The following is a 144179-nucleotide window of genomic DNA, read 5'->3' as shown; positions in this document are numbered from 1 at the left end:
AGAGCGAATCACCCAATGAGTCCTTGATATTTATTCGTTTTCAGCCAATTTTCTGGACTTTTGAAAATTTCACTTTTTTGTGAAAATATCCACTAAATGAGGGAATAATATGTGTGAGGGTACCCCAGGAGAGTTCCAAATGTGTGTGAGTAGAATATATATTCCACGGGGGTAAAATTGAAAAAAGTTGAAAAAAATTTTTTTTTTGGACTTAGTCATTTTTCCGGCGTTTATCAGACTTTCAGATAGGGCAAATGTCAGTGAGCGTTCCGATTTCAGTTCCAGAGCGATTCGCCCAATGAGTCCTTGATATTTAGTCCTTTTCAGCCAATTTTCTGGATTTTTGAAAATTTCACTTTTTTGCGAAAATATCCACTAAATGAGGGAATAATATGTGTGAGGGTACCCCAGGAGAGTTCCAAATGTGCGTGGGTAGAATATATATCCCACGGGGGTAAAATTGAAAAAAGTTGAAAAACAATTTTTTTGGGACTCAGTCATTTTTCCGGCGTTTATCAGACTTTCAGATAGGGCAAATGTCAGTGAGCGTTCCGATTTCAGTTCCAGAGCGATTCACCCAATAAGTCCTTGATATTTATACGTTTTCAGCCAATTTTCTGGACTTTTGAAAATTTCACTTTTTTGTGAAAATATCCACTAAATGAGGGAATAATATGTGTGAGGGTACCCCAGGAGAGTTCCAAATGTGTGTGAGTAGAATATATATCCCACGGGGGTAAAATTGAAAAAAGTTGAAAAAAATTTTTTTTTGGAATCAATCATTTTTCTGGCGTTTATCAGACTTTCAGATAGGGGAAATGTCAGTGAGCGTTCCAATTTCAGTTCCAGAGTGATTCGCCTGATAAGTCCTTGATATTTAGTCGTTTTCAGCCAATTTTCTGGACTTTTGAAAATTTCACTTTTTTGTGAAAATATCCACTAAATGAGGGAATAATATGTGTGAGGGTACCCCAGGAGAGTTCCAAATGTGTGTGAGTAGAATATATATTCCACGGGGGTAAAATTGAAAAAAGATGAAAAAAAATTTTTTTTGGGGCTTAGTCATTTTTCCGGCGTTTATCAGACTTTCAGATAGGGCAAATGTCAGTGAGTGTTCCGATTTCAGTTCCAGAGCGATTCGCCCAATGAGTCCTTGATATTTATTCGTTTTCAGCCAATTTTCTGGACTTTTGAAAATTTCACTTTTTTGTGAAAATATGCACTAAATGAGGGAATAATATGTGTGAGGGTACCCCAGGAGAGTTCCAAATGTGTGTGGGTAGAATATATATCCCACGGGGGTAAAATTGAAAAAAGTTGAAAAAAATTTTTTTTTTGGACTTAGTCATTTTTCCGGCGTTTATCAGACTTTCAGATAGGGCAAATGTCAGTGAGCGTTCCGATTTCAGTTCCAGAGCGATTCACCCAATAAGTCCTTGATATTTATACGTTTTCAGCCAATTTTCTGGACTTTTGAAAATTTCACTTTTTTGTGAAAATATCCACTAAATGAGGGAATAATATGTGTGAGGGTACCCCAGGAGAGTTCCAAATGTGTGTGAGTAGAATATATATCCCACGGGGGTAAAATTGAAAAAAGTTGAAAAAAAAAATTTTTTTGGACTCAGTCATTTTTCCGGCGTTTATCAGACTTTCAGATAGGGCAAATGTCAGTGAGCGTTCCGATTTCAGTTCCAGAGCGATTCGCCCAATGAGTCCTTGATATTTAGACGTTTTCAGCCAATTTTCTGGATTTTTGAAAATTTCACTTTTTTGTGAAAATATGCACTAAATGAGGGAATAATATGTGTGAGGGTACCCCAGGAGAGTTCCAAATGTGTGTGGGTAGAATATATATCCCACGGGGTTAAAATTGAAAAAAGTTGAAAAAAATTTTTTTTTTGGACTTAGTCATTTTTCCGGCGTTTATCAGACTTTCAGATAGGGCAAATGTCAGTGAGCGTTCCGATTTCAGTTCCAGAGCGATTCACCCAATAAGTCCTTGATATTTATACGTTTTCAGCCAATTTTCTGGACTTTTGAAAATTTCACTTTTTTGTGAAAATATCCACTAAATGAGGGAATAATATGTGTGAGGGTACCCCAGGAGAGTTCCAAATGTGTGTGAGTAGAATATATATCCCACGGGGGTAAAATTGAAAAAAGTTGAAAAAAATTTTTTTTTGGAATCAGTCATTTTTCCGGCGTTTATCAGACTTTCAGATAGGGGAAATGTCAGTGGGCGTTCCAATTTCAGTTCCAGAGTGATTCGCCTGATGAGTCCTTGATATTTAGTCGTTTTCAGCCAATTTTCTGGATTTTTGAAAATTTCACTTTTTTGTGAAAATATCCACTAAATGAGGGAATAATATGTGTGAGGGTACCCCAGGAGAGTACCAAATGTGTGTGGGTAGAATATATATCCCACGGGGGTAAAATTGAAAAAAGTTGAAAAAAAAAATTTTTTTGGACTCAGTCATTTTTCCGGCGTTTATCAGACTTTCAGATAGGGCAAATGTCAGTGAGCGTTCCGATTTCAGTTCCAGAGCGATTCGCCCAATGAGTCCTTGATATTTATTCGTTTTCAGCCAATTTTCTGGACTTTTGAAAATTTCACTTTTTTGTGAAAATATGCACTAAATGAGGGAATAATATGTGTGAGGGTACCCCAGGAGAGTTCCAAATGTGTGTGGGTAGAATATATATCCCACGGGGGTAAAATTGAAAAAAGTTGAAAAAAATTTTTTTTTTGGACTTAGTCATTTTTCCGGCGTTTATCAGACTTTCAGATAGGGCAAATGTCAGTGAGCGTTCCGATTTCAGTTCCAGAGCGATTCACCCAATAAGTCCTTGATATTTATACGTTTTCAGCCAATTTTCTGGACTTTTGAAAATTTCACTTTTTTGTGAAAATATCCACTAAATGAGGGAATAATATGTGTGAGGGTACCCCAGGAGAGTTCCAAATGTGTGTGAGTAGAATATATATCCCACGGGGGTAAAATTGAAAAAAGTTGAAAAAAAAAATTTTTTTGGACTCAGTCATTTTTCCGGCGTTTATCAGACTTTCAGATAGGGCAAATGTCAGTGAGCGTTCCGATTTCAGTTCCAGAGCGATTCGCCCAATGAGTCCTTGATATTTAGACGTTTTCAGCCAATTTTCTGGATTTTTGAAAATTTCACTTTTTTGTGAAAATATGCACTAAATGAGGGAATAATATGTGTGAGGGTACCCCAGGAGAGTTCCAAATGTGTGTGGGTAGAATATATATCCCACGGGGTTAAAATTGAAAAAAGTTGAAAAAAATTTTTTTTTTGGACTTAGTCATTTTTCCGGCGTTTATCAGACTTTCAGATAGGGCAAATGTCAGTGAGCGTTCCGATTTCAGTTCCAGAGCGATTCACCCAATAAGTCCTTGATATTTATACGTTTTCAGCCAATTTTCTGGACTTTTGAAAATTTCACTTTTTTGTGAAAATATCCACTAAATGAGGGAATAATATGTGTGAGGGTACCCCAGGAGAGTTCCAAATGTGTGTGAGTAGAATATATATCCCACGGGGGTAAAATTGAAAAAAGTTGAAAAAAATTTTTTTTTGGAATCAGTCATTTTTCCGGCGTTTATCAGACTTTCAGATAGGGGAAATGTCAGTGGGCGTTCCAATTTCAGTTCCAGAGTGATTCGCCTGATGAGTCCTTGATATTTAGTCGTTTTCAGCCAATTTTCTGGATTTTTGAAAATTTCACTTTTTTGTGAAAATATCCACTAAATGAGGGAATAATATGTGTGAGGGTACCCCAGGAGAGTACCAAATGTGTGTGGGTAGAATATATATCCCACGGGGGTAAAATTGAAAAAAGTTGAAAAAAAAAATTTTTTTGGACTCAGTCATTTTTCCGGCGTTTATCAGACTTTCAGATAGGGCAAATGTCAGTGAGCGTTCCGATTTCAGTTCCAGAGCGATTCGCCCAATGAGTCCTTGATATTTAGTCGTTTTCAGCCAATTTTCTGGATTTTTGAAAATTTCACTTTTTTGTGAAAATATCCACTAAATGAGGGAATAATATGTGTGAGGGTACCCCAGGAGAGTTCCAAATGTGTGTGGGTAGAATATATATCCCACAGGGGTAAAATTGAAAAAAGTTGAAAAACAATTTTTTTGGGACTCAGTCATTTTTCCGGCGTTCATCAGACTTTCAGATAGGGCAAATGTCAGTGAGCGTTCCGATTTCAGTTCCAGAGCGAATCACCCAATGAGTCCTTGATATTTATTCGTTTTCAGCCAATTTTCTGGACTTTTGAAAATTTCACTTTTTTGTGAAAATATCCACTAAATGAGGGAATAATATGTGTGAGGGTACCCCAGGAGAGTTCCAAATGTGTGTGAGTAGAATATATATTCCACGGGGGTAAAATTGAAAAAAGTTGAAAAAAATTTTTTTTTTGGACTTAGTCATTTTTCCGGCGTTTATCAGACTTTCAGATAGGGCAAATGTCAGTGAGCGTTCCGATTTCAGTTCCAGAGCGATTCGCCCAATGAGTCCTTGATATTTAGTCCTTTTCAGCCAATTTTCTGGATTTTTGAAAATTTCACTTTTTTGTGAAAATATCCACTAAATGAGGGAATAATATGTGTGAAGGTACCCAAGGAGAGTTCCAAATGTGTGTGAGTAGAATATATATCCCACGGGGGTAAAATTAAAAAAAGTTGAAAAAAAATTTTTTTTGGACTCAGTCATTTTTCCGGCGTTTATCAGACTTTCAGATAGGGCAAATGTCAGTGAGCGTTCCGATTTCAGTTCCAGAGCGATTCAGACAATGAGTCCTTGATATTTAGTCGTTTTCAGCCAATTTTCTGGATTTTTGAAAATTTCACTTTTTAGTGAAAATATCCACTAAATGAGGGAATAATATGTGTGAGGGTACCCCAGGAGAGTTCCAAATGTGTGTGAGTAGAATATATATCCCACAGGGGTAAAATTGAAAAAAGTTGAAAAAAAAAATTTTTTTGGACTCAGTCATTTTTCCGGCGTTTATCAGACTTTCAGATAGGGCAAATGTCAGTGAGCGTTCCGATTTCAGTTCCAGAGCGAATCACCCAATGAGTCCTTGATATTTATTCGTTTTCAGCCAATTTTCTGGACTTTTGAAAATTTCACTTTTTTGTGAAAATATCCACTAAATGAGGGAATAATATGTGTGAGGGTACCCCAGGAGAGTTCCAAATGTGTGTGAGTAGAATATATATTCCACGGGGGTAAAATTGAAAAAAGTTGAAAAAAATTTTTTTTTTGGACTTAGTCATTTTTCCGGCGTTTATCAGACTTTCAGATAGGGCAAATGTCAGTGAGCGTTCCGATTTCAGTTCCAGAGCGATTCGCCCAATGAGTCCTTGATATTTAGTCCTTTTCAGCCAATTTTCTGGATTTTTGAAAATTTCACTTTTTTGTGAAAATATCCACTAAATGAGGGAATAATATGTGTGAAGGTACCCAAGGAGAGTTCCAAATGTGTGTGAGTAGAATATATATCCCACGGGGGTAAAATTAAAAAAAGTTGAAAAAAAATTTTTTTTGGACTCAGTCATTTTTCCGGCGTTTATCAGACTTTCAGATAGGGCAAATGTCAGTGAGCGTTCCGATTTCAGTTCCAGAGCGATTCAGACAATGAGTCCTTGATATTTAGTCGTTTTCAGCCAATTTTCTGGATTTTTGAAAATTTCACTTTTTAGTGAAAATATCCACTAAATGAGGGAATAATATGTGTGAGGGTACCCCAGGAGAGTTCCAAATGTGTGTGAGTAGAATATATATCCCACAGGGGTAAAATTGAAAAAAGTTGAAAAAAAAAATTTTTTTGGACTCAGTCATTTTTCCGGCGTTTATCAGACTTTCAGATAGGGCAAATGTCAGTGAGCGTTCCGATTTCAGTTCCAGAGCGATTCGCCCAATGAGTCCTTGATATTTAGACGTTTTCAGCCAATTTTCTGGATTTTTGAAAATTTCACTTTTTTGTGAAAATATGCACTAAATGAGGGAATAATATGTGTGAGGGTACCCCAGGAGAGTTCCAAATGTGTGTGGGTAGAATATATATCCCACGGGGTTAAAATTGAAAAAAGTTGAAAAAAATTTTTTTTTTGGACTTAGTCATTTTTCCGGCGTTTATCAGACTTTCAGATAGGGCAAATGTCAGTGAGCGTTCCGATTTCAGTTCCAGAGCGATTCACCCAATAAGTCCTTGATATTTATACGTTTTCAGCCAATTTTCTGGACTTTTGAAAATTTCACTTTTTTGTGAAAATATCCACTAAATGAGGGAATAATATGTGTGAGGGTACCCCAGGAGAGTTCCAAATGTGTGTGAGTAGAATATATATCCCACGGGGGTAAAATTGAAAAAAGTTGAAAAAAATTTTTTTTTGGAATCAGTCATTTTTCCGGCGTTTATCAGACTTTCAGATAGGGGAAATGTCAGTGAGCGTTCCAATTTCAGTTCCAGAGTGATTCGCCTGATGAGTCCTTGATATTTAGTCGTTTTCAGCCAATTTTCTGGATTTTTGAAAATTTCACTTTTTTGTGAAAATATCCACTAAATGAGGGAATAATATGTGTGAGGGTACCCCAGGAGAGTACCAAATGTGTGTGGGTAGAATATATATCCCACGGGGGTAAAATTGAAAAAAGTTGAAAAAAAAAATTTTTTTGGACTCAGTCATTTTTCCGGCGTTTATCAGACTTTCAGATAGGGCAAATGTCAGTGAGCGTTCCGATTTCAGTTCCAGAGCGATTCGCCCAATGAGTCCTTGATATTTAGTCGTTTTCAGCCAATTTTCTGGATTTTTGAAAATTTCACTTTTTTGTGAAAATATCCACTAAATGAGGGAATAATATGTGTGAGGGTACCCCAGGAGAGTTCCAAATGTGTGTGGGTAGAATATATATCCCACAGGGGTAAAATTGAAAAAAGTTGAAAAACAATTTTTTTGGGACTCAGTCATTTTTCCGGCGTTCATCAGACTTTCAGATAGGGCAAATGTCAGTGAGCGTTCCGATTTCAGTTCCAGAGCGAATCACCCAATGAGTCCTTGATATTTATTCGTTTTCAGCCAATTTTCTGGACTTTTGAAAATTTCACTTTTTTGTGAAAATATCCACTAAATGAGGGAATAATATGTGTGAGGGTACCCCAGGAGAGTTCCAAATGTGTGTGAGTAGAATATATATTCCACGGGGGTAAAATTGAAAAAAGTTGAAAAACAATTTTTTTGGGACTCAGTCATTTTTCCGGCGTTTATCAGACTTTCAGATAGGGCAAATGTCAGTGAGCGTTCCGATTTCAGTTCCAGAGCGATTCGCCCAATGACTCCTTTATATTTAGTCGTTTATAGACAATTTTCTGGATTTTTGAAAATTTCACTTTTTTGTGAAAATATCCACTAAATGAGGGAATAATATGTGTGAGGGTACCCCAGGAGAGTTCCAAATGTGTGTGAGTAGAATATATATTCCACGGGGGTAAAATTGAAAAAAGATGAAAAAAAAATATTTGGGGCTTAGTCATTTTTCCGGCGTTTATCAGACTTTCAGATAGGGCAAATGTCAGTGAGTGTTCCGATTTCAGTTCCAGAGCGATTCACCCAATGAGTCCTTGATATTTAGTCGTTTTCAGCCAATTTTCTGGATTTTTGAAAATTTCACTTTTTTGTGAAAATATCCACTAAATGAGGGAATAATATGTGTGAAGGTACCCAAGGAGAGTTCCAAATGTGTGTGAGTAGAATATATATCCCACGGGGGTAAAATTAAAAAAAGTTGAAAAAAAAATTTTTTTGGACTCAGTCATTTTTCCGGCGTTTATCAGACTTTCAGATAGGGCAAATGTCAGTGAGCGTTCCGATTTCAGTTCCAGAGCGATTCAGACAATGAGTCCTTGATATTTAGTCGTTTTCAGCCAATTTTCTGGATTTTTGAAAATTTCACTTTTTAGTGAAAATATCCACTAAATGAGGGAATAATATGTGTGAGGGTACCCCAGGAGAGTTCCAAATGTGTGTGAGTAGAATATATATCCCACGGGGGTAAAATTGAAAAAAGTTGAAAAAAATTTTTTTTTGGAATCAGTCATTTTTCCGGCGTTTATCAGACTTTCAGATAGGGGAAATGTCAGTGAGCGTTCCAATTTCAGTTCCAGAGTGATTCGCCTGATGAGTCCTTGATATTTAGTCGTTTTCAGCCAATTTTCTGGATTTTTGAAAATTTCACTTTTTTGTGAAAATATCCACTAAATGAGGGAATAATATGTGTGAGGGTACCCCAGGAGAGTACCAAATGTGTGTGGGTAGAATATATATCCCACGGGGGTAAAATTGAAAAAAGTTGAAAAAAAAAATTTTTTTGGACTCAGTCATTTTTCCGGCGTTTATCAGACTTTCAGATAGGGCAAATGTCAGTGAGCGTTCCGATTTCAGTTCCAGAGCGATTCGCCCAATGAGTCCTTGATATTTAGTCGTTTTCAGCCAATTTTCTGGATTTTTGAAAATTTCACTTTTTTGTGAAAATATCCACTAAATGAGGGAATAATATGTGTGAGGGTACCCCAGGAGAGTTCCAAATGTGTGTGGGTAGAATATATATCCCACAGGGGTAAAATTGAAAAAAGTTGAAAAACAATTTTTTTGGGACTCAGTCATTTTTCCGGCGTTCATCAGACTTTCAGATAGGGCAAATGTCAGTGAGCGTTCCGATTTCAGTTCCAGAGCGAATCACCCAATGAGTCCTTGATATTTATTCGTTTTCAGCCAATTTTCTGGACTTTTGAAAATTTCACTTTTTTGTGAAAATATCCACTAAATGAGGGAATAATATGTGTGAGGGTACCCCAGGAGAGTTCCAAATGTGTGTGAGTAGAATATATATTCCACGGGGGTAAAATTGAAAAAAGTTGAAAAAAATTTTTTTTTTGGACTTAGTCATTTTTCCGGCGTTTATCAGACTTTCAGATAGGGCAAATGTCAGTGAGCGTTCCGATTTCAGTTCCAGAGCGATTCGCCCAATGAGTCCTTGATATTTAGTCCTTTTCAGCCAATTTTCTGGATTTTTGAAAATTTCACTTTTTTGTGAAAATATCCACTAAATGAGGGAATAATATGTGTGAGGGTACCCCAGGAGAGTTCCAAATGTGTGTGAGTAGAATATATATTCCACGGGGGTAAAATTGAAAAAAGATGAAAAAAAAATATTTGGGGCTTAGTCATTTTTCCGGCGTTTATCAGACTTTCAGATAGGGCAAATGTCAGTGAGTGTTCCGATTTCAGTTCCAGAGCGATTCACCCAATGAGTCCTTGATATTTAGTCGTTTTCAGCCAATTTTCTGGATTTTTGAAAATTTCACTTTTTTGTGAAAATATCCACTAAATGAGGGAATAATATGTGTGAAGGTACCCAAGGAGAGTTCCAAATGTGTGTGAGTAGAATATATATCCCACGGGGGTAAAATTAAAAAAAGTTGAAAAAAAAATTTTTTTGGACTCAGTCATTTTTCCGGCGTTTATCAGACTTTCAGATAGGGCAAATGTCAGTGAGCGTTCCGATTTCAGTTCCAGAGCGATTCAGACAATGAGTCCTTGATATTTAGTCGTTTTCAGCCAATTTTCTGGATTTTTGAAAATTTCACTTTTTAGTGAAAATATCCACTAAATGAGGGAATAATATGTGTGAGGGTACCCCAGGAGAGTTCCAAATGTGTGTGAGTAGAATATATATCCCACGGGGGTAAAATTGAAAAAAGTTGAAAAAAATTTTTTTTTGGAATCAGTCATTTTTCCGGCGTTTATCAGACTTTCAGATAGGGGAAATGTCAGTGAGCGTTCCAATTTCAGTTCCAGAGTGATTCGCCTGATGAGTCCTTGATATTTAGTCGTTTTCAGCCAATTTTCTGGATTTTTGAAAATTTCACTTTTTTGTGAAAATATCCACTAAATGAGGGAATAATATGTGTGAGGGTACCCCAGGAGAGTACCAAATGTGTGTGGGTAGAATATATATCCCACGGGGGTAAAATTGAAAAAAGTTGAAAAAAAAAATTTTTTTGGACTCAGTCATTTTTCCGGCGTTTATCAGACTTTCAGATAGGGCAAATGTCAGTGAGCGTTCCGATTTCAGTTCCAGAGCGATTCGCCCAATGAGTCCTTGATATTTAGTCGTTTTCAGCCAATTTTCTGGATTTTTGAAAATTTCACTTTTTTGTGAAAATATCCACTAAATGAGGGAATAATATGTGTGAGGGTACCCCAGGAGAGTTCCAAATGTGTGTGGGTAGAATATATATCCCACAGGGGTAAAATTGAAAAAAGTTGAAAAACAATTTTTTTGGGACTCAGTCATTTTTCCGGCGTTCATCAGACTTTCAGATAGGGCAAATGTCAGTGAGCGTTCCGATTTCAGTTCCAGAGCGAATCACCCAATGAGTCCTTGATATTTATTCGTTTTCAGCCAATTTTCTGGACTTTTGAAAATTTCACTTTTTTGTGAAAATATCCACTAAATGAGGGAATAATATGTGTGAGGGTACCCCAGGAGAGTTCCAAATGTGTGTGAGTAGAATATATATTCCACGGGGGTAAAATTGAAAAAAGTTGAAAAAAATTTTTTTTTTGGACTTAGTCATTTTTCCGGCGTTTATCAGACTTTCAGATAGGGCAAATGTCAGTGAGCGTTCCGATTTCAGTTCCAGAGCGATTCGCCCAATGAGTCCTTGATATTTAGTCCTTTTCAGCCAATTTTCTGGATTTTTGAAAATTTCACTTTTTTGTGAAAATATCCACTAAATGAGGGAATAATATGTGTGAGGGTACCCCAGGAGAGTTCCAAATGTGTGTGGGTAGAATATATATCCCACGGGGGTAAAATTGAAAAAAGTTGAAAAACAATTTTTTTGGGACTCAGTCATTTTTCCGGCGTTTATCAGACTTTCAGATAGGGCAAATGTCAGTGAGCGTTCCGATTTCAGTTCCAGAGCGATTCGCCCAATGACTCCTTTATATTTAGTCGTTTATAGACAATTTTCTGGATTTTTGAAAATTTCACTTTTTTGTGAAAATATCCACTAAATGAGGGAATAATATGTGTGAGGGTACCCCAGGAGAGTTCCAAATGTGTGTGAGTAGAATATATATTCCACGGGGGTAAAATTGAAAAAAGATGAAAAAAAAATATTTGGGGCTTAGTCATTTTTCCGGCGTTTATCAGACTTTCAGATAGGGCAAATGTCAGTGAGTGTTCCGATTTCAGTTCCAGAGCGATTCACCCAATGAGTCCTTGATATTTAGTCGTTTTCAGCCAATTTTCTGGATTTTTGAAAATTTCACTTTTTTGTGAAAATATCCACTAAATGAGGGAATAATATGTGTGAAGGTACCCAAGGAGAGTTCCAAATGTGTGTGAGTAGAATATATATCCCACGGGGGTAAAATTAAAAAAAGTTGAAAAAAAAATTTTTTTGGACTCAGTCATTTTTCCGGCGTTTATCAGACTTTCAGATAGGGCAAATGTCAGTGAGCGTTCCGATTTCAGTTCCAGAGCGATTCAGACAATGAGTCCTTGATATTTAGTCGTTTTCAGCCAATTTTCTGGATTTTTGAAAATTTCACTTTTTAGTGAAAATATCCACTAAATGAGGGAATAATATGTGTGAGGGTACCCCAGGAGAGTTCCAAATGTGTGTGAGTAGAATATATATCCCACGGGGGTAAAATTGAAAAAAGTTGAAAAAAATTTTTTTTTTGGACTTAGTCATTTTTCCGGCGTTTATCAGACTTTCAGATAGGGCAAATGTTCAGTGAGCGTTCCGATTTCAGTTCCAGAGCGATTCACCCAATAAGTCCTTGATATTTATACGTTTTCAGCCAATTTTCTGGACTTTTGAAAATTTCACTTTTTTGTGAAAATATCCACTAAATGAGGGAATAATATGTGTGAGGGTACCCCAGGAGAGTTCCAAATGTGTGTGAGTAGAATATATATCCCACGGGGGTAAAATTGAAAAAAGTTGAAAAAAAAATTTTTTTTGGACTCAGTCATTTTTCCGGCGTTTATCAGACTTTCAGATAGGGCAAATGTCAGTGAGCGTTCCGATTTCAGTTCCAGAGCGATTCGCCCAATAAGTCCTTGATATTTAAACGTTTTCAGCCAATTTTCTGGACTTTTGAAAATTTCACTTTTTTGTGAAAATATCCACTAAATGAGGGAATAATATGTGTGAGGGTACCCCAGGAGAGTTCCAAATGTGTGTGAGTAGAATATATATCCCACGGGGGTAAAATTGAAAAAAGTTGAAAAAAATTTTTTTTTGGAATCAGTCATTTTTCCGGCGTTTATCAGACTTTCAGATAGGGCAAATGTCAGTGAGCGTTCCAATTTCAGTTCCAGAGTGATTCGCCTGATGAGTCCTTGATATTTAGTCGTTTTCAGCCAATTTTCTGGATTTTTGAAAATTTCACTTTTTTGTGAAAATATCCACTAAATGAGGGAATAATATGTGTGAGGGTACCCCAGGAGAGTTCCAAATGTGTGTGGGTAGAATATATATCCCACGGGGGTAAAATTGAAAAAAGTTGAAAAACAATTTTTATGGGACTCAGTCATTTTTCCGGCGTTCATCAGACTTTCAGATAGGGCAAATGTCAGTGAGCGTTCCGATTTCAGTTCCAGAGCGAATCACCCAATGAGTCCTTGATATTTATTCGTTTTCAGCCAATTTTCTGGACTTTTGAAAATTTCACTTTTTTGTGAAAATATCCACTAAATGAGGGAATAATATGTGTGAGGGTACCCCAGGAGAGTTCCAAATGTGTGTGAGTAGAATATATATTCCACGGGGGTAAAATTGAAAAAAGTTGAAAAAAATTTTTTTTTTGGACTTAGTCATTTTTCCGGCGTTTATCAGACTTTCAGATAGGGCAAATGTCAGTGAGTGTTCCGATTTCAGTTCCCGAGCGATTCACCCAATGAGTCCTTGATATTTAGTCGTTTTCAGCCAATTTTCTGGATTTTTGAAAATTTCACTTTTTTGTGAAAATATCCACTAAATGAGGGAATAATATGTGTGAAGGTACCCAAGGAGAGTTCCAAATGTGTGTGAGTAGAATATATATCCCACGGGGGTAAAATTAAAAAAAGTTGAAAAAAAAATTTTTTTTGGACTCAGTCATTTTTCCGGCGTTTATCAGGCTTTCAGATAGGGCAAATGTCAGTGAGCGTTCCGATTTCAGTTCCAGAGCGATTCAGACAATGAGTCCTTGATATTTAGTCGTTTTCAGCCAATTTTCTGGATTTTTGAAAATTTCACTTTTTAGTGAAAATATCCACTAAATGAGGGAATAATATGTGTGAGGGTACCCCAGGAGAGTTCCAAATGTGTGTGAGTAGAATATATATCCCACGGTGGTAAAATTGAAAAAAGATGAAAAAATTTTTTTTGGGGGGATTTGTCATTTTTCCGGCGTTTATCAGACTTTCAGATAGGGCAAATGTCAGTGAGCGTTCCGATTTCAGTTCCAGAGCGATTCACCCAATGAGTCCTTGATATTTAGTCGTTTTCAGCCAATTTTCTGGATTTTTGAAAATTTCACTTTTTTGTGAAAATATCCACTAAATGAGGGAATAATATGTGTGAGGGTACAGCATGAGAGTTCCAAATGTGTGTGGGTAGAATATATATCCCACGGGGGTAAAATTCAAAAAAGTTGAAAAAAAATTTTTTGGGGGACTTAGTCATTTTTCCGGCGTCTATCAGACTTTCAGATAGGGCAAATGTCAGTGAGCGTTCCGATTTCAGTTCCAGAGCGATTCAGACAACGAGTCCTTGATATTTAGTCGTTTTCAGCCAATTTTCTGGATTTTTGAAAATTTCACTTTTTAGTGAAAATATCCACTAAATGAGGGAATAATATGTGTGAGGGTACCCCAGGAGAGTTCCAAATGTGTGTGAGTAGAATATATATCCCACGGGGGTAAAATTGAAAAAAGATGAAAAAAATTTTTTTGGGGGGATTTGTCATTTTTCCGGCGTTTATCAGACTTTCAGATAGGGCAAATGTCAGTGAGCGTTCCGATTTCAGTTCCAGAGCGATTCACCCAATGAGTCCTTGATATTTAGTCGTTTTCAGCCAATTTTCTGGATTTTTGAAATTTTCACTTTTTTGTGAAAATATCCACTAAATGAGGGAATAATATGTGTGAGGGTACCCCAGGAGAGTTCCAAATGTGTGTGGGTAGAATATATATCCCACGGGGGTAAAATTCAAAAAAGTTGAAAAAAATTTTTTTGGGGACTTAGTCATTTTTCCGGCGTTTATCAGACTTTCAGATAGGGCAAATGTCAGTGAGCGTTCCGATTTCAGTTCCAGAGCGATTCAGACAATGAGTCCTTGATATTTAGTCGTTTTCAGCCAATTTTCTGGATTTTTGAAAATTTCACTTTTTTGTAAAAATATCCACTAAATGAGGGAATAATATGTGTAAGGGTACCCCAGGAGAGTTCCAAATGTGTGGGTAGAATATATATCCCACGGGGGTAAAATAAAAAAAAGTTGAAAAACTTTTTTTTTGGACTTAGTCATTTTTCTGGCGTTTATCAGACTTTCAGTTAGGGCAAATGTCAGTGAGCAATCCGATTTCAGTTCCAGAGCGATTCGCCCAATGAGTCCTTGATATTTAGTCGTTTTCAGCCAATTTTCTGGATTTTTGAAAATTTCACTTTTTTGTGAAAATATCCACTAAATAAGGGAATAATATGTGTGAGGATACCCCAGGAGAGTTCCAAATGTGTGTGGGTAGAATATATATCCCACGGGGGTAAAATTGAAAAAAGTTGAAAAAAAATTTTTTTGGTCTCAGTCATTTTTCCGGCGTTTATCAGACTTTCAGATAGGGCAAATGTCAGTGAGCGTTCCAATATCAGTTCCAGAGCGATTCACCCTATGAGTCCTTGATATTTATTCGTTTTCAGCCAATTTTCTGGATTTTTGAAAATTTCACTTTTTGTTAAAATATCCACTAAATGAGTGAATAATATGTGTGAGGGTACCCCAGGAGAGTTCCAAATGTGTGTGGGTAGAATATATATCCCACGGGGGTAAAATTGAAAAAAGTTTTAAAAAATTTTTTTTTGGACTAAGTCATTTTTCTGGCGTTTATCAGACTTTCAGTTAGGGCAAATGTCAGTGAGCGTACCGATTTCAGTTCCAGAGCGATTCGCCCAATGAGTCCTTGATATTTAGTCGTTTTCAGCCAATTTTCTGGATTTTTGAAAATTTCACTTTTTGTGAAAATATCCACTAAATAAGGGAATAATATGTGTGAGGATACCCCAGGAGAGTTCCAAATGTGTCTGGGTAGAATATATATCCCACGGGGGTAAAATTCAAAAAAGTTGAAAAAAATTTTTTTGGGGACTTAGTCATTTTTCCGGCGTTTATCAGACTTTCAGATAGGGCAAATGTCAGTGAGCATTCCGATTTCAGTTCCAGAGCGATTCAGACAATGAGTCCTTGATATTTAGTCGTTTTCAGCCAATTTTCTGGATTTTTGAAAATTTCACTTTTTTGTAAAAATATCCACTAAATGAGGGAATAATATGTGTAAGGGTACCCCAGGAGAGTTCCAAATGTGTGGGTAGAATATATATCCCACGGGGGTAAAATTGAAAAAAGTTTAAAAAAATTTTTTTTTGGACTAAGTCATTTTTCTGGCGTTTATCAGACTGTCAGATAGGGCAAATGTCAGTGAGCATTCCGATTTCAGTTCCAGAGCGATTCGCCCGATGAGTCCTTGATATTTAGTCGTTTTCAGCCAATTTTTTGGATTTTTGAAAATTTCACTTTTTTGTGAAAATATCCACTAAATGAGGGAATAATATTTGTGAAGGTACCCCAGGACAGTTCCAAATGTGTATGGGCAGAATATATATCCCACGGGGGTAAAATAAAAAAAAGTTGAAAAACTTTTTTTTTGGACTTAGTCATTTTTCTGGCGTTTATCAGACTTTCAGTTAGGGCAAATGTCAGTGAGCAATCCGATTTCAGTTCCAGAGCGATTCGCCCAATGAGTCCTTGATATTTAGTCGTTTTCAGCCAATTTTCTGGATTTTTGAAAATTTCACTTTTTTGTGAAAATATCCACTAAATAAGGGAATAATATGTGTGAGGATACCCCAGGAGAGTTCCAAATGTGTGTGGGTAGAATATATATCCCACGGGGGTAAAATTGAAAAAAGTTGAAAAAAAATTTTTTTTGGTCTCAGTCATTTTTCCGGCGTTTATCAGACTTTCAGATAGGGCAAATGTCAGTGAGCGTTCCAATATCAGTTCCAGAGCGATTCACCCTATGAGTCCTTGATATTTATTCGTTTTCAGCCAATTTTCTGGATTTTTGAAAATTTCACTTTTTGTTAAAATATCCACTAAATGAGTGAATAATATGTGTGAGGGTACCCCAGGAGAGTTCCAAATGTGTGTGGGTAGAATATATATCCCACGGGGGTAAAATTGAAAAAAGTTTTAAAAAATTTTTTTTTGGACTAAGTCATTTTTCTGGCGTTTATCAGACTTTCAGTTAGGGCAAATGTCAGTGAGCGTACCGATTTCAGTTCCAGAGCGATTCGCCCAATGAGTCCTTGATATTTAGTCGTTTTCAGCCAATTTTCTGGATTTTTGAAAATTTCACTTTTTGTGAAAATATCCACTAAATAAGGGAATAATATGTGTGAGGATACCCCAGGAGAGTTCCAAATGTGTCTGGGTAGAATATATATCCCACGGGGGTAAAATTGAAAAAAGTTTAAAAAAATTTTTTTTTGGACTTAGTCATTTTTATGGCGTTTATCAGACTTTCAGATAGGGCAAATGTCAGTGAGCGTTCCGATTTCAGTTCCAGAGCGATTCGCCCAATGAGTCCTTGATATTTAGTCGTTTTCAGCCAATTTTCTGGATTTTTGAAAATTTCACTTTTTTGTGAAAATTTCCACTAAATGAGGGAATAATATGTGTGAGGGTACCCCAGGAGAGTTCCAAATCTGTGTGGGTAGAATATATATCCCACGGGGGTAAAATTGAAAAAAGTTGAAAAAAATTTTTTTTTGGACTCACTCATTTTTCCGGCGTTTATCAGACTTTCGGATAGGGCAAATGTCAGTGAGCGTTCCGATTTCAGTTCCAGAGTGATTCGCCCAATGAGTCCTTGATATTTAGTCGTTTTCAGCCAATTTTCTGGATTTTTGAAAATTTCACTTTTTTGTGAAAATATCCACTAAATGAGGGAATAATATTTGTGAAGGTACCCCAGGACAGTTCCAAATGTGTGTGGGTAGAATATATATCCCACGGGGGTAAAATAAAAAAAAGTTGAAAAACTTTTTTTTTGGACTTAGTCATTTTTCTGGCGTTTATCAGACTTTCAGTTAGGGCAAATGTCAGTGAGCGTTCCGATTTCAGTTCCAGAGCGATTCGCCCAATGAGTCCTTGATATTTAGTCGTTTTCAGCCAATTTTCTGGATTTTTGAAAATTTCACTTTTTGTGAAAATATCCACTAAATAAGGGAATAATATGTGTGAGGATACCCCAGGAGAGTTCCAAATGTGTGTGGGTAGAATATATATCCCACGGGGGTAAAATTGAAAAAAGTTTAAAAAAATTTTTTTTTGGACTTAGTCATTTTTCTGGCGTTTATCAGACTTTCAGATAGGGAAAATGTCAGTGAGCGTTCCGATTTCAGTTCCAGAGCAATTCGCCCAATGAGTCCTTGATTCAGCCAATTTCCTGGATTTTTGAAAATTTCACTTTTTTGTGAAAATATCCACTAAATGAGGGAATAATATGTGTGAGGGTACCCCAGGAGAGTTCCAAATGCGTGTGGGTAGAATATATATCCCACGGGGGTAAAATTGAAAAAAGTTGAAAAAAATTTTTTTTTGGACTCACTCATTTTTCCGGCGTTTATCAGACTTTCGGATAGGGCAAATTTCAGTGAGCGTTCCGATTTCAGTTCCAGAGTGATTCGCCCAATGAGTCCTTGATATTTAGTCGTTTTCAGCCAATTTTCTGGATTTTTGAAAATTTCACTTTTTTGTGAAAATATCCACTAAATGAGGGAATATGTGTGAGGGTACCCCAGGAGAGTTCCAAATGTGTGTGGTTAGAATATATATCCCACGGGGGTAAAATTGAAAAAAGTTGAAAAAATTTTTTTTTTGGACTTAGTCATTTTTCCGGCGTTTATCAGACTTTCAGTTAGGGCAAATGTCAGTGAGCGTTCCGATTTCAGTTCCAGAGCGATTCGCCCAATGAGTCCTTGATATTTAGTCGTTTTCAGCCAATTTTCTGGATTTTTGAAAATTTCACTTTTTTGTGAAAATATCCACTAAATGAGGGAATAATATTTGTGAAGGTACCCCAGGACAGTTCCAAATGTGTATGGGTAGAATATATATCCCACGGGGGTAAAATAAAAAAAAGTTGATAAACTTTTTTTTTGGACTTAGTCATTTTTCTGGCGTTTATCAGACTTTCAGATAGGGCAAATGTCAGTGAGCGTTCCGATTTCAGTTCCAGAGCGATTCACCCAATGAGTCCTTGATATTTATTCGTTTTCAGCCAATTTTCTGGATTTTTGAAAATTTCACTTTTTTGTGAAAATATCCACTAAATGAGGGAATAATATGTGTGAGGGTACCCCAGGAGAGTTCCAAATGTGTGTGGGTAGAATATACATCCCACGGGGGTAAAATTGAAAAAAGTTTAAAAAAATTTTTTTTTGGACTTAGTCATTTTTCTGGCGTTTATCAGACTTTCAGTTAGGGCAAATGTCAGTGAGCGTTCCGATTTCAGTTCCAGAGCGGTTCGCCCAATGAGTCCTTGATATTTAGTCGTTTTCAGCCAATTTTCTGGATTTTTGAAAATTTCACTTTTTTGTGAAAATATCCACTAAATGAGGGAATAATATTTGTGAAGGTACCCCAGGACAGTTCCAAATGTGTGTGGGTAGAATATATATCCCACGGGGGTAAAATTAAAAAAGTTGAAAAACTTTTTTTTTGGACTTAGTCATTTTTCTGGCGTTTATCAGACTTTCAGATAGGGCAAATGTCAGTGAGCGTTCCGATTTCAGTTCCAGAGCGATTCGCCCAATGAGTCCTTGATTCAGCCAATTTCCTGGATTTTTGAAAATTTCACTTTTTTGTGAAAATATCCACTAAATGAGGGAATAATATGTGTGAGGGTACCCCAGGAGAGTTCCAAATGTGTGTGGGTAGAATATATATCCCACGGGGATAAAATTGAAAAAAGTTTAAAAAAATTTTTTTTTTGGACTTAGTCATTTTTCCGGCGTTTATCAGACTTTCAGATAGGGCAAATGTCAGTGAGCGTTCCGATTTCAGTTCCAGAGTGATTCACCCAATGAGTCCTTGATATTTATTCGTTTTCAGCCAATTTTCTGGACTTTTGAAAATTTCACTTTTTTGTGAAAATATCCACTAAATGAGGGAATAATATGTGTGAGGGTACCCCAGGAGAGTTCCAAATGTGTGTGGGTAGAATATATATCCCATGGGGGTAAAATTCAAAAAAGTTGAAAAAAATTTTTTTTTGGGACTTAGTCATTTTTCCGGCGTTTATCAGACTTCCAGATAGGGCAAATGTCAGTGAGCGTTTCGATTTCAGTTCCAGAGCGATACACCCAATGAGTCCTTGATATTTATTCATTTTCAGCCAATTTTCTGGATTTTTGAAAATTTCACTTTTTTGTGAAAATATCCACTAAATGAGGGAATAATATGTGTGAGGGGTACCCCAGGAGAGTTCCAAATGTGTGTGGGTAGAATATATATCCCACGGGGGTAAAATTGAAAAAAGATGAAAAAAATTTTTTTTTGGTCTCAGTCATTTTTCCGGCATTTATCAGACTTTCAGATAGGGCAAATGTCAGTGAGCGTTCCGATTTCAGTTCCAGAGCGATTCGCCCAATGAGTCCTTGATATTTAGTCGTTTTCAGCCAATTTTCTGGATTTTTGAAAATTTCACTTTTTTGTGAAAATATCCACTAAATGAGGGAATATGTGTGAGGGTACCCCAGGAGAGTTCCAAATGTGTGTGGTTAGAATATATATCCCACGGGGGTAAAATTGAAAAAAGTTGAAAAAATTTTTTTTTTGGACTTAGTCATTTCTCCGGTGTTTATCAGACTTTCAGTTAGGGCAAATGTCAGTGAGCGTTCCGATTTCAGTTCCAGAGCGATTCGCCCAATGAGTCCTTGATATTTAGTCGTTTTCAGCCAATTTTCTGGATTTTTGAAAATTTCACTTTTTTGTGAAAATATCCACTAAATGAGGGAATAATATTTGTGAAGGTACCCCAGGACAGTTCCAAATGTGTATGGGTAGAATATATATCCCACGGGGGTAAAATAAAAAAAAGTTGATAAACTTTTTTTTTGGACTTAGTCATTTTTCTGGCGTTTATCAGACTTTCAGATAGGGCAAATGTCAGTGAGCGTTCCGATTTCAGTTCCAGAGCGATTCACCCAATGAGTCCTTGATATTTATTCGTTTTCAGCCAATTTTCTGGATTTTTGAAAATTTCACTTTTTTGTGAAAATATCCACTAAATGAGGGAATAATATGTGTGAGGGTACCCCAGGAGAGTTCCAAATGTGTGTGGGTAGAATATACATCCCACGGGGGTAAAATTGAAAAAAGTTTAAAAAAATTTTTTTTTGGACTTAGTCATTTTTCTGGCGTTTATCAGACTTTCAGTTAGGGCAAATGTCAGTGAGCGTTCCGATTTCAGTTCCAGAGCGATTCGCCCAATGAGTCCTTGATATTTAGTCGTTTTCAGCCAATTTTCTGGATTTTTGAAAATTTCACTTTTTTGTGAAAATATCCACTAAATGAGGGAATAATATTTGTGAAGGTACCCCAGGACAGTTCCAAATGTGTGTGGGTAGAATATATATCCCACGGGGGTAAAATTAAAAAAGTTGAAAAACTTTTTTTTTGGACTTAGTCATTTTTCTGGCGTTTATCAGACTTTCAGATAGGGCAAATGTCAGTGAGCGTTCCGATTTCAGTTCCAGAGCGATTCGCCCAATGAGTCCTTGATTCAGCCAATTTCCTGGATTTTTGAAAATTTCACTTTTTTGTGAAAATATCCACTAAATGAGGGAATAATATTTGTGAAGGTACCCCAGGACAGTTCCAAATGTGTGTGGGTAGAATTTATATCCCACGGGGGTAAAATTGAAAAAAGATGAAAAAAATTTTTTTTTGGTCTCAGTCATTTTTCCGGCGTTTATCAGACTTTCAGACAGGGCAAATGTCAGTGAGCGTTCCGATTTCAGTTCCAGAGCGATTCGCCCAATGAGTCCTTGATATTTAGTCGTTTTCAGCCAATTTTCTGGACTTTTGAAAATTTCACTTTTTTGTGAAAATATCCACTAAATGAGGGAATAATATGTGTGAGGGTACCCCAGGAGAGTTCCAAATGTGTGTGGGTAGAATATATATCCCACGGGGGTAAAATTGAAAAAAGTTTTAAAAAATTTTTTTTTGGACTTAGTCATTTTTCTGGCGTTTATCAGACTTTCAGTTAGGGCAAATGTCAGTGAGCATTCCGATTTCAGTTCCAGAGCGATTCGCCCAATGAGTCCTTGATATTCAGTCGTTTTCAGTCAATTTTCTGGATTTTTGAAAATTTCACTTTTTTGTGAAAATATCCACTAAATGAGGGAATAATATGTGTGAGGGTACCCCAGGAGAGTTCCAAATGCGTGTGGGTAGAATATATATCCCACGGGGGTAAAATTGAAAAAAGTTTAAAAAAATTTTTTTTGGACTTAGTCATTTTTCTGGCGTTTATCAGACTTTCAGATAGGGCAAATGTCAGTGAGCGTTCCGAATTCATTTCCAGAGCGATTCGCCCAATGAGTCCTTGATATTTAGTCGTTTTCAGCCAATTTTCTGGATTTTTGAAAATTTCACTTTTTTGTGAAAATATCCACTAAATGAGGGAATAATATTTGTGAAGGTACGCCAGGACAGTTCCAAATGTGTGTGGGTAGAATATATATCCCACGGGGGTAAAATTAAAAAAAGTTGAAAAACTTTTTTTTGGACTTAGTCATTTTTCCGGCGTTTATCAGACTTTCAGATAGGGCAAATGTCAGTGAGCGTTCCGATTTCAGTTCCAGAGCGATTCGCCCAATGAGTCCTTGATATTCATTCGTTTTCAGTCAATTTTCTGGATTTTTGAAAATTTCACTTTTTTGTGAAAATATCCACTAAATGAGGGAATAAAATGTGTGAGGGTACCCCAGGAGAGTTCCAAATGTGTGTGGGTAGAATATATATCCCACGGGGGTAAAATTGAAAAAAGATGAAAAAAAATTTTTTTGGGTCTCAGTCATTTTTCCGGCGTTTATCAGAATTTCAGATAGGGCAAATGTCAGTGAGCGTTCCGATTTCAGTTCCAGAGCGATTCGCCCAATGAGTCCTTGATATTTAGTCGTTTTCAGCCAATTTTCTGGATTTTTGAAAATTTCACTTTTTTGTGAAAATATCCACTAAATGAGGGAATAATATGTGTGAGGGTATCCCAGGAGAGTTCCAAATGTGTGTGGGTAGAATATTTATTCCACGGGGTAAAATTCAAAAAAGTTTAAAAAAAATTTTTTTTGGGACTTATGCATTTTTCGCGCGTTTATCAGACTTTCAGATAGGGCAAATGTCAGTGAGCGTTCTGGTTTCAGTTCCAGAGCGATTCGCCCGATGAGTCCTTGATATTTAGTCGTTTATCAGACTTTCAGATAGGGCAAATGTCAGTGAGCGTTCCGATTTCAGTTCCAGAGCGATTCGCCCAATGAGTCCTTGATATTTAGTCGTTTTCAGCCAATTTTCTGGACTTTTGAAAATTTCACTTTTTTGTGAAAATATCCACTAAATGAGGGAATAATATGTGTGAGTGTACCCCAGGAGAGTTCCAAATGTGTGTGGGTAGAATATATATCCCACGGGGGTAAAATTGAAAAAAGTTTTAAAAAATTTTTTTTTGGACTTAGTCATTTTTCTGGCGTTTATCAGACTTTCAGTTAGGGCAAATGTCAGTCAGCATTCCGATTTCAGTTCCAGAGCGATTCGCCCAATGAGTCCTTGATATTCAGTCGTTTTCAGTCAATTTTCTGGATTTTTGAAAATTTCACTTTTTTGTGAAAATATCCACTAAATGAGGGAATAATATGTGTGAGGGTACCCCAGGAGAGTTCCAAATGCGTGTGGGTAGAATATATATCCCACGGGGGTAAAATTGAAAAAAGTTGAAAAACTTTTTTTTTGGACTTAGTCATTTTTCCGGCGTTTATCAGACTTTCAGATAGGGTAAATGTCAGTGAGCATTCCGATTTCAGTTCCAGAGCGATTCGCCCAATGAGTCCTTGATATTCAGTCGTTTTCAGTCAATTTTCTGGATTTTTGAAAATTTCACTTTTTTGTGAAAATATCCACTAAATGAGGGAATAAAATGTGTGAGGGTACCCCAGGAGAGTTCCAAATGTGTGTGGGTAGAATATATATCCCACGGGGGTAAAATTAAAAAAAGATGAAAAAAAATTTTTTTGGGTCTCAGTCATTTTTCCGGCGTTTATCAGAATTTCAGATAGGGCAAATGTCAGTGAGCGTTCCGATTTCAGTTCCAGAGCGATTCGCCCAATGAGTCCTTGATATTTAGTCGTTTTCAGCCAATTTTCTGGATTTTTGAAAATTTCACTTTTTTTCTGAAAATATCCACTAAATGAGGGAATAATATGTGTGAGGGTACCCCAGGAGAGTTCCAAATGTGTGTGGGTAGATTATTTATTCCACGGGGGTAAAATTCAAAAAAGTTGAAAAAAAATTTTTTTGGGGACTTAGTCATTTTTCCGGCGTTTATCAGACTTTCAGATAGGGCAAATGTCAGTGAGCGTTCCGATTTCAGTTCCAGAGCGATTCACCCAATGAGTCCTTGATATTTATTTGTTTTCAGCCAATTTTCTGGACTTTTGAAAATTTCACTTTTTTGTGAAAATATCCACTAAATGAGGGAATAATATGTGTGAGGGTACCCCAGGAGAGTTCCAAATGTGTGTGGGTAGATTATTTATTCCACGGGGGTAAAATTCAAAAAAGTTGAAAAAAAATTTTTTTGGGGACTTAGTCATTTTTCCGGCGTTTATCAGACTTTCAGATAGGGCAAATGTCAGTGAGCGTTCCGATTTCAGTTGCAGAGCGATTCACCCAATGAGTCCTTGATATTCAGTCGTTTTCAGTCAATTTTCTGGATTTTTGAAAATTTCACTTTTTTGTGAAAATATCCACTAAATGAGGGAATAATATGTGTGAGGGTACCCCAGGAGATTTCCAAATGCGTGTGGGTAGAATATATATCCCACGGGGGTAAAATTGAAAAAAGTTTTAAAAAATTTTTTTTGGACTTAGTCATTTTTCTGGCGTTTATCAGACTTTCAGATAGGGCAAATGTCAGTGAGCGTTCCGAATTCATTTTCAGAGCGATTCGCCCAATGAGTCCTTGATATTTAGTCGTTTTCATCCAATTTTCTGGATTTTTGAAAATTTCACTTTTTTGTGAAAATATCCACTAAATGAGGGAATAATATTTGTGAAGGTACCCCAGGACAGTTCCAAATGTGTGTGGGTAAAATATATATCCCACGGGGGTAAAATTGAAAAAAGATGAAAAAAAATTTTTTTGGGTCTCAGTCATTTTTCCGGCGTTTATCAGAATTTCAGATAGGGCAAATGTCAGTGAGCGTTCCGATTTCAGTTCCAGAGCGATTCGCCCAATGAGTCCTTGATATTTAGTCGTTTTCAGCCAATTTTCTGGATTTTTGAAAATTTCACTTTTTTGTGAAAATATCCACTAAATGAGGGAATAATATGTGTGAGGGTATCCCAGGAGAGTTCCAAATGTGTGTGGGTAGAATATTTATTCCACGGGGGTAAAATTCAAAAAAGTTTAAAAAAAATTTTTTTTGGGACTTAGTCATTTTTCCCGCGTTTATCAGACTTTCAGATAGGGCAAATGTCAGTGAGCGTTCTGGTTTCAGTTCCAGAGCGATTCGCCCGATGAGTCCTTGATATTTAGTCGTTTTCAGCCAATTTTCTGGATTTTTGAAAATTTCACTTTTTTGTGAAAATATCCACTAAATGAGGGAATAATATGTGTGAGGGTACCCCAGGAGAGTTCCAAATGTGTGTGGGTAGAATATATATCCCACGGGGGTAAAATTAAAAAAAGTTGAAAAACTTTTTTTTGGGACTTAGTCAATTTTCCGGCGTTTATCAGACTTTCAGATAGGGCAAATGTCAGTGAGCGTTCCAATTTCAGTTCCAGAGTGATTCACCCAATGAGTACTTGATATTTAGTCGTTTTCAGCCAATTTTCTGGATTTTTGAAAATTTCACTTTTTTTGTGAAAATATCCACTAAATGAGGGAATAATATGTGTGAGGGTACCCCAGGAGAGTTCCAAATGTGTGTGGGTAGATTATTTATTCCACGGGGGTAAAATTCAAAAAAGTTGAAAAAAATTTTTTTGGGGACTTAGTCATTTTTCCGGCGTTTATCAGACTTTCAGATAGGGCAAATGTCAGTGAGTGTTCCGATTTCAGTTCCAGAGCGATTCGCCCAATGAGTCCTTGATATTTAGTCGTTTTCAGCCAATTTTCTGGATTTTTGAAAATTTCACTTTTTTGTGAAAATATCCACTAAATGAGGGAATAATATTTGTGAAGGTACCCCAGGACAGTTCCAAATGTGTGTGGGTAGAATATATATCCCACGGGGGTAAAATTGAAAAAAGTTGAAAAAAATTTTTTTGGGGACTGTCATTTTTCCGGTGTTTATCAGACTTTCAGATAGGGCAAATGTCAGTGAGCATTCCGATTTCAGTTCCAGAGCGATTCGACCAATGAGTCCTTGATATTTAGTCGTTTTCAGCCAATTTTCTGGATTTTTGAAAGTTTCACTTTTTTGTGAAAATATCCACTAAATGAGGGAATAATATGTGTGAGGGTACCCCAGGAGAGTTCCAAATGTGTGTGGGTAGAATATATATCCCACGGGGGTAAAATTGAAAAAAGATGAAAAAAAATTTTTTTTGGTCTCAGTCATTTTTCCGGCGTTTATCAGACTTTCAGATAGGGCAAATGTCAGTGAGCACTCCGATTTCAGTTCCAGAGCGATTCGCCCAATGAGTCCTTGATATTTAGTCGTTTTCAGCCAATTTTCTGGATTTTTGAAAATTTCACTTTTTTGTGAAAATATCCACTAAATGAGGGAATAATATGTGTGAGGGTACCCCAGGAGAGTTCCAAATGCGTGTGGGTAGAATATATATCCCACGGGGGTAAAATTGAAAAAAGTTTTAAAAAATTTTTTTTGGACTTTGTCATTTTTCTGGCGTTTATCAGACTTTCAGATAGGGCAAATGTCAGTGAGCGTTCCGAATTCATTTCCAGAGCGATTCGCCCAATGAGTCCTTGATATTTAGTCGTTTTCAGCCAATTTTCTGGATTTTTGAAAATTTCACTTTTTTGTGAAAATATCCACTAAATGAGGGAATAATATTTGTGAAGGTACCCCAGGACAGTTCCAAATGTGTGTGGGTAGAATATATATCCCACGGGGGTAAAATTGAAAAAAGATGAAAAAAAATTTTTTTGGGTCTCAGTCATTTTTCCGGTGTTTATCAGACTTTCAGATAGGGCAAATGTCAGTGAGCGTTCCGATTTCAGTTCCAGAGCGATTCACCCAATGAGTCCTTGATATTTATTCGTTTTCTGCCAATTTTCTGGACTTTTGAAAATTTCACTTTTTTGTGAAAATATCCACTAAATGAGGGAATAATATGTGTGAGGGTACCCCAGGAGAGTTCCAAATGTGTGTGGGTAGAATATATATCCCATGGGGGTAAAATTCAAAAAAGTTGAAAAAAATTTTTTTTTGGGACTTAGTCATTTTTCCGGCGTTTATCAGACTTTCAGATAGGGCAAATGTCAGTGAGCGTTCCGATTTCAGTTCCAGAGCGATTCGCCCAATGAGTCCTTGATATTTAGTCGTTTTCAGCCAATTTTCAGGATTTTTGAAAATTTCACTTTTTTGTGAAAATATCCACTAAATGAGGGAATAATATTTGTGAAGGTACCCCAGGACAGTTCCAAATGTGTGTGGGTAGAATATTTATTCCACGGGGAAAAATTCAAAAAAGTTTAAAAAAAATTTTTTTGGGGACTTAGTCATTTTTCTGGCGTTTATCAGACCTTCAGATAGGGCAAATGTCAGTGAGCGTTCCAATTTCAGTTCCAGAGTGATTCACCCAATGAGTCCTTGATATTTATTCGTTTTCAGCCAATTTTCTGGACTTTTGAAAATTTCACTTTTTTGTGAAAATATCCACTAAATGAGGGAATAATATGTGTGAGGGTACCCCAGGAGAGTTCCAAATGTGTGTGGGTAGAATATATATCCCATGGGGGTAAAATTCAAAAAAGTTGAAAAAAAATTTTTTTTGGGACTTAGTCATTTTTCCGGCGTTTATCAGACTTTCAGATAGGGCAAATGTCAGTGAGCGTTCCGATTTCAGTTCCAGAGCGATTCGCCCAATGAGTCCTTGATATTTAGTCGTTTTCAGCCAATTTTCTGGATTTTTGAAAATTTCACTTTTTTGTGAAAATATCCACTAAATGAGGGAATAATATGTGTGAGGGTACCCCAGGAGAGTTCCAAATGTGTGTGGGTAGAATATATATCCCACGGGGGTAAAATTGAAAAAAGATGAAAAAAAATTTTTTTTGGTCTCAGTCATTTTTCCGGCGTTTATCAGACTTTCAGATAGGGCAAATGTCAGTGAGCACTCCGATTTCAGTTCCAGAGCGATTCGCCCAATGAGTCCTTGATATTTAGTCGTTTTCAGCCAATTTTCTGGATTTTTGAAAATTTCACTTTTTTGTGAAAATATCCACTAAATGAGGGAATAATATGTGTGAGGGTACCCCAGGAGAGTTCCAAATGCGTGTGGGTAGAATATATATCCCACGGGGGTAAAATTGAAAAAAGTTTTAAAAAATTTTTTTTGGACTTTGTCATTTTTCTGGCGTTTATCAGACTTTCAGATAGGGCAAATGTCAGTGAGCGTTCCGAATTCATTTCCAGAGCGATTCGCCCAATGAGTCCTTGATATTTAGTCGTTTTCAGCCAATTTTCTGGATTTTTGAAAATTTCACTTTTTTGTGAAAATATCCACTAAATGAGGGAATAATATTTGTGAAGGTACCCCAGGACAGTTCCAAATGTGTGTGGGTAGAATATATATCCCACGGGGGTAAAATTGAAAAAAGATGAAAAAAAATTTTTTTGGGTCTCAGTCATTTTTCCGGCGTTTATCAGACTTTCAGATAGGGCAAATGTCAGTGAGCGTTCCGATTTCAGTTCCAGAGCGATTCACCCAATGAGTCCTTGATATTTATTCGTTTTCAGCCAATTTTCTGGACTTTTGAAAATTTCACTTTTTTTGTGAAAATATCCACTAAATGAGGGAATAATATGTGTGAGGGTACCCCAGGAGAGATCCAAATGTGTGTGGGTAGATTATTTATTTCACGGGGGTAAAATTCAAAAAAGTTGAAAAAAATTTTTTTGGGGACTTAGTCATTTTTCCGGCGTTTATCAGACTTTCAGATAGGGCAAATGTCAGTGAGCGTTCCAATTTCAGTTCCAGAGTGATTCACCCAATGAGTCCTTGATATTTATTCGTTTTCAGCCAATTTTCTGGACTTTTGAAAATTTCACTTTTTTGTGAAAATATCCACTAAATGAGGGAATAATATGTGTGAGGGTACCCCAGGAGAGTTCCAAATGTGTGTGGGTAGAATATATATCCCATGGGGGTAAAATTCAAAAAAGTTGAAAAAAAATTTTTTTTGGGACTTAGTCATTTTTCCGGCGTTTATCAGACTTTCAGATAGGGCAAATGTCAGTGAGCGTTCCGATTTCAGTTCCAGAGCGATTCGCCCAATGAGTCCTTGATATTTAGTCGTTTTCAGCCAATTTTCTGGATTTTTGAAAATTTCACTTTTTTGTGAAAATATCCACTAAATGAGGGAATAATATTTGTGAAGGTACCCCAGGACAGTTCCAAATGTGTGTGGGTAGAATATTTATTCCACGGGGAAAAATTCAAAAAAGTTAAAAAAAATTTTTTTTTGGGACTTAGTCATTTTTGCGGCGTTTATCAGACTTTCAGATAGGGCAAATGTCAGTGAGTGTTCCGATTTCAGTTCCAGAGCAATTCACCCAATGAGTCCTTGATATTTATTCATTTTCAGCCAATTTTCTGGACTTTTGAAAATTTCACTTTTTTGTGAAAATATCCACTAAATGAGGGAATAATATGTGTGAGGGTACCCCAGGAGAGTTCCAAATGTGTGTGGGTAGAATATATATCCCACGGGGGTAAAATTGAAAAAAGTTAAAAAAAAATTTTTTTTGGACTTAATCATTTTTCTGGCGTTTATCAGACCTTCAGATAGGGCAAATGTCAGTGAGCGTTCTGGTTTCAGTTCCAGAGCGATTCGCCCGATGAGTCCTTGATATTTAGTCGTTTTCAGCCAATTTTCTGGATTTTTGAAAATTTCACTTTTTTGTGAAAATATCCACTAAATGAGGGAATAATATGTGTGAGGGTACACCAGGAGAGTTCCAAATGTGTGTGGGTAGAATATATATCCCACGGGGGTAAAATTAAAAAAAGTTGAAAAACTTTTTTTTTGGACTTAGTCATTTTTCCGGCGCTTATCAGACTTTCAGATAGGGCAAATGTCAGTGAGCGTTCCGATTTCAGTTCCAGAGCGATTCGCCCAATGAGTCCTTGATATTTATTCATTTTCAGCCAATTTTCTGGACTTTTGAAAATTTCACTTTTTTGTGAAAATATCCACTAAATGAGGGAATAATATGTGTGAGGGGTACCCCAGGAGAGTTCCAAATGTGTGTGGGTAGAATATATATCCCACGGGGGTAAAATTGAAAAAACTTTAAAAAATTTTTTTTTTTTTTACTTAGTCATTTTTCTGGCGTTTATCAGACTTTCAGATAGGGCAAATGTCAGTGAGTGTTCCGATTTCAGTTCCAGAGCGATTCGCCCAATGAGTCCTTGATATTTAGTCGTTTTCAGCCAATTTTCTGGATTTTTGAAAATTTCACTTTTTTGTGAAAATATCCACTAAATGAGGGAATAATATTTGTGAAGGTACCCCAGGACAGTTCCAAATGTGTGTGGGTAGAATATATATCCCACGGGGGTAAAATTAAAAAAAGTTGAAAAACTTTTTTTTTGGACTTAGTCATTTTTCTGGCGTTTATCAGACTTTCAGATAGGGCAAATGTCAGTGAGCGTTCCGATTTCAGTTCCAGAGCGATTCGCCCAATGAGTCCTTGATATTCAGTCGTTTTCAGTCAATTTTCTGGATTTTTGAAAATTTCACTTTTTTGTGAAAATATCCACTAAATGAGGGAATAATATGTGTGAGGGTACCCCAGGAGAGTTCCAAATGTGTGTGGGTAGAATATATATCCCACGGGGGTAAAATTGAAAAAAGTTGAAAAAAATTTTTTTGGGGACTGTCATTTTTCCGGTGTTTATCAGACTTTCAGATAGGGCAAATGTCAGTGAGCATTCTGATTTCAGTTCCAGAGCGATTCGCCAAATGAGTCCTTGATATTTAGTCGTTTTCAGCCAATTTTCTGGATTTTTGAAAATTTCACTTTTTTGTGAAAATATCCACTAAATGAGGGAATAATATGTGTGAGGGTACCCCAGGAGAGTTCCAAATGTGTGTGGGTAGAATATATATCCCACGGGGGTAAAATTGAAAAAAGATGAAAAAAAATTTTTTTTGGTCTCAGTCATTTTTCCGGCGTTTATCAGACTTTCAGATAGGGCAAATGTCAGTGAGCGCTCCGATTTCAGTTCCAGAGCGATTCGCCCAATGAGTCCTTGATATTTAGTCGTTTTCAGCCAATTTTCTGGATTTTTGAAAATTTCACTTTTTTGTGAAAATATCCACTAAATGAGGGAATAATATGTGTGAGGGTACCCCAGGAGAGTTCCAAATGTGTTTGGGTAGAATATATATCCCACGGGGGTAAAATTGAAAAAAGATGAAAAAAAATTTTTTTTGGTCTCAGTCATTTTTCCGGCGTTTATCAGACTTTCAGATAGGGCAAATGTCAGTGAGCGTTCCGATTTCAGTTCCAGAGCGATTCGCCCAGTGAGTCCTTGATATTTAGTCATTTTCAGCCAATTTTCTGGATTTTTGAAAATTTCACTTTTTTGTGAAAATATCCACTAAATGAGGGAATAATATGTGTGAGGGTACCCCAAGAGAGTTCCAAATGTGTGTGGGTAGAATATATATCCCACGGGGGTAAAATTGAAAAAAACTTTTTTTTGGACTCAGTCATTTTTCCGGCGTTTATCAGACTTTCAGATAGGGCAAATGTCAGTGAGCGTTCCGATGTCAGTTCCAGAGCGATTCGCCCAATGAGTCCTTGATATTTAGTCGTTTTCAGCCAATTTTATGGATTTTTGAAAATTTCACTTTTTTGTGAAAATATCCACTAAATGAGGGAATAATATGTGTGAGGGTACCCCAGGAGAGTTCCAAATGTGTGTGTGTAGAATATTTATTCCACGGGGAAAAATTCAAAAAAGTTTAAAAAAATTTTTTTTTGGGACTTAGTCATTTTTCCGGCGTTTATCAGACTTTCAGATAGGGCAAATGTCAGTGAGTGTTCCGATTTCAGTTCCAGAGCAATTCACCCAATGAGTCCTTGATATTTATTCATTTTCAGCCAATTTTCTGGACTTTTGAAAATTTCACTTTTTTGTGAAAATATCCACTAAATGAGGGAATAAAATGTATGAGGGTACCCCAGGAGAGTTCCAAATGTGTGTGGGTAGAATATATATCCCACGGGGGTAAAATTGAAAAAAGATGAAAAAAATTTTTTTTGGTCTCAGTCATTTTTCCGGCCTTTATCAGACTTTCAGATAGGGCAAATGTCAGTGAGCGTTCCGATTTCAGTTCCAGAGCGATTCGCCCAATGAGTCCTTGATATTTAGTCGTTTTCAGCCAATTTTCTGGATTTTTGAAAATTTCACTTTTTTGTGAAAATATCCACTAAATGAGGGAATAATATGTGTGAGGGTACCCCAAGAGAGTTATAAATGTGTGTGGGTAGAATATATATCCCACGGGGGTAAAATTGAAAAAAAATTTTTTTTGGACTCAGTCATTTTTCCGGCGTTTATCAGACTTTCAGATAGGGCAAATGTCAGTGAGCGTTCCGATTTCAGTTCCAGAGCGATTCGCCCAATGAGTCCTTGATATTTAGTCGTTTTCAGCCAATTTTCTGGATTTTTGAAAATTTCACTTTTTTGTGAAAATATCCACTAAATGAGGGAATAATATCTGTGAGGGTACCCCAGGAGAGTTCCAAATGTGTGTGGGTAGAATATTTATTCCACGGGGGTAAAATTCAAAAAAGTTGAAAAAATTTTTTTTTTGGGACTTAGTCATTTTTCCAGCGTTTATCAGACTTTCAGATAGGGCAAATGTCAGTGAGCGTTCCGATTTCAGTTCCAGAGCGATTCGCCCAATGAGTCCTTGATATTCAGTCGTTTTCAGTCAATTTTCTGGATTTTTGAAAATTTCACTTTTTTGTGAAAATATCCACTAAATGAGGGAATAATATGTGTGAGGGTACCCCAGGAGAGTTCCAAATGTGTGTGGGTAGAATATATATCCCACGGGGGTAAAATTGAAAAAAGTTGCAAAAATTTTTTTTTTGGACTTAGTCATTTTTCCGGCGTTTATCAGACTTTCAGATAGGGCAAATGTCAGTGAGCGTTCCGATTTCAGTTCCAGAGCGATTCGCCCAATGATTCCTTGATATTTAGTCGTTTTCAGCCAATTTTTTGGATTTTTGAAAATTTCACTTTTTTGTGAAAATATCCACTAAATGAGGGAATAATATGTGTGAGGGGTACCCCAGGAGAGTTCCAAATGTGTGTGGGTAGAATATATATCCCACGGGGGTAAAATTGAAAAAACTTTAAAAATTTTTTTTTTTTTTTACTTAGTCATTTTTCTGGCGTTTATCAGACTTTCAGATAGGGCAAATGTCAGTGAGCGTTCCGATTTCAGTTCCAGAGCGATTCGCCCAATGAGTCCTTGATATTTAGTCGTTTTCAGCCAATTTTCTGGATTTTTGAAAATTTCACTTTTTTGTGAAAATATCCACTAAATGAGGGAATAATATTTGTGAAGGTACCCCAGGAGAGTTCCAAATGTGTGTGGGTAGAATATATATTCCACGGGGGTAAAATTGAAAAAAGTTGCAAAAATTTTTTTTTTCGACTTAGTCATTTTTCCGGCGTTTATCAGACTTTCAGACAGGGCAAATGTCAGTGAGCGTTCCGATTTCAGTTCCAGAGCGATTCGCCCAATGAGTCCTTGATATTTAGTCGTTTTCAGCCAATTTTCAGGATTTTTGAAAATTTCACTTTTTTGTGAAAATATCCACTAAATGAGGGAATAATATTTGTGAAGGTACCCCAGGACAGTTCCAAATGTGTGTGGGTAGAATATATATCCCACGGGGGTAAAATTAAAAAAAGTTGAAAAACTTTTTTTTTGGACTTAGTCATTTTTCTGGCGTTTATCAGACTTTCAGATAGGGCAAATGTCAGTGAGCGTTCCGATTTCAGTTCCAGAGCGATTCGCCCAATGAGTCCTTGATATTCAGTCGTTTTCAGTCAATTTTCTGGATTTTTGAAAATTTCACTTTTTTGGGAAAATATCCACTAAATGAGGGAATAATATGTGTGAGGGTACCCCAGGAGAGTTCCAAATGTGTGTGGGTAGAATATATATCCCACGGGGGTAAAATTGAAAAAAGTTGAAAAAAAATTTTTTTTGGACTTAGTCATTTTTCCGGCGTTTATCAGACATTCAGATAGGGCAAATGTCAGTGAGTGTTCCGGTTTCAGTTCCAGAGCGATTCACCCGATGAGTCCTTGATATTTAGTCGTTTTCAGCCAATTTTCTGGATTTTTGAAAATTTCACTTTTTTGTGAAAATATCCACTAAATGAGGGAATAATATGTGTGAGGGGTACCCCAGGAGAGTTCCAAATGTGTGTGGGTAGAATATATATCCCACGGGGGTAAAATTGAAAAAACTTTAAAAAATTTTTTTTTTTTTTTACTTAGTCATTTTTCTGGCGTTTATCAGACTTTCAGATAGGGCAAATGTCAGTGAGCGTTCCGATTTCAGTTCCAGAGCGATTCGCCCAATGAGTCCTTGATATTTAGTCGTTTTCAGCCAATTTTCTGGATTTTTGAAAATTTCACTTTTTTGTGAAAATATCCACTAAATGAGGGAATAATATTTGTGAAGGTACCCCAGGACAGTTCCAAATGTGTGTGGGTAGAATATATATCCCACGGGGGTAAAATTAAAAAAAGTTGAAAAACTTTTTTTTTGGACTTGGTCATTTTTCTGGCGTTTATCAGACTTTCAGATAGGGCAAATGTCAGTGAGCGTTCCGATTTCAGTTCCAGAGCGATTCGCCCAATGAGTCCTTGATATTCAGTCGTTTTCAGTCAATTTTCTGGATTTTTGAAAATTTCACTTTTTTGGGAAAATATCCACTAAATGAGGGAATAATATGTGTGAGGGTACCCCAGGAGCGTTCCAAATGTGTGTGAGTAGAATATATATCCCACGGGGGTAAAATTGAAAAAAGTTGAAAAAATTTTTTTTTTGGACTTAGTCATTTTTCCGGCGTTTATCAGACTTTCAGATAGGGCAAATGTCAGTGAGCGTTCCGATTTCAGTTCCAGAGCAATTCGCCCAATGAGTCCTTGATATTTAGTCGTTTTCAGCCAATTTTCTGGATTTTTGAAAATTTCACTTTTTTGTGAAAATATCCACTAAATGAGGGAATAATATGTGTGAGGGGTACCCCAGGAGAGTTCCAAATGTGTGTGGGTAGAATATATATCCCACGGGGGTAAAATTGAAAAAACTTAAAAAAATTTTTTTTTTTTTTTACTTAGTCATTTTTCTGGCGTTTATCAGACTTTCAGATAGGGCAAATGTCAGTGAGCGTTCCGATTTCAGTTCCAGAGCGATTCGCCCAATGAGTCCTTGATATTTAGTCGTTTTCAGCCAATTTTCTGGATTTTTGAAAATTTCACTTTTTTGTGAAAATATCCACTAAATGAGGGAATAATATTTGTGAAGGTACCCCAGGACAGTTCCAAATGTGTGTGGTTAGAATATTTATTCCACGGGGGTAAAATTCAAAAAAGTTGAAAAAAATTTTTTTTTGGGACTTAGTCATTTTTCCGGCGTTTATCAGACTTTCAGATAAGGCAAATGTCAATGAGTGTTCCGGTTTCAGTTCCCGAGTGGTTCGCCCGATGAGTCCTTGATATTTAGTCGTTTTCAGCCAATTTTCTGGATTTTTGAAAATTTCACTTTTTTGTGAAAATATCCACTAAATGAGGGAATAATATTTGTGAAGGTACCCCAGGAGAGTTCCAAATGTGTGTGGGTAGAATATATATCCCACGGGGGTAAAATTGAAAAAAGTTTAAAAAAAATTTTTTTTGGACTTAGTCATTTTTCCGCCGTTTATCAGACATTCAGATAGGGCAAATGTCAGTGAGTGTTCCGGTTTCAGTTCCAGAGCGATTCGCCCGATGAGTCCTTGATATTTAGTCGTTTTCAGCCAATTTTCTGGATTTTTGAAAATTTCACTTTTTTGTGAAAATATCCACTAAATGAGGGAATAATATGTGTGAGGGGTACCCCAGGAGAGTTCCAAATGTGTGTGGGTAGAATATATATCCCACGGGGGTAAAATTGAAAAAACTTTAAAAAATTTTTTTTTTTTTTTACTTAGTCATTTTTCTGGCGTTTATCAGACTTTCAGATAGGGCAAATGTCAGTGAGTGTTCCGGTTTCAGTTCCCGAGTGGTTCGCCCGATGAGTCCTTGATATTTAGTCGTTTTCAGCCAATTTTCAGGATTTTTGAAAATTTCACTTTTTTGTGAAAATATCCACTAAATGAGGGAATAATATTTGTGAAGGTACTCCAGGACAGTTCCAAATGTGTGTTGGTAGAATATATATCCCACGGGGGTAAAAGTAAAAAAAGTTGAAAAACTTTTTTTTTGGACTTAGTCATTTTTCTGGCGTTTATCAGACTTTCAGATAGGGCAAATGTCAGTGAGCGTTCCGATTTCAGTTCCAGAGCGATTCGCCCAATGAGTCCTTGATATTCAGTCGTTTTCAGTCAATTTTCTGGATTTTTGAAAATTTCACTTTTTTGGGAAAATATCCACTAAATGAGGGAATAATATGTGTGAGGGTACCCCAGGAGAGTTCCAAATGTGTGTGAGTAGAATATATATCCCACGGGGGTAAAATTGAAAAAAGTTGAAAAAATTTTTTTTTTGGACTTAGTCATTTTTCCGGCGTTTATCAGACTTTCAGATAGGGCAAATGTCAGTGAGCGTTCCGATTTCAGTTCCAGAGCGATTCGCCCAATGAGTCCTTGATATTTAGTCGTTTTCAGCCAATTTTCTGGATTTTTGAAAATTTCACTTTTTTGTGAAAATATCCACTAAATGAGGGAATAATATGTGTGAGGGGTACCCCAGGAGAGTTCCAAATGTGTGTGGGTAGAATATATATCCCACGGGGGTAAAATTGAAAAAACTTTAAAAAATTTTTTTTTTTTTTTACTTAGTCATTTTTCTGGCGTTTATCAGACTTTCAGATAGGGCAAATGTCAGTGAGCGTTCCGATTTCAGTTCCAGAGCGATTCGCCCAATGAGTCCTTGATATTTAGTCGTTTTCAGCCAATTTTCTGGATTTTTGAAAATTTCACTTTTTTGTGAAAATATCCACTAAATGAGGGAATAATATTTGTGAAGGTACCCCAGGACAGTTCCAAATGTGTGTGGGTAGAATATATATCCCACGGGGGTAAAATTAAAAAAAGTTGAAAAACTTTTTTTTTGGACTTGGTCATTTTTCTGGCGTTTATCAGACTTTCAGATAGGGCAAATGTCAGTGAGCGTTCCGATTTCAGTTCCAGAGCGATTCGCCCAATGAGTCCTTGATATTCAGTCGTTTTCAGTCAATTTTCTGGATTTTTGAAAATTTCACTTTTTTGGGAAAATATCCACTAAATGAGGGAATAATATGTGTGAGGGTACCCCAGGAGCGTTCCAAATGTGTGTGAGTAGAATATATATCCCACGGGGGTAAAATTGAAAAAAGTTGAAAAAATTTTTTTTTTGGACTTAGTCATTTTTCCGGCGTTTATCAGACTTTCAGATAGGGCAAATGTCAGTGAGCGTTCCGATTTCAGTTCCAGAGCAATTCGCCCAATGAGTCCTTGATATTTAGTCGTTTTCAGCCAATTTTCTGGATTTTTGAAAATTTCACTTTTTTGTGAAAATATCCACTAAATGAGGGAATAATATGTGTGAGGGGTACCCCAGGAGAGTTCCAAATGTGTGTGGGTAGAATATATATCCCACGGGGGTAAAATTGAAAAAACTTAAAAAAATTTTTTTTTTTTTTTACTTAGTCATTTTTCTGGCGTTTATCAGACTTTCAGATAGGGCAAATGTCAGTGAGCGTTCCGATTTCAGTTCCAGAGCGATTCGCCCAATGAGTCCTTGATATTTAGTCGTTTTCAGCCAATTTTCTGGATTTTTGAAAATTTCACTTTTTTGTGAAAATATCCACTAAATGAGGGAATAATATTTGTGAAGGTACCCCAGGACAGTTCCAAATGTGTGTGGTTAGAATATTTATTCCACGGGGGTAAAATTCAAAAAAGTTGAAAAAAATTTTTTTTTGGGACTTAGTCATTTTTCCGGCGTTTATCAGACTTTCAGATAAGGCAAATGTCAATGAGTGTTCCGGTTTCAGTTCCCGAGTGGTTCGCCCGATGAGTCCTTGATATTTAGTCGTTTTCAGCCAATTTTCTGGATTTTTGAAAATTTCACTTTTTTGTGAAAATATCCACTAAATGAGGGAATAATATTTGTGAAGGTACCCCAGGAGAGTTCCAAATGTGTGTGGGTAGAATATATATCCCACGGGGGTAAAATTGAAAAAAGTTTAAAAAAAATTTTTTTTGGACTTAGTCATTTTTCCGCCGTTTATCAGACATTCAGATAGGGCAAATGTCAGTGAGTGTTCCGGTTTCAGTTCCAGAGCGATTCGCCCGATGAGTCCTTGATATTTAGTCGTTTTCAGCCAATTTTCTGGATTTTTGAAAATTTCACTTTTTTGTGAAAATATCCACTAAATGAGGGAATAATATGTGTGAGGGGTACCCCAGGAGAGTTCCAAATGTGTGTGGGTAGAATATATATCCCACGGGGGTAAAATTGAAAAAACTTTAAAAAATTTTTTTTTTTTTTACTTAGTCATTTTTCTGGCGTTTATCAGACTTTCAGATAGGGCAAATGTCAGTGAGTGTTCCGGTTTCAGTTCCCGAGTGGTTCGCCCGATGAGTCCTTGATATTTAGTCGTTTTCAGCCAATTTTCAGGATTTTTGAAAATTTCACTTTTTTGTGAAAATATCCACTAAATGAGGGAATAATATTTGTGAAGGTACTCCAGGACAGTTCCAAATGTGTGTTGGTAGAATATATATCCCACGGGGGTAAAAGTAAAAAAAGTTGAAAAACTTTTTTTTTGGACTTAGTCATTTTTCTGGCGTTTATCAGACTTTCAGATAGGGCAAATGTCAGTGAGCGTTCCGATTTCAGTTCCAGAGCGATTCGCCCAATGAGTCCTTGATATTCAGTCGTTTTCAGTCAATTTTCTGGATTTTTGAAAATTTCACTTTTTTGGGAAAATATCCACTAAATGAGGGAATAATATGTGTGAGGGTACCCCAGGAGAGTTCCAAATGTGTGTGAGTAGAATATATATCCCACGGGGGTAAAATTGAAAAAAGTTGAAAAAATTTTTTTTTTGGACTTAGTCATTTTTCCGGCGTTTATCAGACTTTCAGATAGGGCAAATGTCAGTGAGCGTTCCGATTTCAGTTCCAGAGCGATTCGCCCAATGAGTCCTTGATATTTAGTCGTTTTCAGCCAATTTTCTGGATTTTTGAAAATTTCACTTTTTTGTTTAAATATCCACTAAATGAGGGAATAATATGTGTGAGGGGTACCCCAGGAGAGTTCCAAATGTGTGTGGGTAGAATATATATCCCACGGGGGTAAAATTGAAAAAACTTTAAAAATTTTTTTTTTTTTTTACTTAGTCATTTTTCTGGCGTTTATCAGACTTTCAGATAGGGCAAATGTCAGTGAGCGTTCTGATTTCAGTTCCAGAGCGATTCGCCCAATGAGTCCTTGATATTTAGTCGTTTTCAGCCAATTTTCTGGATTTTTGAAAATTTCACTTTTTTGTGAAAATATCCACTAAATGAGGGAATAATATTTGTGAAGGTACCCCAGGACAGTTCCAAATGTGTGTGGGTAGAATATATATTCCACGGGGGTAAAATTGAAAAAAGTTGCAAAAATTTTTTTTTTGGACTTAGTCATTTTTCCGCCGTTTATCAGACATTCAGATAGGGCAAATGTCAGTGAGTGTTCCGGTTTCAGTTCCAGAGCGATTCGCCCGATGAGTCCTTGATATTTAGTCGTTTTCAGCCAATTTTCTGGATTTTTGAAAATTTCACTTTTTTGTGAAAATATCCACTAAATGAGGGAATAATATGTGTGAGGGGTACCCCAGGAGAGTTCCAAATGTGTGTGGGTAGAATATATATCCCACGGGGGTAAAATTGAAAAAACTTTAAAAAATTTTTTTTTTTTTTTACTTAGTCATTTTTCTGGCGTTTATCAGACTTTCAGATAGGGCAAATGTCAGTGAGCGTTACGATTTCAGTTCCAGAGCGATTCGCCCAATGAGTCCTTGATATTTAGTCGTTTTCAGCCAATTTTCTGGATTTTTGAAAATTTCACTTTTTTGTGAAAATATCCACTAAATGAGGGAATAATATTTGTGAAGGTACCCCAGGACAGTTCCAAATGTGTGTGGGTAGAATATATATCCCACGGGGGTAAAATTAAAAAAAGTTGAAAAACTTTTTTTTTGGACTTGGTCATTTTTCTGGCGTTTATCAGACTTTCAGATAGGGCAAATGTCAGTGAGCGTTCCGATTTCAGTTCCAGAGCGATTCGCCCAATGAGTCCTTGATATTCAGTCGTTTTCAGTCAATTTTCTGGATTTTTGAAAATTTCACTTTTTTGGGAAAATATCCACTAAATGAGGGAATAATATGTGTGAGGGTAACCCAGGAGAGTTCCAAATGTGTGTGGTTAGAATATTTATTCCACGGGGGTAAAATTCAAAAAAGTTGAAAAAAATTTTTTTTTGGGACTTAGTCATTTTTCCGGCGTTTATCAGACTTTCAGATAAGGCAAATGTCAGTGAGTGTTCCGGTTTCAGTTCCCGAGCGGTTCGCCCGATGAGTCCTTGATATTTAGTCGTTTTCAGCCAATTTTCAGGATTTTTGAAAATTTCACTTTTTTGTGAAAATATCCACTAAATGAGGGAATAATATTTGTGAAGGTACCCCAGGACAGTTCCAAATGTGTGTGGGTAGAATATATATCCCACGGGGGTAAAATTAAAAAAAGTTGAAAAACTTTTTTTTTGGACTTAGTCATTTTTCTGGCGTTTATCAGACTTTCAGATAGGGCAAATGTCAGTGAGCGTTCCGATTTCAGTTCCAGAGCGATTCGCCCAATGAGTCCTTGATATTCAGTCGTTTTCAGTCAATTTTCTGGATTTTTGAAAATTTCACTTTTTTGGGAAAATATCCACTAAATGAGGGAATAATATGTGTGAGGGTACCCCAGGAGAGTTCCAAATGTGTGTGAGTAGAATATATATCCCACGGGGGTAAAATTGAAAAAAGTTGAAAAAATTTTTTTTTTGGACTTAGTCATTTTTCCGGCGTTTATCAGACTTTCAGATAGGGCAAATGTCAGTGAGCGTTCCGATTTCAGTTCCAGAGCGATTCGCCCAATGAGTCCTTGATATTTAGTCGTTTTCAGCCAATTTTCTGGACTTTTGAAAATTTCACTTTTTTGTGAAAATATCCACTAAATGAGGGAATAATATGTGTGAGGGTACCCCAGGAGAGTTCCAAATGTGTGTGGGTAGAATATATATCCCACGGGGGTAAAATTGAAAAAAGTTTAAAAAAAATTTTTTTTGGACTTAGTCATTTTTCCGGCGTTTATCAGACATTCAGATAGGGCAAATGTCAGTGAGTGTTCCGGTTTCAGTTCCAGAGCGATTCGCCCGATGAGTCCTTGATATTTAGTCGTTTTCAGCCAATTTTCTGGATTTTTGAAAATTTCACTTTTTTGTGAAAATATCCACTAAATGAGGGAATAATATGTGTGAGGGGTACCCCAGGAGAGTTCCAAATGTGTGTGGGTAGAATATATATCCCACGGGGGTAAAATTGAAAAAACTTAAAAAAATTTTTTTTTTTTTTTACTTAGTCATTTTTCTGGCGTTTATCAGACTTTCAGATAGGGCAAATGTCAGTGAGCGTTCCGATTTCAGATCCAGAGCGATTCGCCCAATGAGTCCTTGATATTTAGTCGTTTTCAGCCAATTTTCTGGATTTTTGAAAATTTCACTTTTTTGTTAAAATATCCACTAAATGAGGGAATAATATTTGTGAAGGTACCCCAGGACAGTTCCAAATGTGTGTGGGTAGAATATATATCCCACGGGGGTAAAATTAAAAAAAGTTGAAAAACTTTTTTTTTGGACTTGGTCATTTTTCTGGCGTTTATCAGACTTTCAGATAGGGCAAATGTCAGTGAGCGTTCCGATTTCAGTTCCAGAGCGATTCGCCCAATGAGTCCTTGATATTCAGTCGTTTTCAGTCAATTTTCTGGATTTTTGAAAATTTCACTTTTTTGGGAAAATATCCACTAAATGAGGGAATAATATGTGTGAGGGTACCCCAGGAGCGTTCCAAATGTGTGTGGGTAGAATATATATCCCACGGGGGTAAAATTGAAAAAAGTTGAAAAAAAATTTTTTTTGGACTCAGTCATTTTTCCGGCGTTTATCAGACTTTCAGATAGGGCAAATGTCAGTGAGCGTTCCGATTTCAGTTCCAGAGCGATTCGCCCAATGAGTCCTTGATATTTAGTCGTTTTCAGCCAATTTTCTGGATTTTTGAAAATTTCACTTTTTTGTGAAAATATCCACTAAATGAGGGAATAATATGTGTGAGGGGTACCCCAGGAGAGTTCCAAATGTGTGTGGGTAGAATATATATCCCACGGGGGTAAAATTGAAAAAACTTTAAAAATTTTTTTTTTTTTTTACTTAGTCATTTTTCTGGCGTTTATCAGACTTTCAGATAGGGCAAATGTCAGTGAGCGTTCTGATTTCAGTTCCAGAGCGATTCGCCCAATGAGTCCTTGATATTTAGTCGTTTTCAGCCAATTTTCTGGATTTTTGAAAATTTCACTTTTTTGTGAAAATATCCACTAAATGAGGGAATAATATTTGTGAAGGTACCCCAGGAGAGTTCCAAATGTGTGTGGGTAGAATATATATTCCACGGGGGTAAAATTGAAAAAAGTTGCAAAAATTTTTTTTTTGGACTTAGTCATTTTTCCGGCGTTTATCAGACTTTCAGATAGGGCAAATGTCAGTGAGCGTTCCGATTTCAGTTCCAGAGCGATTCGCCCAATGAGTCCTTGATATTTAGTCGTTTTCAGCCAATTTTCTGGACTTTTGAAAATTTCACTTTTTTGTGAAAATATCCACTAAATGAGGGAATAATATGTGTGAGGGTACCCCAGGAGAGTTCCAAATGTGTGTGGGTAGAATATATATCCCACGGGGGTAAAATTGAAAAAAGTTTAAAAAAAATTTTTTTTGGACTTAGTCATTTTTCCGCCGTTTATCAGACATTCAGATAGGGCAAATGTCAGTGAGTGTTCCGGTTTCAGTTCCAGAGCGATTCGCCCGATGAGTCCTTGATATTTAGTCGTTTTCAGCCAATTTTCTGGATTTTTGAAAATTTCACTTTTTTGTGAAAATATCCACTAAATGAGGGAATAATATGTGTGAGGGGTACCCCAGGAGAGTTCCAAATGTGTGTGGGTAGAATATATATCCCACGGGGGTAAAATTGAAAAAACTTTAAAAAATTTTTTTTTTTTTTTACTTAGTCATTTTTCTGGCGTTTATCAGACTTTCAGATAGGGCAAATGTCAGTGAGCGTTCCGATTTCAGTTCCAGAGCGATTCGCCCAATGAGTCCTTGATATTTAGTCGTTTTCAGCCAATTTTCTGGATTTTTGAAAATTTCACTTTTTTGTGAAAATATCCACTAAATGAGGGAATAATATTTGTGAAGGTACCCCAGGACAGTTCCAAATGTGTGTGGGTAGAATATATATCCCACGGGGGTAAAATTAAAAAAAGTTGAAAAACTTTTTTTTTGGACTTGGTCATTTTTCTGGCGTTTATCAGACTTTCAGATAGGGCAAATGTCAGTGAGCGTTCCGATTTCAGTTCCAGAACGATTCGCCCAATGAGTCCTTCATATTCAGTCGTTTTCAGTCAATTTTCTGGATTTTTGAAAATTTCACTTTTTTGGGAAAATATCCACTAAATGAGGGAATAATATGTGTGAGGGTAACCCAGGAGAGTTCCAAATGTGTGTGGTTAGAATATTTATTCCACGGGGGTAAAATTCAAAAAAGTTGAAAAAAATTTTTTTTTGGGACTTAGTCATTTTTCCGGCGTTTATCAGACTTTCAGATAAGGCAAATGTCAGTGAGCGTTCCGATTTCAGTTCCAGAGCGATTCGGCCAATGAGTTCTTGATATTTAGTCGTTTTCAGCCAATTTTCTGGATTTTTGAAAATTTCACTTTTTTGTGAAAATATCCACTAAATGAGGGAATAATATGTGTGAGGGTACCCCAGGAGAGTTCCAAATGTGTGTGGGTAGAATATATATCCCACGGGGGTAAAATTGAAAAAAGTTGAAAAAAAATTTTTTTTGGACTCAGTCATTTTTCCGGCGTTTATCAGACTTTCAGATAGGGCAAATGTCAGTGAGCGTTCCGATTTCAGTTCCAGAGCGATTCGCCCAATGAGTCCTTGATATTTATTCGTTTTCAGCCAATTTTCTGGATTTTTGAAAATTTCACTTTTTTTTGAAAAAATCCACTAAATGAGGGAATAATATGTGTGAGGGTACCCCAGGAGAGTTCCAAATGTGTGTGGGTAGAATATTTATTCCACGGGGGTAAAATTGAAAAAAGTTGCAAACATTTTTTTTTTGGACTTAGTCATTTTTCCGGCGTTTATCAGACTTTCAGATAGGGCAAATGTCAGTGAGCGTTCCGATTTCAGTTCCAGAGCGATTCACCCAATGAGTCCTTGATATTTAGTCGTTTTCAGCCAATTTTTTGGATTTTTGAAAATTTCACTTTTTTGTGAAAATATCCACTAAATGAGGGAATAATATGTGTGACGGGTACCCCAGGAGAGTTCCAAATGTGTGTGGGTAGAATATATATCCCACGGGGGTAAAATTGAAAAAACTTTAAAAATTTTTTTTTTTTTTTACTTAGTCATTTTTCTGGCGTTTATCAGACTTTCAGATAGGGCAAATGTCAGTGAGCGTTCTGATTTCAGTTCCAGAGCGATTCGCCCAATGAGTCCTTGATATTTAGTCGTTTTCAGCCAATTTTCTGGACTTTTGAAAATTTCACTTTTTTGTGAAAATATCCACTAAATGAGGGAATAATATGTGTGAGGGTACCCCAGGAGAGTTCCAAATGTGTGTGGGTAGAATATATATCCCACGGGGGTAAAATTGAAAAAAGTTGAAAAAATTTTTTTTTTGGACTTAGTCATTTTTCCGGCGTTTATCAGACTTTCAGATAGGGCAAATGTCAGTGAGCGTTCCGATTTCAGTTCCAGAGCGATTCGCCCAATGAGTCCTTGATATTTAGTCGTTTTCAGCCAATTTTTTGGATTTTTGAAAATTTCACTTTTTTGTGAAAATATCCACTAAATGAGGGAATAATATGTGTGACGGGTACCCCAGGAGAGTTCCAAATGTGTGTGGGTAGAATATATATCCCACGGGGGTAAAATTGAAAAAACTTTAAAAATTTTTTTTTTTTTTTACTTAGTCATTTTTCTGGCGTTTATCAGACTTTCAGATACGGCAAATGTCAGTGAGCGTTCTGATTTCAGTTCCAGAGCGATTCGCCCAATGAGTCCTTGATATTTAGTCGTTTTCAGCCAATTTTCTGGACTTTTGAAAATTTCACTTTTTTGTGAAAATATCCACTAAATGAGGGAATAATATGTGTGAGGGTACCCCAGGAGAGTTCCAAATGTGTGTGGGTAGAATATATATCCCACGGGGGTAAAATTGAAAAAAGTTGAAAAAATTTTTTTTTTGGACTTAGTCATTTTTCCGGCGTTTATCAGACTTTCAGATAGGGCAAATGTCAGTGAGCGTTCCGATTTCAGTTCCAGAGCGATTCGCCCAATGAGTCCTTGATATTTAGTCGTTTTCAGCCAATTTTCTGGATTTTTGAAAATTTCACTTTTTTGTGAAAATATCCACTAAATGAGGGAATAATATGTGTGAGGGGTACCCCAGGAGAGTTCCAAATGTGTGTGGGTAGAATATATATCCCACGGGAGTAAAATTGAAAAAACTTAAAAAAATTTTTTTTTTTTTTTACTTAGTCATTTTTCTGGCGTTTATCAGACTTTCAGATAGGGCAAATGTCAGTGAGCCTTCCGATTTCAGTTCCAGAGCAATTCGCCCAATGAGTCCTTGATATTTAGTCGTTTTCAGCCAATTTTCTGGATTTTTGAAAATTTCACTTTTTTGTGAAAATATCCACTAAATGAGGGAATAATATTTGTGAAGGTACCCCAGGACAGTTCCAAATGTGTGTGGGTAGAATATATATCCCACGGGGGTAAAATTAAAAAAAGTTGAAAAACTTTTTTTTTGGACTTGGTCATTTTTCTGGCGTTTATCAGACTTTCAGATAGGGCAAATGTCAGTGAGCGTTCCGATTTCAGTTCCAGAGCGATTCGCCCAATGAGTCCTTGATATTCAGTCGTTTTCAGTCAATTTTCTGGATTTTTGAAAATTTCACTTTTTTGTGAAAATATCCACTAAATGAGGGAATAATATGTGTGAGGGTACCCCAGGAGAGTTCCAAATGTGTGTGGGTAGAATATATATCCCACGGGGGTAAAATTGAAAAAAGTTGCAAAAATTTTTTTTTTCGACTTAGTCATTTTTCCAGCGTTTATCAGACTTTCAGATAGGGCAAATGTCAGTGAGCGTTCCGATTTCAGTTCCAGAGCGATTCGCCCAATGAGTCCTTGATATTTAGTCGTTTTCAGCCAATTTTCTGGATTTTTGAAAATTTCACTTTTTTGTGAAAATATCCACTAAATGAGGGAATAATATGTGTGAGGGTACCCCAGGAGAGTTCCAAATGTGTGTGGGTAGAATCTTTATTCCACGGGGGTAAAATTCAAAAAAGTTGAAAACAATTTTTTTTGGGACTTAGTCATTTTTCCGGCGTTTATCAGACTTTCAGATAGGGCAAATGTCAGTGAGTGTTCCGGTTTCAGTTCCAGAGCGATTCGCCCGATGAGTCCTTGATATTTAGTCGTTTTCAGCCAATTTTCTGGATTTTTGAAAATTTCACTTTTTTGTGAAAATATCCACTAAATAAGGGAATAATATGTGTGAGGGTACCCCAGGAGAGTTCCAAATGTGTGTGGGTAGAATATATATCCCACGGGGGTAAAATTGAAAAAAGTTGCAAAAATTTTTTTTTTCGACTTAGTCATTTTTCTGGCGTTTCTCAGACTTTCAGATAGGGCAAATGTCAGTGAGCGTTCCGCTTTCAGTTCCAGAGCGATTCGCCCAATGAGTCCTTGATATTTAGTCATTTTCAGCCAATTTTCTGGATTTCTGAAAATTTCACTTTTTTGTGAAAATATCCACTAAATGAGGGAATAATATGTGTGAGGGTACCCCAGTAGAGTTCCAAATGTGTGTGGGTAGAATATATATCCCACGGGGGTAAAATTGAAAAAACTTTAAAAAAAAATTTTTTTTTTTTACTTAGTCATTTTTCTGGCGTTTATCAGACTTTCAGATAGGGCAAATGTCAGTGAGCGTTCCGATTTCAGTTCCAGAGCGATTCGCCCAATGAGTCCTTGATATTTAGTCGTTTTCAGCCAATTTTCTGGATTTTTGAAAATTTCACTTTTTTGTGAAAATATCCACTAAATGAGGGAATAATATTTGTGAAGGTACCCCAGGAGAGTTCCAAATGTGTGTGGGTAGAATATATATCCCACGGGGGTAAAATTGAAAAAACTTGAAAAAATTTTTTTTTTTTTTTACTTAGTCATTTTTCTGGCGTTTCTCAGACTTTCAGATAGGGCAAATGTCAGTGAGCGTTCCGATTTCAGTTCCAGAGCGATTCGCTCAATGAGTCCTTGAAATTTAGTCGTTTTCAGCCAATTTTCTGGATTTTTGAAAATTTCACTTTTTTGTGAAAATATCCACTAAATGAGGGAATAATATGTGTGAGGGTACCCCAGGAGAGTTCCAAATGTGTGTGGGTAGAATATATATCCCACGGGGGTACAATTGAAAAAAGTTGCAAAAATTTTTTTTTTGGACTTAGTCATTTTTCCGGCGTTTATCAGACTTTCAGATAGGGCAAATGTCAGTGAGCGTTCCAATTTCAGTTCCAGAGCGATTCGCCCAATGAGTCCTTGATATTTAGTCGTTTTCAGCAAATTTTCTGGATTTTTGAAAATTTCACTTTTTTGTGAAAATATCCACTAAATGAGGGAATAATATGTGTGAGGGTACCCCAGGAGAGTTCCAAATGTGTGTGGGTAGAATATTTATTCAACGGGGGTAAAATTGAAAAAAGTTGCAAAAATTTTTTTTTTGGACTCAGTCATTTTTCCGGCGTTTATCAGACTTTCAGATAGGGCAAATGTCAGTGAGCGTTCCGATTTCAGTTCCAGAGCGATTCGCCCAATGAGTCCTTGATATTTAGTCGTTTTCAGCCAATTTTCTGGATTTTTGAAAATTTCACTTTTTTGTGAAAATGTCCACTAAATGAGGAAATAATATGTGTGAGGGTACCCCAGGAGAGTTCCAAATGTGTGTGGGTAGAATATATATCCCACGGGGGTAAAATTGAAAAAAGTTGCAAAAATTTTTTTTTTGGACTTAGTCATTTTTCCGGCGTTTATCAGACTTTCAGATAGGGCAAATGTCAGTGAGCGTTCCGATTTCAGTTCCAGAGCGATTCGCCCAATGAGTCCTTGATATTTAGTCGTTTTCAGCCAATTTTCTGGATTTTTGAAAATTTCACTTTTTTGTGAAAATATCCACTAAATGAGGGAATAATATGTGTGAGGGTACCCCAGGAGAGTTCCAAATGTGTGTGGGTAGAATATATATCCCACGGGGGTAAAATTGAAAAAAGTTTAAAAAAAATTTTTTTTGGACTCAGTCATTTTTCCGGCGTTTATCAGACTTTCAGATAGGGCAAATGTCAGTGAGCGTTCCGATTTCAGGTCCAGAGCGATTCGCCCAATGAGTCCTTGATATTTAGTCGTTTTCAGCCAATTTTCTGGATTTTTGAAAATTTCACTTTTTTGTGAAAATATCCACTAAATGAGGGAATAATATGTGTGAGGGTACCCCAGGAGAGTTCCAAATGTGTGTGGGTAGAATATATATCCCACGGGGGTAAAATTGAAAAAACTTTAAAAAAAAAATTTTTTTTTTTTACTTAGTCATTTTTCTGGCGTTTATCAGACTTTCAGATAGGGCAAATGTCAGTCAGTGTTCCGATTTCAGTTCCAGAGCGATTCGCCCAATGAGTCCTTGATATTTAGTCGTTTTCAGCCAATTTTCTGGATTTTTGAAAATTTCACTTTTTTGTGAAAATATCCACTAAATGAGGGAATAATATTTGTGAAGGTACCCCAGGAGAGTTCCAAATGTGTGTGGGTAGAATATATATCCCACGGGGGTAAAATTAAAAAAAGTTGAAAAACTTTTTTTTTGGACTTAGTCATTTTTCTGGCGTTTATCAGACTTTCAGATAGGGCAAATGTCAGTGAGCGTTTCGATTTCAGTTCCAGAGCGATTCGCCCAATGAGTCCTTGATATTTAGTCGTTTTCAGCCAATTTTCTGGACTTTTGAAAATTTCACTTTTTTGTGAAAATATCCACTAAATGAGGGAATAATATGTGTGAGGGTACCCCAGGAGAGTTCCAAATGTGTGTGGGTAGAATATATATCCCACGGGGGTAAAATTGAAAAAAGTTTAAAAAAAATTTTTTTTGGACTTAGTCATTTTTCCGGCGTTTATCAGACTTTCAGATAGGGCAAATGTCAGTGAGCGTTCCGATTTCAGTTCCAGAGCGATTCGCCCGATGAGTCCTTGATATTTAGTCGTTTTCAGCCAATTTTCAGGATTTTTGAAAATTTCACTTTTTTGTGAAAATATCCACTAAATAAGGGAATAATATGTGTGAGGGGTACCCCAGGAGAGTTCCAAATGTGTGTGGGTAGAATATATATCCCACGGGGGTAAAATTGAAAAAACTTTAAAAAAATTTTTTTTTTTTTTACTTAGTCATTTTTCTGGCGTTTCTCAGACTTTCAGATAGGGCAAATGTCAGTGAGCGTTCCGATTTCAGTTCCAGAGCGATTCGCTCAATGAGTCCTTGAAATTTAGTCGTTTTCAGCCAATTTTCTGGATTTTTGAAAATTTCACTTTTTTGTGAAAATATCCACTAAATGAGGGAATAATATGTGTGAGGGTACCCCAGGAGAGTTCCAAATGTGTGTGGGTAGAATATATATCCCACGGGGGTACAATTGAAAAAAGTTGCAAAAATTTTTTTTGGACTTAGTCATTTTTCCGGCGTTTATCAGACTTTCAGATAGGGCAAATGTCAGTGAGCGTTCCGATTTCAGTTCCAGAGCGATTCGCCCAATGAGTCCTTGATATTTAGTCGTTTTCAGCAAATTTTCTGGATTTTTGAAAATTTCACTTTTTTGTGAAAATATCCACTAAATGAGGGAATAATATGTGTGAGGGTACCCCAGGAGAGTTCCAAATGTGTGTGGGTAGAATATTTATTCAACGGGGGTAAAATTGAAAAAAGTTGCAAAAATTTTTTTTTTGGACTCAGTCATTTTTCCAGCGTTTATCAGACTTTCAGATAGGGCAAATGTCAGTGAGCGTTCCGATTTCAGTTCCAGAGCGATTCGCCCAATGAGTCCTTGATATTTAGTCGTTTTCAGCCAATTTTCTGGATTTTTGAAAATTTCACTTTTTTGTGAAAATGTCCACTAAATGAGGAAATAATATGTGTGAGGGTACCCCAGGAGAGTTCCAAATGTGTGTGGGTAGAATATATATCCCACGGGGGTAAAATTGAAAAAAGTTGCAAAAATTTTTTTTTTGGACTTAGTCATTTTTCCGGCGTTTATCAGACTTTCAGATAGGGCAAATGTCAGTGAGCGTTCCGATTTCAGTTCCAGAGCGATTCGCCCAATGAGTCCTTGATATTTAGTCGTTTTCAGCCAATTTTCTGGATTTTTGAAAATTTCACTTTTTTGTGAAACTATCCACTAAATGAGGGAATAATATTTGTGAAGGTACCCCAGGAGAGTTCCAAATGTGTGTGGGTAGAATATATATCCCACGGGGGTAAAATTAAAAAAAGTTGAAAAACTTTTTTTTTGGACTTAGTCATTTTTCTGGCGTTTATCAGACTTTCAGATAGGGCAAATGTCAGTGAGCGTTTCGATTTCAGTTCCAGAGCGATTCGCTCAATGAGTCCTTGATATTTAGTCGTTTTCAGCCAATTTTCTGGACTTTTGAAAATTTCACTTTTTTGTGAAAATATCCACTAAATGAGGGAATAATATGTGTGAGGGTACCCCAGGAGAGTTCCAAATGTGTGTGGGTAGAATATATATCCCACGGGGGTAAAATTGAAAAAAGTTGAAAAAATTTTTTTTTTGGACTTAGTCATTTTTCTGGCGTTTATCAGACTTTCAGATAGGGCAAATGTCAGTCAGCGTTCCGATTTCAGTTCCAGAGCGATTCGCCCAATGAGTCCTTGATATTTAGTCGTTTTCAGCCAATTTTCTGGATTTTTGAAAATTTCACTTTTTTGTGAAAATATCCACTAAATGAGGGAATAATATTTGTGAAGGTACCCCAGGAGAGTTCCAAATGTGTGTGGGTAGAATATATATCCCACGGGGGTAAAATTAAAAAAAGTTGAAAAACTTTTTTTTTGGACTTAGTCATTTTTCTGGCGTTTATCAGACTTTCAGATAGGGCAAATGTCAGTGAGCGTTTCGATTTCAGTTCCAGAGCGATTCGCCCAATGAGTCCTTGATATTTAGTCGTTTTCAGCCAATTTTCTGGACTTTTGAAAATTTCACTTTTTTGTGAAAATATCCACTAAATGAGGGAATAATATGTGTGAGGGTACCCCAGGAGAGTTCCAAATGTGTGTGGGTAGAATATATATCCCACGGGGGTAAAATTGAAAAAAGTTTAAAAAAAATTTTTTTTGGACTTAGTCATTTTTCCGGCGTTTATCAGACTTTCAGATAGGGCAAATGTCAGTGAGCGTTCCGATTTCAGTTCCAGAGCGATTCGCCCGATGAGTCCTTGATATTTAGTCGTTTTCAGCCAATTTTCAGGATTTTTGAAAATTTCACTTTTTTGTGAAAATATCCACTAAATAAGGGAATAATATGTGTGAGGGGTACCCCAGGAGAGTTCCAAATGTGTGTGGGTAGAATATATATCCCACGGGGGTAAAATTGAAAAAACTTTAAAAAAATTTTTTTTTTTTTTACTTAGTCATTTTTCTGGCGTTTCTCAGACTTTCAGATAGGGCAAATGTCAGTGAGCGTTCCGATTTCAGTTCCAGAGCGATTCGCTCAATGAGTCCTTGAAATTTAGTCGTTTTCAGCCAATTTTCTGGATTTTTGAAAATTTCACTTTTTTGTGAAAATATCCACTAAATGAGGGAATAATATGTGTGAGGGTACCCCAGGAGAGTTCCAAATGTGTGTGGGTAGAATATATATCCCACGGGGGTACAATTGAAAAAAGTTGCAAAAATTTTTTTTTGGACTTAGTCATTTTTCCGGCGTTTATCAGACTTTCAGATAGGGCAAATGTCAGTGAGCGTTCCGATTTCAGTTCCAGAGCGATTCGCCCAATGAGTCCTTGATATTTAGTCGTTTTCAGCAAATTTTCTGGATTTTTGAAAATTTCACTTTTTTGTGAAAATATCCACTAAATGAGGGAATAATATGTGTGAGGGTACCCCAGGAGAGTTCCAAATGTGTGTGGGTAGAATATTTATTCAACGGGGGTAAAATTGAAAAAAGTTGCAAAAATTTTTTTTTTGGACTCAGTCATTTTTCCAGCGTTTATCAGACTTTCAGATAGGGCAAATGTCAGTGAGCGTTCCGATTTCAGTTCCAGAGCGATTCGCCCAATGAGTCCTTGATATTTATTCGTTTTCAGCCAATTTTCTGGATTTTTGAAAATTTCACTTTTTTGTGAAAATGTCCACTAAATGAGGAAATAATATGTGTGAGGGTACCCCAGGAGAGTTCCAAATGTGTGTGGGTAGAATATATATCCCACGGGGGTAAAATTGAAAAAAGTTGCAAAAATTTTTTTTTTGGACTTAGTCATTTTTCCGGCGTTTATCAGACTTTCAGATAGGGCAAATGTCAGTGAGCGTTCCGATTTCAGTTCCAGAGCGATTCGCCCAATGAGTCCTTGATATTTAGTCGTTTTCAGCCAATTTTCTGGATTTTTGAAAATTTCACTTTTTTGTGAAACTATCCACTAAATGAGGGAATAATATTTGTGAAGGTACCCCAGGAGAGTTCCAAATGTGTGTGGGTAGAATATATATCCCACGGGGGTAAAATTAAAAAAAGTTGAAAAACTTTTTTTTTGGACTTAGTCATTTTTCTGGCGTTTATCAGACTTTCAGATAGGGCAAATGTCAGTGAGCGTTTCGATTTCAGTTCCAGAGCGATTCGCTCAATGAGTCCTTGATATTTAGTCGTTTTCAGCCAATTTTCTGGACTTTTGAAAATTTCACTTTTTTGTGAAAATATCCACTAAATGAGGGAATAATATGTGTGAGGGTACCCCAGGAGAGTTCCAAATGTGTGTGGGTAGAATATATATCCCACGGGGGTAAAATTGAAAAAAGTTTAAAAAAAATTTTTTTTGGACTTAGTCATTTTTCCGGCGTTTATCAGACTTTCAGATAGGGCAAATGTCAGTGAGCGTTCCGATTTCAGTTCCAGAGCGATTCACCCAATGAGTCCTTGATATTTAATCGTTTTCAGCCAATTTTCTGGATTTTTGAAAATTTCACTTTTTTGTGAAAATATCCACTAAATGAGGGAATAATATGTGTGAGGGGTACCCCAGGAGAGTTCCAAATGTGTGTGGGTAGAATATATATCCCACGGGGGTAAAATTGAAAAAACTTTAAAAAAAAATTATTTTTTTTTACTTAGTCATTTTTCTGGCGTTTATCAGACTTTCAGATAGGGCAAATGTCAGTGAGCGTTCCGATTTCAGTTCCAGAGCGATTCGCCCAATGAGTCCTTGATATTTAGTCGTTTTCAGCCAATTTTCTGGATTTTTGAAAATTTCACTTTTTTGTGAAAATATCCACTAAATGAGGGAATAATATTTGTGAAGGTACCCCAGGAGAGTTCCAAATGTGTGTGGGTAGAATATATATCCCACGGCGGTAAAATTAAAAAAAGTTGAAAAACTTTTTTTTTGGACTTAGTCATTTTTCTGGCGTTTATCAGACTTTCAGATAGGGCAAATGTCAGTGAGCGTTTCGATTTCAGTTCCAGAGCGATTTGCCCAATGAGTCCTTGATATTCAGTCGTTTTCAGTCAATTTTCTGAATTTTTGAAAATTTCACTTTTTTGTGAAAATATCCACTAAATGAGGGAATAATATGTGTGAGGGTACCCCAGGAGAGTTCCAAATGTGTGTGGGTAGAATATATATCCCACGGGGGTAAAATTGAAAAAAGTTGCCAAAATTTTTTTTTTGGACTTAGTCATTTTTCTGGCGTTTATCAGACTTTCAGATAGGGCAAATGTCAGTGAGCGTTCCGATTTCAGTTCCAGAGCGATTCGCCCAATGAGTCCTTGATATTTAGTCGTTTTCAGCCAATTTTCTGGATTTTTGAAAATTTCACTTTTTTGTGAAAATATCCACTAAATGAGGGAATAATATGTGTGAGGGTACCCCAGGAGAGTTCCAAATGTGTGTGGGTAGAATATATATCCCACGGGGGTAAAATTGAAAAAAGTTGCAAAAATTTTTTTTTTGGACTTAGTCATTTTTCTGGCGCTTATCAGACTTTCAGATAGGGCAAATGTCAGTGAGCGTTCCGATTTCAGTTCCAGAGCGATTCGCCCAATGAGTCCTTGATATTTAGTCGTTTTCAGCCAATTTTCTGGATTTTTGAAAATTTCACTTTTTTGTGAAAATATCCACTAAATGAGGGAATAATATGTGTGAGGGTACCCCAGGAGAGTTCCAAATGTGTGTGGGTAGAATATATATCCCACGGGGGTAAAATTGAAAAAAGTTTAAAAAAAATTTTTTTTGGACTCAGTCATTTTTCCGGCGTTTATCAGACTTTCAGATAGGGCAAATGTCAGTGAGCGTTCCGATTTCAGTTCCAGAGCGATACACCCAATGAGTCCTTGATATTTATTCGTTTTCAGCCAATTTTCTGGATTTTTGAAAATTTCACTTTTTTGTGAAAATATCCACTAAATGAGGGAATAATATGTGTGAGGGTACCCCAGGAGAGTTCCAAATGTGTGTGGGTAGAATATATATCCCACGGGGGCAAAATTCAAAAAAGTTGAAAAAAATTTTTTTTTTGGGACTTAGTCATTTTTCCGGTGTTTATCAGACTTTCAGATAGGGCAAATGTCAGTGAGCGTTTCGATTTCAGTTCCAGAGCGATTTGCCCAATGAGTCCTTGATATTCAGTCGTTTTCAGTCAATTTTCTGAATTTTTGAAAATTTCACTTTTTTGTGAAAATATCCACTAAATGAGGGAATAATATGTGTGAGGGTACCCCAGGAGAGTTCCAAATGTGTGTGGGTAGAATATATATCCCACGGGGGTAAAATTGAAAAAAGTTGCCAAAATTTTTTTTTTGGACTTAGTCATTTTTCTGGCGTTTATCAGACTTTCAGATAGGGCAAATGTCAGTGAGCGTTCCGATTTCAGTTCCAGAGCGATTCGCCCAATGAGTCCTTGATATTTAGTCGTTTTCAGCCAATTTTCTGGATTTTTGAAAATTTCACTTTTTTGTGAAAATATCCACTAAATGAGGGAATAATATGTGTGAGGGCACCCCAGGAGAGTTCCAAATGTGTGTGGGTAGAATATATATCCCACGGGGGTAAAATTGAAAAAAGTTTAAAAAAAATTTTTTTTGGACTCAGTCATTTTTCCGGCGTTTATCAGACTTTCAGATAGGGCAAATGTCAGTGAGCGTTCCGATTTCAGTTCCAGAGCGATTCGCCCAATGAGTCCTTGATATTTAGTCGTTTTCAGCCAATTTTCTGGATTTTTGAAAATTTCACTTTTTTGTGAAAATATCCACTAAATGAGGGAATAATATGTGTGAGGGTACCCCAGGAGAGTTCCAAATGTGTGTGGGTAGAATATATATCCCACGGGGGTAAAATTGAAAAAAGTTGCAAAAATTTTTTTTTTGGACTTAGTCATTTTTCTGGCGCTTATCAGACTTTCAGATAGGGCAAATGTCAGTGAGCGTTCCGATTTCAGTTCCAGAGCGATTCGCCCAATGAGTCCTTGATATTTAGTCGTTTTCAGCCAATTTTCTGGATTTTTGAAAATTTCACTTTTTTGTGAAAATATCCACTAAATGAGGGAATAATATGTGTGAGGGTACCCCAGGAGAGTTCCAAATGTGTGTGGGTAGAATATATATCCCACGGGGGTAAAATTGAAAAAAGTTTAAAAAAAATTTTTTTTGGACTCAGTCATTTTTCCGGCGTTTATCAGACTTTCAGATAGGGCAAATGTCAGTGAGCGTTCCGATTTCAGTTCCAGAGCGATACACCCAATGAGTCCTTGATATTTATTCGTTTTCAGCCAATTTTCTGGATTTTTGAAAATTTCACTTTTTTGTGAAAATATCCACTAAATGAGGGAATAATATGTGTGAGGGTACCCCAGGAGAGTTCCAAATGTGTGTGGGTAGAATATATATCCCACGGGGGCAAAATTCAAAAAAGTTGAAAAAAATTTTTTTTTGGGACTTAGTCATTTTTCCGGTGTTTATCAGACTTTCAGATAGGGCAGATGTCAGTGAGCATTCCGATTTCAGTTCCAGAGCGATACACCCAAAGAGTCCTTGATATTTATTCGTTTTCAGCCAATTTTCTGGATTTTTGAAAATTTCACTTTTTTGTGAAAATATCCACTAAATGAGGGAATAATATTTGTGAAGGAACCCCAGGAGAGTTCCAAATGTGTGTGGGTAGAATATATATCCCACGGGGGTAAAATTAAAAAAAGTTGAAAAACTTTTTTTTTGGACTTAGTCATTTTTCTGGCGTTTATCAGACTTTCAGATAGGGCAAATGTCAGTGAGCATTCCGATTTCAGTTCCAGAGCGATTCGCCCAATGAGTCCTTGATATTCAGTCGTTTTCAGTCAATTTTCTGGATTTTTGAAAATTTCACTTTTTTGTGAAAATATCCACTAAATGAGGGAATAATATGTGTGAGGGTACCCCAGGAGAGTTCCAAATGTGTGTGGGTAGAATATATATCCCACGGGGGCAAAATTCAAAAAAGTTGAAAAAAATTTTTTTTTGGGACTTAGTCATTTTTCCGGTGTTTATCAGACTTTCAGATAGGGCAGATGTCAGTGAGCATTCCGATTTCAGTTCCAGAGCGATACACCCAAAGAGTCCTTGATATTTATTCGTTTTCAGCCAATTTTCTGGATTTTTGAAAATTTCACTTTTTTGTGAAAATATCCACTAAATGAGGGAATAATATTTGTGAAGGAACCCCAGGAGAGTTCCAAATGTGTGTGGGTAGAATATATATCCCACGGGGGTAAAATTAAAAAAAGTTGAAAAACTTTTTTTTTGGACTTAGTCATTCTTCTGGCGTTTATCAGACTTTCAGATAGGGCAAATGTCAGTGAGCATTCCGATTTCAGTTCCAGAGCGATTCGCCCAATGAGTCCTTGATATTCAGTCGTTTTCAGTCAATTTTCTGGATTTTTGAAAATTTCACTTTTTTGTGAAAATATCCACTAAATGAGGGAATAATATGTGTGAGGGTACCCCAGGAGAGTTCCAAATGTGTGTGGGTAGAATATATATCCCACGGGGGTAAAATTGAAAAAAGTTGCCAAAATATTTTTTTTGGACTTAGTCATTTTTCCGGCGTTTATCAGACTTTCAGATAGGGCAAATGTCAGTGAGCGTTTCGATTTCAGTTCCAGAGCGATTCGCCCAATGAGTCCTTGATATTTAGTCGTTTTCAGCCAATTTTCTGGACTTTTGAAAATTTCACTTTTTTGTGAAAATATCCACTAAATGAGGGAATAATATGTGTGAGGGTACCCCAGGAGAGTTCCAAATGTGTGTGGGTAGAATATATATCCCACGGGGGTAAAATTGAAAAAAGTTTAAAAAAAATTTTTTTTGGACTTAGTCATTTTTCCGGCGTTTATCAGACTTTCAGATAGGGCAAATGTCAGTGAGCGTTCCGATTTCAGTTCCAGAGCGATTCGCCCAATGAGTCCTTGATATTTAGTCGTTTTCAGCCAATTTTCTGGATTTTTGAAAATTTCACTTTTTTGTGAAAATATCCACTAAATGAGGGAATAATATGTGTGAGGGTACCCCAGGAGAGTTCCAAATGTGTGTGGGTAGAATATATATCCCACGGGGGCAAAATTCAAAAAAGTTGAAAAAAATTTTTTTTTGGGACTTAGTCATTTTTCTGGTGTTTATCAGACTTTCAGATAGGGCAGATGTCAGTGAGCATTCCGATTTCAGTTCCAGAGCGATACACCCAAAGAGTCCTTGATATTTATTCGTTTTCAGCCAATTTTCTGGATTTTTGAAAATTTCACTTTTTTGTGAAAATATCCACTAAATGAGGGAATAATATTTGTGAAGGAACCCCAGGAGAGTTCCAAATGTGTGTGGGTAGAATATATATCCCACGGGGGTAAAATTAAAAAAAGTTGAAAAACTTTTTTTTTGGACTTAGTCATTTTTCTGGCGTTTATCAGACTTTCAGATAGGGCAAATGTCAGTGAGCATTCCGATTTCAGTTCCAGAGCGATTCGCCCAATGAGTCCTTGATATTCAGTCGTTTTCAGTCAATTTTCTGGATTTTTGAAAATTTCACTTTTTTGTGAAAATATCCACTAAATGAGGGAATAATATGTGTGAGGGTACCCCAGGAGAGTTCCAAATGTGTGTGGGTAGAATATATATCCCACGGGGGTAAAATTGAAAAAAGTTGCCAAAATATTTTTTTTGGACTTAGTCATTTTTCCGGCGTTTATCAGACTTTCAGATAGGGCAAATGTCAGTGAGCGTTTCGATTTCAGTTCCAGAGCGATTCGCCCAATGAGTCCTTGATATTTAGTCATTTTCAGCCAATTTTCTGGACTTTTGAAAATTTCACTTTTTTGTGAAAATATCCACTAAATGAGGGAATAATATGTGTGAGGGGTACCCCAGGAGAGTTCCAAATGTGTGTGGGTAGAATATATATCCCACGGGGGTAAAATTGAAAAAACTTTAAAAAAAAATTATTTTTTTTTACTTAGTCATTTTTCTGGCGTTTATCAGACTTTCAGATAGGGCAAATGTCAGTGAGCGTTCCGATTTCAGTTCCAGAGCGATTTGCCCAATGAGTCCTTGATATTCAGTCGTTTTCAGTCAATTTTCTGAATTTTTGAAAATTTCACTTTTTTGTGAAAATATCCACTAAATGAGGGAATAATATGTGTGAGGGTACCCCAGGAGAGTTCCAAATGTGTGTGGGTAGAATATATATCCCACGGGGGTAAAATTGAAAAAAGTTGCCAAAATTTTTTTTTTGGACTTAGTCATTTTTCTGGCGTTTATCAGACTTTCAGATAGGGCAAATGTCAGTGAGCGTTCCGATTTCAGTTCCAGAGCGATTCGCCCAATGAGTCCTTGATATTTAGTCGTTTTCAGCCAATTTTCTGGATTTTTGAAAATTTCACTTTTTTGTGAAAATATCCACTAAATGAGGGAATAATATGTGTGAGGGCACCCCAGGAGAGTTCCAAATGTGTGTGGGTAGAATATATATCCCACGGGGGTAAAATTGAAAAAAGTTTAAAAAAAATTTTTTTTGGACTCAGTCATTTTTCCGGCGTTTATCAGACTTTCAGATAGGGCAAATGTCAGTGAGCGTTCCGATTTCAGTTCCAGAGCGATTCGCCCAATGAGTCCTTGATATTTAGTCGTTTTCAGCCAATTTTCTGGATTTTTGAAAATTTCACTTTTTTGTGAAAATATCCACTAAATGAGGGAATAATATGTGTGAGGGTACCCCAGGAGAGTTCCAAATGTGTGTGGGTAGAATATATATCCCACGGGGGTAAAATTGAAAAAAGTTGCAAAAATTTTTTTTTTGGACTTAGTCATTTTTCTGGCGCTTATCAGACTTTCAGATAGGGCAAATGTCAGTGAGCGTTCCGATTTCAGTTCCAGAGCGGTTCGCCCAATGAGTCCTTGATATTTAGTCGTTTTCAGCCAATTTTCTGGATTTTTGAAAATTTCACTTTTTTGTGAAAATATCCACTAAATGAGGGAATAATATGTGTGAGGGTACCCCAGGAGAGTTCCAAATGTGTGTGGGTAGAATATATATCCCACGGGGGTAAAATTGAAAAAAGTTTAAAAAAAATTTTTTTTGGACTCAGTCATTTTTCCGGCGTTTATCAGACTTTCAGATAGGGCAAATGTCAGTGAGCGTTCCGATTTCAGTTCCAGAGCGATACACCCAATGAGTCCTTGATATTTATTCGTTTTCAGCCAATTTTCTGGATTTTTGAAAATTTCACTTTTTTGTGAAAATATCCACTAAATGAGGGAATAATATGTGTGAGGGTACCCCAGGAGAGTTCCAAATGTGTGTGGGTAGAATATATATCCCACGGGGGCAAAATTCAAAAAAGTTGAAAAAAATTTTTTTTTGGGACTTAGTCATTTTTCCGGTGTTTATCAGACTTTCAGATAGGGCAGATGTCAGTGAGCATTCCGATTTCAGTTCCAGAGCGATACACCCAAAGAGTCCTTGATATTTATTCGTTTTCAGCCAATTTTCTGGATTTTTGAAAATTTCACTTTTTTGTGAAAATATCCACTAAATGAGGGAATAATATTTGTGAAGGAACCCCAGGAGAGTTCCAAATGTGTGTGGGTAGAATATATATCCCACGGGGGTAAAATTGAAAAAAGTTGCCAAAATATTTTTTTTGGACTTAGTCATTTTTCCGGCGTTTATCAGACTTTCAGATAGGGCAAATGTCAGTGAGCGTTCCGATTTCAGTTCCAGAGCGATTCGCCCAATGAGTCCTTGATATTTCGTCGTTTTCAGCCAATTTTCTGGATTTTTGAAAATTTCACTTTTTTGTGAAAATATCCACTAAATGAGGGAATAATATGTGTGAGGGTACCCCAGGAGAGTTCCAAATGTGTGTGGGTAGAATATATATCCCACGGGGGTAAAATTGAAAAAAGTTTAAAAAAAATTTTTTTTGGACTCAGTCATTTTTCCGGCGTTTATCAGACTTTCAGATAGGGCAAATGTCAGTGAGCGTTCCGATTTCAGTTCCAGAGCGATTCGCCCAATGAGTCCTTGATATTTAGTCGTTTTCAGCCAATTTTCTGGATTTTTGAAAATTTCACTTTTTTGTGAAAATATCCACTAAATGAGGGAATAATATTTGTGAAGGAACCCCAGGAGAGTTCCAAATGTGTGTGGGTAGAATATATATCCCACGGGGGTAAAATTAAAAAAAGTTGAAAAACTTTTTTTTTGGACTTAGTCATTTTTCTGGCGTTTATCAGACTTTCAGATAGGGCAAATGTCAGTGAGCATTCCGATTTCAGTTCCAGAGCGATTCGCCCAATGAGTCCTTGATATTCAGTCGTTTTCAGTCAATTTTCTGGATTTTTGAAAATTTCACTTTTTTGTGAAAATATCCACTAAATGAGGGAATAATATGTGTGAGGGTACCCCAGGAGAGTTCCAAATGTGTGTGGGTAGAATATATATCCCACGGGGGTAAAATTGAAAAAAGTTGCCAAAATATTTTTTTTGGACTTAGTCATTTTTCCGGCGTTTATCAGACTTTCAGATAGGGCAAATGTCAGTGAGCGTTCCGATTTCAGTTCCAGAGCGATTCGCCCAATGAGTCCTTGATATTTCGTCGTTTTCAGCCAATTTTCTGGATTTTTGAAAATTTCACTTTTTTGTGAAAATATCCACTAAATGAGGGAATAATATGTGTGAGGGTACCCCAGGAGAGTTCCAAATGTGTGTGGGTAGAATATATATCCCACGGGGGTAAAATTGAAAAAAGTTTAAAAAAAATTTTTTTTGGACTCAGTCATTTTTCCGGCGTTTATCAGACTTTCAGATAGGGCAAATGTCAGTGAGTGTTCCGATTTCAGTTCCAGAGCGATTCGCCCAATGAGTCCTTGATATTTAGTCGTTTTCAGCCAATTTTCTGGATTTTTGAAAATTTCACTTTTTTGTGAAAATATCCACTAAATGAGGGAATAATATGTGTGAGGGTACCCCAGGAGAGTTCCACATGTGTGTGGGTAGAATATATATCCCACGGGGGTAAAATTAAAAAAAGTTGAAAAACTTTTTTTTTGGACTTAGTCATTTTTCTGGCGTTTATCAGACTTTCAGATAGGGCAAATGTCAGTGAGCGTTTCGATTTCAGTTCCAGAGCGATTTGCCCAATGAGTCCTTGATATTCAGTCGTTTTCAGTCAATTTTCTGAATTTTTGAAAATTTCACTTTTTTGTGAAAATATCCACTAAATGAGGGAATAATATGTGTGAGGGTACCCCAGGAGAGTTCCAAATGTGTGTGGGTAGAATATATATCCCACGGGGGTAAAATTGAAAAAAGTTGCCAAAATTTTTTTTTTGGACTCAGTCATTTTTCCGGCGTTTATCAGACTTTCAGATAGGGCAAATGTCAGTGAGCGTTCCGATTTCAGTTCCAGAGCGATTCGCCCAATGAGTCCTTGATATTTAGTCGTTTTCAGCCAATTTTCTGGATTTTTGAAAATTTCACTTTTTTGTGAAAATATCCACTAAATGAGGGAATAATATGTGTGAGGGTACCCCAGGAGAGTTCCAAATGTGTGTGGGTAGAATATATATCCCACGGGGGTAAAATTGAAAAAAGTTGCAAAAATTTTTTTTTTGGACTTAGTCATTTTTCTGGCGCTTATCAGACTTTCAGATAGGGCAAATGTCAGTGAGCGTTCCGATTTCAGTTCCAGAGCGATTCGCCCAATGAGTCCTTGATATTTAGTCGTTTTCAGCCAATTTTCTGGATTTTTGAAAATTTCACTTTTTTGTGAAAACATCCACTAAATGAGGGAATAGTATGTGTGAGGGTACCCCAGGAGAGTTCCAAATGTGTGTGGGTAGAATATATATCCCACGGGGGTAAAATTGAAAAAAGTTTAAAAAAAATTTTTTTTGGACTCAGTCATTTTTCCGGCGTTTATCAGACTTTCAGATAGGGCAAATGTCAGTGAGCGTTCCGATTTCAGTTCCAGAGCGATACACCCAATGAGTCCTTGATATTTATTCGTTTTCAGCCAATTTTCTGGATTTTTGAAAATTTCACTTTTTTGTGAAAATATCCACTAAATGAGGGAATAATATGTGTGAGGGTACCCCAGGAGAGTTCCAAATGTGTGTGGGTAGAATATATATCCCACGGGGGCAAAATTCAAAAAAGTTGAAAAAAATTTTTTTTTGGGACTTAGTCATTTTTCCGGTGTTTATCAGACTTTCAGATAGGGCAGATGTCAGTGAGCATTCCGATTTCAGTTCCAGAGCGATACACCCAAAGAGTCCTTGATATTTATTCGTTTTCAGCCAATTTTCTGGATTTTTGAAAATTTCACTTTTTTGTGAAAATATCCACTAAATGAGGGAATAATATTTGTGAAGGAACCCCAGGAGAGTTCCAAATGTGTGTGGGTAGAATATATATCCCACGGGGGTAAAATTAAAAAAAGTTGAAAAACTTTTTTTTTGGACTTAGTCATTTTTCTGGCGTTTATCAGACTTTCAGATAGGGCAAATGTCAGTGAGCATTCCGATTTCAGTTCCAGAGCGATTCGCCCAATGAGTCCTTGATATTCAGTCGTTTTCAGTCAATTTTCTGGATTTTTGAAAATTTCACTTTTTTGTGAAAATATCCACTAAATGAGGGAATAATATGTGTGAGGGTACCCCAGGAGAGTTCCAAATGTGTGTGGGTAGAATATATATCCCACGGGGGTAAAATTGAAAAAAGTTGCCAAAATATTTTTTTTGGACTTAGTCATTTTTCCGGCGTTTATCAGACTTTCAGATAGGGCAAATGTCAGTGAGCGTTCCGATTTCAGTTCCAGAGCGATTCGCCCAATGAGTCCTTGATATTTCGTCGTTTTCAGCCAATTTTCTGGATTTTTGAAAATTTCACTTTTTTGTGAAAATATCCACTAAATGAGGGAATAATATGTGTGAGGGTACCCCAGGAGAGTTCCAAATGTGTGTGGGTAGAATATATATCCCACGGGGGTAAAATTGAAAAAAGTTGCCAAAATATTTTTTTTGGACTTAGTCATTTTTCCGGCGTTTATCAGACTTTCAGATAGGGCAAATGTCAGTGAGCGTTCCGATTTCAGTTCCAGAGCGATTCGCCCAATGAGTCCTTGATATTTAGTCGTTTTCAGCCAATTTTCTGGATTTTTGAAAATTTCACTTTTTTGTGAAAATATCCACTAAATGAGGGAATAATATGTGTGAGGGTACCCCAGGAGAGTTCCAAATGTGTGTGGGTAGAATATATATCCCACGGGGGTAAAATTGAAAAAAGTTTAAAAAAAATTTTTTTTGGACTCAGTCATTTTTCCGGCGTTTATCAGACTTTCAGATAGGGCAAATGTCAGTGAGCGTTCCGATTTCAGTTCCAGAGCGATTCGCCCAATGAGTGCTTGATATTTAGTCGTTTTCAGCCAATTTTCTGGATTTTTGAAAATTTCACTTTTTTGTGAAAATATCCACTAAATGAGGGCAAATGTCAGTGAGCGTTCCGATTTCAGTTCCAGAGCGATTCGCCCAATGAGTCCTTGATATTTAGTCGTTTTCAGCCAATTTTCTGGATTTTTGAAAATTTCACTTTTTTGTGAAAATATCCACTAAATGAGGGAATAATATTTGTGAAGGTACCCCAGGACAGTTCCAAATGTGTGTGGGTAGAATATATATCCCACGGGGGTAAAATTAAAAAAAGTTGAAAAACTTTTTTTTTGGACTTAGTCATTTTTCTGGCGTTTATCAGACTTTCAGATAGGGCAAATGTCAGTGAGCGTTCCGATTTCAGTTCCAGAGCGATTCGCGCAATGAGTCGTTGATATTTAGTCGTTTTCAGCCAATTTTCTGGATTTTTGAAAATTTCACTTTTTTGTGAAAATATCCACTAAATGAGCTAATAATATGTGTGAGGGTACCCCAGGAGAGTTCCAAATGTGTGTGGGTAGAATATATATCCCACGGGGGTAAAATTGAAAAAAGTTTAAAAAAAAATTTTTTTGGACTCAGTCATTTTTCCGGCGTTTATCAGACTTTCAGATAGGGCAAATGTCAGTGAGCGTTCCGATTTCAGTTCCAGAGTGATTCGCCCAATGAGTCCTTGATATTTAGTCGTTTTCAGCCAATTTTCTGGATTTTTGAAAATTTCACTTTTTTGTGAAAATATCCACTAAATGAGGGAATAATATGTGTGAGGGTACCCCAGGAGAGTTCCAAATGTGTGTGGGTAGAATATTTATTCCACGGGGTAAAATTCAAAAAAGTTGAAAAAAATTTTTTTTTGGGACTTAGTCATTTTTCCGGCGTTTATCAGACTTTCAGATAGGGCAAATGTCAGTGAGCGTTCCGATTTCAGTTCCAGAGCGATTCACCCAATGAGTCCTTGATATTTATTCGTTTTCAGCCAATTTTCTGGACTTTTGAAAATTTCACTTTTTTGTGAAAATATCCACTAAATGAGGGAATAATATGTGTGAGGGTACCCCAGGAGAGTTCCAAATGTGTGTGGGTAGAATATATATCCCACGGGGGTAAAATTGAAAAAAGTTGCCAAAATATTTTTTTTGGACTTAGTCATTTTTCCGGCGTTTATCAGACTTTCAGATAGGGCAAATGTCAGTGAGCGTTCCGATTTCAGTTCCAGAGCGATTCGCCCAATGAGTCCTTGATATTTCGTCGTTTTCAGCCAATTTTCTGGATTTTTGAAAATTTCACTTTTTTGTGAAAATATCCACTAAATGAGGGAATAATATGTGTGAGGGTACCCCAGGAGAGTTCCAAATGTGTGTGGGTAGAATATATATCCCACGGGGGTAAAATTGAAAAAAGTTTAAAAAAAAATTTTTTTGGACTCAGTCATTTTTCCGGCGTTTATCAGACTTTCAGATAGGGCAAATGTCAGTGAGCGTTCCGATTTCAGTTCCAGAGCGATTCGCCCAATGAGTCCTTGATATTTAGTCGTTTTCAGCCAATTTTCTGGATTTTTGAAAATTTCACTTTTTTGTGAAAATATCCACTAAATGAGGGAATAATATGTGTGAGGGTACCCCAGGAGAGTTCCAAATGTGTGTGGGTAGAATATATATCCCACGGGGGTAAAATTGAAAAAAGTTTAAAAAAAATTTTTTTTGGACTCAGTCATTTTTCCGGCGTTTATCAGACTTTCAGATAGGGCAAATGTCAGTGAGCGTTCCGATTTCAGTTCCAGAGCGATTCGCCCAATGAGTGCTTGATATTTAGTCGTTTTCAGCCAATTTTCTGGATTTTTGAAAATTTCACTTTTTTGTGAAAATATCCACTAAATGAGGGCAAATGTCAGTGAGCGTTCCGATTTCAGTTCCAGAGCGATTCGCCCAATGAGTCCTTGATATTTAGTCGTTTTCAGCCAATTTTCTGGATTTTTGAAAATTTCACTTTTTTGTGAAAATATCCACTAAATGAGGGAATAATATTTGTGAAGGTACCCCAGGACAGTTCCAAATGTGTGTGGGTAGAATATATATCCCACGGGGGTAAAATTGAAAAAAGTTTAAAAAAAATTTTTTTTGGACTCAGTCATTTTTCCGGCGTTTATCAGACTTTCAGATAGGGCAAATGTCAGTGAGCGTTCCGATTTCAGTTCCAGAGCGATTCGCCCAATGAGTGCTTGATATTTAGTCGTTTTCAGCCAATTTTCTGGATTTTTGAAAATTTCACTTTTTTGTGAAAATATCCACTAAATGAGGGCAAATGTCAGTGAGCGTTCCGATTTCAGTTCCAGAGCGATTCGCCCAATGAGTCCTTGATATTTAGTCGTTTTCAGCCAATTTTCTGGATTTTTGAAAATTTCACTTTTTTGTGAAAATATCCACTAAATGAGGGAATAATATTTGTGAAGGTACCCCAGGACAGTTCCAAATGTGTGTGGGTAGAATATATATCCCACGGGGGTAAAATTAAAAAAAGTTGAAAAACTTTTTTTTTGGACTTAGTCATTTTTCTGGCGTTTATCAGACTTTCAGATAGGGCAAATGTCAGTGAGCGTTCCGATTTCAGTTCCAGAGCGATTCGCGCAATGAGTCGTTGATATTTAGTCGTTTTCAGCCAATTTTCTGGATTTTTGAAAATTTCACTTTTTTGTGAAAATATCCACTAAATGAGCTAATAATATGTGTGAGGGTACCCCAGGAGAGTTCCAAATGTGTGTGGGTAGAATATATATCCCACGGGGGTAAAATTGAAAAAAGTTTAAAAAAAATTTTTTTTGGACTCAGTCATTTTTCCGGCGTTTATCAGACTTTCAGATAGGGCAAATGTCAGTGAGCGTTCCGATTTCAGTTCCAGAGCGATTCGCCCAATGAGTCCTTGATATTTAGTCGTTTTCAGCCAATTTTCTGGATTTTTGAAAATTTCACTTTTTTGTGAAAATATCCACTAAATGAGGGAATAATATGTGTGAGGAGTACCCCAGGAGAGTTCCAAATGTTTGTGGGTAGAATATATATCCCACGGGGGTAAAATTGAAAAAAGTTGCAAAAATTTTTTTTTTGGACTTAGTCATTTTTCTGGCGCTTATCAGACTTTCAGATAGGGCAAATGTCAGTGAGCGTTCCGATTTCAGTTCCAGAGCGATTCGCCCAATGAGTCCTTGATATTTAGTCGTTTTCAGCCAATTTTCTGGATTTTTGAAAATTTCACTTTTTTGTGAAAATATCCACTAAATGAGGGAATAATATGTGTGAGGGTACCCCAGGAGAGTTCCAAATGTGTGTGGGTAGAATATATATCCCACGGGGGTAAAATTGAAAAAAGTTTAAAAAAAATTTTTTTTGGACTCAGTCATTTTTCCGGCGTTTATCAGACTTTCAGATAGGGCAAATGTCAGTGAGCGTTCCGATTTCAGTTCCAGAGCGATTCGCCCAATGAGTGCTTGATATTTAGTCGTTTTCAGCCAATTTTCTGGATTTTTGAAAATTTCACTTTTTTGTGAAAATATCCACTAAATGAGGGAATAATATGTGTGAGGGTACCCCAGGAGAGTTCGAAATGTGTGTGGGTAGAATATATATCCCACGGGGGTAAAATTGAAAAAACTTTAAAAAAATTTTTTTTTTTTTTTTACTTAGTCATTTTTCTGGCGTTTATCAGACTTTCAGAGAGGGCAAATGTCAGTGAGCGTTCCGATTTCAGTTCCAGAGCGATTCGCCCAATGAGTCCTTGATATTCAGTCGTTTTCAGTCAATTTTCTGGATTTTTGAAAATTTCACTTTTTTGTGAAAATATCCACTAAATGAGGGAATAATATGTGTGAGGGTACCCCAGGAGAGTTCCAAATGTGTGTGGGTAGAATATATATCCCACGGGGGTAAAATTAAAAAGAGTTGAAAGAATTTTTTTTTTGGACTCAGTCATTTTTCCCGCGTTTATCAGACTTTCAGATAGGGCAAATGTCAGTGAGCATTCCGATTTCAGTTCCAGAGCGATTCGCCCAATGAGTCCTTGATATTTAGTCGTTTTCAGCCAATTTTCTGGATTTTTGAAAATTTCACTTTTTTGTGAAAATATCCACTAAATGAGGGAATAATATGTGTGAGGGTACCCCAGGAGAGTTCCAAATGTGTGTGGGTAGAATATTTATTCCACGGGGTAAAATTCAAAAAAGTTGAAAAAAATTTTTTTTTGGGACTTAGTCATTTTTCCGGCGTTTATCAGACTTTCAGATAGGGCAAATGTCAGTGAGCGTTCCGATTTCAGTTCCAGAGCGATTCACCCAATGAGTCCTTGATATTTATTCGTTTTCAGCCAATTTTCTGGACTTTTGAAAATTTCACTTTTTTGTGAAAATATCCACTAAATGAGGGAATAATATGTGTGAGGGTACCCCAGGAGAGTTCCAAATGTGTGTGGGTAGAATATATATCCCACGGGGGTAAAATTGAAAAAAGTTGCAAAAATTTTTTTTTTTGACTTAGTCATTTTTCTGGCGCTTATCAGACTTTCAGATAGGGCAAATGTCAGTGAGCGTTCCGATTTCAGTTCCAGAGCGATTCGCCCAATGAGTCCTTGATATTTAGTCGTTTTCAGCCAATTTTCTGGATTTTTGAAAATTTCACTTTTTTGTGAAAATATCCACTAAATGAGGGAATAATATGTGTGAGGGTACCCCAGGAGAGTTCCAAATGTGTGTGGGTAGAATATATATCCCACGGGGGTAAAATTGAAAAAAGTTTAAAAAAAATTTTTTTTGGACTCAGTCATTTTTCCGGCGTTTATCAGACTTTCAGATAGGGCAAATGTCAGTGAGCGTTCCGATTTCAGTTCCAGAGCGATTCGCCCAATGAGTGCTTGATATTTAGTCGTTTTCAGCCAATTTTCTGGATTTTTGAAAATTTCACTTTTTTGTGAAAATATCCACTAAATGAGGGCAAATGTCAGTGAGCGTTCCGATTTCAGTTCCAGAGCGATTCGCCCAATGAGTCCTTGATATTTAGTCGTTTTCAGCCAATTTTCTGGATTTTTGAAAATTTCACTTTTTGGTGAAAATATCCACTAAATGAGGGAATAATATGTGTGAGGGTACCCCAGGAGAGTTCCAAATGTGTGTGGGTAGAATATATATCCCACGGGGGTAAAATTGAAAAAAGTTTAAAAAAAATTTTTTTTGGACTCAGTCATTTTTCCGGCGTTTATCAGACTTTCAGATAGGGCAAATGTCAGTGAGCGTTCCGATTTCAGTTCCAGAGCGATTCGCCCAATGAGTGCTTGATATTTAGTCGTTTTCAGCCAATTTTCTGGATTTTTGAAAATTTCACTTTTTTGTGAAAATATCCACTAAATGAGGGCAAATGTCAGTGAGCGTTCCGATTTCAGTTCCAGAGTGATTCGCCCAATGAGTCCTTGATATTTAGTCGTTTTCAGCCAATTTTCTGGATTTTTGAAAATTTCACTTTTTGGTGAAAATATCCACTAAATGAGGGAATAATATGTGTGAGGGTACCCCAGGAGAGTTCCAAATGTGTGTGGGTAGAATATATATCCCACGGGGGTAAAATTTTAAAAAGTTGAAAAAAATTTTTTTTAGGACTCAGTCATTTTTCCGGTGTTTATCAGACTTTCAGATAGGGCAAATGTCAGTGAGCGTTCCGATTTCAGTTCCAGAGCAATTCGCCCAATGAGTCCTTGATATTTAGTCGTTTTCAGCCAATTTTCTGGATTTTTGAAAATTTCACTTTTTTGTGAAAATATCCACTAAATGAGGGAATAATATGTGTGAGGGTACCCCAGGAGAGTTCCAAATGTGTGTGGGTAGAATATATATCCCACGGGGGTAAAATTGAAAAAAGTTTAAAAAAAATTTTTTTTGGACTCAGTCATTTTTCCGGCGTTTATCAGACTTTCAGATAGGGCAAATGTCAGTGAGCGTTCCGATTTCAGTTCCAGAGCGATTCGCCCAATGAGTGCTTGATATTTAGTCGTTTTCAGCCAATTTTCTGGATTTTTGAAAATTTCACTTTTTTGTGAAAATATCCACTAAATGAGGGAATAATATGTGTGAGGGTACCCCAGGAGAGTTCGAAATGTGTGTGGGTAGAATATATATCCCACGGGGGTAAAATTGAAAAAACTTTAAAAAAATTTTTTTTTTTTTTTTACTTAGTCATTTTTCTGGCGTTTATCAGACTTTCAGAGAGGGCAAATGTCAGTGAGCGTTCCGATTTCAGTTCCAGAGCGATTCGCCCAATGAGTCCTTGATATTCAGTCGTTTTCAGTCAATTTTCTGGATTTTTGAAAATTTCACTTTTTTGTGAAAATATCCACTAAATGAGGGAATAATATGTGTGAGGGTACCCCAGGAGAGTTCCAAATGTGTGTGGGTAGAATATATATCCCACGGGGGTAAAATTAAAAAGAGTTGAAAGAATTTTTTTTTTGGACTCAGTCATTTTTCCCGCGTTTATCAGACTTTCAGATAGGGCAAATGTCAGTGAGCATTCCGATTTCAGTTCCAGAGCGATTCGCCCAATGAGTCCTTGATATTTAGTCGTTTTCAGCCAATTTTCTGGATTTTTGAAAATTTCACTTTTTTGTGAAAATATCCACTAAATGAGGGAATAATATGTGTGAGGGTACCCCAGGAGAGTTCCAAATGTGTGTGGGTAGAATATTTATTCCACGGGGTAAAATTCAAAAAAGTTGAAAAAAATTTTTTTTTGGGACTTAGTCATTTTTCCGGCGTTTATCAGACTTTCAGATAGGGCAAATGTCAGTGAGCGTTCCGATTTCAGTTCCAGAGCGATTCACCCAATGAGTCCTTGATATTTATTCGTTTTCAGCCAATTTTCTGGACTTTTGAAAATTTCACTTTTTTGTGAAAATATCCACTAAATGAGGGAATAATATGTGTGAGGGTACCCCAGGAGAGTTCCAAATGTGTGTGGGTAGAATATATATCCCACGGGGGTAAAATTGAAAAAAGTTGCAAAAATTTTTTTTTTTGACTTAGTCATTTTTCTGGCGCTTATCAGACTTTCAGATAGGGCAAATGTCAGTGAGCGTTCCGATTTCAGTTCCAGAGCGATTCGCCCAATGAGTCCTTGATATTTAGTCGTTTTCAGCCAATTTTCTGGATTTTTGAAAATTTCACTTTTTTGTGAAAATATCCACTAAATGAGGGAATAATATGTGTGAGGGTACCCCAGGAGAGTTCCAAATGTGTGTGGGTAGAATATATATCCCACGGGGGTAAAATTGAAAAAAGTTTAAAAAAAATTTTTTTTGGACTCAGTCATTTTTCCGGCGTTTATCAGACTTTCAGATAGGGCAAATGTCAGTGAGCGTTCCGATTTCAGTTCCAGAGCGATTCGCCCAATGAGTGCTTGATATTTAGTCGTTTTCAGCCAATTTTCTGGATTTTTGAAAATTTCACTTTTTTGTGAAAATATCCACTAAATGAGGGCAAATGTCAGTGAGCGTTCCGATTTCAGTTCCAGAGCGATTCGCCCAATGAGTCCTTGATATTTAGTCGTTTTCAGCCAATTTTCTGGATTTTTGAAAATTTCACTTTTTGGTGAAAATATCCACTAAATGAGGGAATAATATGTGTGAGGGTACCCCAGGAGAGTTCCAAATGTGTGTGGGTAGAATATATATCCCACGGGGGTAAAATTGAAAAAAGTTTAAAAAAAATTTTTTTTGGACTCAGTCATTTTTCCGGCGTTTATCAGACTTTCAGATAGGGCAAATGTCAGTGAGCGTTCCGATTTCAGTTCCAGAGCGATTCGCCCAATGAGTGCTTGATATTTAGTCGTTTTCAGCCAATTTTCTGGATTTTTGAAAATTTCACTTTTTTGTGAAAATATCCACTAAATGAGGGCAAATGTCAGTGAGCGTTCCGATTTCAGTTCCAGAGTGATTCGCCCAATGAGTCCTTGATATTTAGTCGTTTTCAGCCAATTTTCTGGATTTTTGAAAATTTCACTTTTTGGTGAAAATATCCACTAAATGAGGGAATAATATGTGTGAGGGTACCCCAGGAGAGTTCCAAATGTGTGTGGGTAGAATATATATCCCACGGGGGTAAAATTTTAAAAAGTTGAAAAAAATTTTTTTTAGGACTCAGTCATTTTTCCGGTGTTTATCAGACTTTCAGATAGGGCAAATGTCAGTGAGCGTTCCGATTTCAGTTCCAGAGCAATTCGCCCAATGAGTCCTTGATATTTAGTCGTTTTCAGCCAATTTTCTGGACTTTTGAAAATTTCACTTTTTTGTGAAAATATCCACTAAATGAGGGAATAATATGTGTGAGGGTACCCCAGGAGAGTTCCAAATGTGTGTGGGTAGAATATATATCCCACGGGGGTAAAATTGAAAAAACTTTAAAAAAATTATTATTTTTTTTTTACTTAGTCATTTTTCTGGCGTTTATCAGACTTTCAGATAGGGCAAATGTCAGTGAGCGTTCCGATTTCAGTTCCAGAGCGATTCGCCCAATGAGTCCTTGATATTTAGTCGTTTTCAGCCAATTTTCTGGATTTTTGAAAATTTCACTTTTTTGTGAAAATATCCACTAAATGAGGGAATAATATGTGTGAGGGTACCCCAGGAGAGTTCCAAATGTGTGTGGGTCGAATATATATCCCACGAGGGTAAAATTGAAAAAAGTTTAAAAAAAATTTTTTTGGACTCAGTCATTTTTCCGGCGTTTATCAGACTTTCAGATAGGGCAAATGTCAGTGAGCGTTCCGATTTCAGTTCCAGAGCGATTCGCCCAATGAGTCCTTGATATTTAGTCGTTTTCAGCCAATTTTCTGGATTTTTGAAAATTTCACTTTTTTGTGAAAATATCCACTAAATGAGGGAATAATATGTGTGAGGGTACCCCAGGAGAGTTCCAAATGTGTGTGGGTAGAATATATATCCCACGGGGGTAAAATTGAAAAAAGTTTAAAAAAAATTTTTTTTGGACTCAGTCATTTTTCCGGCGTTTATCAGACTTTCAGATAGGGCAAATGTCAGTGAGCATTCCGATTTCAGTTCCAGAGCGATTCGCCCAATGAGTCCTTGATATTTAGTCGTTTTCAGCCAATTTTCTGGATTTTTGAAAATTTCACTTTTTTGTGAAAATATCCACTAAATGAGGGAATAATATGTGTGAGGGTACCCCAGGAGAGTTCCAAATGTGTGTGGGTAGAATATTTATTCCACGGGGTAAAATTCAAAAAAGTTGAAAAAAATTTTTTTTTGGGACTTAGTCATTTTTCCGGCGTTTATCAGACTTTCAGATAGGGCAAATGTCAGTGAGCGTTCCGATTTCAGTTCCAGAGCGATTCACCCAATGAGTCCTTGATATTTATTCGTTTTCAGCCAATTTTCTGGATTTTTGAAAATTTCACTTTTTTGTGAAAATATCCACTAAATGAGGGCAAATGTCAGTGAGCGTTCCGATTTCAGTTCCAGAGCGATTCGCCCAATGAGTTCTTGATATTTAGTCGTTTTCAGCCAATTTTCTGGATTTTTGAAAATTTCACTTTTTTGTGAAAATATCCACTAAATGAGGGAATAATATGTGTGAGGGTACCCCAGGAGAGTTCCAAATGTGTGTGGGTAGAATATATATCCCACGGGGGTAAAATTGAAAAAAGTTTAAAAAAAATTTTTTTTGGACTCAGTCATTTTTCCGGCGTTTATCAGACTTTCAGATAGGGCAAATGTCAGTGAGCGTTCCGATTTCAGTTCCAGAGCGATTCGCCCAATGAGTGCTTGATATTTAGTCGTTTTCAGCCAATTTTCTGGATTTTTGAAAATTTCACTTTTTTGTGAAAATATCCACTAAATGAGGGCAAATGTCAGTGAGCGTTCCGATTTCAGTTCCAGAGTGATTCGCCCAATGAGTCCTTGATATTTAGTCGTTTTCAGCCAATTTTCTGGATTTTTGAAAATTTCACTTTTTTGTGAAAATATCCACTAAATGAGGGAATAATATGTGTGAGGGTACCCCAGGAGAGTTCCAAATGTGTGTGGGTAGAATATTTATTCCACGGGGGTAAAATTTAAAAAAGTTGAAAAAATTTTTTTTTTGGACTTAGTCATTTTTCCGGCGTTTATCAGACTTTCAGATAGGGCAAATGTCAGTGAGCATTCCGATTTCAGTTCCAGAGCGATTCGCCCAATGAGTCCTTGATATTTAGTCGTTTTCCGCCAATTCTCTGGATTTTTGAAAATTTCACTTTTTTGTGAAAATATCCACTAAATGAGGGAATGATATGTGTGAGGGTACCCCAGGAGAGTTCCAAATGTGTGTGGGTAGAATATATATCCCACGGGGGTAAAATTGAAAAAAGTTGAAAAAAATTTTTTTTGGGACTCAGTTATTTTTCCTGTGTTTATCAGACTTTCAGATAGGGCAAATGTCAGTGAGCGTTCCGATTTCAGTTCCAGAGCAATTCGCCCAATGAGTCCTTGATATTTAGTCGTTTTCAGCCAATTTTCTGGACTTTTGAAAATTTCACTTTTTTGTGAAAATATCCACTAAATGAGGGAATAATATGTGTGAGGGTACCCCAGGAGAGTTCCAAATGTGTGTGGGTAGAATATATATCCCACGGGGGTAAAATTGAAAAAAGTTTAAAAAAATTTTTTTTTGGACTCAGTCATTTTTCCGGCGTTTATCAGACTTTCAGATAGGGCAAATGTCAGTGAGCGTTCCGATTTCAGTTCCAGAGTCATTCGCCCAATGAGTCCTTGATATTTAGTCGTTTTCAGCCAATTTTCTGGATTTTTGAAAATTTCACTTTTTGGTGAAAATATCCACTAAATGAGGGAATAATATGTGTGAGGGTACCCCAGGAGAGTTCCAAATGTGTGTGGGTAGAATATATATCCCACGGGGGTAAAATTTTAAAAAGTTGAAAAAAATTTTTTTTAGGACTCAGTCATTTTTCCGGTGTTTATCAGACTTTCAGATAGGGCAAATGTCAGTGAGCGTTCCGATTTCAGTTCCAGAGCAATTCGCCCAATGAGTCCTTGATATTTAGTCGTTTTCAGCCAATTTTCTGGACTTTTGAAAATTTCACTTTTTTGTGAAAATATCCACTAAATGAGGGAATAATATGTGTGAGGGTACCCCAGGAGAGTTCCAAATGTGTGTGGGTAGAATATATATCCCACGGGGGTAAAATTGAAAAAACTTTAAAAAAATTATTATTTTTTTTTTACTTAGTCATTTTTCTGGCGTTTATCAGACTTTCAGATAGGGCAAATGTCAGTGAGCGTTCCGATTTCAGTTCCAGAGCGATTCGCCCAATGAGTCCTTGATATTTAGTCGTTTTCAGCCAATTTTCTGGATTTTTGAAAATTTCACTTTTTTGTGAAAATATCCACTAAATGAGGGAATAATATGTGTGAGGGTACCCCAGGAGAGTTCCAAATGTGTGTGGGTCGAATATATATCCCACGAGGGTAAAATTGAAAAAAGTTTAAAAAAAATTTTTTTGGACTCAGTCATTTTTCCGGCGTTTATCAGACTTTCAGATAGGGCAAATGTCAGTGAGCGTTCCGATTTCAGTTCCAGAGCGATTCGCCCAATGAGTCCTTGATATTTAGTCGTTTTCAGCCAATTTTTTGGATTTTTGAAAATTTCACTTTTTTGGGAAAATATCCACTAAATGAGGGAATAATATGTGTGAGGGTACCCCAGGAGAGTTCCAAATGTGTGTGGGTAGAATATATATCCCACGGGGGTAAAATTGAAAAAAGTTTAAAAAAAATTTTTTTGGACTCAGTCATTTTTCCGGCGTTTATCAGACTTTCAGATAGGGCAAATGTCAGTGAGCATTCCGATTTCAGTTCCAGAGCGATTCGCCCAATGAGTCCTTGATATTTAGTCGTTTTCAGCCAATTTTCTGGATTTTTGAAAATTTCACTTTTTTGTGAAAATATCCACTAAATGAGGGAATAATATGTGTGAGGGTACCCCAGGAGAGTTCCAAATGTGTGTGGGTAGAATATTTATTCCACGGGGTAAAATTCAAAAAAGTTGAAAAAAATTTTTTTTTGGGACTTAGTCATTTTTCCGGCGTTTATCAGACTTTCAGATAGGGCAAATGTCAGTGAGCGTTCCGATTTCAGTTCCAGAGCGATTCACCCAATGAGTCCTTGATATTTATTCGTTTTCAGCCAATTTTCTGGATTTTTGAAAATTTCACTTTTTTGTGAAAATATCCACTAAATGAGGGCAAATGTCAGTGAGCGTTCCGATTTCAGTTCCAGAGCGATTCGCCCAATGAGTCCTTGATATTTAGTCGTTTTCAGCCAATTTTCTGGATTTTTGAAAATTTCACTTTTTTGTGAAAATATCCACTAAATGAGGGAATAATATGTGTGAGGGTACCCCAGGAGAGTTCCAAATGTGTGTGGGTAGAATATATATCCCACGGGGGTAAAATTGAAAAAAGTTTAAAAAAAATTTTTTTTGGACTCAGTCATTTTTCCGGCGTTTATCAGACTTTCAGATAGGGCAAATGTCAGTGAGCGTTCCGATTTCAGTTCCAGAGCGATTCGCCCAATGAGTGCTTGATATTTAGTCGTTTTCAGCCAATTTTCTGGATTTTTGAAAATTTCACTTTTTTGTGAAAATATCCACTAAATGAGGGCAAATGTCAGTGAGCGTTCCGATTTCAGTTCCAGAGCGATTCGCCCAATGAGTCCTTGATATTTAGTCGTTTTCAGCCAATTTTCTGGATTTTTGAAAATTTCACTTTTTTGTGAAAATATCCACTAAATGAGGGAATAATATTTGTGAAGGTACCCCAGGACAGTTCCAAATGTGTGTGGGTAGAATATATATCCCACGGGGGTAAAATTAAAAAAAGTTGAAAAACTTTTTTTTTGGACTTAGTCATTTTTCTGGCGTTTATCAGACTTTCAGATAGGGCAAATGTCAGTGAGCGTTCCGATTTCAGTTCCAGAGCGATTCACCCAATGAGTCCTTGATATTTATTCGTTTTCAGCCAATTTTCTGGACTTTTGAAAATTTCACTTTTTTGTGAAAATATCCACTAAATGAGGGAATAATATGTGTGAGGGTACCCCAGGAGAGTTCCAAATGTGTGTGGGTAGAATATATATCCCACGGGGGTAAAATTGAAAAAAGTTGCAAAAATTTTTTTTTTGGACTTAGTCATTTTTCTGGCGCTTATCAGACTTTCAGATAGGGCAAATGTCAGTGAGCGTTCCGATTTCAGTTCCAGAGCGATTCGCCCAATGAGTCCTTGATATTTAGTCGTTTTCAGCCAATTTTCTGGATTTTTGAAAATTTCACTTTTTTGTGAAAATATCCACTAAATGAGGGAATAATATGTGTGAGGGTACCCCAGGAGAGTTCCAAATGTGTGTGGGTAGAATATATATCCCACGGGGGTAAAATTGAAAAAAGTTTAAAAAAAATTTTTTTTGGACTCAGTCATTTTTCCGGCGTTTATCAGACTTTCAGATAGGGCAAATGTCAGTGAGCGTTCCGATTTCAGTTCCAGAGCGATTCGCCCAATGAGTGCTTGATATTTAGTCGTTTTCAGCCAATTTTCTGGATTTTTGAAAATTTCACTTTTTTGTGAAAATATCCACTAAATGAGGGCAAATGTCAGTGAGCGTTCCGATTTCAGTTCCAGAGCGATTCGCCCAATGAGTCCTTGATATTTAGTCGTTTTCAGCCAATTTTCTGGATTTTTGAAAATTTCACTTTTTTGTGAAAATATCCACTAAATGAGGGAATTATATTTGTGAAGGTACCCCAGGACAGTTCCAAATGTGTGTGGGTAGAATATATATCCCACGGGGGTAAAATTAAAAAAAGTTGAAAAACTTTTTTTTTGGACTTAGTCATTTTTCTGGCGTTTATCAGACTTTCAGATAGGGCAAATGTCAGTGAGCGTTCCGATTTCAGTTCCAGAGCGATTCGCGCAATGAGTCGTTGATATTTAGTCGTTTTCAGCCAATTTTCTGGATTTTTGAAAATTTCACTTTTTTGTGAAAATATCCACTAAACGAGAGAATAAAATGTGTGAGGGTACCCCAGGAGAGTTCCAAATGTGTGTGGGTAGAATATATATCCCACGGGGGTAAAATTGAAAAAAGTTGCAAAAATTTTTTTTTTGGACTTAGTCATTTTTCTGGCGCTTATCAGACTTTCAGATAGGGCAAATGTCAGTGAGCGTTCCGATTTCAGTTCCAGAGCGATTCGCCCAATGAGTCCTTGATATTTAGTCGTTTTCAGCCAATTTTCTGGATTTTTGAAAATTTCACTTTTTTGTGAAAATATCCACTAAATGAGGGAATAATATGTGTGAGGGTACCCCAGGAGAGTTCCAAATGTGTGTGGGTAGAATATATATCCCACGGGGGTAAAATTGAAAAAAGTTTAAAAAAAATTTTTTTTGGACTCAGTCATTTTTCCGGCGTTTATCAGACTTTCAGATAGGGCAAATGTCAGTGAGCGTTCCGATTTCAGTTCCAGAGCGATTCGCCCAATGAGTGCTTGATATTTAGTCGTTTTCAGCCAATTTTCTGGATTTTTGAAAATTTCACTTTTTTGTGAAAATATCCACTAAATGAGGGCAAATGTCAGTGAGCGTTCCGATTTCAGTTCCAGAGCGATTCGCCCAATGAGTCCTTGATATTTAGTCGTTTTCAGCCAATTTTCTGGATTTTTGAAAATTTCACTTTTTTGTGAAAATATCCACTAAATGAGGGAATTATATTTGTGAAGGTACCCCAGGACAGTTCCAAATGTGTGTGGGTAGAATATATATCCCACGGGGGTAAAATTAAAAAAAGTTGAAAAACTTTTTTTTTGGACTTAGTCATTTTTCTGGCGTTTATCAGACTTTCAGATAGGGCAAATGTCAGTGAGCGTTCCGATTTCAGTTCCAGAGCGATTCGCGCAATGAGTCGTTGATATTTAGTCGTTTTCAGCCAATTTTCTGGATTTTTGAAAATTTCACTTTTTTGTGAAAATATCCAATAAATGAGCTAATAATATGTGTGAGGGTACCCCAGGAGAGTTCCAAATGTGTGTGGGTAGAATATATATCCCACGGGGGTAAAATTGAAAAAAGTTGCAAAAATTTTTTTTTTGGACTTAGTCATTTTTCTGGCGCTTATCAGACTTTCAGATAGGGCAAATGTCAGTGAGCGTTCCGATTTCAGTTCCAGAGCGATTCGCCCAATGAGTCCTTGATATTTAGTCGTTTTCAGCCAATTTTCTGGATTTTTGAAAATTTCACTTTTTTGTGAAAATATCCACTAAATGAGGGAATAATATGTGTGAGGGTACCCCAGGAGAGTTCCAAATGTGTGTGGGTAGAATATATATCCCACGGGGGTAAAATTGAAAAAAGTTTAAAAAAAATTTTTTTTGGACTCAGTCATTTTTCCGGCGTTTATCAGACTTTCAGATAGGGCAAATGTCAGTGAGCGTTCCGATTTCAGTTCCAGAGCGATTCGCCCAATGAGTCCATGATATTTAGTCGTTTTCAGCCAATTTTCTGGACTTTTGAAAATTTCACTTTTTTGTGAAAATATCCACTAAATGAGGGAATAATATGTGTGAGGGTACCCCAGGAGAGTTCCAAATGTGTGTGGGTAGAATATATATCCCACGGGGGTAAAATTGAAAAAACTTTAAAAAAATTTTTTTTTTTTTTTACTTAGTCATTTTTCTGGCGTTTATCAGACTTTCAGAGAGGGCAAATGTCAGTGAGCGTTCCGATTTCAGTTCCAGAGCCATTCGCCCAATGAGTCCTTGATATTCAGTCGTTTTCAGTCAATTTTCTGGATTTTTGAAAATTTCACTTTTTTGTGAAAATATCCACTAAATGAGGGAATAATATGTGTGAGGGTACCCCAGGAGAGTTCCAAATGTGTGTGGGTAGAATATATATCCCACGGGGGTAAAATTAAAAAGAGTTGAAAAAATTTTTTTTTTGGACTTAGTCATTTTTCCCGCGTTTATCAGACTTTCAGATAGGGCAAATGTCAGTGAGCGTTCCGATTTCAGTTCCAGAGCGATTCGCCCAATGAGTCCTTGATATTTAGTCGTTTTCAGCCAATTTTCTGGATTTTTGAAAATTTCACTTTTTTGTGAAAATATCCACTAAATGAGGGAATAATATGTGTGAGGGTACCCCAGGAGAGTTCCAAATGTGTGTGGGTAGAATATATATCCCACGGGGGTAAAATTGAAAAAAAATTTAAAAAAATTTTTTTTGGACTCAGTCATTTTTCTGGCGTTTATCAGACTTTCAGATAGGGCAAATGTCAGTGAGCGTTCCGATTTCAGTTCCAGAGCGATTCGCCCAATGAGTCCTTGATATTTAGTCGTTTTCAGCCAATTTTCTGGATTTTTGAAAATTTCACTTTTTTGTGAAAATATCCACTAAATGAGGGAATAATATGTGTGAGGGTACCCCAGGAGAGTTCCAAATGTGTGTGGGTAGAATATATATCCCACGGGGGTAAAATTGAAAAAAGTTTAAAAAAATTTTTTTTGGGACTCAGTCATTTTTCCGGCGTTTATCAGACTTTCAGATAGGGCAAATGTCAGTGATCGTTCCGATTTCAGTTCCAGAGTGATTCGCCCAATGAGTCCTTGATATTTAGTCGTTTTCAGCCAATTTTCTGGATTTTTGAAAATTTCACTTTTTTGTGAAAATATCCACTAAATGAGGGAATAATATGTGTGAGGGTACCCCAGGAGAGTTCCAAATGTGTGTGGGTAGAATATTTATTCCACGGGGGTAAAATTTAAAAAAGTTGAAAAAATTTTTTTTTTGGACTTAGTCATTTTTCCGGCGTTTATCAGACTTTCAGATAGGGCAAATGTCAGTGAGCATTCCGATTTCAGTTCCAGAGCGATTCGCCCAATGAGTCCTTGATATTTAGTCGTTTTCCGCCAATTCTCTGGATTTTTGAAAATTTCACTTTTTTGTGAAAATATCCACTAAATGAGGGAATGATATGTGTGAGGGTACCCCAGGAGAGTTCCAAATGTGTGTGGGTAGAATATATATCCCACGGGGGTAAAATTGAAAAAAGTTGAAAAAAATTTTTTTTGGGACTCAGTTATTTTTCCTGTGTTTATCAGACTTTCAGATAGGGCAAATGTCAGTGAGCATTCCGATTTCAGTTCCAGAGCAATTCGCCCAATGAGTCCTTGATATTTAGTCGTTTTCAGCCAATTTTCTGGACTTTTGAAAATTTCACTTTTTTGTGAAAATATCCACTAAATGAGGGAATAATATGTGTGAGGGTACCCCAGGAGAGTTCCAAATGTGTGTGGGTAGAATATATATCCCACGGGGGTAAAATTGAAAAAAGTTTAAAAAAATTTTTTTTTGGACTCAGTCATTTTTCCGGCGTTTATCAGACTTTCAGATAGGGCAAATGTCAGTGAGCGTTCCGATTTCAGTTCCAGAGTCATTCGCCCAATGAGTCCTTGATATTTAGTCGTTTTCAGCCAATTTTCTGGATTTTTGAAAATTTCACTTTTTGGTGAAAATATCCACTAAATGAGGGAATAATATGTGTGAGGGTACCCCAGGAGAGTTCCAAATGTGTGTGGGTAGAATATATATCCCACGGGGGTAAAATTGAAAAAAAATTTAAAAAAATTTTTTTTGGACTCAGTCATTTTTCTGGCGTTTATCAGACTTTCAGATAGGGCAAATGTCAGTGAGCGTTCCGATTTCAGTTCCAGAGCGATTCGCCCAATGAGTCCTTGATATTTAGTCGTTTTCAGCCAATTTTCTGGATTTTTGAAAATTTCACTTTTTTGTGAAAATATCCACTAAATGAGGGAATAATATGTGTGAGGGTACCCCAGGAGAGTTCCAAATGTGTGTGGGTAGAATATATATCCCACGGGGGTAAAATTGAAAAAAGTTTAAAAAAATTTTTTTTGGGACTCAGTCATTTTTCCGGCGTTTATCAGACTTTCAGATAGGGCAAATGTCAGTGATCGTTCCGATTTCAGTTCCAGAGTGATTCGCCCAATGAGTCCTTGATATTTAGTCGTTTTCAGCCAATTTTCTGGATTTTTGAAAATTTCACTTTTTTGTGAAAATATCCACTAAATGAGGGAATAATATGTGTGAGGGTACCCCAGGAGAGTTCCAAATGTGTGTGGGTAGAATATTTATTCCACGGGGGTAAAATTTAAAAAAGTTGAAAAAATTTTTTTTTTGGACTTAGTCATTTTTCCGGCGTTTATCAGACTTTCAGATAGGGCAAATGTCAGTGAGCATTCCGATTTCAGTTCCAGAGCGATTCGCCCAATGAGTCCTTGATATTTAGTCGTTTTCCGCCAATTCTCTGGATTTTTGAAAATTTCACTTTTTTGTGAAAATATCCACTAAATGAGGGAATGATATGTGTGAGGGTACCCCAGGAGAGTTCCAAATGTGTGTGGGTAGAATATATATCCCACGGGGGTAAAATTGAAAAAAGTTGAAAAAAATTTTTTTTGGGACTCAGTTATTTTTCCTGTGTTTATCAGACTTTCAGATAGGGCAAATGTCAGTGAGCATTCCGATTTCAGTTCCAGAGCAATTCGCCCAATGAGTCCTTGATATTTAGTCGTTTTCAGCCAATTTTCTGGACTTTTGAAAATTTCACTTTTTTGTGAAAATATCCACTAAATGAGGGAATAATATGTGTGAGGGTACCCCAGGAGAGTTCCAAATGTGTGTGGGTAGAATATATATCCCACGGGGGTAAAATTGAAAAAAGTTTAAAAAAATTTTTTTTTGGACTCAGTCATTTTTCCGGCGTTTATCAGACTTTCAGATAGGGCAAATGTCAGTGAGCGTTCCGATTTCAGTTCCAGAGTCATTCGCCCAATGAGTCCTTGATATTTAGTCGTTTTCAGCCAATTTTCTGGATTTTTGAAAATTTCACTTTTTGGTGAAAATATCCACTAAATGAGGGAATAATATGTGTGAGGGTACCCCAGGAGAGTTCCAAATGTGTGTGGGTAGAATATATATCCCACGGGGGTAAAATTTTAAAAAGTTGAAAAAAATTTTTTTTAGGACTCAGTCATTTTTCCGGTGTTTATCAGACTTTCAGATAGGGCAAATGTCAGTGAGCGTTCCGATTTCAGTTCCAGAGCAATTCGCCCAATGAGTCCTTGATATTTAGTCGTTTTCAGCCAATTTTCTGGACTTTTGAAAATTTCACTTTTTTGTGAAAATATCCACTAAATGAGGGAATAATATGTGTGAGGGTACCCCAGGAGAGTTCCAAATGTGTGTGGGTAGAATATATATCCCACGGGGGTAAAATTGAAAAAACTTTAAAAAAATTATTTTTTTTTTTTTACTTAGTCATTTTTCTGGCGTTTATCAGACTTTCAGATAGGGCAAATGTCAGTGAGCGTTCCGATTTCAGTTCCAGAGCGATTCGCCCAATGAGTCCTTGATATTTAGTCGTTTTCAGCCAATTTTCTGGATTTTTGAAAATTTCACTTTTTTGTGAAAATATCCACTAAATGAGGGAATAATATGTGTGAGGGTACCCCAGGAGAGTTCCAAATGTGTGTGGGTCGAATATATATCCCACGAGGGTAAAATTGAAAAAAGTTTAAAAAAAATTTTTTTGGACTCAGTCATTTTTCCGGCGTTTATCAGACTTTCAGATAGGGCAAATGTCAGTGAGCGTTCCGATTTCAGTTCCAGAGCGATTCGCCCAATGAGTCCTTGATATTTAGTCGTTTTCAGCCAATTTTTTGGATTTTTGAAAATTTCACTTTTTTGTGAAAATATCCACTAAATGAGGGAATAATATGTGTGAGGGTACCCCAGGAGAGTTCCAAATGTGTGTGGGTAGAATATTTATTCCACGGGGGTAAAATTCAAAAAAGGTGAAAAAAAATTTTTTTTGGGACTTAGTCATTTTTCCGGCGTTTATCAGACTTTCAGATAGGGCAAATGTCAGTGAGCATTCCGATATCAGTTCCAGAGCGATTCGCCCAATGAGTCCTTGATATTTAGTCGTTTTCAGCCAATTTTCTGGATTTTTGAAAATTTCACTTTTTTGTGAAAATATCCACTAAATGAGGGAATAATATGTGTGAGGGTACCCCAGGAGAGTTCCAAATGTGTGTGGGTAGAATATATATCCCACGGGGGTAAAATTGAAAAAAGTTTAAAAAAAATTTTTTTTGGACTCAGTCATTTTTCCGGCGTTTATCAGACTTTCAGATAGGGCAAATGTCAGTGAGCGTTCCGATTTCAGTTCCAGAGCGATTCGCTCAATGAGTCCTTGATATTTAGTCGTTTTCTGCCAATTTTCTGGATTTTTGAAAATTTCACTTTTTTGTGAAAATATCCACTAAATGAGGGAATAATATGTGTGAGGGTACCCCAGGAGAGTTCCAAATGTGTGTGGGTAGAATATATATCCCACGGGGTAAAATTGAAAAAAGTTTAAAAAAAATTTTTTTTGGACTCAGTCATTTTTCCGGCGTTTATCAGACTTTCAGATAGGGCAAATGTCAGTGAGCATTCCGATTTCAGTTCCAGAGCGATTCGCCCAATGAGTCCTTGATATTTAGTCGTTTTCCGCCAATTCTCTGGATTTTTGAAAATTTAACTTTTTTGTGAAAATATCCACTAAATGAGGGAATAATATGTGTGAGGGTACCCCAGGAGAGTTCCAAATGTGTGTGGGTAGAATATATATCCCACGGGGGTAAAATTGAAAAAACTTTAAAAAAATTATATATTTTTTTTTACTTAGTCATTTTTCTGGCGTTTATCAGACTTTCAGATAGGGCAAATGTCAGTGAGCGTTCCGATTTCAGTTCCAGAGCGATTCGCCCAATGAGTCCTTGATATTTAGTCGTTTTCAGCCAATTTTCTGGACTTTTGAAAATTTCACTTTTTTGTGAAAATATCCACTAAATGAGGGAATAATATGTGTGAGGGTACCCCAGGAGAGTTCCAAATGTGTGTGGGTAGAATATATATCCCACGGGGGTAAAATTGAAAAAACTTTAAAAAAATTATATATTTTTTTTTGCTTAGTCATTTTTCTGGCGTTTATCAGACTTTCAGATAGGGCAAATGTCAGTGAGCATTCCGATTTCAGTTCCAGAGCGATTCGCCCAATGAGTCCTTGATATTTAGTCGTTTTCAGCCAATTTTCTGGATTTTTGAAAATTTCACTTTTTTGTGAAAATATCCACTAAATGAGGGAATAATATGTGTGAGGGTACCCCAGGAGAGTTCCAAATGTGTGTGGGTAGAATATATATCCCACGGGGGTAAAATTGAAAAAAGTTTAAAAAAATTTTTTTTTGGACTCAGTCATTTTTCCGGCGTTTATCAGACTTTCAGATAGGGCAAATGTCAGTGAGCGTTCCGATTTCAGTTCCAGAGTGATTCGCCCAATGAGTCCTTGATATTTAGTCGTTTTCAGCCAATTTTCTGGATTTTTGAAAATTTCACTTTTTGGTGAAAATATCCACTAAATGATGGAATAATATGTGTGAGGGTACCCCAGGAGAGTTCCAAATGTGTGTGGGTAGAATATTTATTCCACGGGGGTAAAATTCAAAAAAGTTGAAAAAAATTTTTTTTTTGGACTTAGTCATTTTTCCGGCGTTTATCAGACTTTCAGATAGGGCAAATGTCAGTGAGCATTCCGATTTCAGTTCCAGAGCGATTCGCCCAATGAGTCCTTGATATTTAGTCGTTTTCCGCCAATTCTCTGGATTTTTGAAAATTTCACTTTTTTGTGAAAATATCCACTAAATGAGGGAATAATATGTGTGAGGGTACCCCAGGAGAGTTCCAAATGTGTGTGGGTAGAATATATATCCCACGGTGGTAAAATTGAAAAAAGTTTAAAAAAAATTTTTTTTGGACTCAGTCATTTTTCCGGCGTTTATCAGACCTTCAGATAGGGCAAATGTCAGTGAGCGTTCCGATTTCAGTTCCAGAGCGATTCGCCCAATGAGTCCTTGATATTTAGTCGTTTTCAGCCAATTTTCTGGATTTTTGAAAATTTCACTTTTTTGTGAAAATATCCACTAAATGAGGGAATAATATGTGTGAGGGTACCCCAGGAGAGTTCCAAATGTGTGTGGGTAGAATATATATCCCACGGGGGTAAAATTGAAAAAAGTTGAAAAAAATTTTTTTTGGGACTCAGTCATTTTTCCGGTGTTTATCAGACTTTCAGATAGGGCAAATGTCAGTGAGCGTTCCGATTTCAGTTCCAGAGCAATTCGCCCAATGAGTCCTTGATATTTAGTCGTTTTCAGCCAATTTTCTGGACTTTTGAAAATTTCACTTTTTTGTGAAAATATCCACTAAATGAGGGAATAATATGTGTGAGGGTACCCCAGGAGAGTTCCAAATGTGTGTGGGTAGAATATATATCCCACGGGGGTAAAATTGAAAAAACTTTAAAAAAATTATATATTTTTTTTTACTTAGTCATTTTTCTGGCGTTTATCAGACTTTCAGATAGGGCAAATGTCAGTGAGCGTTCCGATTTCAGTTCCAGAGCGATTCGCCCAATGAGTCCTTGATATTTAGTCGTTTTCAGCCAATTTTCTGGATTTTTGAAAATTTCACTTTTTTGTGAAAATATCCACTAAATGAGGGAATAATATGTGTGAGGGTACCCCAGGAGAGTTCCAAATGTGTGTGGGTAGAATATATATCCCACGGGGGTAAAATTTTAAAAAGTTGAAAAAAATTTTTTTTAGGACTCAGTCATTTTTCCGGTGTTTATCAGACTTTCAGATAGGGCAAATGTCAGTGAGCGTTCCGATTTCAGTTCCAGAGCAATTCGCCCAATGAGTCCTTGATATTTAGTCGTTTTCAGCCAATTTTCTGGACTTTTGAAAATTTCACTTTTTTGTGAAAATATCCACTAAATGAGGGAATAATATGTGTGAGGGTACCCCAGGAGAGTTCCAAATGTGTGTGGGTAGAATATTTATTCCACGGGGGTAAAATTCAAAAAAGTTGAAAAAAAATTTTTTTTGGGACTTAGTCATTTTTCCGGCGTTTATCAGACTTTCAGATAGGGCAAATGTCAGTGAGCATTCCGATTTCAGTTCCAGAGCGATTCGCCCAATGAGTCCTTGATATTTAGTCGTTTTCAGCCAATTTTCTGGATTTTTGAAAATTTCACTTTTTTGTGAAAATATCCACTAAATGAGGGAATAATATGTGTGAGGGTACCCCAGGAGAGTTCCAAATGTGTGTGGGTAGAATATTTATTCCACGGGGGTAAAATTCAAAAAAGTTGAAAAAAATTTTTTTTTGGACTTAGTTATTTTTCCGGCGTTTATCAGACTTTCAGATAGGGCAAATGTCAGTGAGCGTTCCGATTTCAGTTCCAGAGCAATTCGCCCAATGAGTCCTTGATATTTAGTCGTTTTCAGCCAATTTTCTGGACTTTTGAAAATTTCACTTTTTTGTGAAAATATCCACTAAATGAGGGAATAATATTTGTGAAGGTACCCCAGGACAGTTCCAAATGTGTGTGGGTAGAATATATATCCCACGGGGGTAAAATTAAAAAAAGTTTAAAAACTTTTTTTTTGGACTTAGTCATTTTTCCCGCGTTTATCAGACTTTCAGATAGGGCAAATGTCAGTGAGCGTTCCGATTTCAGTTCCAGAGCGATTCGCCCAATGAGTCCTTGATATTTAGTCGTTTTCAGCCAATTTTCTGGATTTTTGAAAATTTCACTTTTTTGTGAAAATATCCACTAAATGAGGGAATAATATGTGTGAGGGTACCCCAGGAGAGTTCCAAATGTGTGTGGGTAGAATATATATCCCACGGGGGTAAAATTGAAAAAAGTTTAAAAAAAATTTTTTTTGGACTCAGTCATTTTTCCGGCGTTTATCAGACTTTCAGATAGGGCAAATGTCAGTGAGCGTTCCGATTTCAGTTCCAGAGCGATTCGCCCAATGTGTCCTTGATATTTAGCCGTTTTCAGCCAATTTTCTGGATTTTTGAAAATTTCACTTTTTTGTGAAAATATCCACTAAATGAGGGAATAATATGTGTGAGGGTACCCCAGGAGAGTTCCAAATGTGTGTGGGTAGAATATTTATTCCACGGGGGTAAAATTCAAAAAAGTTGAAAAAATTTTTTTTTTGGGACTTAGTCATTTTTCCGGCGTTTATCAGACTTTCAGATAGGGCAAATGTCAGTGAGCGTTCCGATTTCAGTTCCAGAGCGATACACCCAATGAGTCCTTGATATTTGTTCGTTTTCAGCCAATTTTCTGGATTTTTGAAAATTTCACTTTTTGTGAAAATATCCACTAAATGAGGGAATAATATGTGTGAGGGGTACCCCAGGAGAGTTCCAAATGTGTGTGGGTAGAATATATATCCCACGGGGGTAAAATTGAAAAAAGTTGAAAAAAATTTTTTTTTGGACTTAGTCATTTTTCCCGCGTTTATCAGACTTTCAGATAGGGCAAATGTCAGTGAGCGTTCCGATTTCAGTTCCAGAGCGATTCGCCCAATGAGTCCTTGATATTTAGTCGTTTTCAGCCAATTTTCTGGATTTTTGAAAGTTTCACTTTTTTGTGAAAATATCCACTAAATGAGGGAATAATATGTGTGAGGGTACCCCAGGAGAGTTCCAAATGTGTGTGGGTAGAATATATATCCCACGGGGGTAAAATTGAAAAAAGTTGAAAAAATTTTTTTTTTGGACTCAGTCATTTTTCCCGCGTTTATCAGACTTTCAGATAGGGCAAATGTCAGTGAGCGTTCCGATTTCAGTTCCAGAGCGATTCGCCCAATGAGTCCTTGATATTTAGTCGTTTTCAGCCAATTTTCTGGATTTTTGAAAATTTCACTTTTTTGTGAAAATATCCACTAAATGAGGGAATAATATGTGTGAGGGTACCCCAGGAGAGCTCCAAATGTGTGTTGGTAGAATATTTATTCCACGGGGGTAAAATTCAAAAAAGTTGAAAAAAAATTTTTTTGGGGACTTAGTCATTTTTCCGGCGTTTATCAGACTTTCAGATAGGGCAAATGTCAGTGAGCGTTCCGATTTCAGTTCCAGAGCGATTCGCCCAATGAGTCCTTGATATTTAGTCGTTTTCAGCCAATTTTCTGGATTTTTGAAAATTTCACTTTTTTGTGAAAATATCCACTAAATGAGGGAATAATATGTGTGAGGGGTACCCCAGGAGAGTTCCAAATGTGTGTGGGTAGAATATATATCCCACGGGGTTAAAATTGAAAAAAGTTTAAAAAAATTTTTTTTTCGACTCAGTCATTTTTCCGGCGTTTATCAGACTTTCAGATAGGGCAAATGTCAGTGAGCGTTCCGATTTCAGTTCCAGAGCGATTCGCCCAATGAGTCCTTGATATTTAGTCGTTTTCAGCCAATTTTCTGGATTTTTGAAAATTTCACTTTTTTGTGAAAATATCCACTAAATGAGGGAATAATATGTGTGAGGGTACCCCAGGAGAGATCCAAATGTGTGTGGGTAGAATATATATCCCACGTGGGTAAAATTGAAAAAAGTTTAAAAAAAATTTTTTTTGGACTCAGTTATTTTTCCGGCGTTTATCAGACTTTCAGATAGGGCAAATGTCAGTGAGAGTTCCGATTTCAGTTCCAGAGCGATTCGCCCAATGAGTCCTTGATATTTAGTCGTTTTCAGCCAATTTTCTGGATTTTTGAAAATTTCACTTTTTTGTGAAAATATCCACTAAATGAGGGAATAATATTTGTGAAGGTACCCCAGGACAGTTCCAAATGTGTGTGGGTAGAATATATATCCCACGGGGGTAAAATTGAAAAAAGTTGAAAATTTTTGTTTTTTCGAATCAGTCATTTTTCCGGCGTTTATCATACTTTCAGATAGGGCAAATGTCAGTGAGCGTTCCGATTTCAGTTCCAGAGCGATTCAGACAATGAGTCCTTGATATTTAGTCGTTTTCAGCCAATTTTCTGGATTTTTGAAAATTTCACTTTTTTGTGAAAATATCCACTAAATGAGGGAATAATATGTGTGAGGGTACCCCAGGAGAGTTCCAAATGTGTGTGGGTAGAATATATATCCCACGGGGGTAAAATTGAAAAAAGTTGAAAAAATTTTTTTTTTGGACTTAGTCATTTTTCCGGCGTTTATCAGACTTTCAGATAGGGCAAATGTCAGTGAGCGTTCCGATTTCAGTTCCAGAGCGATTCGCCCAATGAGTCCTTGATATTTAGTCGTTTTCAGCCAATTTTCTGGATTTTTGAAAATTTCACTTTTTTGTGAAAATATCCACTAAATGAGGGAATAATATGTGTGAGGGTACCCCAGGAGAGTTCCAAATGTGTGTGGGCAGAATATATATCCCACGGGGGTAAAATTGAAAAAAGTTGAAAAAATTTTTTGGGGGGGACTTAGTCATTTTTCCGGCGTTTATCAAACTTTCAGATAGGTCAAATGTCAGTGAGCGTTCTGATTTCAGTTCCAGAGCGATTCACCCGATGAGTCCTTGATATTTAGTCGTTTTCAGGCAATTTTCTGGATTTTTGAAAATTTCACTTTTTTGTGAAAATATCCACTAAATGAGGGAATAATATGTGTGAGGGTACCCCAGGAGAGCTCCAAATGTGTGTGGGTAGAATATTTATTCCACGGGGGTAAAATTCAAAAAAGTTGAAAAAAAATTTTTTTGGGGACTTAGTCATTTTTCCGGCGTTTATCAGACTTTCAGATAGGGCAAATGTCAGTGAGCGTTCCGATTTCAGTTCCAGAGCGATTCGCCCAATGAGTCCTTGATATTTAGTCGTTTTCAGCCAATTTTCTGGATTTTTGAAAATTTCACTTTTTTGTGAAAATATCCACTAAATGAGGGAATAATATGTGTGAGGGGTACCCCAGGAGAGTTCCAAATGTGTGTGGGTAGAATATATATCCCACGGGGTTAAAATTGAAAAAAGTTTAAAAAAATTTTTTTTTCGACTCAGTCATTTTTCCGGCGTTTATCAGACTTTCAGATAGGGCAAATGTCAGTGAGCGTTCCGATTTCAGTTCCAGAGCGATTCGCCCAATGAGTCCTTGATATTTAGTCGTTTTCAGCCAATTTTCTGGATTTTTGAAAATTTCACTTTTTTGTGAAAATATCCACTAAATGAGGGAATAATATGTGTGAGGGTACCCCAGGAGAGATCCAAATGTGTGTGGGTAGAATATATATCCCACGTGGGTAAAATTGAAAAAAGTTTAAAAAAAATTTTTTTTGGACTCAGTTATTTTTCCGGCGTTTATCAGACTTTCAGATAGGGCAAATGTCAGTGAGAGTTCCGATTTCAGTTCCAGAGCGATTCGCCCAATGAGTCCTTGATATTTAGTCGTTTTCAGCCAATTTTCTGGATTTTTGAAAATTTCACTTTTTTGTGAAAATATCCACTAAATGAGGGAATAATATTTGTGAAGGTACCCCAGGACAGTTCCAAATGTGTGTGGGTAGAATATATATCCCACGGGGGTAAAATTGAAAAAAGTTGAAAATTTTTGTTTTTTCGAATCAGTCATTTTTCCGGCGTTTATCATACTTTCAGATAGGGCAAATGTCAGTGAGCGTTCCGATTTCAGTTCCAGAGCGATTCAGACAATGAGTCCTTGATATTTAGTCGTTTTCAGCCAATTTTCTGGATTTTTGAAAATTTCACTTTTTTGTGAAAATATCCACTAAATGAGGGAATAATATGTGTGAGGGTACCCCAGGAGAGTTCCAAATGTGTGTGGGTAGAATATATATCCCACGGGGGTAAAATTGAAAAAAGTTGAAAAAATTTTTTTTTTGGACTTAGTCATTTTTCCGGCGTTTATCAGACTTTCAGATAGGGCAAATGTCAGTGAGCGTTCCGATTTCAGTTCCAGAGCGATTCGCCCAATGAGTCCTTGATATTTAGTCGTTTTCAGCCAATTTTCTGGATTTTTGAAAATTTCACTTTTTTGTGAAAATATCCACTAAATGAGGGAATAATATGTGTGAGGGTACCCCAGGAGAGTTCCAAATGTGTGTGGGCAGAATATATATCCCACGGGGGTAAAATTGAAAAAAGTTGAAAAAATTTTTTGGGGGGGACTTAGTCATTTTTCCGGCATTTATCAAACTTTCAGATAGGTCAAATGTCAGTGAGCGTTCTGATTTCAGTTCCAGAGCGATTCACCCGATGAGTCCTTGATATTTTGTCGTTTTCAGCCAATTTTCTGGATTTTTGAAAATTTCACTTTTTTGTGAAAATATCCACTAAATGAGGGAATAATATGTGTAAGGGTACCCCAGGAGAGTTCCAAATGTGTTTGGGTAGAATATATATCCCACGGGGTAAAATTGAAAAAAGTTGAAAAATTTTTTTTGGGGGATTCAGTCATTTTTCCGGCGTTTATCAGACTTTCAGATAGGGCAAATGTTAGTGAGTGTTCCGATTTCAGTTCCAGAGCGATTCGCCCAATGAGTCCTTGATATTTAGTCGTTTTCAGCCAATTTTCTGGATTTTTGAAAATTTCACTTTTTTGTGAAAATATCCACTAAATGAGGGAATAATATGTGTGAGGGTACGCCAGGAGAGTTCCAAATGTGTGTGAGTAGAATATATATCCCACGGGGGTAAAATTGAAAAAAGTTGAAAAAAAATTTTTTTGGACTCACTCATTTTTCCGGCGTTTATCAGACTTTCAGATCGGGCAAATGTCAGTGAGCATTCCGATTTCAGTTCCAGAGCGATTCAGACAATGAGTCCTTGATATTTAGTCGTTTTCAGCCAATTTTCTGGATTTTTGAAAATTTCACTTTTTTGTGAAAATATCCACTAAATGAGGGAATAATATGTGTGAGGGTACCCTAGGAGAGTTCCAAATGTGTGTGAGTAGAATATATATCCCACGGGGGTAAAATTGAAAAAAGTTGAAAAAAATTTTTTTTTGGACTTAGTCATTTTTCCGGCGTTTATCAGACTTTCAGATAGGGGAAATGTCAGTGAGCATTCCGATTTCAGTTCCAGAGCGATTCGCCCAATGAGTCCTTGATATTTAGTTGTTTTCAGCCAATTTTCTGGATTTTTGAAAATTTCACTTTTTTGTGAAAATATCCACTAAATGAGGGAATAATATGTGTGAGGGTACTCCAGGAGAGTTCCAAATGTGTGTGAGTAGAATATATATCCCACGGGAGTAAAATTGAAAAAAAGTTGAAAAAAATTTTTTTTTGGACTCAGTCATTTTTCCGGCGTTTATCAGACTTTCAGATAGGGCAAATGTCAGGGAGCATTCCGATTCCAATTCCAGAGCGATTCGCCCAATGAGTCCTTGATATTTTGTCGTTTTCACCCAATTTTCTGGATTTTTAAAAATTTCACTTTTTTGTGAAAATATCCACTAAATGAGGGAATAATATGTGTGAGGGTACCCCAGGAGAGTTCCAAATGTGTGTGAGTAGAATATATATCCCACGGGGGTAAAATTGAAAAAAGTTGAAAAAATTTTTTTTTTGGACTTAGTCATTTTTCCGGCGTTTATCAGACTTTCAGATAGGGGAAATGTCAGTGAGCATTCCGATTTCAGTTCCAGAGCGATTCGCCCAATGAGTCCTTGATATTTAGTCGTTTTCAGCCAATTTTCTGAATTTTTGAAAATTTCACTTTTTTGTGAAAATATCCACTAAATGAGGGAATAATATGTGTGAGGGTACTCCAGGAGAGTTCCAAATGTGTGTGAGTAGAATATATATCCCACGGGGGTAAAATTGAAAAAAGTTGAAACATTTTTTTTTTTCGAATCAGTCATTTTTCCGGCGTTTATCATACTTTCAGATAGGGCAAATGTCAGTGAGCATTCCGATTTCAGTTCCAGAGCGATTCAGACAATGAGTCCTTGATATTTAGTCGTTTTCAGCCAATTTTCTGGATTTTTGAAAATTTCACTTTTTTGTGAAAATATCCACTAAATGAGGGAATAATATGTGTGAGGGTACCCCAGGAGAGTTCCAAATGTGTGTGGGTAGAATATATATCCCACGGGGGAAAAATTGAAAAAAGTTGAAAAAAAATTTTTTTTGGACTCACTCATTTTTCCGGCGTTTATCAGACTTTCAGATAGGGGAAATGTCAGTGAGCATTCCGATTTCAGTTCCAGAGCGATTCGCCCAATGAGTCCTTGATATTTAGTCGTTTTCAGCCAATTTTCTGGATTTTTGAAAATTTCACTTTTTTGTGAAAATATCCACTAAATGAGGGAATAATATGTGTGAGGGTACCCCAGGAGAGTTCCAAATGTGTGTGGGTAGAATATATATCCCACGGGAGTAAAATTGAAAAAAGTTTAAAAAAAATTTTTTTTGGACTTAGTCATTTTTCTGGCGTTTATCAGACTTTCAGATAGGGCAAATGTCAGTGAGCATTCTGATTTCAGTTCCAGAGTGATTCGCCCAATGAGTCCTTGATATTTAGTCATTTTCAGCCAATTTTCTGGATTTTTGAAAATTTCACTTTTTTGTGAAAATATCCACTAAATGAGGGAATAAAATGTTTGAGGGTACCCCAGGAGAGTTCCAAATGTGTGTGGGTAGAATATATATCCCACGGGGGTAAAATTAAAAAATGTTAAAAAAAAATTTTTTTGGGACTTTGTCATTTTTCCGGCGTTTATCAGACTTTCAGATAGGGCAAATGTCAGTGAGCGTTCCGATTTCAGTTCCAGAGCGATTCACCAATGAGTCCTTGATATTTATTCGTTTTCAGCCAATTTTCTGGAATTTTGAAAATTTCACTTTTTTGTGAAAATATCCACTAAATGAGGGAATAATATGTGTGAGGGTACCCCAGGAGAGTTCCAAATGTGTGTGGGTAGAATATATATCCCACGGGGGTAAAATTGAAAAAAGTTGAAAAGAATTTTTTTTTGGACTTAGTCATTTTTCTGGCATTTATCAGACTTTCAGATAGGGCAAATGTCAGTGAGCGTTCCGATTTCAGTTCCAGAGCGATTCGCCCAATGAGTCCTTGATATTTAGTCGTTTTCAGCCAATTTTCTGGATTTTTGAAAATTTCACTTTTTTGTGAAAATATCCACTAAATGAGGGAATAATATGTGTGAGGGTACCCAAGGAGAGTTCCAAATGTGTGTGAGTAGAATATATATCCCACGGGGGTAAAATTGAAAAAAGTTGAAAAAAATTTTTTTTTGGACTTAGTCATTTTTCCGGCGTTTATCAGACTTTCAGATAGGGGAAATGTCAGTGAGCATTCCGATTTCAGTTCCAGAGCGATTCGCCCAATGAGTCCTTGATATTTAGTCGTTTTCAGCCAATTTTCTGGATTTTTGAAAATTTCACTTTTTTGTGAAAATATCCACTAAATGAGGGAATAATATGTGTGAGGGTACTCCAGGAGAGTTCCAAATGTGTGTGAGTAGAATATATATCCCACGGGGGTAAAATTGAAAAAAGTTGAAAAATTTTTTTTTTTCGAATCAGTCATTTTTCCGGCGTTTATCATACTTTCAGATAGGGCAAATGTCAGTGAGCATTCCGATTTCAGTTCCAGAGCGATTCAGACAATGAGTCCTTGATATTTAGTCGTTTTCAGCCAATTTTCTGGATTTTTGAAAATTTCACTTTTTTGTGAAAATATCCACTAAATGAGGGAATAATATGTGTGAGGGTACCCCAGGAGAGTTCCAAATGTGTGTGGGTAGAATATATATCCCACGGGGGAAAAATTGAAAAAAGTTGAAAAAAAATTTTTTTTGGACTCACTCATTTTTCCGGCGTTTATCAGACTTTCAGATAGGGGAAATGTCAGTGAGCATTCCGATTTCAGTTCCAGAGCGATTCGCCCAATGAGTCCTTGATATTTAGTCGTTTTCAGCCAATTTTCTGGATTTTTGAAAATTTCACTTTTTTGTGAAAATATCCACTAAATGAGGGAATAATATGTGTGAGGGTACCCCAGGAGAGTTCCAAATGTGTGTGGGTAGAATATATATCCCACGGGAGTAAAATTGAAAAAAGTTTAAAAAAAATTTTTTTTGGACTTAGTCATTTTTCTGGCGTTTATCAGACTTTCAGATAGGGCAAATGTCAGTGAGCATTCTGATTTCAGTTCCAGAGTGATTCGCCCAATGAGTCCTTGATATTTAGTCATTTTCAGCCAATTTTCTGGATTTTTGAAAATTTCACTTTTTTGTGAAAATATCCACTAAATGAGGGAATAAAATGTTTGAGGGTACCCCAGGAGAGTTCCAAATGTGTGTGGGTAGAATATATATCCCACGGGGGTAAAATTGAAAAAAGTTTAAAAAAATTTTTTTTTCGACTCAGTCATTTTTCCGGCGTTTATCAGACTTTCAGATAGGGCAAATGTCAGTGAGCGTTCCGATTTCAGTTCCAGAGCGATTCGCCCAATGAGTCCTTGATATTTAGTCGTTTTCAGCCAATTTTCTGGATTTTTGAAAATTTCACTTTTTTGTGAAAATATCCACTAAATGAGGGAATAATATGTGTGAGGGTACCCCAGGAGAGATCCAAATATGTGTGGGTAGAATATATATCCCACGTGGGTAAAATTGAAAAAAGTTTAAAAAAAAATTTTTTTGGACTCAGTTATTTTTCCGGCGTTTATCAGAATTTCAGATAGGGCAAATGTCAGTGAGAGTTCCGATTTCAGTTCCAGAGCGATTCGCCCAATGAGTCCTTGATATTTAGTCGTTTTCAGCCAATTTTCTGGATTTTTGAAAATTTCACCTTTTTGTGAAAATATCCACTAAATGAGGGAATAATATTTGTGAAGGTACCCCAGGACAGTTCCAAATGTGTGTGGGTAGAATATATATCCCACGGGGGTAAAATTAAAAAAAGTTGAAAAACTTTTTTTTTGGACTTAGTCATTTTTCCAGTGTTTATCAGACTTTCAGATAGGCAAATGTCAGTGAGCGTTCCGATTTCAGTTCCAGAGCGATTCACCCAATGAGTCCTTGATATTTATTCGTTTTCAGCCAATTTTCTGGAATTTTGAAAATTTCACTTTTTTGTGAAAATATCCACTAAATGAGGGAATAATATATGTGAGGGTATCCCAGGAGAGTTCCAAATGTGTGTGGGTAGAATATATATCCCACGGGGGTAAAATTGAAAAAAGTTGAAAAAAAATTTTTTTTGGACTCAGTCATTTTTCCGGCGTTTATCAGACTTTCAGATAGGGCAAATGTCAGTGAGCGTTCCGATTTCAGTTCCAGAGCGATTCGCCCAATGAGTCCTTGATATTTAGTTGTTTTCAGCCAATTTTCTGGATTTTTGAAAATTTCACTTTTTTGTGAAAATATCCACTAAATGAGGGAATAATATGTGTGAGGGTACCCCAGGAGAGTTCCAAATGTGTGTGGGTAGAATATATATCCCACGGGGGTAAAATTGAAAAAAGTTGAAAATTTTTGTTTTTTCGAATCAGTCATTTTTCCGGCGTTTATCATACTTTCAGATAGGGCAAATGTCAGTGAGCGTTCCGATTTCAGTTCCAGAGCGATTCAGACAATGAGTCCTTGATATTTAGTCGTTTTCAGCCAATTTTCTGGATTTTTGAAAATTTCACTTTTTTGTGAAAATATCCACTAAATGAGGGAATAATATGTGTGAGGGTACCCCAGGAGAGTTCCAAATGTGTGTGGGTAGAATATATATCCCACGGGGGTAAAATTGAAAAAAGTTGAAAAAATTTTTTGGGGGGGACTTAGTCATTTTTCCGGCGTTTATCAAACTTTCAGATAGGTCAAATGTCAGTGAGCGTTCTGATTTCAGTTCCAGAGCGATTCACCCGATGAGTCCTTGATATTTTGTCGTTTTCAGCCAATTTTCTGGATTTTTGAAAATTTCACTTTTTTGTGAAAATATCCACTAAATGAGGGAATAATATGTGTAAGGGTACCCCAGGAGAGTTCCAAATGTGTTTGGGTAGAATATATATCCCACGGGGTAAAATTGAAAAAAGTTGAAAAATTTTTTTTGGGGGATTCAGTCATTTTTCCGGCGTTTATCAGACTTTCAGATAGGGCAAATGTTAGTGAGTGTTCCGATTTCAGTTCCAGAGCGATTCGCCCAATGAGTCCTTGATATTTAGTCGTTTTCAGCCAATTTTCTGGATTTTTGAAAATTTCACTTTTTTGTGAAAATATCCACTAAATGAGGGAATAATATGTGTGAGGGTACGCCAGGAGAGTTCCAAATGTGTGTGAGTAGAATATATATCCCACGGGGGTAAAATTGAAAAAAGTTGAAAAAAAATTTTTTTTGGACTCACTCATTTTTCCGGCGTTTATCAGACTTTCAGATCGGGCAAATGTCAGTGAGCATTCCGATTTCAGTTCCAGAGCGATTCAGACAATGAGTCCTTGATATTTAGTCGTTTTCAGCCAATTTTCTGGATTTTTGAAAATTTCACTTTTTTGTGAAAATATCCACTAAATGAGGGAATAATATGTGTGAGGGTACTCCAGGAGAGTTCCAAATGTGTGTGAGTAGAATATATATCCCACGGGAGTAAAATTGAAAAAAAGTTGAAAAAAATTTTTTTTTGGACTCAGTCATTTTTCCGGCGTTTATCAGACTTTCAGATAGGGCAAATGTCAGGGAGCATTCCGATTCCAATTCCAGAGCGATTCGCCCAATGAGTCCTTGATATTTTGTCGTTTTCACCCAATTTTCTGGATTTTTGAAAATTTCACTTTTTTGTGAAAATATCCACTAAATGAGGGAATAATATGTGTGAGGGTACCCCAGTAGAGTTCCAAATGTGTGTGAGTAGAATATATATCCCACGGGGGTAAAATTGAAAAAAGTTGAAAAAATTTTTTTTTTGGACTTAGTCATTTTTCCGGCGTTTATCAGACTTTCAGATAGGGGAAATGTCAGTGAGCATTCCGATTTCAGTTCCAGAGCGATTCGCCCAATGAGTCCTTGATATTTAGTCGTTTTCAGCCAATTTTCTGGATTTTTGAAAATTTCACTTTTTTGTGAAAATATCCACTAAATGAGGGAATAATATGTGTGAGGGTACTCCAGGAGAGTTCCAAATGTGTGTGAGTAGAATATATATCCCACGGGGGTAAAATTGAAAAAAGTTGAAAAATTTTTTTTTTTCGAATCAGTCATTTTTCCGGCGTTTATCATACTTTCAGATAGGGCAAATGTCAGTGAGCATTCCGATTTCAGTTCCAGAGCGATTCAGACAATGAGTCCTTGATATTTAGTCGTTTTCAGCCAATTTTCTGGATTTTTGAAAATTTCACTTTTTTGTGAAAATATCCACTAAATGAGGGAATAATATGTGTGAGGGTACCCCAGGAGAGTTCCAAATGTGTGTGGGTAGAATATATATCCCACGGGGGAAAAATTGAAAAAAGTTGAAAAAAAATTTTTTTTGGACTCACTCATTTTTCCGGCGTTTATCAGACTTTCAGATAGGGGAAATGTCAGTGAGCATTCCGATTTCAGTTCCAGAGCGATTCGCCCAATGAGTCCTTGATATTTAGTCGTTTTCAGCCAATTTTCTGGATTTTTGAAAATTTCACTTTTTTGTGAAAATATCCACTAAATGAGGGAATAATATGTGTGAGGGTACCCCAGGAGAGTTCCAAATGTGTGTGGGTAGAATATATATCCCACGGGAGTAAAATTGAAAAAAGTTTAAAAAAAATTTTTTTTGGACTTAGTCATTTTTCTGGCGTTTATCAGACTTTCAGATAGGGCAAATGTCAGTGAGCATTCTGATTTCAGTTCCAGAGTGATTCGCCCAATGAGTCCTTGATATTTAGTCATTTTCAGCCAATTTTCTGGATTTTTGAAAATTTCACTTTTTTGTGAAAATATCCACTAAATGAGGGAATAAAATGTTTGAGGGTACCCCAGGAGAGTTCCAAATGTGTGTGGGTAGAATATATATCCCACGGGGGTAAAATTAAAAAATGTTAAAAAAAAATTTTTTTGGGACTTTGTCATTTTTCCGGCGTTTATCAGACTTTCAGATAGGGCAAATGTCAGTGAGCGTTCCGATTTCAGTTCCAGAGCGATTCACCAATGAGTCCTTGATATTTATTCGTTTTCAGCCAATTTTCTGGAATTTTGAAAATTTCACTTTTTTGTGAAAATATCCACTAAATGAGGGAATAATATGTGTGAGGGTACCCCAGGAGAGTTCCAAATGTGTGTGGGTAGAATATATATCCCACGGGGGTAAAATTGAAAAAAGTTGAAAAGAATTTTTTTTTGGACTTAGTCATTTTTCTGGCATTTATCAGACTTTCAGATAGGGCAAATGTCAGTGAGCGTTCCGATTTCAGTTCCAGAGCGATTCGCCCAATGAGTCCTTGATATTTAGTCGTTTTCAGCCAATTTTCTGAATTTTTGAAAATTTCACTTTTTTGTGAAAATATCCACTAAATGAGGGAATAAAATGTTTGAGGGTACCCCAGGAGAGTTCCAAATGTGTGTGGGTAGAATATATATCCCACGGGGGTAAAATTAAAAAATGTTAAAAAAAAATTTTTTTGGGACTTAGTCATTTTTCCGGCGTTTATCAGACTTTCAGATAGGGCAAATGTCAGTGAGCGTTCCGATTTCAGTTCCAGAGCGATTCACCCAATGAGTCCTTGATATTTATTCGTTTTCAGCCAATTTTCTGGAATTTTGAAAATTTCACTTTTTTGTGAAAATATCCACTAAATGAGGGAATAATATGTGTGAGGGTACCCCAGGAGAGTTCCAAATGTGTGTGGGTAGAATATATATCCCACGGGGGTAAAATTGAAAAAAGTTGAAAAGAATTTTTTTTTGGACTTAGTCATTTTTCTGGCATTTATCAGACTTTCAGATAGGGCAAATGTCAGTGAGCGTTCCGATTTCAGTTCCAGAGCGATTCGCCCAATGAGTCCTTGATATTTAGTCGTTTTCAGCCAATTTTCTGAATTTTTGAAAATTTCACTTTTTTGTGAAAATATCCACTAAATGAGGGAATAATATGTGTGAGGGTACCCCAGGAGAGTTCCAAATGTGTGAGGGTAGAATATATATCCCACGGGGGTAAAATTGAAAAAAGTTGAAAAAAAATTTTTTTTGGACTCAGTCATTTTTCCGGCGTTTATCAGACTTTCAGATAGGGCAAATGTCAGTGAGCGTTCCGATTTCAGTTCCAGAGCGATTCAACCAATGAGTCTTTGATATTTAGTCGTTTTCAGCCAATTTTCTGGATTTTTGAAAATTTCACTTTTTTGTGAAAATATCCACTAAATGAGGGAATAATATGTGTGAGGGTACCCCAGGAGAGTTCCAAATGTGTGTGAGTAGAATATATATCTCACGGGGGTAAAATTGAAAAAAGTTGAAAAAAAATTTTTTTTGGACTCACTCATTTTTCCGGCGTTTATCAGACTTTCAGATCGGGCAAATGTCAGTGAGCATTCCGATTTCAGTTCCAGAGCGATTCAGACAATGAGTCCTTGATATTTAGTCGTTTTCAGCCAATTTTCTGGATTTTTGAAAATTTCACTTTTTTGTGAAAATATCCACTAAATGAGGGAATAATATGTGTGAGGGTACCCCAGGAGAGTTCCAAATGTGTGTAAGTAGAATATATATCCCACGGGAGTAAAATTGAAAAAAGTTGAAAAAAATTTTTTTTTGGACTTAGTCATTTTTCCGGCGTTTATCAGACTTTCAGAAAGGGGAAATGTCAGTGAGCATTCCGATTTCAGTTCCAGAGCGATTCGCCCAATGAGTCCTTGATATTTAGTCGTTTTCAGCCAATTTTCTGGATTTTTGAAAATTTCACTTTTTTGTGAAAATATCCACTAAATGAGGGAATAATATGTGTGAGGGTACCCCAGGAGAGTTCCAAATGTGTGTGAGTAGAATATATATCCCACGGGGGTAAAATTGAAAAAAGTTGAAAAATTTTTTTTTTTCGAATCAGTCATTTTTCCGGCGTTTATCATACTTTCAGATAGGGCAAATGTCAGTGAGCGTTCCGATTTCAGTTCCAGAGCGATTCAGACAATGAGTCCTTGATATTTAGTCGTTTTCAGCCAATTTTCTGGATTTTTGAAAATTTCACTTTTTTGTGAAAATATCCACTAAATGAGGGAATAATATGTGTGAGGGTACCCCAGGAGAGTTCCAAATGTGTGTGGGTAGAATATATATCCCACGGGGGTAAAATTGAAAAAAGTTGAAAAAATTTTTTGGGGGGGACTTAGTCATTTTTCCGGCGTTTATCAAACTTTCAGATAGGTCAAATGTCAGTGAGCATTCTGATTTCAGTTCCAGAGCGATTCACCCGATGAGTTCTTGATATTTTGTCGTTTTCAGCCAATTTTCTGGATTTTTGAAAATTTCACTTTTTTGTGAAAATATCCACTAAATGAGGGAATAATATGTGTAAGGGTACCCCAGGAGAGTTCCAAATGTGTTTGGGTAGAATATATATCCCACGGGGTAAAATTGAAAAAAGTTGAAAAATGTTTTTTGGGGGATTCAGTCATTTTTCCGGCGTTTATCATACTTTCAGATAGGGCAAATGTCAGTGAGCGTTCCGATTTCAGTTCCAGAGCGATTCAGACAATGAGTCCTTGATATTTAGTCGTTTTCAGCCAATTTTCTGGATTTTTGAAAATTTCACTTTTTTGTGAAAATATCCACCAAATGAGGGAATAATATGTGTGAGGGTACCCCAGGAGAGTTCCAAATGTGTGTGGGTAGAATATATATCCCACGGGGGTAAAATTGAAAAAAGTTGAAAAAATTTTTTGGGGGGGACTTAGTCATTTTTCCGTCGTTTATCAAACTTTCAGATAGGTCAAATGTCAGTGAGCATTCTGATTTCAGTTCCAGAGCGATTCACCCGATGAGTTCTTGATATTTTGTCGTTTTCAGCCAATTTTCTGGATTTTTGAAAATTTCACTTTTTTGTGAAAATATCCACTAAATGAGGGAATAATATGTGTAAGGGTACCCCAGGAGAGTTCCAAATGTGTTTGGGTAGAATATATATCCCACGGGGTAAAATTGAAAAAAGTTGAAAAATGTTTTTTGGGGGATTCAGTCATTTTTCCGGCGTTTATCAGACTTTCAGATAGGCAAATGTCAGTGAGCGTTCCGATTTCAGTTCCAGAGCGATTCGCCCAATGAGTCCTTGATATTTAGTCGTTTTCAGCCAATTTTCTGGATTTTTGAAAATTTCACTTTTTTGTGAAAATATCCACTAAATGAGGGAATAATATGTGTGAGGGTACCCCAGGAGAGTTCCAAATGTGTGTGGGTAGAATATATATCCCACGGGAGTAAAATTGAAAAAAGTTTAAAAAACATTTTTTTTGGACTTAGTCATTTTTCTGGCGTTTATCAGACTTTCAGATAGGGCAAATGTCAGTGAGCATTCTGATTTCAGTTCCAGAGTGATTCGCCCAATGAGTCCTTGATATTTAGTCTTTTTCAGCCAATTTTCGGGATTTTTGAAAATTTCACTTTTTTGTGAAAATATCCACTAAATGAGGGAATAATATGTGTAAGGGTACCCCAGGAGAGTTCCAAATGTGTTTGGGTAGAATATATATCCCACGGGGTAAAATTGAAAAAAGTTGAAAAATGTTTTTTGGGGGATTCAGTCATTTTTCCGGCGTTTATCAGACTTTCAGATAGGCAAATGTCAGTGAGCGTTCCGATTTCAGTTCCAGAGCGATTCGCCCAATGAGTCCTTGATATTTAGTCGTTTTCAGCCAATTTTCTGGATTTTTGAAAATTTCACTTTTTTGTGAAAATATCCACTAAATGAGGGAATAATATGTGTGAGGGTACCCCAGGAGAGTTCCAAATGTGTGTGGGTAGAATATATATCCCACGGGAGTAAAATTGAAAAAAGTTTAAAAAAAATTTTTTTGGGACTTAGTCATTTTTCTGGCGTTTATCAGACTTTCAGATAGGGCAAATGTCAGTGAGCATTCTGATTTCAGTTCCAGAGTGATTCGCCCAATGAGTCCTTGATATTTAGTCATTTTCAGCCAATTTTCGGGATTTTTGAAAATTTCACTTTTTTGTGAAAATATCCACTAAATGAGGGAATAATATGTGTAAGGGTACCCCAGGAGAGTTCCAAATGTGTTTGGGTAGAATATATATCCCACGGGGTAAAATTGAAAAAAGTTGAAAAATGTTTTTTGGGGGATTCAGTCATTTTTCCGGCGTTTATCAGACTTTCAGATCGGGCAAATGTCAGTGAGCATTCCGATTTCAGTTCCAGAGCGATTCAGACAATGAGTCCTTGATATTTAGTCGTTTTCAGCCAATTTTCTGGATTTTTGAAAATTTCACTTTTTTGTGAAAATATCCACTAAATGAGGGAATAATATGTGTGAGGGTACCCCAGGAGAGTTCCAAATGTGTGTGAGTAGAATATATATCCCACGGGAGTAAAATTGAAAAAAGTTGAAAAAAATTTTTTTTTGGACTTAGTCATTTTTCCGGCGTTTATCAGACTTTCAGAAAGGGGAAATGTCAGTGAGCATTCCGATTTCAGTTCCAGAGCGATTCGCCCAATGAGTCCTTGATATTTAGTCGTTTTCAGCCAATTTTCTGGATTTTTGAAAATTTCACTTTTTTGTGAAAATATCCACTAAATGAGGGAATAATATGTGTGAGGGTACTCCAGGAGAGTTCCAAATGTGTGTGAGTAGAATATATATCCCACGGGGGTAAAATTGAAAAAAGTTGAAAATTTTTTTTTTTTCGAATCAGTCATTTTTCCGGCGTTTATCATACTTTCAGATAGGGCAAATGTCAGTGAGCGTTCCGATTTCAGTTCCAGAGCGATTCAGACAATGAGTCCTTGATATTTAGTCGTTTTCAGCCAATTTTCTGGATTTTTGAAAATTTCACTTTTTTGTGAAAATATCCACTAAATGAGGGAATAATATGTGTGAGGGTACCCCAGGAGAGTTCCAAATGTGTGTGGGTAGAATATATATCCCACGGGGGTAAAATTGAAAAAAGTTGAAAAAATTTTTTGGGGGGGACTTAGTCATTTTTCCGGCGTTTATCAAACTTTCAGATAGGTCAAATGTCAGTGAGCATTCTGATTTCAGTTCCAGAGCGATTCACCCGATGAGTTCTTGATATTTTGTCGTTTTCAGCCAATTTTCTGGATTTTTGAAAATTTCACTTTTTTGTGAAAATATCCACTAAATGAGGGAATAATATGTGTAAGGGTACCCCAGGAGAGTTCCAAATGTGTTTGGGTAGAATATATATCCCACGGGGTAAAATTGAAAAAAGTTGAAAAATGTTTTTTGGGGGATTCAGTCATTTTTCCGGCGTTTATCATACTTTCAGATAGGGCAAATGTCAGTGAGCGTTCCGATTTCAGTTCCAGAGCGATTCAGACAATGAGTCCTTGATATTTAGTCGTTTTCAGCCAATTTTCTGGATTTTTGAAAATTTCACTTTTTTGTGAAAATATCCACCAAATGAGGGAATAATATGTGTGAGGGTACCCCAGGAGAGTTCCAAATGTGTGTGGGTAGAATATATATCCCACGGGGGTAAAATTGAAAAAAGTTGAAAAAATTTTTTGGGGGGGACTTAGTCATTTTTCCGGCGTTTATCAAACTTTCAGATAGGTCAAATGTCAGTGAGCATTCTGATTTCAGTTCCAGAGCGATTCACCCGATGAGTTCTTGATATTTTGTCGTTTTCAGCCAATTTTCTGGATTTTTGAAAATTTCACTTTTTTGTGAAAATATCCACTAAATGAGGGAATAATATGTGTAAGGGTACCCCAGGAGAGTTCCAAATGTGTTTGGGTAGAATATATATCCCACGGGGTAAAATTGAAAAAAGTTGAAAAATGTTTTTTGGGGGATTCAGTCATTTTTCCGGCGTTTATCAGACTTTCAGATAGGCAAATGTCAGTGAGCGTTCCGATTTCAGTTCCAGAGCGATTCGCCCAATGAGTCCTTGATATTTAGTCGTTTTCAGCCAATTTTCTGGATTTTTGAAAATTTCACTTTTTTGTGAAAATATCCACTAAATGAGGGAATAATATGTGTGAGGGTACCCCAGGAGAGTTCCAAATGTGTGTGGGTAGAATATATATCCCACGGGAGTAAAATTGAAAAAAGTTTAAAAAAAATTTTTTTTGGACTTAGTCATTTTTCTGGCGTTTATCAGACTTTCAGATAGGGCAAATGTCAGTGAGCATTCTGATTTCAGTTCCAGAGTGATTCGCCCAATGAGTCCTTGATATTTAGTCATTTTCAGCCAATTTTCGGGATTTTTGAAAATTTCACTTTTTTGTGAAAATATCCACTAAATGAGGGAATAATATGTGTAAGGGTACCCCAGGAGAGTTCCAAATGTGTTTGGGTAGAATATATATCCCACGGGGTAAAATTGAAAAAAGTTGAAAAATGTTTTTTGGGGGATTCAGTCATTTTTCCGGCGTTTATCAGAGTTTCAGATAGGCAAATGTCAGTGAGCGTTCCGATTTCAGTTCCAGAGCGATTCGCCCAATGAGTCCTTGATATTTAGTCGTTTTCAGCCAATTTTCTGGATTTTTGAAAATTTCACTTTTTTGTGAAAATATCCACTAAATGAGGGAATAATATGTGTGAGGGTACCCCAGGAGAGTTCCAAATGTGTGTGGGTAGAATATATATCCCACGGGAGTAAAATTGAAAAAAGTTTAAAAAAAATTTTTTTTGGACTTAGTCATTTTTCTGGCGTTTATCAGACTTTCAGATAGGGCAAATGTCAGTGAGCATTCTGATTTCAGTTCCAGAGTGATTCGCCCAATGAGTCCTTGATATTTAGTCATTTTCAGCCAATTTTCTGGATTTTTGAAAATTTCACTTTTTTGTGAAAATATCCACTAAATGAGGGAATAAAATGTTTGAGGGTACCCCAGGAGAGTTCCAAATGTGTGTGGGTAGAATATATATCCCACGGGGGTAAAATTAAAAAATGTTAAAAAAAAATTTTTTTGGGACTTAGTCATTTTTCCGGCGTTTATCAGACTTTCAGATAGGGCAAATGTCAGTGAGCGTTCCGATTTCAGTTCCAGAGCGATTCACCCAATGAGTCCTTGATATTTATTCGTTTTCAGCCAATTTTCTGGAATTTTGAAAATTTCACTTTTTTGTGAAAATATCCACTAAATGAGGGAATAATATGTGTGAGGGTACCCCAGGAGAGTTCCAAATGTGTGTGGGTAGAATATATATCCCACGGGGTTAAAATTGAAAAAAGTTGAAAAGATTTTTTTTTGGACTTAGTCATTTTTCTGGCATTTATCAGACTTTCAGATAGGGCAAATGTCAGTGAGCGTTCCGATTTCAGTTCCAGAGCGATTCGCCCAATGAGTCCTTGATATTTAGTAGTTTTCAGCCAATTTTCTTGATTTTTGAAAATTTCACTTTTTTGTGAAAATATCCACTAAATGAGGGAATAATATGTGTGAGGGTACCCCAGGAGAGTTCCAAATGTGTGTGGGTAGAATATATATCCCACGGGGGTAAAATTAAAAAATGTTAAAAAAAAATTTTTTGGGGACTTAGTCATTTTTCCGGCGTTTATCAGACTTTCAGATAGGGCAAATGTCAGTGAGCGTTCCGATTTCAGTTCCAGAGCGATTCACCCAATGAGTCCTTGATATTTATTAATTTTCAGCCAATTTTCTGGAATTTTGAAAATTTCACTTTTTTGTGAAAATATCCACTAAATGAGGGAATAATATGTGTGAGGGTACCCCAGGAGAGTTCCAAATGTGTGTCGGTACAATATATATCCCACGGGGGTAAAATTGAAAAAAGTTTAAAAAAAATTTTTTTTGGACTCAGTCATTTTTCCGGCGTTTACCAGACTTTCAGATAGGTCAAATGTTAGTGAGCGTTCCGATTTCAGTTCCAGAGCGATTCGCCCAATGAGTCCTTGATATTTAGTCGTTTTCAGCCAATTTTCTGAATTTTTGAAAATTTCCCTTTTTCGTGAAAATATCCACTAAATGAGGGAATAATATGTGTGAGGGTACCCCAGGAGAGTTCCAAATGTGAGTGGGAAGAATATATATCCCACGGGGTAAAAATTGAAAAAAGTTGAAAAAAATTTTTTTTTGTACTTAGTCTTTTTTCCGGCGTTTATCAGACTTTCAGATAGGGCAAATGTCAGTGAGCGTTCCGATTCCAATTCCAGAGCGATTCGCCCAATGAGTCCTTGATATTTTGTCGTTTTCAGCCAATTTTCTGGATTTTTAAAAATTTCACTTTTTTGTGAAAATATCCACTAAATGAGGGAATAATATGTGTGAGGGTATCCCAGGAGAGTTCCAAATGTGTGTGGGTAGAATATATATCCCACGGGGTTAAAATTGAAAAAAGTTGAAAAGATTTTTTTTTGGACTTAGTCATTTTTCTGGCATTTATCAGAATTTCAGATAGGGCAAATGTCAGTGAGTGTTCCGATTTCAGTTCCAGAGCGATTCGCCCAATGAGTCCTTGATATTTAGTCATTTTCAGCTAATTTTCTGGATTTTTGAAAATTTCACTTTTTTGTGAAAATATCCACTAAATGAGGGAATAATATGTGTGAGGGTACCCCAGGAGAGTTCCAAATGTGTGTGGGAAGAATATATATCCCACGAGGGTAAAAATTGAAGAAAGTTGAAAAAAATTTTTTTTTGGACTTAGTCTTTTTTCCGGCGTTTATCAGACTTTCAGATAGGGCAAATGTCAGTGAGCGTTCCGATTCCAATTCCAGAGCGATTCGCCCAATGAGTCCTTGATATTTTGTCGTTTTCACCCAATTTTCTGGATTTTTAAAAATTTCACTTTTTTGTGAAAATATCCACTAAATGAGGGAATAATATGTGTGAGGGTACCCCAGGAGAGTTCCAAATGTGTGTGGGTAGAATATATATCCCACGGGGTTAAAATTGAAAAAAGTTGAAAAGATTTTTTTTTGGACTTAGTCATTTTTCTGGCATTTATCAGACTTTCAGATAGGGCAAATGTCAGTGAGCGTTCCGATTTCAGTTCCAGAGCGATTCGCCCAATGAGTCCTTGATATTTAGTAGTTTTCAGCCAATTTTCTTGATTTTTGAAACTTTCACTTTTTTGTGAAAATATCCACTAAATGAGGGAATAATATGTGTGAGGGTACCCCAGGAGAGTTCCAAATGTGTGTGGGTAGAATATATATCCCACGGGGGTAAAATTAAAAAATGTTAAAAAAAAATTTTTTTGGGACTTAGTCATTTTTCCGGCGTTTATCAGACTTTCAGATAGGGCAAATGTCAGTGAGCGTTCCGATTTCAGTTCCAGAGCGATTCACCCAATGAGTCCTTGATATTTATTCGTTTTCAGCCAATTTTCTGGATTTTTGAAAATTTCACTTTTTTGTGAAAATATCCACTAAATGAGGGAATAATATGTGTGAGGGTACCCCAGGAGAGTTCCAAATGTGTGTGGGTAGAATATATATCCCACGGGGGTAAAATTGAAAAAAGTTGAAAATAATTTTTTTTTGGACTTAGTCATTTTTCTGGCATTTATCAGACTTTCAGATAGGGCAAATGTCAGTGAGCGTTCCGATTCCAATTCCAGAGCGATTCGCCCAATGAGTCCTTGATATTTTGTCGTTTTCAGCCAATTTTCTGGATTTTCAAAAATTTCACTTTTTTGTGAAAATATCCACTAAATGAGGGAATAATATGTGTGAGGGTACCCCAGGAGAGTTCCAAATGTGTGTGGGTAGAATATATATCCCACGGGGTTAAAATTGAAAAAAGTTGAAAAGATTTTTTTTTGGACTTAGTCATTTTTCTGGCATTTATCAGACTTTCAGATAGGGCAAATGTCAGTGAGCGTTCCGATTTCAGTTCCAGAGCGATTCGCCCAATGAGTCCTTGATATTTAGTAGTTTTCAGCCAATTTTCTTGATTTTTGAAAATTTCACTTTTTTGTGAAAATATCCACTAAATGAGGGAATAATATGTGTGAGGGTACCCCAGGAGAGTTCCAAATGTGTGTGGGTAGAATATATATCCCACGGGGGTAAAATTAAAAAATGTTAAAAAAAAATTTTTTTGGGACTTAGTCATTTTTCCGGCGTTTATCAGACTTTCAGATAGGGCAAATGTCAGTGAGCGTTCCGATTTCAGTTCCAGAGCGATTCACCCAATGAGTCTTTGATATTTATTCGTTTTCAGCCAATTTTCTGGAATTTTGAAAATTTCACTTTTTTGTGAAAATATCCACTAAATGAGGGAATAATATGTGTGAGGGTACCCCAGGAGAGTTCCAAATGTGTGTCGGTACAATATATATCCCACGGGGGTAAAATTGAAAAAAGTTTAAAAAAAATTTTTTTTGGACTCAGTCATTTTTCCAGCGTTTTTCAGACTTTCAGATAGGTCAAATGTTAGTGAGCGTTCCGATTTCAGTTCCAGAGCGATTCGCCCAATGAGTCCTTGATATTTATTCATTTTCAGCCAATTTTCTGGATTTTTGAAAATTTCACTTTTTTGTGAAAATATCCACTAAATGAGGGAATAATATGTGTGAGGGTACCCCAGGAGAGTTCCAAATGTGTGTGGGTAGAATATATATCCCACGGGGGTAAAATTGAAAAAAGTTGAAAATAATTTTTTTTTGGACTTAGTCATTTTTCTGGCATTTATCAGACTTTCAGATAGGGCAAATGTCAGTGAGCGTTCCGATTCCAATTCCAGAGCGATTCGCCCAATGAGTCCTTGATATTTTGTCGTTTTCAGCCAATTTTCTGGATTTTCAAAAATTTCACTTTTTTGTGAAAATATCCACTAAATGAGGGAATAATATGTGTGAGGGTACCCCAGGAGAGTTCCAAATGTGTGTGGGTAGAATATATATCCCACGGGGTTAAAATTGAAAAAAGTTGAAAAGATTTTTTTTTGGACTTAGTCATTTTTCTGGCATTTATCAGACTTTCAGATAGGGCAAATGTCAGTGAGCGTTCCGATTTCAGTTCCAGAGCGATTCGCCCAATGAGTCCTTGATATTTAGTAGTTTTCAGCCAATTTTCTTGATTTTTGAAAATTTCACTTTTTTGTGAAAATATCCACTAAATGAGGGAATAATATGTGTGAGGGTACCCCAGGAGAGTTCCAAATGTGTGTGGGTAGAATATATATCCCACGGGGGTAAAATTAAAAAATGTTAAAAAAAAATTTTTCTGGGACTTAGTCATTTTTCCGGCGTTTATCAGACTTTCAGATAGGGCAAATGTCAGTGAGCGTTCCGATTTCAGTTCCAGAGCGATTCAACCAATGAGTCCTTGATATTTATTCGTTTTCAGCCAATTTTCTGGAATTTTGAAAATTTCACTTTTTTGTGAAAATATCCACTAAATGAGGGAATAATATGTGTGAGGGTACCCCAGGAGAGTTCCAAATGTGTGTCGGTACAATATATATCCCACGGGGGTAAAATTGAAAAAAGTTTAAAAAAAATTTTTTTTGGACTCAGTCATTTTTCCGGCGTTTACCAGACTTTCAGATAGGTCAAATGTTAGTGAGCGTTCCGATTTCAGTTCCAGAGCGATTCGCCCAATGAGTCCTTGATATTTATTCATTTTCAGCCAATTTTCTGGATTTTTGAAAATTTCACTTTTTTGTGAAAATATCCACTAAATGAGGGAATAATATGTGTGAGGGTACCCCAGGAGAGTTCCAAATGTGTGTGGGTAGAATATATATCCCACGGGGGTAAAATTGAAAAAAGTTGAAAATAATTTTTTTTTGGACTTAGTCATTTTTCTGGCATTTATCAGACTTTCAGATAGGGCAAATGTCAGTGAGCGTTCCGATTTCAGTTCCAGAGCGATTCGCCCAATGAGTCCTTGATATTTAGTCGTTTTCAGCCAATTTTCTGAATTTTTGAAAATTTCACTTTTTTGTGAAAATATCCACTAAATGAGGGAATAATATGTGTGAGGGTACCCCAGGAGAGTTCCAAATGTGAGTGGGAAGAATATATATCCCACGGGGGTAAAAATTGAAAAAAGTTGAAAAAAATTTTTTTTTGTACTTAGTCTTTTTTCCGGCGTTTATCAGACTTTCAGATAGGGCAAATGTCAGTGAGCGTTCCGATTTCAGTTCCAGAGCGATTCGCCCAATGAGTCCTTGATATTTAGTCATTTTCAGCCAATTTTCTGGATTTTTGAAAATTTCACTTTTTTGTGAAAATATCCACTAAATGAGGGAATAATATGTGTGAGGGTACCCCAGGAGAGTTCCAAATGTGTGTGGGAAGAATATATATCCCACGAGGGTAAAAATTGAAGAAAGTTGAAAAAAATTTTTTTTTGGACTTAGTCTTTTTTCCGGCGTTTATCAGACTTTCAGATAGGGCAAATGTCAGTGAGCGTTCCGATTCCAATTCCAGAGCGATTCGCCCAATGAGTCCTTGATATTTTGTCGTTTTCACCCAATTTTCTGGATTTTTAAAAATTTCACTTTTTTGTGAAAATATCCACTAAATGAGGGAATAATATGTGTGAGGGTACCCCAGGAGAGTTCCAAATGTGTGTGGGTAGAATATATATCCCACGGGGTTAAAATTGAAAAAAGTTGAAAAGATTTTTTTTTGGACTTAGTCATTTTTCTGGCATTTATCAGACTTTCAGATAGGGCAAATGTCAGTGAGCGTTCCGATTTCAGTTCCAGAGCGATTCGCCCAATGAGTCCTTGATATTTAGTAGTTTTCAGCCAATTTTCTTGATTTTTGAAACTTTCACTTTTTTGTGAAAATATCCACTAAATGAGGGAATAATATGTGTGAGGGTACCCCAGGAGAGTTCCAAATGTGTGTGGGTAGAATATATATCCCACGGGGGTAAAATTAAAAAATGTTAAAAAAAAATTTTTTTGGGACTTAGTCATTTTTCCGGCGTTTATCAGACTTTCAGATAGGGCAAATGTCAGTGAGCGTTCCGATTTCAGTTCCAGAGCGATTCACCCAATGAGTCCTTGATATTTATTCGTTTTCAGCCAATTTTCTGGATTTTTGAAAATTTCACTTTTTTGTGAAAATATCCACTAAATGAGGGAATAATATGTGTGAGGGTACCCCAGGAGAGTTCCAAATGTGTGTGGGTAGAATATATATCCCACGGGGGTAAAATTGAAAAAAGTTGAAAATAATTTTTTTTTGGACTTAGTCATTTTTCTGGCATTTATCAGACTTTCAGATAGGGCAAATGTCAGTGAGCGTTCCGATTCCAATTCCAGAGCGATTCGCCCAATGAGTCCTTGATATTTTGTCGTTTTCAGCCAATTTTCTGGATTTTCAAAAATTTCACTTTTTTGTGAAAATATCCACTAAATGAGGGAATAATATGTGTGAGGGTACCCCAGGAGAGTTCCAAATGTGTGTGGGTAGAATATATATCCCACGGGGTTAAAATTGAAAAAAGTTGAAAAGATTTTTTTTTGGACTTAGTCATTTTTCTGGCATTTATCAGACTTTCAGATAGGGCAAATGTCAGTGAGCGTTCCGATTTCAGTTCCAGAGCGATTCGCCCAATGAGTCCTTGATATTTAGTAGTTTTCAGCCAATTTTCTTGATTTTTGAAAATTTCACTTTTTTGTGAAAATATCCACTAAATGAGGGAATAATATGTGTGAGGGTACCCCAGGAGAGTTCCAAATGTGTGTGGGTAGAATATATATCCCACGGGGGTAAAATTAAAAAATGTTAAAAAAAAATTTTTTTGGGACTTAGTCATTTTTCCGGCGTTTATCAGACTTTCAGATAGGGCAAATGTCAGTGAGCGTTCCGATTTCAGTTCCAGAGCGATTCACCCAATGAGTCTTTGATATTTATTCGTTTTCAGCCAATTTTCTGGAATTTTGAAAATTTCACTTTTTTGTGAAAATATCCACTAAATGAGGGAATAATATGTGTGAGGGTACCCCAGGAGAGTTCCAAATGTGTGTGGGTAGAATATATATCCCACGGGGTTAAAATTGAAAAAAGTTGAAAAGATTTTTTTTTGGACTTAGTCATTTTTCTGGCATTTATCAGACTTTCAGATAGGGCAAATGTCAGTGAGCGTTCCGATTTCAGTTCCAGAGCGATTCGCCCAATGAGTCCTTGATATTTAGTAGTTTTCAGCCAATTTTCTTGATTTTTGAAAATTTCACTTTTTTGTGAAAATATCCACTAAATGAGGGAATAATATGTGTGAGGGTACCCCAGGAGAGTTCCAAATGTGTGTGGGTAGAATATATATCCCACGGGGGTAAAATTGAAAAAAGTTGAAAATAATTTTTTTTTGGACTTAGTCATTTTTCTGGCATTTATCAGACTTTCAGATAGGGCAAATGTCAGTGAGCGTTCCGATTTCAGTTCCAGAGCGATTCGCCCAATGAGTCCTTGATATTTAGTCGTTTTCAGCCAATTTTCTGAATTTTTGAAAATTTCACTTTTTTGTGAAAATATCCACTAAATGAGGGAATAATATGTGTGAGGGTACCCCAGGAGAGTTCCAAATGTGAGTGGGAAGAATATATATCCCACGGGGGTAAAAATTGAAAAAAGTTGAAAAAAATTTTTTTTTGTACTTAGTCTTTTTTCCGGCGTTTATCAGACTTTCAGATAGGGCAAATGTCAGTGAGCGTTCCGATTTCAGTTCCAGAGCGATTCGCCCAATGAGTCCTTGATATTTAGTCATTTTCAGCCAATTTTCTGGATTTTTGAAAATTTCACTTTTTTGTGAAAATATCCACTAAATGAGGGAATAATATGTGTGAGGGTACCCCAGGAGAGTTCCAAATGTGTGTGGGAAGAATATATATCCCACGGGGGTAAAAATTGAAAAAAGTTGAAAAAATTTTTTTTTGGACTTAGTCTTTTTTCCGGCGTTTATCAGACTTTCAGATAGGGCAAATGTCAGTGAGCGTTCCGATTCCAATTCCAGAGCGATTCGCCCAATGAGTCCTTGATATTTTGTCGTTTTCACCCAATTTTCTGGATTTTTAAAAATTTCACTTTTTTGTGAAAATATCCACTAAATGAGGGAATAATATGTGTGAGGGTACCCCAGGAGAGTTCCAAATGTGTGTGGGTAGAATATATATCCCACGGGGTTAAAATTGAAAAAAGTTGAAAAGATTTTTTTTTGGACTTAGTCATTTTTCTGGCATTTATCAGACTTTCAGATAGGGCAAATGTCAGTGAGCGTTCCGATTTCAGTTCCAGAGCGATTCGCCCAATGAGTCCTTGATATTTATTCGTTTTCAGCCAATTGTCTTGATTTTTGAAAATTTCACTTTTTTGTGAAAATATCCACTAAATGAGGGAATAATATGTGTGAGGGTACCCCAGGAGAGTTCCAAATGTGTGTGGGTAGAATATATATCCCACGGGGGTAAAATTGAAAAAAGTTTTAAAAAATTTTTTTTTGGCTCAGTCATTTTTCCGGCGTTTATCAGACTTTCAGATAGGTCAAATGTTAGTGAGCATTCCAATTTCAGTTCCAGAGCGATTCGCCCAATGAGTCCTTGATATTTATTCGTTTTCAGCCAATTTTCTGGATTTTTGAAAATTTCACTTTTTTGTGAAAATATCCACTAAATGAGGGAATAATATGTGTGAGGGTACCCCAGGAGAGTTCCAAATGTGTGTGGGTAGAATATATATCCCACGGGGGTAAAATTGAAAAAAGTTGAAAAAAATTTTTTTTGGACTCAGTCATTTTTCCGGCGTTTATCAGACTTTCAGATAGGGCAAATGTCAGTGAGCGTTCCGATTTCAGTTCCAGAGCGATTCGCCCAATGAGTCCTTGATATTTAGTCGTTTTCAGCCAATTTTCTGGATTTTTGAAAATTTCACTTTTTTGTGAAAATATCCACTAAATGAGGGAATAATATGTGTGAGGGTACCCCAGGAGAGTTCCAAATGTGTGTGGGAAGAATATATATCCCACGGGGGTAAAAATTAAAAAAAGTTGAAAAAAATTTTTTTTTGGACTTAGTCTTTTTTCCGGCATTTATCAGACTTTCAGATAGGGCAAATGTCAGTGAGCGTTCCGATTCCAATTCCAGAGCGATTCGCCCAATGAGTCCTTGATATTTTGTCGTTTTCAGCCAATTTTCTGGATTTTCAAAAATTTCACTTTTTTGTGAAAATATCCACTAAATGAGGGAATAATATGTGTGAGGGTACCCCAGGAGAGTTCCAAATGTGTGTGGGTAGAATATATATCCCACGGGGTTAAAATTGAAAAAAGTTGAAAAGATTTTTTTTTGGACTTAGTCATTTTTCTGGCATTTATCAGACTTTCAGATAGGGCAAATGTCAGTGAGCGTTCCGATTTCAGTTCCAGAGCGATTCGCCCAATGAGTCCTTGATATTTAGTAGTTTTCAGCCAATTTTCTTGATTTTTGAAAATTTCACTTTTTTGTGAAAATATCCACTAAATGAGGGAATAATATGTGTGAGGGTACCCCAGGAGAGTTCCAAATGTGTGTGGGTAGAATATATATCCCACGGGGGTAAAATTAAAAAATGTTAAAAAAAAATTTTTTTGGGACTTAGTCATTTTTCCGGCGTTTATCAGACTTTCAGATAGGGCAAATGTCAGTGAGCGTTCCGATTTCAGTTCCAGAGCGATTCACCCAATGAGTCTTTGATATTTATTCGTTTTCAGCCAATTTTCTGGAATTTTGAAAATTTCACTTTTTTGTGAAAATATCCACTAAATGAGGGAATAATATGTGTGAGGGTACCCCAGGAGAGTTCCAAATGTGTGTGGGTAGAATATATATCCCACGGGGTTAAAATTGAAAAAAGTTGAAAAGATTTTTTTTTGGACTTAGTCATTTTTCTGGCATTTATCAGACTTTCAGATAGGGCAAATGTCAGTGAGCGTTCCGATTTCAGTTCCAGAGCGATTCGCCCAATGAGTCCTTGATATTTAGTAGTTTTCAGCCAATTTTCTTGATTTTTGAAAATTTCACTTTTTTGTGAAAATATCCACTAAATGAGGGAATAATATGTGTGAGGGTACCCCAGGAGAGTTCCAAATGTGTGTGGGTAGAATATATATCCCACGGGGGTAAAATTAAAAAATGTTAAAAAAAAATTTTTTTGGGACTTAGTCATTTTTCCGGCGTTTATCAGACTTTCAGATAGGGCAAATGTCAGTGAGCGTTCCGATTTCAGTTCCAGAGCGATTCACCCAATGAGTCTTTGATATTTATTCGTTTTCAGCCAATTTTCTGGAATTTTGAAAATTTCACTTTTTTGTGAAAATATCCACTAAATGAGGGAATAATATGTGTGAGGGTACCCCAGGAGAGTTCCAAATGTGTGTCGGTACAATATATATCCCACGGGGGTAAAATTGAAAAAAGTTTAAAAAAAATTTTTTTTGGACTCAGTCATTTTTCCAGCGTTTTTCAGACTTTCAGATAGGTCAAATGTTAGTGAGCGTTCCGATTTCAGTTCCAGAGCGATTCGCCCAATGAGTCCTTGATATTTATTCATTTTCAGCCAATTTTCTGGATTTTTGAAAATTTCACTTTTTTGTGAAAATATCCACTAAATGAGGGAATAATATGTGTGAGGGTACCCCAGGAGAGTTCCAAATGTGTGTGGGTAGAATATATATCCCACGGGGGTAAAATTGAAAAAAGTTGAAAATAATTTTTTTTTGGACTTAGTCATTTTTCTGGCATTTATCAGACTTTCAGATAGGGCAAATGTCAGTGAGCGTTCCGATTCCAATTCCAGAGCGATTCGCCCAATGAGTCCTTGATATTTTGTCGTTTTCAGCCAATTTTCTGGATTTTCAAAAATTTCACTTTTTTGTGAAAATATCCACTAAATGAGGGAATAATATGTGTGAGGGTACCCCAGGAGAGTTCCAAATGTGTGTGGGTAGAATATATATCCCACGGGGTTAAAATTGAAAAAAGTTGAAAAGATTTTTTTTTGGACTTAGTCATTTTTCTGGCATTTATCAGACTTTCAGATAGGGCAAATGTCAGTGAGCGTTCCGATTTCAGTTCCAGAGCGATTCGCCCAATGAGTCCTTGATATTTAGTAGTTTTCAGCCAATTTTCTTGATTTTTGAAAATTTCACTTTTTTGTGAAAATATCCACTAAATGAGGGAATAATATGTGTGAGGGTACCCCAGGAGAGTTCCAAATGTGTGTGGGTAGAATATATATCCCACGGGGGTAAAATTAAAAAATGTTAAAAAAAAATTTTTTTGGGACTTAGTCATTTTTCCGGCGTTTATCAGACTTTCAGATAGGGCAAATGTCAGTGAGCGTTCCGATTTCAGTTCCAGAGCGATTCAACCAATGAGTCCTTGATATTTATTCGTTTTCAGCCAATTTTCTGGAATTTTGAAAATTTCACTTTTTTGTGAAAATATCCACTAAATGAGGGAATAATATGTGTGAGGGTACCCCAGGAGAGTTCCAAATGTGTGTCGGTACAATATATATCCCACGGGGGTAAAATTGAAAAAAGTTTAAAAAAAATTTTTTTTGGACTCAGTCATTTTTCCGGCGTTTACCAGACTTTCAGATAGGTCAAATGTTAGTGAGCGTTCCGATTTCAGTTCCAGAGCGATTCGCCCAATGAGTCCTTGATATTTATTCATTTTCAGCCAATTTTCTGGATTTTTGAAAATTTCACTTTTTTGTGAAAATATCCACTAAATGAGGGAATAATATGTGTGAGGGTACCCCAGGAGAGTTCCAAATGTGTGTGGGTAGAATATATATCCCACGGGGGTAAAATTGAAAAAAGTTGAAAATAATTTTTTTTTGGACTTAGTCATTTTTCTGGCATTTATCAGACTTTCAGATAGGGCAAATGTCAGTGAGCGTTCCGATTTCAGTTCCAGAGCGATTCGCCCAATGAGTCCTTGATATTTAGTCGTTTTCAGCCAATTTTCTGAATTTTTGAAAATTTCACTTTTTTGTGAAAATATCCACTAAATGAGGGAATAATATGTGTGAGGGTACCCCAGGAGAGTTCCAAATGTGAGTGGGAAGAATATATATCCCACGGGGGTAAAAATTGAAAAAAGTTGAAAAAAATTTTTTTTTGTACTTAGTCTTTTTTCCGGCGTTTATCAGACTTTCAGATAGGGCAAATGTCAGTGAGCGTTCCGATTTCAGTTCCAGAGCGATTCGCCCAATGAGTCCTTGATATTTAGTCATTTTCAGCCAATTTTCTGGATTTTTGAAAATTTCACTTTTTTGTGAAAATATCCACTAAATGAGGGAATAATATGTGTGAGGGTACCCCAGGAGAGTTCCAAATGTGTGTGGGAAGAATATATATCCCACGGGGGTAAAAATTGAAAAAAGTTGAAAAAATTTTTTTTTGGACTTAGTCTTTTTTCCGGCGTTTATCAGACTTTCAGATAGGGCAAATGTCAGTGAGCGTTCCGATTCCAATTCCAGAGCGATTCGCCCAATGAGTCCTTGATATTTTGTCGTTTTCACCCAATTTTCTGGATTTTTAAAAATTTCACTTTTTTGTGAAAATATCCACTAAATGAGGGAATAATATGTGTGAGGGTACCCCAGGAGAGTTCCAAATGTGTGTGGGTAGAATATATATCCCACGGGGTTAAAATTGAAAAAAGTTGAAAAGATTTTTTTTTGGACTTAGTCATTTTTCTGGCATTTATCAGACTTTCAGATAGGGCAAATGTCAGTGAGCGTTCCGATTTCAGTTCCAGAGCGATTCGCCCAATGAGTCCTTGATATTTAGTCGTTTTCAGCCAATTGTCTTGATTTTTGAAAATTTCACTTTTTTGTGAAAATATCCACTAAATGAGGGAATAATATGTGTGAGGGTACCCCAGGAGAGTTCCAAATGTGTGTGGGTAGAATATATATCCCACGGGGGTAAAATTGAAAAAAGTTGAAAAAAAAATTTTTTTGGACTTAGTCATTTTTCCGTTGTTTATCAGACTTTCAGATAGGGCAAATGTCAGTGAGCGTTCCGATTTAAGTTCCAGAGCAATTCGCGCGATTAGTCCTTGATATTTAGTTGTTTTCAGCCAATTTTCTGGATTTTTGAAAATTTAACTTTTTTGTGAAAATATCCACTAAATGAGGGAATAATATGTGTGAGGGTACCCCAGGAGAGTTCCAAATGTGTGTGGGTAGAATATATATCCCACGGGGGTAAAATTGAAAAAAGTTTTAAAAAATTTTTTTTTGGCTCAGTCATTTTTCCGGCGTTTATCAGACTTTCAGATAGGTCAAATGTTAGTGAGCATTCCAATTTCAGTTCCAGAGCGATTCGCCCAATGAGTCCTTGATATTTATTCGTTTTCAGCCAATTTTCTGGATTTTTGAAAATTTCACTTTTTTGTGAAAATATCCACTAAATGAGGGAATAATATGTGTGAGGGTACCCCAGGAGAGTTCCAAATGTGTGTGGGTAGAATATATATCCCACGGGGGTAAAATTGAAAAAAGTTGAAAAAAATTTTTTTTGGACTCAGTCATTTTTCCGGCGTTTATCAGACTTTCAGATAGGGCAAATGTCAGTGAGCGTTCCGATTTCAGTTCCAGAGCGATTCGCCCAATGAGTCCTTGATATTTAGTCGTTTTCAGCCAATTTTCTGGATTTTTGAAAATTTCACTTTTTTGTGAAAATATCCACTAAATGAGGGAATAATATGTGTGAGGGTACCCCAGGAGAGTTCCAAATGTGTGTGGGAAGAATATATATCCCACGGGGGTAAAAATTAAAAAAAGTTGAAAAAAATTTTTTTTTGGACTTAGTCTTTTTTCCGGCATTTATCAGACTTTCAGATAGGGCAAATGTCAGTGAGCGTTCCGATTTCAGTTCCAGAGCGATTCGCCAATGAGTTCTTGATATTTAGTCATTTTCAGCCAATTTTCTGGATTTTTGAAAATGTCACTTTTTTGTGAAAATATCCACTAAATGAGGGAATAATATGTGTGAGGGTACCCCAGGAGAGTTCCAAATGTGTGTGGGTAGAATATATATCCCACGGGATTAAAATTGAAAAAAGTTGAAAAGATTTTTTTTTGGACTTAGTCATTTTTCTGGCATTTATCAGACTTTCAGATAGGGCAAATGTCAGTGAGCGTTCCGATTTCAGTTCCAGAGCGATTCGCCCAATGAGTCCTTGATATTTAGTAGTTTTCAGCCAATTTTCTTGATTTTTGAAAATTTCACTTTTTTGTGAAAATATCCACTAAATGAGGGAATAATATGTGTGAGGGTACCCCAGGAGAGTTCCAAATGTGTGTGGGTAGAATATATATCCCACGGGGGTAAAATTAAAAAATGTTAAAAAAAAATTTTTTTGGGACTTAGTCATTTTTCCGGCGTTTATCAGACTTTCAGATAGGGCAAATGTCAGTGAGCGTTCCGATTTCAGTTCCAGAGCGATTCAACCAATGAGTCCTTGATATTTATTCGTTTTCAGCCAATTTTCTGGAATTTTGAAAATTTCACTTTTTTGTGAAAATATCCACTAAATGAGGGAATAATATGTGTGAGGGTACCCCAGGAGAGTTCCAAATGTGTGTCGGTACAATATATATCCCACGGGGGTAAAATTGAAAAAAGTTTAAAAAAAATTTTTTTTGGACTCAGTCATTTTTCCGGCGTTTACCAGACTTTCAGATAGGTCAAATGTTAGTGAGCGTTCCGATTTCAGTTCCAGAGCGATTCGCCCAATGAGTCCTTGATATTTATTCATTTTCAGCCAATTTTCTGGATTTTTGAAAATTTCACTTTTTTGTGAAAATATCCACTAAATGAGGGAATAATATGTGTGAGGGTACCCCAGGAGAGTTCCAAATGTGTGTGGGTAGAATATATATCCCACGGGGGTAAAATTGAAAAAAGTTGAAAATAATTTTTTTTTGGACTTAGTCATTTTTCTGGCATTTATCAGACTTTCAGATAGGGCAAATGTCAGTGAGCGTTCCGATTTCAGTTCCAGAGCGATTCGCCCAATGAGTCCTTGATATTTAGTCGTTTTCAGCCAATTTTCTGAATTTTTGAAAATTTCACTTTTTTGTGAAAATATCCACTAAATGAGGGAATAATATGTGTGAGGGTACCCCAGGACAGTTCCAAATGTGAGTGGGAAGAATATATATCCCACGGGGGTAAAAATTGAAAAAAGTTGAAAAAAATTTTTTTTTGTACTTAGTCTTTTTTCCGGCGTTTATCAGACTTTCAGATAGGGCAAATGTCAGTGAGCGTTCCGATTTCAGTTCCAGAGCGATTCGCCCAATGAGTCCTTGATATTTAGTCATTTTCAGCCAATTTTCTGGATTTTTGAAAATTTCACTTTTTTGTGAAAATATCCACTAAATGAGGGAATAATATGTGTGAGGGTACCCCAGGAGAGTTCCAAATGTGTGTGGGAAGAATATATATCCCACGGGGGTAAAAATTGAAAAAAGTTGAAAAAAATTTTTTTTTGGACTTAGTCTTTTTTCCGGCGTTTATCAGACTTTCAGATAGGGCAAATGTCAGTGAGCGTTCCGATTCCAATTCCAGAGCGATTCGCCCAATGAGTCCTTGATATTTTGTCGTTTTCACCCAATTTTCTGGATTTTTAAAAATTTCACTTTTTTGTGAAAATATCCACTAAATGAGGGAATAATATGTGTGAGGGTACCCCAGGAGAGTTCCAAATGTGTGTGGGTAGAATATATATCCCACGGGGTTAAAATTGAAAAAAGTTGAAAAGATTTTTTTTTGGACTTAGTCATTTTTCTGGCATTTATCAGACTTTCAGATAGGGCAAATGTCAGTGAGCGTTCCGATTTCAGTTCCAGAGCGATTCGCCCAATGAGTCCTTGATATTTAGTCGTTTTCAGCCAATTGTCTTGATTTTTGAAAATTTCACTTTTTTGTGAAAATATCCACTAAATGAGGGAATAATATGTGTGAGGGTACCCCAGGAGAGTTCCAAATGTGTGTGGGTAGAATATATATCCCACGGGGGTAAAATTGAAAAAAGTTGAAAAAAAAATTTTTTTGGACTTAGTCATTTTTCCGTTGTTTATCAGACTTTCAGATAGGGCAAATGTCAGTGAGCGTTCCGATTTAAGTTCCAGAGCAATTCGCGCGATTAGTCCTTGATATTTAGTTGTTTTCAGCCAATTTTCTGGATTTTTGAAAATTTAACTTTTTTGTGAAAATATCCACTAAATGAGGGAATAATATGTGTGAGGGTACCCCAGGAGAGTTCCAAATGTGTGTGGGTAGAATATATATCCCACGGGGGTAAAATTGAAAAAAGTTTTAAAAAATTTTTTTTTGGCTCAGTCATTTTTCCGGCGTTTATCAGACTTTCAGATAGGTCAAATGTTAGTGAGCATTCCAATTTCAGTTCCAAAGCGATTCGCCCAATGAGTCCTTGATATTTATTCGTTTTCAGCCAATTTTCTGGATTTTTGAAAATTTCACTTTTTTGTGAAAATATCCACTAAATGAGGGAATAATATGTGTGAGGGTACCCCAGGAGAGTTCCAAATGTGTGTGGGTAGAATATATATCCCACGGGGGTAAAATTGAAAAAAGTTGAAAAAAATTTTTTTTGGACTCAGTCATTTTTCCGGCGTTTATCAGACTTTCAGATAGGGCAAATGTCAGTGAGCGTTCCGATTTCAGTTCCAGAGCGATTCGCCCAATGAGTCCTTGATATTTAGTCGTTTTCAGCCAATTTTCTGGATTTTTGAAAATTTCACTTTTTTGTGAAAATATCCACTAAATGAGGGAATAATATGTGTGAGGGTACCCCAGGAGAGTTCCAAATGTGTGTGGGAAGAATATATATCCCACGGGGGTAAAAATTAAAAAAAGTTGAAAAAAATTTTTTTTTGGACTTAGTCTTTTTTCCGGCATTTATCAGACTTTCAGATAGGGCAAATGTCAGTGAGCGTTCCGATTTCAGTTCCAGAGCGATTCGCCAATGAGTTCTTGATATTTAGTCATTTTCAGCCAATTTTCTGGATTTTTGAAAATGTCACTTTTTTGTGAAAATATCCACTAAATGAGGGAATAATATGTGTGAGGGTAACCCAGGAGAGTTCCAAATGTGTGTGGGTAGAATATATATCCCACGGGGGTAAAATTGAAAAAGGTTGAAAAAAATTTTTTTTTGGACTTAGTCATTTTTCCGGCGTTTATCAGACTTTCAGATAGGGCAAATGTCAGTGAGCGTTCCGATTTCAGTTCCAGAGCAATTCGCCCAATGAGTAGTGTTGAGCGATACCTTCCGATATCAGGAAATATCGTATCGGATTGGATCGGACCGATACTCAAAAAGTATCGGATATCGCCGATTCCGATACCGGAAACCAATGCAAGTCAATGGGACACTAATATCGGAATGAAAATAAACCCTTTCTTTCCTTGTAGGTTAATTCTACATGAAGTAAAACAACTAAGAATAATGTAGAATGTATGCGAAAAGCCGGCAATTCAGCAGCGCATACACCGGTACCCGACAATTTACAACAGAAAGAATAGAGCTTCACACATAGATTAGATAGATAGAAACATGTCAGTCACATATATATGAAGTACAGTGACAGTGTTGCTTACTGTACTTGTCATTTAGTGTAAAGGATTTATTTTAAAAAATAATAGTGTTTTCATGCACCGTCTGTTTAAAAAAGCCGGCCGGCAATTCAGCAGCGGTACCCGACAATTTATAACAGACAGAATAGAGCTTCACACATAGATTAAATAGATAGAAACATGTCAGTCACATATATATGAAGTACAGTGACAGTGTTGCTTACTGTACTTGTCATTTAGTGTAAAGGATTTATATAAAAAAATATTAGTGTTTTCATGCACCGTCTCTTTAAGAAAGCCGGCCGGCAATTCAGCATCTGTACCTGACAATTTAGAATAGAAGGAATAGAGAATCATACATAGATTAGATAGATAGAAACATGTCAGTCACATATATATGAAGTACAGTGATAGTGTTGATTACTGTACTTGTCATTTAGTGTTAAAATAAAGGATTTATTTAAAAAAAAATTGGCGTGGGATTCCCCTTAATTTTAGTCTGTAGCGGAGGTTAAGCAGACAGCTGGGGCAGATGTTTGAAGCCTGGGAAGGGGGTAATACCCATGGAGCTTCCCAGGCTACTAATATCAGCCCCCAGCTGAATACCTAGCCTTTACTAGCTATTAAAATGGGGGACCCCCCCAAAAAAATGACGTGGGGTCCCCCCTATTTTAATAGCTAGCAAAGGCTAGGCAGACAGCTGGGGGCTGATATTAATAGCCCAGGAAGGGAGCCATGAATATTGGCCCCCTCCCAGGCTAGAAACACCAGCCGTCAGCCGCCCCAGAAATGGCGCATCCATAGGATGCGCCAATTCTGGCACTTAGCCTCGCTCTTCCCACTGCCCTGTAGCGGTGGCAGTGGGGTAATAGGGCTGGGGTTGATGTCAGCTTATAATGCCAGCTGACATCAAGCCCAGTTTTAGTAATGGAAAGGCGTCTATAAGACACCCCCATTGCTAACCCCATAGTGAAAGTTAAAAAAAAAACACAAACACCCAGAATAAAGTCCTTTAATTGAAATAAACACACAATTCTTTATTGTTCTAAATTAAACCATACTTACCGTCATGCCCATTCCAGCTGAAGCCAACGATCTCCTGCAATAAAAGAAAAATAATAAAGCAACCTCATCCTTACCTTTCCATGGTTCCCACGACGGCTCCAGCTCTGCTACATCGAGATGACAGGCTGGACCGCAGCAGAACGCTGCCATCCAGCCTGTCATCCCGCAGACACTGAGAAGCGCAGGCTTTCTTGCGCTCCTCAGTGTCTCTCTGTGACGGCATCCAGATGAGCCGACAATGAACTCGGCTCACCTCATGCACGTCACTGACAGCGTGGGAGAATTCTCACGCTGAAGCGCTGAGTGCAGGAGAATTTTCCCACGCTGTCAGTGACGTGCATGAGGTGAGCCGAGTTCATTGGACATGACCTCACCTCATGCACGTCACTGACAGCATGGGAAAATTCTCCTGCACTCAGCGCTTCAGCGTGAGAATTTCCCCATGCTGTCAGTGACGTGCATGAGGTGAGCTCATGTCCAATGAACTCAGCTCACTTCATGTACGTCACTGACAGCGTGGGAGAATTCTCACGCTGAAGCGCTGAGTGCAAGAGAATTTTCCCAAGCTGTCAGTGACGTGCATGAGGTGAGCTGAGTTCATTGAACATGAACTCGGCTCATCTTTATGCCGTCACAGAGAGACACTAAGGAGCCAAGCATGCCTGCGCTTCTCAGTGTCTGCGGGATGACAGGCTGGATGGCAGCGTTCTGCTGCGGTCCAGCCTGTCATCTCGATGTAGCAGAGCTGAAGCTGTCGTGGGATCCATGGGAAGGTAAGGATGAGGTTGGTTTATTATTTTTCTTTTATTGCAGGAGATCGTTGGCTTCAGCTGGAATGGGCGTGATGGTAAGTATAGTTTAATTTTGAACAATAAAGAATTGTGTCTTTATTTCAATTAAAGGACTTTATTCTGGGTGTTGTGTTTTTTTTAAATACTTTACTAGAAATTCATGGTGGTCATGTCTAATATTGGCGTGACCCCATGAATTTCGGGCTTAGGGCCAGCTGATAATGCCAAGCTGGCCTTAACCCCTTTATTACCCAGTGAGCCATCGCACCAGGGCCCTGGATGAGTTGGGTACAGCGCCAGAAGATGGCGCTTCTATGAACGCGCCATTTTCCGGGGCGGCTGCGGACTGCAATTTGCAGCGGGTGGGGCCCAGAAAGCTTGGGACTCCCTGCGCTGCAGATTCCAGCCCCCAGCTGCCTAGTTGTACCTGGCTGGACACAAAAATAGGGCGAAGCCCCACGTATTTTTTTTTTAAATTATTTCATGAAATTCATGAAATAATTAAGAAAAAAAAGGCTTCCCTATATTGTTGTGTCCGGCCAGGTACAAATAGGCCTCGTGGTTGGGGGCAGCCCGTTCCTGCCTGCTGTACCTGGCTGGACCCAAATATAGTGCGAAGCGCCACGTCAATTTTTTTTAAATTATTTCATGAAATAATTTTTTAAAAAAAGGGCTTCCCTATATTGTTGTGTCCGGCCAGGTACAAATAAGCAGCTGGTGGTTGGGGGCAGCCCGTTCCTGCCTGCTGTACCTGGCTGGACACAAATATAGGACGCAGCCCCACATCAATTTTTTTTTTAATTATTTCATGAATTCCCTGAAATAATAAAAAAAAAATTGACGTGGGGCTTTACACTATATTTGTGTCCAGCCAGGTACAGCAGGCAGGAACGGGCTGCCCCCACCCACCAGCTGCCTATTTGTACCTGGCCGGACACAACAACATAGGGAAGCCCTTTTTTTCTTTATTATTTCATGAATTTCATGAAATAATTAAAAAAAAAAATACGTGGAGCTTCGCCCTATTTTTGTGTCCAGCCAGGTACAACTAGGCAGCTGGGGGCTGGAATCTGCAGCGCAGGGAGACCCAAGCTTTCTGGGCCCCCCACCCACTGCAAATTGCAGTCCTCAGCCACCCCGGAAAATGGCGCGTTCATAGAAGCTGGATGCTGTACCTGGCTGGCATACAAAAATATAGCAAAGCCCACGTCAAAATTTTTGGGAAAAATTAATTAAAAAATAAATAATAATTTAGGGACTGCATCTTTATTAACTCCTCAAATGTCATTTAGTGTTAAAATAAAGGATTTATTTAAAAAAAAAAATTGGCGTGGGATCCCCCATTATTTTAGTCTCTAGCGGAGGTTAAGCAGACGGCTGGGGAAGATGTTTGAAGCCTGGGAAGGGGGTAATACCCACAGAGCTTCCCAGACTACTAATATCAGCCCCCAGCTGAATTCCTAGCCTTTACTAGCTATTAAAATGGGGAACCCCCCAAAAAAATGACGTGGGGTCCCCCCTATTTTAATAGCTAGCAAAGGCTAGGCAGACAGCTGGGGGCTGATATTAATAGCCCAGGAAGGGTGCCATGAATATTGGCCCCCTCCCAGGCTAGAAACACCAGCAGTCAGCCGCCCCAGAAATGGCGCATCCATAGGATGCGCCAATTCTGGCACTTAGCCTCGCTCTTCCACGCTGCCCTGGTGCGGTGGCAGGGGGTAATAGGGCTGGGGTTCATGTCAGCGCCAGCTGCCATGAAGCCCAGGTTAGTAATGATGGGCGTCTATAAGACACCCCCATTACTAACCTACAAAGTGTTAAAAAGAAAAAACACACTACACCCAGAAAAAAATAATTTATTTGAAATAAAACACACAATTTTATTAAATTCTTAGTTTACTAAAAAAAAATAGTTACCTCTCCACGTTCCTGCGCTGATCTCCCATGCACAGCTGTCACATCTGGAGATGGTGACAGCTGTGCATGGCTGCTGTAAGCTCACACTGCCGGGAACACGTCCGCTCCCGGCAGCGGGAGCCCCTGACTGAGGTCACCGGAGTGCATTCAGGCAGCGCAGCTCCGGAGACCTACTTTACGGCACTGCTGTACCGTGGGAATTTCTCACGATACAGCAGGGCCGTAAAGGAGTTGACCGGAGCAGCGCTGCCTGAACTCCGGTGAACCCGCTTATGCAGTGACGGGGCTGCTTTACGGCCCCGTCATTCTAGCGGCGGCAGCGGTTCAGAGCGGTCACATTCTATGTGGCTGCTCTGAACTGGAGATCATCATGGGACACTCGTGGACTACTACGGAGGGGTAAGGATAAGGTTGTGGTTTATTATTTTATATTTTATTACAGGAGATCGATGGCTTCGGGGAATTAGGTGTCTAGGTGAGTATAGGTGTAGTTTTTTATTTTTTACTTTATTTTAGGTGGCGATCGGCGGGGACAGGTAATGTATGAACTAATTTATTGTAGGTAACCACTGGCCACCAATGAAATGTATTTAAAATTTATTGGGGACACAGTAGGGCAATTTAAATAGCAGGATCAGGCTGATGGGAACTACTGCTCCCATCAAGCTGATCCTGCTGGCAGGAGTGGACGGGGGACAGACATAGGCCGATGGGAGTAGTAGTGTCACATCGGCCTATGTCTGCCTGCACGCACACACCCGCACACATCGCACAGACACCGCGCACACCCGCAGACATCGCACAGACACCGCACACATCGCACAGACACCGCACACACCCCCAGACATCGAACAGACACCGCGCACACCCGCCCACATCACACAGAAACCGCACACACCTGCAGACATCGCACACACCCCTAGATATTGCACAGACACCGCGCAAACCCGCCCACATCACACAGACACCGCACACATCGCACAGACACCGCACACACCCACAGACATCTCAAAGACACCGCGCATACCCGCACACATCGCACAGACACCCACACACACCAATCATGACCGGTCTGGAAGGTGAGGCTGACCTGTGCGACCGTGGGAAAGTTCATGTGAGTTCATGCAATGCAGTCAAGCATGAACTCACATGAACCCTCTGAGGGCACCGCTGCTACTTCAAATGAACAGCTGATCGGCATCACCTGATACCTCAGCTGTTCATCTGAAATAACCGGCGGGAAAGGGCAGCACAGAACGGGAAAGCCAGCGGTGAAGTCTTTTCACTGCCGGCTTCCCCGCCCGGGTCCTTCGCTCCCCGCTCCTTGGTGCTGCGCTCCCCGCCCGGTCCTAACTTACGATCAGGATGGGAGGTGGCGAGGGGAGCGGAGGATCAGGGTGGGAGGCTGCGGGGAAGCAGTATGGGGTTGTGTGATTGTTTAAAAGCCGGCGGCTTTTTACCGCGCGCCGGTTTTTAAACAATCAGGAGAATTCTCCCACGCTGGGATGGCATTCTGATGACAGGCTGGATCGCAGCTGAGCGCTGACATCCAGCTTGTCATCCTTCAGAGAAACGGCAGAGTGCAGGCATTATGGGAACTTCCGATTCCGGTATTCGATATTGTAAAAGTAACGGAATTAAGTATCGGAATTCCGATACCGCGAATATTGGCCGATACCCGATATTTCAGTATCGGAATGCTCAACACTACCAATGAGTCCTTGATATTTAGTCGTTTTCAGCCAATTTTCTGGATATTTGAAAATTTCACTTTTTTGTGAAAATATCCACAAAATGAGGGAATAAAATGTGTGAGGGTACCCCAGGAGAGTTCCAAATGTGTGTGGGTAGAATATATATCCCACGGGGGTAAAATTGAAAAAAGTTTAAAAAAAAATTTTTTTGGACTTAGTCATTTTTCCGGCTTTTATCAGACTTTCAGATAGGGCAAATGTCAGTGAGCGTTCCGATTTCAGTTCCAGAGCGATTCGCCCAATGAGTCCTTGATATTTAGTCGTTTTCAGTCAATTTTCTGGATTTTTGAAAATTTCACTTTTTTGTGAAAATATCCACTAAATGAGGGAATAAAATGTGTGAGGGTACCCCAGGAGAGTTCCAAATGTGTGTGGGTAGAATATATATCCCACGGGGGTAAAATTGAAAAAAGTTGAAAAAATTTTTTTTTTGGACTTAGTCATTTTTCCGGCGTTTATCAGACTTTCAGATAGGGCAAATGTCAGTGAGCGTTCCAATTTCAGTTCCAGAGCAATTCGCCCAGAGTCCTTGATATTTAGTCGTTTTCAGCCAATTTTCTGGATTTTGAAAATTTCACTTTTTTGTGAAAATATCCACTAAATAAGGGAATAAAATGTGTGAGGGTACCCCAGGAGAGTTCCAAATGTGTGTGGGTAGAATATATATCCCACGGGGGTAAAATTGAAAAAAGTTGAAAACATTTTTTTTTTGGACTTAGTCATTTTTCCGGCGTTTATCAGACTTTCAGATAGGGCAAATGTCAGTGAGCGTTCCGATTTCAGTTCCAGAGCGATTCGCCCAATGAGTCCTTGATATTTAGTCGTTTTCAGCCAATTTTCTGGATTTTTGAAAATTTCACTTTTTTGTGAAAATATCCACTAAATGAGGGAATAATATGAGTGAGGGTACCCCAGGAGAGTTCCAAATGTGTGTGGGTAGAATATATATCCCACGGGGGTAAAATTGAAAAAAGTTGAAAACATTTTTTTTTTGGACTGTTATTTTTCCGACGTTTATCAGACTTTCAGATAGGGCAAATGTCAGTGAGCATTCCGATATCAGTTCCAGAGCGATTCGCCCAATGAGTCCTTGATATTTAGTCGTTTTCAGCCAATTTTCTGGATTTTTGAAAATTTCACTTTTTTGTTAAAATATCCACTAAATGAGGGAATAAAATGTGTGAAGGTACCCCAGGAGAGTTCCAAATGTGTGTGGGTAGAATATATATCCCACGGGGATAAAATTGAAAAAAGTTGAAAAAATTTTTTTTTGGGACTGTCATTTTTCCGGCGTTTATCAGACTTTCAGATAGGGCAAATGTCAGTGAGCATTCCGATATCAGTTCCAGAGCGATTCGCCCAATGAGTCCTTGATATTTAGTCGTTTTCAGCCAATTTTCTGGATTTTTGAAAATTTCACTTTTTTGTGAAAATATCCACTAAATGAGGGAATAAAATGTGTGAGGGTACCCCAGGAGAGTTTCAAATGTGTGTGGGTAGAATATATATCCCACGGGGGTAAAATTGAAAAAAGTTGGAAAATTTTTTTTTTGGACTTAGTCATTTTTCCATCTTTCAGATAATGCAAATGTCAGTGAGCGTTCCGATTTCAATTCCAGAGCGATTCGCCTAATGAGTCGTTGATATTTAGTCGTTTTCAGCCAATTTTCTGGATTTTTGAAAATTTCACTTTTTTGTGAAAATATCCACTAAATGAGGGAATAAAATGTGTGAGGGTACCCCAGGAGAGTTTCAAATGTGTGTGGGTAGAATATATATCCCACGGGGGTAAAATTGAAAAAAGTTGAAAAATTTTTTTTTTTGGACTTAGTCATTTTTCCGGCGTTTATCAGACTTTCAGATAGGGCAAATGTCAGTGAGCGTTCCAATTTCAGTTCCAGAGCAATTCGCCCAGAGTCCTTGATATTTAGTCGTTTTCAGCCAATTTTCTGGATTTTGAAAATTTCACTTTTTTGTGAAAATATCCACTAAATAAGGGAATAAAATGTGTGAGGGTACCCCAGGAGAGTTCCAAATGTGTGTGGGTAGAATATATATCCCACGGGGGTAAAATTGAAAAAAGTTGAAAACATTTTTTTTTTGGACTGTTATTTTTCCGACGTTTATCAGACTTTCAGATAGGGCAAATGTCAGTGAGCATTCCGATATCAGTTCCAGAGCGATTCGCCCAATGAGTCCTTGATATTTAGTCGTTTTCAGCCAATTTTCTGGATTTTTGAAAATTTCACTTTTTTGTTAAAATATCCACTAAATGAGGGAATAAAATGTGTGAAGGTACCCCAGGAGAGTTCCAAATGTGTGTGGGTAGAATATATATCCCACGGGGATAAAATTGAAAAAAGTTGAAAAAATTTTTTTTTGGGACTGTCATTTTTCCGGCGTTTATCAGACTTTTAGATAGGGCAAATGTCAGTGAGCGTTCCGATTTCAGTTCCAGAGCGATTCGCCCAATGAGTCCTTGATATTTAGTCGTTTTCAGCCAATTTTCTGGATTTTTGAAAATTTCACTTTTTTGTGAAAATATCCACTAAATGAGGGAATAAAATGTGTGAGGGTACCCCAGGAGAGTTTCAAATGTGTGTGAGTAGAATATATATCCCACGGGGGTAAAATTGAAAAAAGTTGGAAAATTTTTTTTTTGGACTTAGTCATTTTTCCATCTTTCAGATAATGCAAATGTCAGTGAGCGTTCCGATTTCAATTCCAGAGCGATTCGCCTAATGAGTCGTTGATATTTAGTCGTTTTCAGCCAATTTTCTGGATTTTTGAAAATTTCACTTTTTTGTGAAAATATCCACTAAATGAGGGAATAAAATGTGTGAGGGTACCCCAGGAGAGTTTCAAATGTGTGTGGGTAGAATATATATCCCACGGGGGTAAAATTGAAAAAAGTTGAAAAATTTTTTTTTTTGGACTTAGTCATTTTTCCGGCGTTTATCAGTCTTTCAGATAATGCAAATGTCAGTGAGCGTTCCGATTTCAGTTCCAGAGCGATTCGCCTAATGAGTCGTTGATATTTAGTCGTTTTCAGCCAATTTTCTGGATTTTTGAAAATTTCACTTTTTTGTGAAAATATCCACTAAATGAGGGAATAAAATGTGTGAGGGTACCCCAGGAGAGTTCCAAATGTGTGTGGGTAGAATATATATCCCACGGAGGTAAAATTGAAAAAAGTTGGAAAAATTTTTTTTTTGGACTTAGTCATTTTTCCAGCGTTTATCAGTCTTTCAGATAATGCAAATGTCAGTGAGCATTCCTCTTTCAGTTCCAGAGTGATTCACCTAATGAGTCCGTGATATTTAGTAGTTTTCAGCCAATTTTCTGGATTTTTGAAAATTTCACTTTTTTGTGAAAATATCCACTAAATGAGGGAATAATATGAGTGAGGGTACCCCAGGAGAGTTCCAAATGTTTGTGGGTAGAATATATATCCCACGGGGGTAAAATTGAAAGAAGTTGAAAACATTTTTTTTTTGGACTGTTATTTTTCCGACGTTTATCAGACTTTCAGATAGGGCAAATGTCAGTGAGCATTCCGATATCAGTTCCAGAGCGATTCGCCCAATGAGTCCTTGATATTTAGTCGTTTTCAGCCAATTTTCTGGATTTTTGAAAATTTCACTTTTTTGTTAAAATATCCACTAAATGAGGGAATAAAATGTGTGAAGGTACCCCAGGAGAGTTCCAAATGTGTGTGGGTAGAATATATATCCCACGGGGATAAAATTGAAAAAAGTTGAAAAAATTTTTTTTTGGGACTGTCATTTTTCCGGCGTTTATCAGACTTTTAGATAGGGCAAATGTCAGTGAGCGTTCCGATTTCAGTTCCAGAGCGATTCGCCCAATGAGTCCTTGATATTTAGTCGTTTTCAGCCAATTTTCTGGATTTTTGAAAATTTCACTTTTTTGTGAAAATATCCACTAAATGAGGGAATAAAATGTGTGAGGGTACCCCAGGAGAGTTTCAAATGTGTGTGAGTAGAATATATATCCCACGGGGGTAAAATTGAAAAAAGTTGGAAAATTTTTTTTTTGGACTTAGTCATTTTTCCATCTTTCAGATAATGCAAATGTCAGTGAGCGTTCCGATTTCAATTCCAGAGCGATTCGCCTAATGAGTCGTTGATATTTAGTCGTTTTCAGCCAATTTTCTGGATTTTTGAAAATTTCACTTTTTTGTGAAAATATCCACTAAATGAGGGAATAAAATGTGTGAGGGTACCCCAGGAGAGTTTCAAATGTGTGTGGGTAGAATATATATCCCACGGGGGTAAAATTGAAAAAAGTTGAAAAATTTTTTTTTTTGGACTTAGTCATTTTTCCGGCGTTTATCAGTCTTTCAGATAATGCAAATGTCAGTGAGCGTTCCGATTTCAGTTCCAGAGCGATTCGCCTAATGAGTCGTTGATATTTAGTCGTTTTCAGCCAATTTTCTGGATTTTTGAAAATTTCACTTTTTTGTGAAAATATCCACTAAATGAGGGAATAAAATGTGTGAGGGTACCCCAGGAGAGTTCCAAATGTGTGTGGGTAGAATATATATCCCACGGAGGTAAAATTGAAAAAAGTTGGAAAAATTTTTTTTTTGGACTTAGTCATTTTTCCAGCGTTTATCAGTCTTTCAGATAATGCAAATGTCAGTGAGCATTCCTCTTTCAGTTCCAGAGTGATTCACCTAATGAGTCCGTGATATTTAGTAGTTTTCAGCCAATTTTCTGGATTTTTGAAAATTTCACTTTTTTGTGAAAATATCCACTAAATGAGGGAATAATATGAGTGAGGGTACCCCAGGAGAGTTCCAAATGTTTGTGGGTAGAATATATATCCCACGGGGGTAAAATTGAAAGAAGTTGAAAACATTTTTTTTTTGGACTGTTATTTTTCCGGCGTTTATCAGACTTTCAGATAGGGCAAATGTCAGTGAGCGTTCCGATTTCAGTTCCAGAGCAATTCGCCCAATGAGTCCTTGATATTTAGTCGTTTTCAGCCAATTTTCTGGATTTTTGAAAATTTCACTTTTTTGTGAAAATATCCACTAAATTAGGGAATAAAATATGTGATGGTACCCCAGGAGAGTTCCAAAAGTGTGTGGGTAGAATATATATCCCACGGGGGTAAAATTGAAAAAAGTTTAAAAAATTTTTTTTTTGGACTTAGTCATTTTTTCGGCGTTTATCAGTCTTTCAGATAATGCAAATGTCAGTGAGCGTTCCAATTTCAGTTCCAGAGCGATTCGCCTAATGAGTCGTTGATATTTAGTCGTTTTCAGCCAATTTTCTGGATTTTTGAAAATTTCACTTTTTTGTGAAAATATCCACTAAATGAGGGAATAAAATGTGTGAGGGTACCCCAGGAGAGTTCCAAATGTGTATGGGTAGAATATATATCCCACGGGGGTAAAATTGAAAAAAGTTGAAAACATTTTTTTTTGGACTGTTATTTTTCCGACGTTTATCAGACTTTCAGATAGGGGAAATGTCAGTGAGCGTTCCGATTTCAGTTCCAGAGCAATTCGCCCAATGAGTCCTTGATATTAAGTCGTTTTTAGCCAATTTTCTGGATTTTTGAAAATTTCACTTTTTTTGTGAAAATATCCACTAAATGAGGGAATAAAATGTGTGAGGTTACCCCAGGAGAGTTCCAAATGTGTGTCGGTAGAATATATATCCCACGGGGGTAAAATTGAAAAAAGTTGAAAAAAATTTTTTTTGGGACTTAGTCATTTTTCCGGCGTTTATCAGACTTTCAGATAGGGCAAATGTCAGTGAGCGTTCCGATTTCAGTTCCAGAGCAATTCGCCCAATGAGTCCTTGATATTTAGTCGTTTTCAGCCAATTTTCTGGATTTTTGAAAATTTCACTTTTTTGTGAAAATATCCACTAAATGAGGGAATAATATGTGTGAGGGTACCCCAGGAGAGTTCCAAAAGTGTGTGGGTAGAATATATATCCCACGGGGGTAAAATTGAAAAAAGTTTAAAAAATTTTTTTTTTGGACTTAGTCATTTTTCCGGCGTTTATCAGTCTTTCAGATAATGCAAATGTCAGTGAGCTTTCCGATTTCAGTTCCAGAGCGATTCGCCTAATGAGTCGTTGATATTTAGTCGTTTTCAGCCAATTTTCTGGATTTTTGAAAATTTCACTTTTTTGTGAAAATATCCACTAAATGAGGGAATAAAATGTGTGAGGGTACCCCAGGAGAGTTCCAAATGTGTATGGGTAGAATATATATCCCACGGGGGTAAAATTGAAAAAAGTTGAAAACATTTTTTTTTGGACTTAGTCATTTTTCCGGCGTTTATCAGTCTTTCAGATAATGCAAATGTCAGTGAGCTTTCCGATTTCAGTTCCAGAGCGATTCGCCTAATGAGTCGTTGATATTTAGTCGTTTTCAGCCAATTTTCTGGATTTTTGAAAATTTCACTTTTTTGTGAAAATATCCACTAAATGAGGGAATAAAATGTGTGAGGGTACCCCAGGAGAGTTCCAAATGTGTATGGGTAGAATATATATCCCACGGGGGTAAAATTGAAAAAAGTTGAAAACATTTTTTTTTGGACTGTTATTTTTCCGACGTTTATCAGACTTTCAGATAGGGGAAATGTCAGTGAGCGTTCCGATTTCAGTTCCAGAGCAATTCGCCCAATGAGTCCTTGATATTAAGTCGTTTTCAGCCAATTTTCTGGATTTTTGAAAATTTCACTTTTTTTGTGAAAATATCCACTAAATTAGGGAATAAAATGTGTGAGGGTAACCCAGGAGAGTACCAAATGTGTGTGGGTAGAATATATATCCCACGGGGATAAAATTGAAAAAAGTTGAAAAAAATTTTTTTTGGACTTAGTCATTTTTCCGGCGTTTATCAGTCTTTCAGATAATGCAAATGTCAGTGAGCTTTCCGATTTCAGTTCCAGAGCGATTCGCCTAATGAGTCGTTGATATTTAGTCGTTTTCAGCCAATTTTCTGGATTTTTGAAAATTTCACTTTTTTGTGAAAATATCCACTAAATGAGGGAATAAAATGTGTGAGGGTACCCCAGGAGAGTTCCAAATGTGTATGGGTAGAATATATATCCCACGGGGGTAAAATTGAAAAAAGTTGAAAACATTTTTTTTTGGACTGTTATTTTTCCGACGTTTTTCAGACTTTCAGATAGGGGAAATGTCAGTGAGCATTCTGATTTAAGTTCCAGAGCAATTCGCCCAATGAGTCCTTGATATTAAGTCGTTTTCAGCCAATTTTCTGGATTTTTGAAAATTTCACTTTTTTTGTGAAAATATCCACTAAATGAGGGAATAAAATGTGTGAGGGTAACCCAGGAGAGTTCCAAATGTGTGTGGGTAGAATATATATCCCACGGGGATAAAATTGAAAAAAGTTGAAAAAAATTTTTTTTGGACTTAGTCATTTTTCCGGCGTTTATCAGACTTTCAGATAGGGCAAATGTCAGTGAGCATTCCGATTTCAGTTCCAGAGCAATTCGCCCAATGAGTCCTTGATATTTAGTCGTTTTCAGCCAATTTTCTGGATTTTTGAAAATTTCACTTTTTTGTGAAAATATCCACTAAATGAGGGAATAATATGAGTGAGGGTACCCCAGGAGATTTCCAAATGTGTGTGGGTAGAATATATATCCCACGGGGGTAAAATTGAAAGAAGTTGAAAACATTTTTTTTTTGGACTGTTATTTTTCCGACGTTTATCAGACTTTCAGATAGGGGAAATGTCAGTGAGCGTTCTGATTTCAGTTCCAGAGCAATTCGCCCAATGAGTCCTTGATATTAAGTCGTTTTCAGCCAATTTTCTGGATTTTTGAAAATTTCACTTTTTTTGTGAAAATATCCACTAAATGAGGGAATAAAATGTGTGAGGGTAACCCAGGAGAGTTCCAAATGTGTGTGGGTAGAATATATATCCCACGGGGATAAAATTGAAAAAAGTTGAAAAAAATTTTTTTTGGACTTAGTCATTTTTCCGGCGTTTATCAGAATTTCAGATAGGGGAAATGTCAGTGAGCGTTCCGATTTCAGTTCCAGAGCAATTCGCCCAATGAGTCCTTGATATTAAGTCGTTTTCAGCCAATTTTCTGGATTTTTGAAAATTTCACTTTTTTTGTGAAAATATCCACTAAATTAGGGAATAAAATGTGTGAGGGTAACCCAGGAGAGTACCAAATGTGTGTGGGTAGAATATATATCCCACGGGGATAAAATTGAAAAAAGTTGAAAAAAATTTTTTTTGGACTTAGTCATTTTTCCGGCGTTTATCAGTCTTTCAGATAATGCAAATGTCAGTGAGCTTTCCGATTTCAGTTCCAGAGCGATTCGCCTAATGAGTCGTTGATATTTAGTCGTTTTCAGCCAATTTTCTGGATTTTTGAAAATTTCACTTTTTTGTGAAAATATCCACTAAATGAGGGAATAAAATGTGTGAGGGTACCCCAGGAGAGTTCCAAATGTGTATGGGTAGAATATATATCCCACGGGGGTAAAATTGAAAAAAGTTGAAAACATTTTTTTTTGGACTGTTATTTTTCCGACGTTTTTCAGACTTTCAGATAGGGGAAATGTCAGTGAGCATTCTGATTTCAGTTCCAGAGCAATTCGCCCTATGAGTCCTTGATATTAAGTCGTTTTCAGCCAATTTTCTGGATTTTTGAAAATTTCACTTTTTTTGTGAAAATATCCACTAAATGAGGGAATAAAATGTGTGAGGGTAACCCAGGAGAGTTCCAAATGTGTGTGGGTAGAATATATATCCCACGGGGATAAAATTGAAAAAAGTTGAAAAAAATTTTTTTTGGACTTAGTCATTTTTCCGGCGTTTATCAGACTTTCAGATAGGGCAAATGTCAGTGAGCATTCCGATTTCAGTTCCAGAGCAATTCGCCCAATGAGTCCTTGATATTTAGTCGTTTTCAGCCAATTTTCTGGATTTTTGAAAATTTCACTTTTTTGTGAAAATATCCACTAAATGAGGGAATAATATGAGTGAGGGTACCCCAGGAGAGTTCCAAATGTGTGTGGGTAGAATATATATCCCACGGGGGTAAAATTGAAAGAAGTTGAAAACATTTTTTTTTTGGACTGTTATTTTTCCGACGTTTATCAGACTTTCAGATAGGGGAAATGTCAGTGAGCGTTCTGATTTCAGTTCCAGAGCAATTCGCCCAATGAGTCCTTGATATTAAGTCGTTTTCAGCCAATTTTCTGGATTTTTGAAAATTTCACTTTTTTTGTGAAAATATCCACTAAATGAGGGAATAAAATGTGTGAGGGTAACCCAGGAGAGTTCCAAATGTGTGTGGGTAGAATATATATCCCACGGGGATAAAATTGAAAAAAGTTGAAAAAAATTTTTTTTGGACTTAGTCATTTTTCCGGCGTTTATCAGACTTTCAGATAGGGCAAATGTCAGTGAGCGTTCCGATTTCAGTTCCAGAGCAATTCGCCCAATGAGTCCTTGATAGTTAGTCGTTTTCAGCCAATTTTCTGGATTTTTGAAAATTTCACTTTTTTGTGAAAATATCCACTAAATGAGGGAATAAAATGTGTGAGGGAACCCCAGGAGAGATCCAAATGTGTGTGGGTAGAATATATATCCCACGGGGGTAAAATTGAAAAAAGTTGAAAAAAATTTTTTTTTGGACTTAGTCATTTTTCCGGCGTTTATCAGACTTTCAGATAGGGCAAATGTCAGTGAGCGGTCCGATTTCAATTCCAGAGCAATTCGCCCAATGAGTCCTTGATATTTAGTCGTTTTCAGCCAATTTTCTGGATTTTTGAAAATTTCACTTTTTTGTGAAAATATCCACTAAATGAGGGAATAATATGAGTGAGGGTACCCCAGGAGAGTTCCAAATGTGTGTGGGTAGAATATATATCCCACGGGGGTAAAATTGAAAGAAGTTGAAAACATTTTTTTTTTGGACTGTTATTTTTCCGACGTTTATCAGACTTTCAGATAGGGGAAATGTCAGTGAGCGTTCTGATTTCAGTTCCAGAGCAATTCGCCCAATGAGTCCTTGATATTAAGTCGTTTTCAGCCAATTTTCTGGATTTTTGAAAATTTCACTTTTTTTGTGAAAATATCCACTAAATGAGGGAATAAAATGTGTGAGGGTAACCCAGGAGAGTTCCAAATGTGTGTGGGTAGAATATATATCCCACGGGGATAAAATTGAAAAAAGTTGAAAAAAATTTTTTTTGGACTTAGTCATTTTTCCGGCGTTTATCAGACTTTCAGATAGGGCAAATGTCAGTGAGCGTTCCGATTTCAGTTCCAGAGCAATTCGCCCAATGAGTCCTTGATAGTTAGTCGTTTTCAGCCAATTTTCTGGATTTTTGAAAATTTCACTTTTTTGTGAAAATATCCACTAAATGAGGGAATAAAATGTGTGAGGGAACCCCAGGAGAGATCCAAATGTGTGTGGGTAGAATATATATCCCACGGGGGTAAAATTGAAAAAAGTTGAAAAAAATTTTTTTTTGGACTTAGTCATTTTTCCGGCGTTTATCAGACTTTCAGATAGGGCAAATGTCAGTGAGCGGTCCGATTTCAATTCCAGAGCAATTCGCCCAATGAGTCCTTGATATTTAGTCGTTTTCAGCCAATTTTCTGGATTTTTGAAAATTTCACTTTTTTGTGAAAATATCCACTAAATGAGGGAATAATATGAGTGAGGGTACCCCAGGAGAGTTCCAAATGTGTGTGGGTAGAATATATATCCCACGGGGGTAAAATTGAAAGAAGTTGAAAACATTTTTTTTTTGGACTGTTATTTTTCCGACGTTTATCAGACTTTCAGAGAGGGGAAATGTCAGTGAGCGTTCTGATTTCAGTTCCAGAGCAATTCGCCCAATGAGTCCTTGATATTAAGTCGTTTTCAGCCAATCTTCTGGATTTTTGAAAATTTCACTTTTTTTGTGAAAATATCCACTAAATGAGGGAATAAAATGTGTGAGGGTACCCCAGGAGAGTTCCAAATGTGTGTGGGTAGAATATATATCCCACGGAGGTAAAATTGAAAAAAGTTGGAAAAATTTTTTTTTTGGACTTAGTCATTTTTCCAGCGTTTATCAGTCTTTCAGATAATGCAAATGTCAGTGAGCATTCCTCTTTCAGTTCCAGAGTGATTCACCTAATGAGTCCGTGATATTTAGTAGTTTTCAGCCAATTTTCTGGATTTTTGAAAATTTCACTTTTTTGTGAAAATATCCACTAAATGAGGGAATAATATGAGTGAGGGTACCCCAGGAGAGTTCCAAATGTTTGTGGGTAGAATATATATCCCACGGGGGTAAAATTGAAAGAAGTTGAAAACATTTTTTTTTTGGACTGTTATTTTTCCGACGTTTATCAGACTTTCAGATAGGGGAAATGTCAGTGAGCGTTCCGATTTCAGTTCCAGAGCAATTCGCCCAATGAGTCCTTGATATTTAGTCGTTTTCAGCCAATTTTCTGGATTTTTGAAAATTTCACTTTTTTTGTGAAAATATCCACTAAATTAGGGAATAAAATATGTGAGGGTAACCCAGGAGAGTTCCAAATGTGTGTGGGTAGAATATATATCCCACGGGGATAAAATTGAAAAAAGTTGAAAAAAATTTTTTTTGGACTTAGTCATTTTTCCGGCGTTTATCAGACTTTCAGATAGGGCAAATGTCAGTGAGCGTTCCGATTTCAGTTCCAGAGCAATTCGCCCAATGAGTCCTTGATATTTAGTCGTTTTCAGCCAATTTTCTGGATTTTTGAAAATTTCACTTTTTTGTGAAAATATCCACTAAATGAGGGAATAATATGTGTGAGGGTACCCCAGGAGAGTTCCAAAAGTGTGTGGGTAGAATATATATCCCACGGGGGTAAAATTGAAAAAAGTTTAAAAAATTTTTTTTTTGGACTTAGTCATTTTTTCGGCGTTTATCAGTCTTTCAGATAATGCAAATGTCAGTGAGCGTTCCAATTTCAGTTCCAGAGCGATTCGCCTAATGAGTCGTTGATATTTAGTCGTTTTCAGCCAATTTTCTGGATTTTTGAAAATTTCACTTTTTTGTGAAAATATCCACTAAATGAGGGAATAAAATGTGTGAGGGTACCCCAGGAGAGTTCCAAATGTGTATGGGTAGAATATATATCCCACGGGGGTAAAATTGAAAAAAGTTGAAAACATTTTTTTTTGGACTGTTATTTTTCCGACGTTTATCAGACTTTCAGATAGGGGAAATGTCAGTGAGCGTTCCGATTTCAGTTCCAGAGCAATTCGCCCAATGAGTCCTTGATATTAAGTCGTTTTTAGCCAATTTTCTGGATTTTTGAAAATTTCACTTTTTTTGTGAAAATATCCACTAAATGAGGGAATAAAATGTGTGAGGTTACCCCAGGAGAGTTCCAAATGTGTGTCGGTAGAATATATATCCCACGGGGGTAAAATTGAAAAAAGTTGAAAAAAATTTTTTTTGGGACTTAGTCATTTTTCCGGCGTTTATCAGACTTTCAGATAGGGCAAATGTCAGTGAGCGTTCCGATTTCAGTTCCAGAGCAATTCGCCCAATGAGTCCTTGATATTTAGTCGTTTTCAGCCAATTTTCTGGATTTTTGAAAATTTCACTTTTTTGTGAAAATATCCACTAAATGAGGGAATAATATGTGTGAGGGTACCCCAGGAGAGTTCCAAAAGTGTGTGGGTAGAATATATATCCCACGGGGGTAAAATTGAAAAAAGTTTAAAAAATTTTTTTTTTGGACTTAGTCATTTTTCCGGCGTTTATCAGTCTTTCAGATAATGCAAATGTCAGTGAGCTTTCCGATTTCAGTTCCAGAGCGATTCGCCTAATGAGTCGTTGATATTTAGTCGTTTTCAGCCAATTTTCTGGATTTTTGAAAATTTCACTTTTTTGTGAAAATATCCACTAAATGAGGGAATAAAATGTGTGAGGGTACCCCAGGAGAGTTCCAAATGTGTATGGGTAGAATATATATCCCACGGGGGTAAAATTGAAAAAAGTTGAAAACATTTTTTTTTGGACTTAGTCATTTTTCCGGCGTTTATCAGTCTTTCAGATAATGCAAATGTCAGTGAGCTTTCCGATTTCAGTTCCAGAGCGATTCGCCTAATGAGTCGTTGATATTTAGTCGTTTTCAGCCAATTTTCTGGATTTTTGAAAATTTCACTTTTT

Source organism: Phyllobates terribilis, unplaced genomic scaffold (assembly GCF_046119375.1).
Source record: "Phyllobates terribilis strain yellow unplaced genomic scaffold, ASM4611937v1 Scaffold_8__6_contigs__length_399053987, whole genome shotgun sequence".
Classification (NCBI taxonomy): domain Eukaryota; kingdom Metazoa; phylum Chordata; class Amphibia; order Anura; family Dendrobatidae; genus Phyllobates; species Phyllobates terribilis.
The sequence above is the reverse complement of the archived record's forward strand: the minus strand, read 5'-3'. Positions refer to the sequence as shown.